The 137693-nt window shown below is 38.3% G+C and overlaps 21 protein-coding genes and 1 non-coding gene across 36 annotated transcripts in view; 13 read left to right on the top strand and 9 right to left on the bottom strand.

The window, feature by feature from the left end:
- LOC111592497 (kinesin-like protein unc-104) overlaps nt 1-20516 on the bottom strand; it is a 21728-nt gene extending 1212 nt beyond the window's left edge. For 2 of the 10 annotated variants that reach the window (XR_002750965.2, XM_023304725.2), the window contains exons 1-24: nt 20117-20516; nt 8402-8535; nt 8252-8334; nt 7769-8193; nt 7450-7705; nt 7367-7369; nt 7147-7310; nt 6950-7089; nt 6721-6762; nt 5843-5959; nt 5005-5784; nt 4780-4946; nt 4523-4713; nt 3583-3867; nt 2901-3310; nt 2664-2841; nt 2513-2603; nt 2153-2449; nt 1730-2092; nt 1487-1676; nt 994-1386; nt 818-929; nt 175-201; nt 1-103 (exon numbers count right to left, since the gene is read on the bottom strand). The exon at nt 1-103 is cut by the window's left edge and continues 87 nt beyond it. Coding sequence is in view for 9 of the 10 variants with exons in the window: in XM_023304725.2 (XP_023160493.1) it covers nt 1-103; nt 175-201; nt 818-929; nt 994-1386; nt 1487-1676; nt 1730-2092; nt 2153-2449; nt 2513-2603; nt 2664-2841; nt 2901-3310; nt 3583-3867; nt 4523-4713; nt 4780-4946; nt 5005-5784; nt 5843-5959; nt 6721-6762; nt 6950-7089; nt 7147-7310; nt 7367-7369; nt 7450-7705; nt 7769-8193; nt 8252-8334; nt 8402-8501 (4917 nt within the window). In the remaining variant the exon portion in view is untranslated. The remainder of the gene's footprint in view (nt 104-174; nt 202-817; nt 930-993; nt 1387-1486; nt 1677-1729; nt 2093-2152; nt 2450-2512; nt 2604-2663; nt 2842-2900; nt 3311-3582; nt 3868-4522; nt 4714-4779; nt 4947-5004; nt 5785-5842; nt 5960-6720; nt 6763-6949; nt 7090-7146; nt 7311-7366; nt 7370-7449; nt 7706-7768; nt 8194-8251; nt 8335-8401; nt 8536-20116) is intronic. The other 8 variants (XM_023304735.2, XM_023304744.2, XM_023304764.2 and 5 more) reach the window with 8 other exon arrangements.
- On the bottom strand, nt 9892-11556 carry LOC111592531 (uncharacterized N-acetyltransferase DDB_G0290199). The gene is made up of 2 exons (XM_023304815.2): nt 11217-11556; nt 9892-10158 (listed from the first exon to the last, which is right to left on the bottom strand). The coding sequence occupies exon 1, from the start codon at nt 11503-11505 to the stop codon at nt 11254-11256; it is 252 nt and encodes an 83-aa protein (XP_023160583.2). The 5' UTR covers nt 11506-11556; the 3' UTR covers nt 9892-10158; nt 11217-11253.
- Nucleotides 20517-20609: 93 nt separating the features above from the next.
- LOC111592548 (superoxide dismutase [Mn], mitochondrial) lies at nt 20610-21680 on the bottom strand. Its single transcript, XM_023304840.2, has 3 exons — nt 21600-21680; nt 21489-21546; nt 20610-21335 (listed from the first exon to the last, which is right to left on the bottom strand). Exons 2-3 carry the CDS (start codon nt 21521-21523, stop codon nt 20717-20719), a joined length of 654 nt encoding a protein of 217 aa, XP_023160608.1. The 5' UTR covers nt 21524-21546; nt 21600-21680; the 3' UTR covers nt 20610-20716.
- Nucleotides 21681-21915: 235 nt separating this feature from the next.
- LOC111592540 (actin-like protein 53D) lies at nt 21916-23624 on the top strand. Its single transcript, XM_023304826.2, has 2 exons — nt 21916-22168; nt 22248-23624. Exons 1-2 carry the CDS (start codon nt 21997-21999, stop codon nt 23390-23392), a joined length of 1317 nt encoding a protein of 438 aa, XP_023160594.1. The 5' UTR covers nt 21916-21996; the 3' UTR covers nt 23393-23624.
- A 1804-nt stretch (nt 23625-25428) lies between these two features.
- LOC111594945 (vitamin K epoxide reductase complex subunit 1) lies at nt 25429-28647 on the top strand. The gene is made up of 4 exons (XM_023308442.2): nt 25429-25497; nt 27902-28187; nt 28260-28372; nt 28436-28647. The coding sequence occupies exons 2-4, from the start codon at nt 27982-27984 to the stop codon at nt 28645-28647; spliced, it is 531 nt and encodes a 176-aa protein (XP_023164210.1). The 5' UTR covers nt 25429-25497; nt 27902-27981.
- A 2691-nt stretch (nt 28648-31338) lies between these two features.
- On the top strand, nt 31339-33576 carry LOC111594405 (pro-resilin). 2 transcript variants are annotated; one of them, XM_023307682.2, is made up of 4 exons: nt 31339-32328; nt 32589-32723; nt 32827-32977; nt 33065-33576. In XM_023307682.2, the coding sequence occupies exons 1-4, from the start codon at nt 31339-31341 to the stop codon at nt 33574-33576; spliced, it is 1788 nt and encodes a 595-aa protein (XP_023163450.2). The 2 variants fall into 2 exon arrangements, with proteins under 2 accessions (XP_023163450.2, XP_023163458.2); XM_023307690.2 differs by lacking the exon at nt 32589-32723.
- An 844-nt stretch (nt 33577-34420) lies between these two features.
- Nucleotides 34421-37138, bottom strand: LOC111593491 (arylsulfatase J). Its single transcript, XM_023306259.2, has 6 exons — nt 36949-37138; nt 36708-36867; nt 36561-36648; nt 36105-36496; nt 34677-35427; nt 34421-34618 (listed from the first exon to the last, which is right to left on the bottom strand). The coding sequence occupies exons 1-6, from the start codon at nt 37063-37065 to the stop codon at nt 34456-34458; spliced, it is 1671 nt and encodes a 556-aa protein (XP_023162027.1). The 5' UTR covers nt 37066-37138; the 3' UTR covers nt 34421-34455.
- Nucleotides 37139-39011: 1873 nt separating this feature from the next.
- LOC111593482 (zinc transporter 9) lies at nt 39012-41780 on the bottom strand. Its single transcript, XM_023306247.2, has 8 exons — nt 41477-41780; nt 40584-41417; nt 40403-40529; nt 39937-40343; nt 39548-39876; nt 39412-39486; nt 39241-39354; nt 39012-39143 (listed from the first exon to the last, which is right to left on the bottom strand). The coding sequence occupies exons 2-8, from the start codon at nt 41392-41394 to the stop codon at nt 39099-39101; spliced, it is 1908 nt and encodes a 635-aa protein (XP_023162015.1). The 5' UTR covers nt 41395-41417; nt 41477-41780; the 3' UTR covers nt 39012-39098.
- A 309-nt stretch (nt 41781-42089) lies between these two features.
- Nucleotides 42090-43400, top strand: LOC111593695 (methylglutaconyl-CoA hydratase, mitochondrial). Its single transcript, XM_023306618.2, has 2 exons — nt 42090-42515; nt 42662-43400. The coding sequence occupies exons 1-2, from the start codon at nt 42191-42193 to the stop codon at nt 43237-43239; spliced, it is 903 nt and encodes a 300-aa protein (XP_023162386.1). The 5' UTR covers nt 42090-42190; the 3' UTR covers nt 43240-43400.
- Trnaa-ugc lies at nt 42538-42609 on the top strand. Its single transcript has one exon. It is a non-coding gene; the product is annotated as a tRNA-Ala (tRNA).
- A 4256-nt stretch (nt 43401-47656) lies between the features above and the next one.
- On the top strand, nt 47657-56673 carry LOC111593081 (proton-coupled amino acid transporter-like protein CG1139). Of its 2 annotated transcripts, none has more exons than XM_023305681.2 (7): nt 47657-48066; nt 52427-52569; nt 52630-52858; nt 54612-54733; nt 55226-55706; nt 55771-55898; nt 55955-56673. In XM_023305681.2, exons 2-7 carry the CDS (start codon nt 52427-52429, stop codon nt 56301-56303), a joined length of 1452 nt encoding a protein of 483 aa, XP_023161449.2. In that variant the 5' UTR covers nt 47657-48066; the 3' UTR covers nt 56304-56673. The 2 variants fall into 2 exon arrangements, with proteins under 2 accessions (XP_023161449.2, XP_023161440.2); XM_023305672.2 differs by lacking the exon at nt 47657-48066 and adding an exon at nt 50920-51023.
- A 981-nt stretch (nt 56674-57654) lies between these two features.
- On the bottom strand, nt 57655-61494 carry LOC111592724 (chromatin-remodeling complex ATPase chain Iswi). The gene is made up of 6 exons (XM_023305115.2): nt 61237-61494; nt 60903-61120; nt 60582-60836; nt 58405-60517; nt 58181-58341; nt 57655-58115 (listed from the first exon to the last, which is right to left on the bottom strand). Exons 1-6 carry the CDS (start codon nt 61282-61284, stop codon nt 57845-57847), a joined length of 3066 nt encoding a protein of 1021 aa, XP_023160883.2. The 5' UTR covers nt 61285-61494; the 3' UTR covers nt 57655-57844.
- Nucleotides 61495-61619: 125 nt separating this feature from the next.
- LOC111592733 (chromatin-remodeling complex ATPase chain Iswi-like) lies at nt 61620-64066 on the bottom strand. The gene is made up of 4 exons (XM_023305128.2): nt 63907-64066; nt 63630-63832; nt 63320-63571; nt 61620-63258 (listed from the first exon to the last, which is right to left on the bottom strand). The coding sequence occupies exons 1-4, from the start codon at nt 63952-63954 to the stop codon at nt 61770-61772; spliced, it is 1992 nt and encodes a 663-aa protein (XP_023160896.2). The 5' UTR covers nt 63955-64066; the 3' UTR covers nt 61620-61769.
- A 764-nt stretch (nt 64067-64830) lies between these two features.
- LOC111592655 (protein preli-like) lies at nt 64831-66232 on the bottom strand. The gene is made up of 4 exons (XM_023305010.2): nt 65906-66232; nt 65634-65811; nt 65359-65572; nt 64831-65287 (listed from the first exon to the last, which is right to left on the bottom strand). The coding sequence occupies exons 2-4, from the start codon at nt 65732-65734 to the stop codon at nt 64889-64891; spliced, it is 714 nt and encodes a 237-aa protein (XP_023160778.1). The 5' UTR covers nt 65735-65811; nt 65906-66232; the 3' UTR covers nt 64831-64888.
- A 199-nt stretch (nt 66233-66431) lies between these two features.
- On the top strand, nt 66432-67275 carry LOC111592665 (probable elongation factor 1-beta). Its single transcript, XM_023305024.2, has 2 exons — nt 66432-66527; nt 66627-67275. Exons 1-2 carry the CDS (start codon nt 66448-66450, stop codon nt 67213-67215), a joined length of 669 nt encoding a protein of 222 aa, XP_023160792.1. The 5' UTR covers nt 66432-66447; the 3' UTR covers nt 67216-67275.
- A 155-nt stretch (nt 67276-67430) lies between these two features.
- On the top strand, nt 67431-70970 carry LOC111593612 (invertebrate-type lysozyme 3). Its single transcript, XM_023306482.1, has 3 exons — nt 67431-67637; nt 69920-70090; nt 70622-70970. The coding sequence occupies exons 1-3, from the start codon at nt 67556-67558 to the stop codon at nt 70852-70854; spliced, it is 486 nt and encodes a 161-aa protein (XP_023162250.1). The 5' UTR covers nt 67431-67555; the 3' UTR covers nt 70855-70970.
- A 685-nt stretch (nt 70971-71655) lies between these two features.
- LOC111593971 (invertebrate-type lysozyme 3) lies at nt 71656-72445 on the top strand. Its single transcript, XM_023307065.2, has 2 exons — nt 71656-71787; nt 71856-72445. Exons 1-2 carry the CDS (start codon nt 71718-71720, stop codon nt 72269-72271), a joined length of 486 nt encoding a protein of 161 aa, XP_023162833.2. The 5' UTR covers nt 71656-71717; the 3' UTR covers nt 72272-72445.
- Nucleotides 72446-73209: 764 nt separating this feature from the next.
- LOC111594097 (lysozyme-like) lies at nt 73210-73842 on the top strand. Its single transcript, XM_023307253.2, has 2 exons — nt 73210-73519; nt 73594-73842. Exons 1-2 carry the CDS (start codon nt 73273-73275, stop codon nt 73833-73835), a joined length of 489 nt encoding a protein of 162 aa, XP_023163021.2. The 5' UTR covers nt 73210-73272; the 3' UTR covers nt 73836-73842.
- A 167-nt stretch (nt 73843-74009) lies between these two features.
- Nucleotides 74010-75563, top strand: LOC111594000 (lysozyme 3-like). The gene is made up of 3 exons (XM_023307097.2): nt 74010-74162; nt 74918-75094; nt 75198-75563. The coding sequence occupies exons 1-3, from the start codon at nt 74075-74077 to the stop codon at nt 75437-75439; spliced, it is 507 nt and encodes a 168-aa protein (XP_023162865.2). The 5' UTR covers nt 74010-74074; the 3' UTR covers nt 75440-75563.
- A 612-nt stretch (nt 75564-76175) lies between these two features.
- Nucleotides 76176-106039, bottom strand: LOC111594341 (serine/arginine repetitive matrix protein 1). Of its 4 annotated transcripts, none has more exons than XM_023307593.2 (6): nt 105966-106039; nt 103655-104139; nt 78065-79098; nt 77588-77997; nt 77424-77515; nt 76176-76480 (listed from the first exon to the last, which is right to left on the bottom strand). In XM_023307593.2, the coding sequence occupies exons 2-6, from the start codon at nt 103802-103804 to the stop codon at nt 76355-76357; spliced, it is 1812 nt and encodes a 603-aa protein (XP_023163361.1). In that variant the 5' UTR covers nt 103805-104139; nt 105966-106039; the 3' UTR covers nt 76176-76354. The 4 variants fall into 4 exon arrangements, with proteins under 4 accessions (XP_023163361.1, XP_023163385.1, XP_023163370.1 ...); XM_023307617.2 differs by having other exon boundaries at nt 77591-77997; XM_023307602.2 differs by lacking the exon at nt 105966-106039 and adding an exon at nt 105544-105668.
- LOC111594363 (phospholipase A1 VesT1.02) lies at nt 83105-89108 on the top strand. The gene is made up of 6 exons (XM_023307630.2): nt 83105-83421; nt 86898-86997; nt 87068-87222; nt 87288-87761; nt 88386-88539; nt 88605-89108. The coding sequence occupies exons 1-6, from the start codon at nt 83370-83372 to the stop codon at nt 88813-88815; spliced, it is 1146 nt and encodes a 381-aa protein (XP_023163398.2). The 5' UTR covers nt 83105-83369; the 3' UTR covers nt 88816-89108.
- A 4127-nt stretch (nt 106040-110166) lies between the features above and the next one.
- Nucleotides 110167-113731, top strand: LOC111592669 (protein kinase C, eye isozyme). Its single transcript, XM_023305037.2, has 11 exons — nt 110167-110509; nt 111378-111409; nt 111469-111663; nt 111723-111851; nt 111915-112071; nt 112125-112353; nt 112413-112810; nt 112869-113070; nt 113123-113311; nt 113372-113512; nt 113564-113731. Exons 1-11 carry the CDS (start codon nt 110232-110234, stop codon nt 113714-113716), a joined length of 2103 nt encoding a protein of 700 aa, XP_023160805.1. The 5' UTR covers nt 110167-110231; the 3' UTR covers nt 113717-113731.
- The last annotated feature ends 23962 nt before the right edge of the window (nt 113732-137693 follow it).

The raw sequence follows: 137693 nt of genomic DNA, 5'->3' as shown, positions 1-137693 counted from the left end.
CTCCAGTTCGGGCACATACAGACGCAAAGGTAGCGCCGGCTGTGTTGCCGGTGCAGGTGCCTCCCACCCATTCGGCGCATCGGCGCGATCCGGTGAGCACAATCTGCGAATGGTGAAATAAATGTGAGTTTAGCTTCAGTTTTAAGAGCTGATGCGATTCGAAAACAAAGTTACCTGCGTCGAATTACAAATTTGGTGTTTCTAATTTGTGTTCAAAATAAAAAAAGAAACATAAACGGAAACAAATATCGAAATTGTTTTTTGAGTTTGACAGTTTAGCTGAATAGTGGGTGATTCGGCAGATGAGTGTTATTTAGTGAGTGCGTTTTGCTAGCAGAAAGTAAAAATAGCTACCTATGCAAGCCCTCTCTGACAACTTACATACTAAACTGGAAGGCCAAAATTAGTACTGAGAGCCAATCGACAGACTTTTTATAACATATAATGATCTATCATACTCTAACATACACATCTGTTTGATCTCATACCAAAGAAGGCTTGGTCTGAGTTTCGTCTGACCAGTTTGTTTTATGGGTAGTTAAGTCGTGTTTATGGATATGTTAAATATCTTTTTGTCATGTTTTTCTGTCTTTCTTTCACATCAAAGCCAAGTTAAGACCTGTTTAGTGTTTTTAGTAGTAAAATGAACTCTTATCAAGATCTATCAATTCGACTACGTCGCTTAAATATCACAATCTCATCTCATCTCATGAACATGTTGCCAGGTGGTTAATTTTATAGCCAATTGTTTGTGTTTAACTAACGAAAGCAAAGATGGGAATGGATAAAGCATGCGCTAAATACTTATTCAACGTACTCCATGGAATTGCTGGAGATGCAACTGACGGTCATATCTGCGCAGCCCTCATCGCTGGGCGAAACATCCGACTGGGTCTGCGTATCGTTTGGTTCGGACTTGTTATAACGACCTGGTTGTAAAGAGATTTCGTTAATTAGATAGTCGAGTAGTTACTTATTCAATTTTCGACTTACCTTGCACAAGTTTCAAGCACTTAAGCATGATATCCTGCTCGCGTTGATTGTACTCACGCTCAGGCAGCATCTGCTGGGCATCCTTGACTGGCGTTTGGGGTGATTGTGGGATAACCATGTGCACGGGCGAAGTGGCCGCACGTGCAGCCAGATTGCAAACATCTTTTTCGGTCTTGGTTGTCGGATTGGGATTGGTGTCCATGCCCAGACGCTCACGCAGCAGCAACAAGTGGCGCATGCGCCCGACTTCCTCCAGGCGTGTCAGCTTCTCCAGCTCCCACTGATGATCAAAGATCAGCGAATCGCCGCGTGGCCGCCAGCCATGCAAATTCTCCTCGCCACGCACATACGTGGAGCTGGTATCCAAGACGCGACGCTGTCGACGCTGCACACCTATTAAGCGAATCATGCAGAGAGGATAAGCATAGTGAATGAACTATTCAAGACTTGTGCGCAAACAAAGGACGATTACAACTACAATGAGAATTGCTACCTGGACTACCTGCTTCGGATGCTCTGCGCAGCGACAGCTCGTAGACGCCAGAGAGACGATTGGCCTCCGGATTGCGATATTGGCCGGAGAACAGATGCTTTAGTGAGCGCGGACCGGTGCGTGCATCGCGTCCATAGATGACCATGCTAAGATCCTTGGTAATAATGGCTGGGCGAGCGCAATTCTCCAGCTAAAGCAAATGTTAATATGTGACCGAATAGTAGCTACATCATTGAGACTCACCTCCAGATAGGCGCTGAGCGTAATGTAGATGGTTTCGCCCCCCTGCGACACGCGATTGAGTAGTGCTGAATTGTGCAGACTGGAGTCCCAGGCGGCTTCGAAGCGATAGAAGGAGCGATCATCGCCAGGCACCTCGACAACCTCACCCGGGAACAAGCCCAGCGAGAGCACGCAGGCATCCTCATCCTGCTCATCCGAAGACTCGGGTGTATTGCGTATGCGTCCAACCACCAGCTCATTAATGTCCTTCCACTTCACCTCTGGTGTGGGCTCGTGTACAATGGTAATGCGTATGCGTCGCTGTATACCCTGATGTAGCAAAAAGAGTCCGCGGCAAGCAAGATCATCGCTGTGCTCAACCACCTGCGAGAGGGAGTTTTTAATATAAAAATAAGTAAGCGGATCTGAAAAATATTCACTTACCGAAGGCACATACTCGCCATTGGGGGCTAGCTCACAGATCTCGAACCACACCAGAACATCATGCTTCGCCAAGACTGTAGAGGATGGTGGACAGGGCAGCGGTCCAAATTTGGGACTGCGCACTGGCTGACTAATGGGTATGCTTGGTGGCAACATGCGTCTTGGTGGTGGACGAGAAACGAACTCCTGCTTGGCATCTTTGTGCAGAGGATGTGTTTGGTAATGGCCAAAGATCTTAAACATGATGGGCTGTGTCTTCAGATACTCAATAAAGGACTTGGTGACGGGCACAGTTATCTAAAGAAAAACATTCGCAGCATAAAATAAATATAACTTAGAGAGATTTGGGCTTTTACGCACATTTTGCACATGATAGAAACCGAGAGGAGCACCTGAGGCGGAGTTCTTGACCGGTTCTGTGGAGAAGGCTTCCTCATGACGATGCAAAAAGCTGTGAACAAATAAGAACTTAAGTCAGAGCTTAATAAAATTTAAATTATAGAAAACCCACTTGAACTGACAGAAGATGTCGGCATACTCGGCGCCAATGCCTGTGGCCTGAAGCACGGTCACACGGAAGGTAAATTCCTTGCCGACCTGCAAGTGCTCGCCAGGCTCCTCGGCCTGCTCGTGATACTCCGAGGCTGAGTTGGAGTCAATGCCGCGACCAGAATCTGCATCCTCCAATTCTGCGAAAAGTAACAATTACTTAGCAGAAGCTACTGAATCAAATCTTCTGCCAGCTTACCCTCCAGCTTGCTATCCAATCCTCCGTTGTCTATGTAACGCTGCACATCGTCCTTTTCGTTGAGCGCACGGTACTTGGGCTTGGCATCATCCTCATTAAAGACCAGACGAGCCGATTGCTTGACGCCATTGTTAAAGTCGATGGACTCCTCATCCAGCACCGGCTGCACGGCAATGCGTAAATACCCACGCACATCGCCACGCTCGTTGACAATGGCCACCTTGTGGACCAGGGGCACCGGATAGAGCAGATTGCTCAAATAGATGAAGGAGCGTCCAACCATGCGGAACCAGGGAAAGCGATCATAGAATGGATCGCCCCCAGTCAAACTTTCCACATTGTAGTCCGGCGAGGTGGGACTCAACTCAGCCTCGTTGTGATACATTTCGCGCATTAGCTCCAAGCGTTGTCTAAAATGAATAGAACGTATGAAAATATGTGGTTATATAATGTCCGATTTGCCAAGCTATAAACAGCAAACAGTGCGCACAGCTAAAAGCCGACTAAAGGAAGCCTAGTGAAATAGCAAATGATAAACGAATGTACATATATACGAGAAAGAAGCCTAGAAAGACTACATCGAAAGCCATATTAAGATTTGCTAAGGGACTGGGAACAGGCATGCGGTAACAAAAGCAACTACAATACATACAAATGATAAACCTCGAATTGGAAAGCAAACCTAGAAGGTATCAGATTGGCCAATGTCAGACGCGTTGGATACGCCTGACGCAGCTGAGGCTTCAACTCGGGCTGCTCCACTGGCGGCTGCTGCTGAGACTGGAGCTGATTCTGAGGCTGAGGCTGCGGCTGAGGCTGAGCCTGGTACTGAATGGGAGCCGAAGGCTTTGCCAACTCCATTGCAATCGCTCCACTGCCGCTCGCCTCAATGCTGGACGTATCGAAGAGCATGGACGAAGGCGGACTCTCGACATTGTAAACTTGACGCATCAATTCGAGGCGATAGCTTTTTTTGGGATTTTTGGATAAATATGGTTGGTGGATAGGTTGAACAAGAAGGTGGGATTTCAATGTCAGGAGAACCAACAGAAAAGAAAACAGAGTACAAATCAGCATTGGTTTAAGCCTAAACTAGCTTTGTGCTCAGTGTATGGCAATGGCGATGAGTTTTGAAGGGCGTAAATGGTGGCGGTGAAGATTTGAAAATTTGCCAGCGTCTTGGAGCGGCTTTTCATTTAGTTTAATTCTCAAATATTAAGTTAAGCAAATGTAGAGCTTAAAATACGATAAATAGAAGTCAAGAACTACAACCACCATGCACGTACCAGCAACGAAATGAAAACATAAATCTCAAAAATATACCAAAAATCAAGTCAAGTTTGAAACCAAGAAGTCAACTTCGAACTTGTCAAAGTTTTTATATCCTTGCAGACCAATAGAATCATATTATATAAGTCAATATCAATTTAAGATGATTAAATTTGTATCTGCTTTAAGAAGAGAGAAAGGCCTGCTCCTTAAAGCATTTACATTTGACTTTGAAACTTGATAATCTCATCTAATCTATTCTCTGCAAGAATATAACAAAAAGTGCAAAGAGTTGAATGAATGTGAGCAGCAAAAAGTGCCTAAGGCCAAACTTCCATTGGATGCACGCTTACCGTAGCTTCTCCAGTGACCAGTAATGAGTTGCTCCATTTTTGGTATCTGTGACCTCAACGGCGACTAAGGTCTTCGAAACTGGCGGTGCGCCGTACTCATCCTCCTGTTGCATGGGTGTCAAGCTCGAGGCCAGCTCCGGTGGCAACGGAGAGTACAAGGTGTCGGTCAATAGGGTAAACTGGAATTGTACCTGAAAGAAATCGAAGAAGAGGACTGTCTAATACGAGCGATTCAATCAAATAGCTCAGATAACGACCTTTTTCTTTAGCTCCACTGAAATGGCATTAGCTTCTTTGAGGAATATGGCGTTGCCCCAGAGATCATCGCGCAGCGATGTAAACTGATGGTAGCGCCACTTGCGGAAGGCCCAGGCAGCTAGGCCAGCCTCACGTGCTGTCCAGCACGACTCGTACATTGGATTGGCTATGGGTTGGAGCAGATCATTGTCATACCTATCCAATAATCGTTAGCCTCTACTTACTATACACATCCTCCTCCTGATGGAAATCCTCTGGCGAGTAGCTGCTGTACATTGACATGGTCATGGACTGCTCCTCCACTTGCTTCTGTAGGGCATCGATGCGCGCCTCGTAGGATTTGCGCTGTTCCTCGAACTGTTGATCGGCCTGGAGCTTTTCACGTTTGTACTGTTCCTCCAGATTGTCGAGGCGCTTCTTCATCTCGGCCTTCAGATCGATGCCCTGTTTCTCCAGCAGCTCGCACTGAGCGAAGTTCCAATCCACTTGCTGTGTGTCCGCCTTCTCTACCTCATTCTCTGCCTCGTTCTCGGTGATCTTTTCACGCAACTCACGCGCCTGTTCAGGATTGGTAAAGCGGAACACATGATTCTTGCCAAGAATCACGCGTGATCCCGTCTTCAAAACCTCGGGCTCAACAAGCTTGCGGCCATTAATGAATATAATGGCATCCTTGTGGGGCAGCAGGGTCACAGTACTATTGCGATTCTCAAAGGTGCAATGCTCCTTGAGAATATGAGAGCCGGACAGCTGGATGTCCTGTGGTACATTAGCTTCATGTGTGCCCAGGCGTGTGAGTCCATCCTTAATGTAGTAGAGCAAACACTCCGACAAATTGGGATCTTCGTTCAAATTAACCAAATGTGGTGTCTTTTTGGGCGAAAATACGCCCACTGTGATTCCATCCTCTTTGACGGCCACGCCCATCTCCGCAAAGACCGCCTCACGCTGCAAACGGATCTCTTCGGTACGCTTGAGCTTCTCCTCCCAGGTTTCATTGAGTTCTAATTGGAGTTCAGTTATAAGCGAATGGGTCTACGGTTGCCCTCAGTTGGATCTTACCTGCAATAAGCTTCTCGCTGGCCTGCAGCTGATCCACAGCCATTTCTGTGGTGGATCCATTGCGATTGCGTCCTTTAGTCGGCGACTTAATCACCGACGACTTGTTTAGCTCATCCTCTGCAAGGAGGGGATAGTAAAATAAGTAGGAGTCAACGGATTCATCTATTGCCGCAAGCGCAGTGATATAAGCGTGCATTGATAAGTTAGGGTATTCGGTTAAGTATCATAAAAAATATGTGGTAAGAAAGCGATTGCCGATTAGTTTTTTGGTGAGACTTGGATGATAAACTCTGGCGTGTCCACGTCTAGCCCTGGAGCAGTGCGGACTGCAAGGAGTATGTGCCGAATCTTTTGGACTGGGCAACACAAGCAAAAACTGCAGTGGGAGACAGGAATCAATCGATTGAAAATGAAACTTTGTAAAGATCCGTTTTGATCGCAGTTACACAATACAGAAACTTATCCAATCTTCCACTGTGTCAACATTTGGTTACAATAAGACGCAACATAAAGAGGACTTCAACATTGATTATCATAAGTATATATATATAGATATATATGGGTTATATATAGTTATAGTTGTATATATATGTGGTATATGGTATAAGTCCTGAAGCGAATTTATGTTTACAAAAGCACTGAAGTTACATACAGTTTACACACACACAAGATTCATGGCTATATAGGCATATGGGCATATCCAGGATGTGGTCCACTAAGATTGATTTTTCTTTTAGTTGATGGCACCAAATTTGTGGCTCTGGACATGCCCCTATGCTTCATAGCCTATATGTTTGAGTAAGTGACATATTGTCATATGCATATATTGTGGAAGCCTTTTGTTGTTTGGTTAGCTCAGAGTAGTTGGCTTTACTTACTATTCGCATCGCGCTTCTCACACACCACTTTGCCATCGGGTCCTAAATGAAATAGGGTTTGTTTTTGGGGTTTTATGAACTCAGGCATAACTCTATACTAGGACTAGAACTACGACTAACTTATGGGTTTTCACGTGTGTTTTGTTGTTCAAGTGTTTTGTTTTTGGGGCTTACGTTTAAGCTTAGTAATAGTAGAGATATATATTTATACATTTATAAATCTACTTACCCTCCTGCACTTCAATGCCCTCGGCCTTGAGCAGATCCCGCAACTTTTGTATCTCCTCCTTGAGCTCGCGTATAAGTTTGGCATTAGCATCCTCGTTGACGACAGCCTTGCACACAATTTGCTTGGCACGATCCGCATAGCTGAAGGAATTCAACACATGGATTACAGGAACACCTCAAGTTGAAGTAAACACCTACCGTAGAGTGCTTAAAGTTTCGTCGTAGTTTATGTCAGCTGGCGATATGGCAGCTATCATGGCTGTCTTAGAATTGCCACCGAGGTTCTCACGCAACAGCCAGGTCAGTGCTGAGTCGCGGTAGGGTATGAAGTCTGCCTTCTTGGAGTTCTTCTTCTTAGATACCTAATTAAAGAGGCGATTAGAACGGCTCAGCAGTAAAGGTTTATAGATATACTTACAGACTGTAATGACACAAAGCAGCAGATAAAGATGCAAACATTTAGAAACCCTTCTTTAAAGTAAAGATAATCATTATACTTACCACCTCCGCCAATGCGGATATGACTTTGCCTAGGGTTGTCAAGGACTTGTTGATGTTGGCGCCCTCCTTCAAGCGAGTGCCCTTAGCGCCTGTGGAATCAGCACGTTCCGAGCCAGCCAAATCAACCAAACTTATCTTGGAGACCTTCTCAGTGATCAAATCGGTCATGGTATCATGACGACGCTGTGTAAAGAAAATGGTGAAGACTGCATGCGAGCGAGAGCTCGTCTCGTTCATGTTGGTAGCGGCCACAGTGCTAAGGATTGAACAGAGAATCAATAAAGCAAGCTGGGTAAAGAAACACCTCGTCAACACCTACCGCGCCTTGTTGCCCTCGTCGATGAGATCGTGTATGTCCTGGTAGTCGGTGACAGCCAACTTGGATAGGTCCTCCACATAAGGACCCAACAGTGGATGTTCACGTACACGCAAATTGCCTTTGTTTTTGGGATTCAGCAAGTCCCGCACGCGTTCGCAATAGATTTCCATGTAGGAGACCTCCACGGAATATTTGAGGTCATCGGTTTCGGTGTCTTGTATGCGACCGAAGAGATCTTTGCATATCATTGGTATAATGCCCTCCTGCTGCTCCTCCTGCCTACCCATCATGGTGTAGGATTTACCAGCACCTGTCTGTCCATAGGCAAAGATGCAGACATTATAGCCATCAAAGGAATGCTGCAACATCTCCTCTCCAATGTCCTTATAGACCATCGACTGTGTGGAGAAGTCCAAATCGTGGGGCTAGAAGTGGAGTGAGATTAGTTATGGCAAAGTTGGAGAAGCGTTGGGGCTGTCTTACATCATGGGACCAGTAGGAGTAATCAAAGTTGAAGCGCTTGACGGACTCGCTTGTATTTGGTGGCACCTTCGGATTGGTAATGGCTGTAAGAAAAGTTTAGGATAGGTTTATGATTCCGTCGATCTTTTAATTCTATCCTAGCTGCCTTACCCGTTGTGGCACCAGTCATCTCAATGATGCATTTGGACTCCCGTGCAATCTCTCGCGAGTTGAACGGGCGCACTCGCACCGCCACCTTAACCGACGACATCTTGGCTGCTTGGCTTGTCTTAGGTTGCGGTTAACTGGAGTGGAAGAAGAATCAAATAGAATGGGGTTAGCTCTTGGCAAACGCTACGTTATGCGAGCCTGGAAATTGGCCCATAAATAAACCACAAGCGGCAGCGTCATTTTATAATTGGCCCAACTGTGTTGGTGGGTGTGTCTGTGTGCCTGTGTGTCTGGTTGTATATATATATGTATATGTGTGTGTGTGTGTGTATTGTATACTCTTTGTATTGTGTCTGTGTGAGCTGTGACTCATGCAAACCGCTTGGGGTTTGAATCAAATTTATATGATTGCAGTGGGACGAAGCAGTTGATACCCAACAAGCAGCATGTGGCATGTTGCAGAGGCAAATAGTAATCGCACTCCAGAACCCACTATTTGATGATATATAATTATAAAAGCTTTCCATTTGAGACTATAAAGGAACTGTGTTATATTTAAAGGCAGGAAGTATATAGCTAAATGTTTGTAGATTTTTAATGGAAGGAAGATTAATTTTGTTGCGTAGAAGATTAAAAAATTAATCGAAGTACCTAGTGATACTCTTATAAGCTATTTCATTTTTAAGACAACATTAAAGTCACCCTAAAAGTTTTATTCATTACAATATTCATTGAAAATTCTTACATTTTTTTTAATATGAATATCAAATAAAAATTTATTAAGCAAAATTTAATTTATATTACATATATGTTTATATGAATAAATGTATATGTATATAGTATATGGTCACCCTTGGAACTTTCGTTTATTTTTTGTAATCACACTAAAAATATTATGTGATAAAGAGTAGCTCTTATCAACTGTGAACGCTTAAATAAACATTTTTATTACCAAATATACTAAAATTCTGGGCACAATAATTAAATAAACTGACAAATGATCACTCTTAATATTTTTGTTTTTTAGTCAAACACATGAGATAAAAACGTTCCTTTTAAAATATAAAATACTTGAACTATTTATTTTCAATTTCGATTTAATTGTTTTACATTTCCTTATTTTTGCTTCTCTTCAAATTGCCTTTCAATTCCTTGCGCTCAAACAATTTCCCATTTTCTTCCATTTCCTGCTTTTACCAATTTAAGTAAATAGTTTGGTCTAACCTGCTACCCTGCTAACTTATAGTTATGTTGCCTCACACCCCCACATACACACACACACACACACGAGTATATACTAGAAAAAATTCCACAATCCACACTTCCAATAAAAGCGCAGCCGAGTATTGGGCACTCGAATGAGTCATCAGCGAAAAGAAAGCCCCACTCACACCCCAAAAAAATTGAGTTGCAAAATAGAATGGTCATAAAAATATATAAAATAAAGTGTAAAATGTTTTAAATACAGTTTGTAATCTTGATGTGGTTACCTTTACTCCGGATTAAAGCCAAATAAAAAGCTGGCTTGCACTTGAATTTTAACTTAGGCAAAGTCCTTTGACTTGATCATATTATGACCAATTGTTGTTATTTAATTAACTTTTTTTTATAATTTGTATTATTGTGAATTATTGCGATAATTTTTAGTGTGTTTTCAGTTTTATTAACAGTTTTATTTCGCATACATTTTCAGCACTTATTGCCGCACAGTTTTTCACACGACTAACGAAATTCTTTAACTCGCGCACAGTGGAGTCCTAGAATATTGTGACACAGGACACGAAGGGAAAACTTTAAACATTTCCAATACGTTAGCCTAGAAGCGCGAACAAGATGCTCTGCGCAGCTGCGATAAATTTACTGCTCCAAGCCTCTCTCACTCTCTGTCTCTCAGTTTCTCTCTTTCTCTGGAGGCTTTCTCTCTGTTTACCTGGCGCCAGGACTTTTGTTTATATTTTTGTTCAGACAAAAATGCAACAGCCTGTGATTCAGGTCTGCACAAAAGTCTACAAAGAGAATATTGCGCAGACGCCAGTACCAAAAAGAAATACGGCGAGAGAGCGCGAGCGAGTGAAAGTCAATGGGAATGAGGGAAAGCATTGGCAAAATATTTGTGGAATGTTTATAATTCTTTATGCTGTTATGCTGACGCGATTTGAATGTGCTGCATAGAATAAATTATAATAAAAGAAAAAAAAATGCAAAACAAGTCTAAAAACACTGAAAATCTATTCTATAATCTATAAGTTCTGCAAAACTTCCTTTCATAGTTATTTAGCTACATTAAATTAATATTTTTTTATTAAATGCATAACTTCTTTTTCAATGTAAAATTCTAATCTATAAGTTTTCTTTAAACTTCGTTCTTGAACTTTGGCTAGTTCCTGAATTATCCTTCACATTTGACGGTGCGTCATGTTGTGGCTCTTTTATGGCTTCAAGTACCATGACCATTAACACACACACACAGAGCCATACACAGCCACATACTTGAAGTTTTGCTTGAGCATATCCTTCGCCTGGGTCGTCTTGACCTTTATTAATAAATTTTCATGTTGCCTTCGCCACGGCTAACAGCCAAAACTCTACACAACTTGAGACTCTACACAAAACTTAAGCCAGGCACATTAAATTCGAGGCTACTGTAGAATAATATATGCGCAAAATATGAGAAAAAATCTTAAGCAAAAACATAATATTATATAAAAGCAAATAATGACAAATGATTTTTAGCAGTTCGAATTTTGAAATGTTTCCTTGGCAAATCGATGAAAATTTTGCAAAATATTTTCGTAGATATTTTTGAAGCAATTACCAATTAAATCGGGAATGGAAAAAACAGGACATAAAACTCAAAATAATTTCGGCTTGTAGATAAATTGCTGCTGCTGATGTTGCTGCTGCTGTTGCTGTTGTAAGTCCTCCTCCTGATGTAGTCGCTGTTGTTGTTGTCGCTGCTGCTGCTGTTCATCTTGTGTGTAATTGAAAACTAATATGAAACTATCCATCATAGAACGCTTCGAAGAGGTGGCAAAAATGATCGATAGCACCAAAATTGTTGTTAGCAATAAAGCAAAAAACAATAAATAACCAAATGCGCACATTCGCGTATTAATTTTCGGAACTCTCGTAAGACTCTCAGATGTATATATGTGAATATATACCTATATGTGTATATAGGTGTATAATATATGTATGTACGGGGCTTTCTTCTGTATAACAGCGAAAATTTTCACACAGCTCAAGAGCTTATTTTTTTTTTTATTGGTTTAAGCACAGTCAAGACATTAAATTATTAGTTGAGAATTAAGTTAATTCTTTTTTGCTTTTCTTTTTTTGTTTAAACTTTTAGCACTTTTTGTTGCCACGAACAACCTTTTTGTGGTTTTCTTTTGCACAAAATCGATGGCCAATCGAGGCGTGGGCCAATAAACGCGCACCGCGAACTTCGGACCAAATATGAACTGCAACCGTTGGGGTTAGACGACGCAGTGAGCTGACGAGCTGCCAGGCAAACGAGCTCTAGCAAAGAACAGCTTCAACAGCCCTCGACTATGGCGCAGGCGCCAACATTGTGCGTGCGTATGTGTGTGTGTGCGGGGCAGAGGGTGTCCAGCAGAGCTGTGTCGTCTCGTTCAGCATAAGTTCATTTGAACGGGTCATTCACATGAACTACTCAAGTTATTTACTGATCAGTGAACTATATAATATTATTGTTCAAGAACGATATTCTCAACTTGTTATTTATAACTGACTAAATTACTATGTTTATTAGCTCAACTGGAGTATAAGCTGACCAAAAATAATTTCTAATCTGGCAATGAACGACTGAACTGATTCATCAAATTGAACTGAAGTGAACAACTCTAGTGTCCAGTCCTCGTTTCGGACATGACTATGCTGGCAATGTTAAGAATTTCATCAAGTGCTACAGCGCAATAATAACAAAACGCATTGCCTGTCAAAAACGAAGCGCATAATGAATTTCATTTATGCTTTAAGCTCGCCACACAGCCCCCAGCCTCCATCTGAAGACACTGTTACACCTTTAATGGCCACCACTGTGTGCAGTTAATGGACAAGCAGCTGAAATCTTGTGACGTAAAATAGAAAATTTCTATTGATTTCTCAGCACGAGTCGCGGATGAGCTTTTTATGCGTGTCTTTCATTGTTTCTTTAGTAATTGCTTTGACATTGAATTTGTGGCCAATAAACATAAAGATTGAATTAATGGTTAATGCTGACATTAAAGTGTGCTACAGTAGCTACAGTCTAGTGGACAGGGGATAAAAGATACGCTGAACAGCTGGTTGTGACTGTAGTTAAACAACAATGAACAGATTTGAAACTTTGTTAAATATTAATCGATTAAATATTTGGTTGAATTTTTTTGAATTTGAATTTATATTTAATCTACTTTAAGGACAGCAATCATGGGCCTTTAAAATACAATGCAATGTGAGTTGTAAGCAAACATTTAAAGATACATATGGTTGAGCTGTACCCATACTCTAAATAGCTAAAAACTTGTCTTGCCTGCGCTTTCATAAAATATCAAAATATATTATATATTGTTATTAGATTATAATTATATTTAGATATATAAACGTACGCAATAATTGCCTTTACAAATTGACAAAGAAATTAAAACAATTCATCAAATTAGCGCAATTTCTAATGAAGAAAAGCTTTAACTTCGAAAAGTTGTCATAGATAAAAAATATCCTAATTAATAGTCCGATATTCGAATACATATAGTTAGGCAATTAAAGCGAGCAAATTTTTTACCTTACACTGCTCGATTCTGATGTTGAAAAATTTACCGACAAACTGTAGAATTATCTCTCTATTTAATTTATACTTAAATAGCTTTAATATAAATATAATATTACTGCTCTTGTCAAAAGTGCGCAATCCTGAACTTGAATTTTAATCTACTTTATATATTGGTTCTTGTATTTCATCTTAGTTCTTACTCGTCTTTAAACCTACTAAACTTTGCCAAACACAATCCAAATTTCAGCATTACTATTATTTCGCTTAGTTGAGTATAATTTTCATTTATTTTTTTGAAATAGAAATTTAGAGGCTACATATGTTATATTTATTAAATTTCGCTATATGAAACTTAATTTTGAATCTCTTAAACACTAAAAATGGTTTCGCTTGGGACGATTAACTTTTTGTTAAATTTAATGTGAGAAATCAACTACGAATTTGACTTGAGAAGCTTCGCTAGGCCTAAGCGTCAAACAATTTTAGCTTTATCAATATTAATAATAATGTAAGTTGTCTAATGAATAATTACAATAAAATTTAAATTATTTGCTCCCACAACTTGACTATAAATAAAAAATTGTTAAGACATTCATTACTCTTTACCAAAAAAAAGGATTGTAAAACTCCTTCAAGAAAGCTCTCGCAAAGAAAAAGAAAAACCTTCTTAAGCTTTCAATAAATCTGAAAACAAAGAGTCGGCTTTAAGCATATTTAGCATTTTTACGCAGCAAAATGTCAGCCACGACGCAGTGGAAAATTCGCAAGGCCCACGCATGAAAAACTGCTCAATACATCCAAGGATTATGCGTGCGTGAGCGTGTCGGGCATGTGTGCGATGGTGTGGAGAGGGACATGTTGACGGCAAGGTGGAAATTCTATTTGCTGCGCAGTAAAAAACTGCAACACGCGAACCAGCCCAAATAATATCGAACGAATTTTAGCAGCGGGGCTGGGGCTGGGGATGGGACTCGCACGTGGGCGGGTCGTTGACGTATATATCAACGTTTGTTCGTTTTTCGAAGCTCGCATTTTTGACTTGGAAGCACATTCGCAACGCTCAAACGGGGATACACCAAAGAGGGTACACACTGTGCGTCAATGTCAATGACAGTTCATGGACTGGATGGATGGGTATGCAGGGCATGCGACAGATTCTTTTTTGTGGCATCATCCTGGCTGGCAGTTCGCAGACTTTAAACCATTCAAACTGCGCACTTGAGGAGCTTAAAAGTGGAAAACATACCCTGTACAAGGTTGAAGCTGACGACCTTAAAAGTTAACGCACTTTCGTTAAGAAGAGTTTCTTTGAGTTTTAAGTAAGGTGAACAAAGAGAGAAAGAGGAAGAGAGAGAGAAGAAACCACATTTAATAAATAAATTATAATAATGATGTTAAATATTTAAAATTTAAAGCCTTTTTACAGACAAATATATATAACTCTAAACCAGTCAAATATGGCTTTATGAAATGGAGCCGATATACATATAGTATAAATATATCATATTTAGAGCTTCACTGAAACCTCCAGCGTCTGCTCAGCTTTGCATAACTTCAATATACCCCATATAAACCAATTTCAATCGGTATCCTTCATAATGAGTCTGGTAAATTGTAAAGCACAGCTGAAGGCGTTTTTACAATTGAATTTCATTTTTAATTTGAGGCTTGTAGGCCATTCACTTAATGTGAAGTGTGCGCAGGCAGCACTTAATTAAGCTAAAATCAAAAATATATATATATAAAAATATAGAGAGAGGATATAAATATATTTAGTAATATATATAGACGCAGCAAGAGGCTATGGCGACGTCTGTGTCGTCCATTAAGTCTGCTACATAAAACAAATGCGATTTTCTTATTTAAATTAACGCAAGCCCACGCAGAAGTAACATATACACACACAGAGACACACACAAACACATACAGATATACATACACTTGGCACAACACAGTTCACAGTTCGAAGTTCGTATAGCAAAAAGCGGATGACTCATGCAAAGAGTCCTCCAAGCACAGACACAGACACACACACAACAAAACACAGCGCATGTTCGTGCCAAGTTTGCTGTGCGAGTATATTTCTGTATGTGTGTATGTGTGTGTGTGTGTGTAAACGCTCGTTGTTGCTACAATTGCTGCTTGAACTGGCACCTACCAAGCCAGCAGGAGCAGCAGTCAAACTTGGTGAATCATCCTTTTCGAAGGCACGCGCTCGTTTCCTGCCCCACCAAAACAAGCAGCCAAGCAACCTGCCCCACTGCCCACTACCCCGGCAACCCACTCTGCAACACTCGGCTTTTATGTGGCAAACAAGCCACTGTAGTCTAGCAAATACACAAAGAAAAAACCATGAAGCAATTTCAAGTTCAGCTTTTCAGATTTTCGCTATATGAATTTTTTGTGATTAAAAAAATATTGCGAATTTCGAAATGTATTAATAAATATATATAATAAATATAAGGAGACAACTAAAATTCCGACACTCAAGCATCATTTTGGTACTATAAAGTCTTAATATTTGGTTGTATATAGTTTACAAACTTATTTCCTAGTTTAGTCCTTTAAGATATTCTAAGATTAGTTGAAATTATTGGATTCTTGTAGACTTTTAGTTCGATTATTTCATTACAACTGAAAGATATATGATTTTCGGATTTACAATCCGAAAGATATATGATTTTGATATATGAACTTCCTTTTCATCTATTCATTAGCTTATAGAAGCTTACAGAAGTAAGACAAATTTGCTGATATTGTGTCGCAAGCCTGACTAACAGACTGATTGCTTGTTAGATTGAGAATCAAATTATTATAAATTACAATTGTCATGCTCAACATTCCATCGTATTTTTTTCATAATCAGCTCATGGTTTCAAGGTCTGTTAAAGAATTCAGTTTCTTGTATTAAACACGAATACCCCTAATGTCTGATTTGCCTGGAATGTTGTAACTTTCGGTGCCGCATTGTCGCCGCTGATATATATATACACATACATATGTATACATATGTGTGTGTATGGCATATGTATTTGTTAGCATAGTTATAGCCGTGCGTGTCGCTAGTTGCTGCTATCCGCATAGCACTCTGTAGGTGACTAAGAGTCGACCACGCCCCTACGCTCAGTTGCCATAAAATGCACTTCTGGCAACACTTGGCTTATGGCTGCTGTTGCAAGCTGGCAGCTGCAGTGGCAACTGCAATTTCAGTGCAGCACCAACCAAATTTGCCAACTTCTGAAAGGTGGGAACTCTTAAAAGTGCGCCCATATAAATCATGCGACAAGACAGTCAAAAAAAGCAGGGAAGATTTGCAGTTGAGTGTAGCTGACTGTACAATACTCTGTTTTAAATTAAAAATCACAAATATCAGGCGTGTTTGTGAAAGAATCTTTCAAGTCTAAATGTTCAAACTTCTATAGATAAATTGGTAAAAAATAATTTGATTTGATAAATAGGTATATTCGTTACAGTTCGAGTCGTAAAGCTTCTGGTTTTGGTTTGTAGAAACATGAAAAGTTCATTTTGGTCTTTTATTCCGTTGCTTAGTTGCTCGAATAGCATGTCTAGTAAAACAAATAGTTTATGGCAGTTCAATAAATTATTGCAAATTGTTCATGAATCACTGAACTGCAGATGTGATAACTGAACCAGCTCCGTAGTTCACTATAGTGACCCGTTCAATCGCACGAGTGATAAGAGTTAGCTCTCAAATAAACTAATATTTATTCAAAATGTATTCTATTTGATCTCCAGCGTATATATGTCAAATATTTAGCAATACTAATATACCCTATTCACTTTGTGAGCGGGCATAACAATAGTGTGTACTTAAAGAACCACCCTGTGGTCTTGGGGCTTAATACAATTGTGCAATATTTAAAACAAAGTGCCGAGCGAAAAGTGTCCGCCAGGAAGCCATTTTACGGTCCTGCGGCTGCAAAAACCGTCAGGTGAACCGACTCCCCATTGCAGCTGCGTGCGGTCGCGACATCCCACTTTATACTCCTTTTTTTAATTTTTTTTGTAGCCCCAACTTTTATTATATTTTTTAGCGGAAATTTATGTTTATTGCTTGCCAGCTATAATTTTACCCTATACCGAAACGGTGGCATGGGCTAGCACAGGCTACTCATTAGGTTTGACAATTTAAAGGAATAAAGGGAAACAGGAATATGGAATCAAGTGAATTTTGGTTTGAATTATTAACTTTGTTACGGCAAGCACAGTTCGGTGTATTATAAAACGCTTTTCGTTCTTTTGTGATTTTGTTTTCTCCCGGTTTTAAGTGAGTTTTTATTTATTCATGCGTTTGGAAAAGCACTTTATGTTGCGCTTGTGGCATGTAAAAGGGAAACTTAGGGCAGGGATTGACTATACCACATATGGGTTGGTAAGTGAAGTTAAAATTAAGTTTTACAAAAAAATTTTAAATTTAAAAACTTAAGAAGGGCGAGTGGAATATATGATGAGCAGAAGTAGATCTAGATATATTTAGTAACAAATTCTATTTATTAATTTAAGATATAAAAATGCATAGTATTTAGTTATATACGCTTTAAAATGCATGAAAAGAAAATGTACTAATATTTACAATTTTTTAATTCATTAAGAAACTAAGTACTTTTTTGGCCAGCCATTAAATTGATCACTTACACATACTAAACTCACTGGCTTCACTGGAGTTCAGTTAAATCTTTTATTTACCATATCTTAAATTGAGCCATTCAGCTGCTCAACAACAGGAACATTAATCTGTTCAGGAACAACTGAATAACTGATGAATATAAATGGTTCATAAGCAAACGACTTGTATATTGAACGAGCAAAAGGAATGACTAAAGGAGAACAAAGTACTTAGTTCGAAATGGAGCGTTCAACCCGTTCATTAAATTGAACAAGAACTATTTCGAGCGAAATGAAGAATGTATCCAACAATTTGATGTCTTTTCGAGTGCTGCCCGAAAACTTATCCAGTAAAGAGCTCTTAACTATACTTAAAGTTCTTTACCACAGTGGGAACACCTCGAGCAAACTTTTTGAATTATTTTCTATAGTTTCTCCCATATTCCAGGGCTGCTCTTATGACGCACACAGAGAATTGTTTGCACTGGCAGCGGATGCGCATATGGCAACACGGAACGCCCACTCATCGTTCGGACAGATGGACGGGAAACATGGTCGTGGACATCGACATGACTTGAACATTAACATGGACATAGACACACACACATACATATAAGGTAACTCAATAGCAATTTGAGTGCTGAAAAGGTCAGAGGTTGTGCGCAATCAGGTCTTTCACAATATCAGCCAAATACTAATAAACTATATTAGTTTTAATTATTATTATTATGAGGGTGCGAATTTGTGCATAATCATAAAGTTGACTGCTTATTTGATAGTTGTGTTTTAATAAAAGGGTTTTGCGGTCAAGTTTGTTAATACAAGAAAATCGTTTTATGAATAACAAAGCTAAGATATTTAAAACATATTCCAAACATATGTATGTATATACCTATATATCAAAATGTAAGTCTTTAAATTTGCAGTATATTATACGATCTTTCATAACGATAAATATGTATATGTATTTGAATAAATTATAACAAAAATAAATAATGTAGATTTTTGCAAAATACAGCAGCACAGCATCCTAACGAGTTAGTCACTAGTCATAAATTCAGACGGTTAGGAAAGGTCTAAGTTTCTTCTACAATCTATTAAACATAATATATGATTTGCCCATTTGTTGTCAATGATGTTAGTAATATCCAGAGAGAAACCTTTAGAAATGCTTAATTCTTATACAAATATATTTTGCATAGACAATATTCTACGTAACCAAACTAAGAGTTAAGCCCCATAAAAATGGGCTTTAAAATTTAACAATAAATAAATAAGAACTAATATAGGTCGATTATACACTTGAAACCCTTTTCGCTATACCTGACCTATGACAGTGCAAGCTGCAACTGATTAATACAAAATAATTTATACGAATATTATTTAATTATCTGAATCTTGTTTTAATTTAATAATTAATAGCTTTTATTTATGTTTTTAACAGCATTACTTCTTAATATTAATAATAAGTAATTTAATATTAATTATAAAAGTATTGAAAATTAAAAAAAACATCTCTAATATATATAAAATAATTTAGAATTATAAATGGTTATAAAAAAATGCTATTTTGCAAAACCATTATACAACCATAAATAATTACCAAAAAAAAAATAATAAAAAAAAAATAAATGAAACAGATAATCTGCGATATATAAAACTTATGAAAATTGAATAAATAATGAATAAATAATAATAAAATAAAAAAAAATAATAATAAAATAAATAATTAATAATTTTTTATCGCATATATAACACTCATGAAGAGCGAAAGCAACCAGACAATAACCCGTAAAACTTAATTGTATTGACGTCAGTTAACGGGACTCGCGGTCAATTTGCAATCTGATAACGCAAACAACAGCAACAATAATAACAGAAATAACACTGTAAAGCGTGGGCAGCGCCTGGCGGCAGGCAACGAGTAATGCGAAATTGCTAAAACGCCTGTTAGCCGCTGTCTGAAGCTGATGACAGGTTGCACCATATGCTCAAATGAGGTTTATTTTTAGCAGAATTTCAAAGACAAGACAGGAAGGCCAACAGCTGGCAACAACAGCAACAGGATAACAGTACACTCTAACAGTGTGGGTGTGTGTAAATATATACATATATATGTGTGTCTGTGTATGTGTGCATTTGCGCATGACAGGACGCTGTTACTGTCCTGAGCTGGAATATTGATTTTTCAAACGAAACGCGTTGAATACATTTTTACATTAGTCACCGCTGACACACACAAGGGAAATAACAACAAAAATACCGAAAATCCCACAAAAAAGTCAATTTAAATTAATTTACGCGCTACTCACATTGCAATGCCCAAATGTGACGAACGATGCAATTGCTACGGTTTCCTATTGCAATTGTTTTGTTTCTCACAATTTTATTGCACTTCTTGAAGACGCTTTGCACAGTTTTTCGTATCTCTTAAAGTGTTTGCATGATTATAAATTTAGTATCTTTTGTTTTTGTTTGTCTTTGTTTTATTTGCAGCGCATATGCATTGCAGTCTTCCGTTTTAGCCGTACCGAACGCGTACGCACGCCAAATGGATCTGTCGCTTAGCTATTTGTGTTACGCGTGCTGGAAAATTGTTTGCACTTGCGCACGCGAGCGTGGGAAAGCTGTGGAAAAGCCGCGCTAGAAGAGTTTTTCCGCCCACCCAGGCGATGGACAGCCTGAGTTTGTTTTTGTTGTGGCCAGCGCAAACAGCTGAGAAATTGGCAATGCAGTGTTGGCAAGCGACAATATACAACAGCTGATGCAGGGTGACACATGTTTATCGATTTGCGTTTTGATTTGACTTCTTCATTGATTATCAATTTATTAGCCGAAACATTTGATTACATTCAAAACCTATGGTTTTTATATGATTACATTTAACATATAGACATTTGAGTAAAGATTGTCTAAGATAGTTTCTTTGCCTCCTGGTAGCGGCAAGAAATATCATTCCAGTTAGCAATATCCCAAATAGCCTCCACATACGACGGTCGCACATTCTTGTATTGCAAATAATATGCATGCTCCCATACATCGATTCCAAAGAGGGGTATCAATCCAGTTGATGCCTCTAACGGATCCTGATTGGGCAACGCAGCCAGCTGTAGCTTGCTCGTCTTCTTGTTGTATCCAAGCCAGCCCCAACCAGAGCCCTGCACAGCAACAGTCAACGCGCTGAGCTCCTTCTTGAACTCTTCGAAGCTCTTCCATTGCGATTCGATGGCTTTCTTTAGATCGTCGCTTGGCGTCGACTTTTCAGGCGATAGGTTCTGCCAGAAGATCGTATGATTGATATGGCCACCGCCATTAAAGCGAAGAGCAGGTGCTAGTTGAATAATCTTCGTAGTGTCGCTCTTGCACTTTGCATCCTCCAGCTGCTCCTCGGCGGCATTTAAGTTATTAACATAGGTCTGATGATGTTTCTGATGATGGAGCTCCATAATCTCACGACAGATAATTGGCTCCAATGCGGCATAGTCGTAAGGCAGCTTTGGCAGCGTATGTTTGCCCCGCGAGATAACAGTACTATGAATTAAATAAAAATTAGCCTTATATATAATATACATTCGAATTGTAAAGGTAGCCATTGTTATTCGTTGTTGTTGCTATAAAATTTATGTAATCGCATTTTGGCGTCAACGCCGGCATAATCAATTAATCGACTTTGTGGGTACTTACCGTGCTGTTTTGGTGAAGTTACGTGCCAGAAACATTCTTGATTGAGTTGTTATATTAACTGGGAATAATACTTTTAAAATTTTCGATAAAAACCTTATTTAATTTGCTTACCGGGATCAAGTGTGACAGTGCGTGGCAAACACTCGAAATACACTACACTCAATACTATAAACACCTAAAAAATACCAAAATAGTTTATGCTGGGAAAACACACCAATTCAGCTATTTGCTGACCGGGATAAAATCAAAAACCACTGGAAGCACGGCAAATACACACATGAAGTTCGCATAACATTACAATAGAAATATTCCACTAATTTAGTTTAATTTGCTTACCGGAATGTAGTGTGACAGCGTATGGAATACACTAAAAGCACACACAAAATATTTAAACTTTAAATTCAAAAAAAAAAAAAAATACCGCAATTGAGCATGTTTCTGCTCAAAGTATTCAGCAACGGTTAACAGCAAGCTCAATAGCATACTTTTCCGTTTGCAGTGCTGCACAATGTTCAAATATTTGAAGCGGGCTAATTTGAAATTCATATGCCATACACATGGAAAACTCGTGCGAGGGCACACACAGGAAAATATGTCTGAGTTTTGTATGCCTTCGAAAATTGAAATCGATGTTTCCGACCAACGGACACAACAAATTCTGTTCAAATCATTAAAGCATCGTAAGTTTTTCGGCACTGGTGTTTTCTTCTTTCAAGGATTGCGTCTTTAAATCTTTAAATCATTTGATCGCATATGCAGGCGTTGCCAATATGCAAGCGGATGACCTCTCAACTGCTGTGGTCATTGACAATGGCTCTGGCATATGCAAGGCGGGCTTCTCAAGCGAATCCGCTCCCCGTGTCGTCTTCCCATCGATTGTGGGACGACCCCGTCATCTAAATGTCATACTCGATTCGGCCATTGACGATTGTATCATCGGTGACGAAGCGGTGCGAAAGCGTGGCATACTCACACTCAAGTATCCCATCGAACATGGCGTTGTGACCAATTGGGCGGATATGGAGAAGATCTGGAAGCATACCTTCGAACAGCTGCGCGTCGAATCGGATGGGCATCCAGTGCTGCTGACCGAACCGCCGTTAAATCCCAAAAAGAATCGCGAAAAGATGACCGAAATAATGTTTGAGAATTTTCGTGTGCCCGCACTCTATGTGGCCATCCAGGCGGTATTATCTCTCTATGCTACAGGACGTACCATTGGCATTGTCGTAGACTCTGGCGATGGAGTCACCCACACGGTGCCCATCTACGAGGGCTACGCCCTACCACATGCCTGCATGCGCCTAGATCTAGCTGGAAGAGACTTGACCGACTATCTGGGCAAGCTGCTGATGGAACGCGGACACACGTTAAGCACCAGCGCAGAGCGTGAAATAGTCCGAGAGATTAAGGAGAAACTCTGCTACGTGGCCAGCAATTTTGATGAGGAACTGAATCAATGCTTGCTGCGCAAGTCGGATTTCGATGAGCTCTACGAATTGCCAGATGGCACTACCATCAACATTGGCAACGAGCGCTTTCGCTGCCCCGAGGCACTGTTCAAGCCCAGCATGCTGGGCCAGGAGGTGCCCGGCCTACACGAGGCGGTCTTCCAATCGATATTGAAATGTGATATGGATCTGCGACGGGATATGTATGCGAATATTGTTCTGTCGGGCGGCACGACTATGTTCCGCAACATCGAGGTGCGTCTGCAAGAGGATATTTCGGTCATGGCCCCCTCGACGATGCGCATCAAAATTACCGCCAATCCTGAACGCTGCTTTGCCGTCTGGTCGGGCGGTTCCGTTTTGGCTTCACTCTCCAGCTTTCAAAATATGTGGATTGATTCCTCCGAATACGACGATATGGGTCCCAGCATAATACATCGCAAATGTTTCTAGCTCATTAAAGCCAAAGATGGCAAACAGAAGAGAGAAGACAGCAGACAGTAGATCAGAATTAGTTTAATTATATTTCTATATTTTATACATGTTGTTAAATCCAATAAAGAATGCCGATGATACGGACTTTGCTGCAGCAGGCCTGGACACCAGATGCTGACCGACTTGCCTAGTTTAAGTTGACTTGACTTTTGACGAGGTTTTACACAAATATAAGTTAATATAAATCCAACTAGATGTCAACTCTAATCTCTTTATTTATGGTAACTACAATTTGTATCTATATTGAAAAATGGTTCCGGCTGGAAGCAATTTATTGGCTTAATTACTTTTGTAGGTCGCAAGTCAAAATCGTAAAAAAAATAAGTATAATAAGCAGACCTTCAGCTAGAACGAGGTAAGGCTAATACCTATTAATCCAATATACCAAGTAGATAACACCTGGTACACTATTAGCAATATGTTGGATAACAATTCAACTCAAGTGAATTCAATGTATTATCTGTTATTATAATATATTATCTGTTATATAATTTCTTATAGACTTGGCTCAAAAATATATTTAAGATAATTCGGAATTAAATTATTATCTGTCCGTATGAACGCAAGCCATTTCGTTGATATTGAAACTAGAGACTTGAAATATGTAATATATATATATATATTATATATATATATATTTCAAATAGGACACTGAGACCAGCTAGATCTGCGTATACTACATGTGATATAACAATAAAGCTTATATATAACGTGCTAGAAATATAGACGTGCTGCCAACCCAAGATCTACCCACTGTGCTCGGAGCCAATTGGGTAAGACTATGAAAAAAATATGCCACTGAGCTAGTGATTCTCTACAGATCAACGCTAAGCTTAACGCTTAAGCGCTGATTAGGCTAGTAGTAACATCATCAGATATTTACCATCTCATTGCAGTCAGACATTATACGAGCTAGTTCGTACAAATTATAATCTTAAAGGCATAAAATGGATTGCAATTCCAGTCTGTGAAAGGTATAAGTCTCTTAAGTAAATGAAACAATTGAAACGTCTGCAAGCCACAAAAATTTCCTCTCTCTTTGAACCCAGAAAATTTTTGAGCTACAGTCACCAAAGTTTGGTATATTCATTTAGCTCTATCCATATATTGATAATTCTACAAATTCTGCTTCATGGTGCGCTTCATTAGCATTATATAACGATGACAATTTTGAGTTTAATTAATTGGGAATTTATTAAGCCAGTGACGCATACAAATGAGGCGCTTGCCACATTACAACACAGTTGTTGTCACTGTTGTGTTGTTGTTGTTACAACCTTAACTTCCTTTGAGCTGCAAGTAGTTTTTTTTTGGGCACACGTGCAGCGGGCGACAAACTGAATGCGAATGCGAATCTTGAGGCAACGCATTTACCTTCAACATCAACACAGTCAGCGACTGCCGCATCTAAGACGAGAATAGAAGTAAGTGAAAGGGGTATATTAGCTTAGCGTTTTAATATGTAACAGCTGGAAGTTGGCTCCTACGAACGGTTAAAGGGACCTCTATATATGTAAATATGCTTCAATATCGATAAAAATCGATGTTGAATCTGGGTCTTTCCTACACATATCGAAGGCCCTATGAGCTAAAGATATTAAATTTGGTATACACGTGATTGTGTTCCTACTTTAATCTTATTTTTTATATACTTCCTCTACTATATGTATTAGCAAATTTGGGCATATCTCGAAGACTATAAGAGCTAAACACTAAATTCATTATAGTGAGGTATACGAAGCTTGGAAATAACTCTTTTTTTTTAATTCTTTTCTATAATAAATTCAAGGAGTTTTAGTTTAAATGTAGAATAATTTGAATTATTTCATTTTAAGTTATAAATTATTTCGAGCATTTTGTTTATCAGATCAGTTGCTTCAGCAGCTCAGTTCATGAAAATAGTTTTTTGAACTAAATGAGCCTAGAGAATCGATCATAAACAAATAAAACCTATCGATTCAGTAAATTAGTTCAGTGGTTCATTTTAATAATATGTTCAATTGAACTGGTTATGCACAAAGCTTGAGTAAATGCAGCACATATATTAGTCGTGTATACCCTACGTAAGTATTCTTACACATACTGTAGCTGCTGCTGTTGCTGCTGCTGTTGCTGCTGTCGTCAGCTGCACTTGAGGTGGTTTTGTTTGTGCACTTCAAAAATTCATAACAACAACAGCAACAGCAGCAGCAATAGCAACAACTTTTTGAATGCGGATCTGCGCTGAGCTTTACAGTTCGAGTATCGCACGTGTCGCACTTCTTTGCAGCTGCAAGAACCGCAACAGCATTAGCATCAGCATTAGCATTAGCATCAGCATTAGCTGCGGCATTAGCCCTTCTAAACGCATTTCTTGATTTGAAGTGTAAAGTTGAATAAACTGGCAAACTTTAAGCGCATTTGCTCCATATTTGGGCCACATTTCGTTTGGCCAACCAACTGTGGCCTAAATCTAACTGACAGCTGTCAAAGGGTGCTACAAGCTGTGTTGTTGCTATTGTTGTTGCTTTTCTTGTTGTTAATATTTCTAATATTTTGCTGCTGCTGTTGCTTGTCGGTGACTGTTTTGCTTGTGTCACTCGCCTGAGCCAAGGTTGCGCACAAATTGAACACTTCACTTTGCCAGCGGGCGCTACACTTGGCCCTGCTCAAAGCGAGCGGCATATTAACATGAGAAATCATTGGTTCGAATCCCACTTTGAAAAATAACAAAGGATGATTGTATGCAATTATAACATATGCTAGGGCTCTAATTTGTATACAGCAGTTCTTCAAGCTCTTCATTCCGTTTAGCTGTGAGGTAAGAGACTAATTGAAAGTCGGGGTTCAAGCCCCTTTCTGTAAAGCTCTAGCTTTGTTGTTAAAGGTTTACACAGCTGCACATTTGTATTTGGAATTCTTAGTAACAACTCCTCAAAGTATCAGAATTATGCTTTCAAGTCTAGTGAAAAATTTCTGAGAATCTATGAAATTTTAAATTGAAGTCTTGATGTCTGTTTCAAGAATTTCAGCTCGAACTGCCTTAATTGAGCTGACAGTTTTTCTTCTGCCTCTGCAGCCCCCGCCGCGCTGAGATTTGGTAAATTATTTAAGCTATTGCCTAAACTTAGCTTAACTTCAATTTAAACATCATCTTATGCAGTTGGCATCTCTCTGGCACATAAATTCAAATTCGTGAGGCTATAAATTAAAAAGGGACATGCGCGACTTGGACAAGATTTTGTCGTGAAAAGCGCATGAAAAATAAAATAGAAATATATAAAACAAACTACAAGATGAGCTCATGTCTAATGCATTTTGTCTTCAGTCGCTGCCTTTTTTTTGTCTTTTTTATTTTTGTTAAGTCTGCGATATGTCGCCCTGACGCTAATTTTATATGCATGCAATGGAGCGTTACGGAAAGTCGAGTGTCGGCATCAAACAGCTAAGTATTTCAGTTAGTTTTAGAGCAGTCAAAAGAGACAGACTAAGAGGGAGAGGTATAGCTACAAGGCACAGAGCTAATCGCATGGGAAAACTTTGATGCAGCTTAAATAATTTCTGGGTTAATGAAGGGCTTAGGAAACTAATGATATACTGATATAAACTTATTATTTGCTTGTTAAAGCGAAACAACTTTCTTGAATTGAAATTTGTAAAAGACGAAATTCTCGAATTTTCATATTAATTAGTATAAGAAATTAAATATAAAAACTTTATATTAAATTAAAGATAGGCTTACAAAGACAATGTGCTTACGGGTACATATTCGAGCTTTAAAATTAATTTCCGTTCAAAAACCAGAAGCATATAATGGTTTCTTTCTTATTATTTTATTTTCATGGAAGTGAGTGATTTAATATAAAAGTCTTTCTATAGTTTATTTATGTATATACAAGGCATCACTAGTTAATAGTGCCTGACTGATAGATGTTCTGTCTACAGCGAATAACTGATTTTTTCAACTGAAGAAACTCATATATTGAGTAGTTTAATATTCGTTTACTGATTATTCAGCTTAAGTGACTTTTTCTGGTTAACAACGAAAAATATATATAAAATATATAAATATATAAAATATATATAAAAATATATAAATGTAGCCAGTCCAGATTAGCTTTAACTATTTTCATACTAAAAACTTTATTGCAATTAGATTTCAGTTTCTGTTTCAATCAACATTCACATCAATATAAGCTGTGGCTGACATCTTTCCCGAACTCATCTTAAATCTTAAATTGTTATGTTTCAATCACTTTTACCACCTGTTGTTTCTCTGTCGGCACCTGTTAGATTGTTTTAAGTTTGCACTTGGGGTTGCAAATCTAATTTATGCAGCTATAAATAGTAGAGCTAAGTTAATTTACATCTTGGTCCAGCAGAGATCGAACTGCGCAGCTGCCAGCAGAGTTGTCAGCTGCCTGATATATCCCTTCATATTATCTCAACTTGTTGATTCATTTACTACCCTCTGTCTGCCGCGCACAGCTTGGCAACTCTGTGCGGCAACAGTTTTCCCTGGCTTGCTTGCTGCCGCAGCTGCATTCATTATCCTTGCCTGCCTGAGCATGTCCGCCAGCAAATCGTGCTCAGCGTCGCAGTTATTACCAACTGCCACGCCCACCAAGTTCCGCCTGCGATTGCTGTGCCTTTGCGGTCTACTCATCTCAATATATACGCTATATGTTAAAATCCAGCTGGATCACGATGCGAACTATAAGGCCATGTGCGACTTGGCCGAGCAAGTCAGCTGCACAGCAGTCTTTAAATCCGAGTGAGTGTCCTTAAATCAGTTGCTGGTTTGCTCTTGCCAGAAATAGTTTCCTGTTTCATCTTTCTCTTCTAGCTTTGGCCGCGGTTTCGGCTTGACTCGGCTTGTTTTTGATGCCAACTCTACTTATTTACATCCCTCCAATGGCTCCATTGGCATTGCCTTCTACACGCTGCTTTTTATCACCTGTGAGTACCTGCAAATTCCTGCATTAATTCACTTCATTATTATTATTTTATTCTATGTTGTAGCCTTCTTTGAGAGTCGCTGGCTTTGCCAACTGCAGCTGCTTTTTGCAGTTCTGACTCTGATTCTCTGTGTCTACCTGGGCGGGCTGCTGCTCCTGGTGCTCAACGATTGCTGTGTGGTCTGTGTGCTCATCTATGGCGTCCACATGCTGCTCCTCTCGGAGGTCTACGGACGCTATAAGCGTCTCTATTTAATCAAAAGATCCATTGAGTAAATTTATATATTATTTTCTATTTTTTTTTTTAATTTGAAATTTTATTCTTATAATTTATCGTTGTTTAAAAAATTGCCGATTGAAACAAAAAATATTTTTAAAAATATTTTCTGGCTCAATAAATATTTTCTTAACAGCTGAAAATATTCTTGAATATGTTTACCCAAAATATTGTTAATAGAGTTGCATTGAAAAACATAGATAAATATATATTTAAATAAAATACAAAATTGAATTTTTTTAAGATTTTTAAGCGCAGAGGTATTAAGGAGGAGATGAGTGGTTCCCCTCGTTTAACTACACAGCTTGTAATCTGTGCAATAGTTAAACATTAAATTTGTAAAGTCGCCAACTTATGTGGGTCATTGGGGGGTTAAGCTGCTGACAGGGACGTGCTACTACAAGCCAGCAATAACGAGGTCCGAGGCGGCCGACTGCTGCCTTCTGTTTTAGTAGCTCTTTGGCTGGTCTTTGTCTACAAATCGCTCACTTTTGACCCAACTCCACCCGGCACGTCTGCACATTTGCGACTCGACGCGGAGGTGGATCTCTCCCAGCACGTAGTTGAGCAATTAATTTTACAGCTGGCCTCTGCCTCGTTGCCTTTCTGTCTCTCTGTCGGTAGGAGTGTGGGTTGCTGCTACTTGAATCCGGCTCAGTTGAAACGATTTTTTCGTAGTAGGTGAGAATTGAGCACAATTAATTTGACATAAATTGAAAAATCTGGATGGGCTTCAATGAATGGATCAATTAAGGCATCGTTTGTTGGTGCACAATGGTTATGCTTCGATATTGCGCGGTTATAATTTTAGATAAATAGATTGGTGTACTATTGAAGAGCTATTATGAATTTGATTTTTCTAGAATTACTAGATTACCTAACCGATCCCATCTTTTGCACTTTTCGATAAGTTACTAGTCGTTTAGTTGTATTTATTCATAATTTCGCTCTCTTTCATCTTAATGTATAGATTGAAACGTTTATTTAACGATTAGTGTAATTTATCGATAATTAATCGAACGGCTTAGCTTTACTTAAATTGAGTTCGTTTAAGAGTATCTCTCGTCTTAATGTGTTGAAACTTTTCGATTAAAATATCGATCATTAATCAACTTCTTTTATGCCTCGTAGTTGATCGATATTAATTTTCAAGTGCCTTACCGTATCGACTTAAACTCTTTATATAGATTGATTGATTTTAAGTACTTGTGAACACCTTTATTATGTTCATTAATATCTGTATCAGATCTTTGATCTAGTTTCCACATTTGATACCTTTTAGGTACACTGACTTTTGCAATCTTTATCCTTAGCTATCAATCAGTTTTAACCTCCAAAATATTCATATATAATACTCCAGCTATATCAAATACAATCGCTTGACAGCTTGAATAAATCGTTTCGTATCGAGACGAACTTTTTTTTTTGCCAGGCGTTAACAAATTGTTGCCTAGACTTATGCTAAAAGCCCATCAAACGCATTTCAATTGCGCCTTCATAAACGATCCGTCGATTGTGATCGGTGCACACCATGTGTGCAGCCCTCTCCAGATCTCCTCATACTCCCAATTGGGGTCGCATGTGGCACGATCTTCTTCAATTTTGACAAGGCAAACAAAAACAGACTGAGAGGCTGCGAGAGAGGCAGAGTGAGAGGGGCAGAGAGGGGTTAGTCTGGCTGTGTGGCAAACATGGCTGAAAGAAACATTCACCAAGCGACGGAGTAGACTACTTTGCGCCAACAACAGCAGCAACAACGACAACAAACACAATCACCCGCCAAATGATGTGCAGCTTGAAGAAGAAGAAGGCAAATCAGCCGCGTGGCAAACGAGGTGAAGCCCATCCGACAAACAATCGCAAGCTGGCAAACCAAGCCATCTAAGCCAGAGCAGAGCGCGCTGATTGAGATTGAGATTTTTCTGGCAGGCGGCGATAGAACAACAATAGCAAAGCCAGTTTGAGTGCACGACTAACAAATACCCTGTACACACTTGAGAGCCAATGCTGAGACCTAATGGATTTTTGTTAATCGATATTTATCGATTTAGCATTTCCAGTATTGATTCCTTCTTATGAAAATTTGAATTTAAGCAATTGAAATTATTTGCTCCATATGAACCTATCTATTTTTACATATATAAATATAAAATATATATGTGCTTCAAGAAGTAGTCAAAAATATCGTTATTTTGCAGCTTTTATATAGATTTATATACGTATACTCTCTAAACAGAAGCCTGAATATTTCGGCTACTTACATAGACTCAGCTTTATTAAGTCCCCCCCGAAGTCACTTCTAAGGGACACAGGGTATGCTGCAACTGCAACAATGCAGATCCGAAAATGTGACTGCAGCTGAGTTGGCGCTTTGAAGATGATCGTATGTGGCAGCTGTTGCGGTTGCCACACGTAGCAGCAAGCAGCAAGCAGCAAGCAGCAAGCAGCTAGCAACCAGATGAGCTGAGCGACATCAACTCATAAACGACTTTGTCCCTGCCTCTGTGTGTATGGGTGTGTGTGTGTGCATCCTCGACTTTCAGTTTCGTTTGCTGCGATTGGAGAGCAGCGTTTCATATAAATACGCGCACTGGCTGCACATCGAGATCAGTCAGAATTTGGCGCTGCTTCGTGGCGCAGAAAAGTCAACCACCAAGTTCCCAACAGAAGCACAAGCACCCAGTTGGAATATGTTCAAGTTATTTGGTATAATGCTGTTGACAGCAAGTGTGCTGGCACGCCCAGAACCACCAGTGAACTCTTATTTGCCACCATCACCTGGCGATAGCTACGGAGCACCAGGTCAGGGGCAAGGCCAGGGACAGGGTGGTTTCGGTGGCAAGCCCTCTGATAGCTATGGTGCTCCAGGCGCAGGCAACGGTAACGGCAACGGCAATGGTAACGGACGTCCATCAAGCAGTTATGGTGCTCCGGGTCAGGGACAGGGCAGACCCTCGGATTCTTATGGTGCTCCTGGCGCAGGCAATGGCAACGGAGGCGGACGTCCTTCGAGTAGCTACGGCGCACCTGGTCAGGGTCAGGGCGGTTTGGGTGGACGTCCTTCGAGCAGCTATGGAGCTCCTGGCACTGGAAATGGCAACGGCAATGGACGACCATCAAGCAGCTATGGCGCTCCTGGTCAGGGACAAGGCGGCAAGCCATCTGACTCCTATGGTGCTCCTGGTGCAGGCAACGGTAATGGTAATGGGCGTCCTTCAAGCAGCTACGGCGCGCCTGGTCAGAGTCAGGGTGGCTTTGGAGGAAAGCCTTCAGATAGCTATGGTGCTCCTGGGGCTGGCGCTGGCAACGGTAATGGCCGTCCATCGAGCAGCTATGGCGCTCCCGGTCAGGGTCAAGGACAAGATGGATTCGGTGGTAAGCCCTCTAGCACATATGGCGCTCCAGGTGCTGGTAATGGCAATGGCAGCGGACGTCCGTCGAGCAGTTATGGCGCTCCTGGTCAAGGCCAAGGAGGTTTCGGTGGCAAGCCCTCAGATACATATGGTGCTCCAGGTGCTGGCAATGATCGTCCATCGAGCAGTTACGGCGCACCAGGTCAGAGTCAAGGACAGGGCGGCTTTGGTGGCAGACCCTCCGACTCATATGGTCCGCCGGCATCAGGGGCTGGCGCAGGCGGCGCTGGTGGTCCCGGCGGTGCAGGTGGTGACTACGACAACGATGTAAGTAGCACTATGTTTGGCTCTGGGTTCTTACTTGGCTCCTTCCAAACACAATGAGAAGCTCGCCTTTTGCTGAACGCTTCCTTGCTCTCGCTGCACAGCACGCTCTGAAATCTTGCACCATTCCGATCTGCTTGCGCCTCTCTCTGTCTCTTTCTTTCTGCCTCACTTCTATTTCTCACTGAACTCTATCTTGAACTGTCTCTCTCTCTCTCTTTCTCTCTCCACACGCTCTCTCACTATCTCGCGCTACCCCATAGGAGCCCGCTAAATACGATTTTAATTACCAAGTTGAGGACCCTCCAAGTGGTCTCTCATTTGGTCATTCAGAGATGCGCGACGGTGACTTCACCACCGGCCAGTATAATGTTCTGTTGCCCGATGGAAGGAAGCAAGTAAGCAAGAGCTGCCAATCTGAGCTGAATCTATGCTGGGGAAACAGGATGAACTACCACTTCGACTGTAGCTAATATATGACTTTTCCTTATTCGGTTACAGATCGTGGAGTATGAGGCGGATCAGCAGGGTTATCGTCCGCAAATACGATATGAAGGCGATGCAAATGGTGGTGCCGGTGGTGCTGGCGGTGCTGGCGGTCCAGGTGGTCAGGATTTGGGTCAAAGTGGATACTCTAGCGGTCGTCCAGGCGGTCAGGACCTCGGACAGAGCGGTTACTCAAATGGCCGTCCAGGTGGTCAGGACTTGGGTCAGAATGGCTACTCCGGCGGTCGTCCAGGTGGTCAGGATTTGGGCCAGAATGGTTATTCCGGTGGTCGTCCAGGTGGTCAAGACTTGGGCCAGAATGGTTACTCCGGCGGCCGTCCAGGTGGTCAGGATTTGGGTCAGAATGGCTATTCTGGTGGTCGTCCCGGCGGTCAAGGCTTGGGACAGAATGGTTACTCCGGTGGACGTCCCGGCGGTCAGGATTTGGGTCAGAATGGTTATTCTGGCGGTCGTCCCGGTGGTCAAGATCTAGGTCAGAATGGTTACTCAAGCGGACGTCCAGGCGGTAATGGTGGCTCCGATGGAGGTCGCGTAATCATTGGTGGACGCGTGATTGGCCAGGATGCTGGAGATGGCCAGGGTTACTCGAGTGGTCGTCCCAATGGCCAGGATGGCGGCTTCGGCCAGGACAACGTAGACGGACGAGGTTACTCCAGCGGCAAGCCAGGCCAGGGACGCAATGGCAACAGTTTCGGACCCGGTGGTCAGAACGGCGACAACGACGGCAGTGGCTACAGATACTAGACGACGCAAATGAACACCGAACAAGACAAGACACACTCTAGCTAGCTATTTCAGACGAGTTATGGAAAGACGTAGATCAATATTTAGAACTTAAGCGACACCTTAGAACTATGAACTAGTTACCATTACCATTACCCGTTAAACGGACACACCTGACCTATCGTCCCGCACTCTATTCTATACAAATCTCACGCTATCTCAGACTATCTCTCTCATCCCATCTTCAAGTTCACTTAGGCTAAGTTATAGTTGCATATGAGAAAAAATATTTCGCTAAAGCGAATAAGAACAAAAAAAAATGAGGATGATATACATATGAATCAAGTTTAATGTAAGCATTGTTTGTCAATAAGTATGTAACGTAATAAAGACATATTTTTGTAAAAAAGCGAAGCTCTTTAATTGGCATCGGGCTTAGTTAACCATTCTAGACGTACCAATGCTTAGAATCAGCTGTGTCTACATCGACCAAGACAAGGAACTATCGAATTTATAGCTTCCGAAACTCAGGAGTTCTTAGAAATCAACTTCAATACTCAAATCATGACACAAGAGAAATTTCTCATAGTTCAGTTAAGATTATGCCCTTAGAACACGTTCCAAAATGATTTTAGATGCCAAGCGTAGCATAGATCACAAATTAATAATAACTACAAATCTTAGGACTGCAAATCAATAATATTTCAGATTCAATCTAAACTTCATCATTGATTCTTGGAAGCAAGATTAACCGAGAACTAATGTAGCTGAACTTTTGGTGATTGAATTTATGCCTAAGTGATTTCTATGTGCATGAATTCTATTTCAAGTTCACGAAAAGATCTCATCAAAATGTTTAGAGCTAACTATTTTCATTCTAAAGTTTTTATTCATCAAATTTTAGATACAATTGCTTGTGTCAATAAAGTCGCCGAAATTCGTCCACGTGTAGTTCCAAAGACGTGGAAACCCACGGGGATCATCGGGTTTATTTGCAGGAGGCACTGCAGTCGAATTTATAAGCTGCAGCTCGTTTAGCATTAGTTCCAGAACTTTAGGATAGCTAAAAGAAAGAGTTTGGAATTTAGTTTATGCAAATCTAGAGCACTCCAAATACTTACAAGCTAGCTTGGTTGCGCTGCTCGCAGGGATCTTCACGAATATTGAACAGACAGGGCGCTCTCAGTGGGTTACAGGTAATGTCGGATGCATTCTTAGACTTGGCATCCTTGCAGATGACGTTGGCTGCTTCGCGTGTTCGCATCATATCCACAGTTTTTGGCAACATTTTGAGCTGCTGCAGAGCCTGCCCTGATGGACTCTTCACGACCAGCTGCCAGTCATAGTCGCGGGGATTACGTGTGCCCGGCGGTCCATACCAGCCATCCCAGGAGCCATTGTAGTTGGTGCCCTTCACCAGCTTCCAATCACCCACGCTCAATGCGGCGCTGCCCCAGATGTCATCTATGTTGTGCAACAAACTCTTGCGCGGCGATACCTCATTCTTGAGCAGAGCCTGCCACACACTCATTCCATCCAGCTGAACGTTATTCAGCGCAGCAAGTGCCGCCTTACCACCTGCCGCCTCCAACAGCGTGGGCAGCCAGTCTACAATATGCATGGTCTGATCCGCGATGCGTGGGCGTTTGGTTAGCTGTGTGGACCACAGCAGAGCAGCACCTCGCACTCCGCCCTCCCACAGCGTGTTCTTAACACCCCTCAGCGGATAGTTGGAGGCGAAATTTGAGTTGAAACCCTCCGCTGGGCCGCCGTTGTCCGTGGAGAAGATGATGATGGAATTCTCGAGCATGCGCGACTTGCGCAGCTGCTCCACAATTTGCCCCACAGAGTCGTCCATGGCGGTGACCAATGCTAAAAGGCAAAAATGTAAAGCTTTAGCATATAATTCTATATATATGTAGTTACATTACATAGTATATAGATTTCAATTCAATCAAGTCAGTTTAGTTTGGAGAGCTTACATTAATTTAGTATTTCTAGTTCTCGATTGGCATTATGATCTTAGTAACATTTTTGCCATAGTTTAGAATCAAAGCTAAGAAGTTCTTGGCAACATGATATGCTCTAATTAAGACAACGTCGGCATAGCCAAATGCTTTAAAAATATTTAAGATAACTTTAAAACTGAGAGTTTGGACTGTGACTCGACTAACTGCTCTATGAGATTATGTATAAATAACAAGTCTTGTTATTCTTGAGGCATAAGTTAACTCATTTATTTAGGAGTCGCAAATGGTTCACTTCATTTACTGGTTCAGTTCAGCAGTTCATGAATGAGTCATAATATTTAATCAGTTTTTAAGAGTTTTTATTGCTCAATTATGCAATTGCTTAATCATTTATAATCGACAGCTAAATCAGCTGAGTAGCTAAATGAAACGAATATTTCAAAAATATTAAACAGCTCCGTTCAAGACCCAAAGAACTGAAGTGCCCAAAGCCAAGCACTAGCTCATTTACGTAACCCGCTCTATCACAGTTATGCTAAACATTATAAACGTTGCAACTTGCGATCAAGCTCCACTCACCCGCATACTTGCGCCTCTTATAATGCTGAATCGTATCCAAGCGACGCACTATATCATCCTTGGCAGGCAGCGGATTATAGGGATTGCCCGAATGCACTGCCGCATGTGCCACATAGAGAAACAGTGGACCCTTAGTCACATTATGCTTGGCTATCACATTGAGCGAATGCTGGGTAATCACATCTGTGGTATATTGACCGTGTAGATCGTAGGCTATGTCTGTGCCGTTGCGCATATCCAGGCCCCACTGGCCGTGCTCCACAGCCGAGTGATCACTGTAATCCTGATGGCCCGACCAGTAGCCCACATGACTGCTAAAGCCACGATAAAGCGGTGTATAGACGCGTTTCCAATGGCCCAAATGCCACTTGCCAGCTATGTGCGAGGTGTAGCTGAATGGGGAAGAGGCAATTAATGATAACAAGCAATTCCAATATGTGGTAAGTTGTAGTTTACCCCAAATCGTTCAGATATTGCGGTAATATTTTCAAATCCAAAGGCAGGCCACGCGGCTCAGCGGCATAGAGCACAGTGTGTTGCATGCCTGAACGAGAGAATTGGGCTAAAAAATCTGTTTTAGGCCTCTATAGACAAAAAGGTCACCTGTGTGTATGGGATATTTGGCAGTCATGAGCGCTGAGCGCGAAGGTGTGCAAATGGCGTTGACATAGTAGCGATTCAGTATGAGACCCGAATAGGCCAGCGCATCGATATTGGGCGTGGGAATTTGCGCTGAGCCGCGGAAGCCCACATCGTTGAAGCCCTGCAAAAAAGTGAGCGGCAAATTAAACAACAACTTAACCAATATCACATAGCTCTTCTGCAACTTCATCTACTCACTTACCAGATCATCGGCCAATATGAAGATGATGTGCGGCTGTGCAATGGCATACCCGACGAGCAGAAGGCAGAGATGCAGCTGAAGCTGGAGTTTCATTGCAAGTCGTTGGCTCATTTGCATTGTTTATACCCTGTACTCAACATAAACATAAAAGAGGGTACATTAAAGTTGTGAACACATAAGTAAGAGACGAGCAACGGCCAAGACTGATAGAGACATGTCTGCTTGCATAGCATCAGAGACCAAGGGCTCAAGTCAGATTGGGATATATGTGAAGACTTAATTTATTCCTTTATAAATATATATAATATAAAATATATTAGCATGAATACATTTTCAATCATAGAACATTGAACAAAATATATTTATTTTGAAGCTATTTGTAGGACATTCAGAAGTCGTATACTAAAAGATTTTTGCTTATTGGATTTGAAGGGCATTTTCTAGTCGCACATACTCCACTAAAACATATTTGCTTATTATGACTGCACCATTGAATGGGTTAGGGGCAGGTATTTATGTGCAACGATTAGAGCTTATTAGTGGCACTAATTGCGAAATTCGAGAGTCGGACCTGGTCACATAGTATACCAGATGTACGTATAAGTTAGAATACGTATGTTATGTATGCTAATTTAAGCATCTTCGTAAAGCTAAGTGGAATATCTGCCATTGGCAATTGATTGACTTTTGTCTAAGTATAGCAACTGACATTGAGCTTCCATTACAGTGGAACGTGCGTAAATAAAAAATTGCCAATTCATTTTCTTTGGATGAGGCCATAAAAACTAAAACTGGAAATCGAATTGGAACTGCAACTGAATCAGCAGAATGTCAAGTTTCTTTAAGAAATGGAATAACTGAAAAAGTTGCATAATGGATTTGTTTACTTTTAAATGTATGAATATTAGTATCAAAATGTCAATCGAGACGAATTCATTTATGTCTGCATAAACTGGGCCCAGCCAACAGCTAATTAGCATGTGAATTGAATGTGCGGCGTGTTCAGCTCTTTCCACCCATTAATGGGTCAAATAACTGACCAAACAGTAAACAATCCAAGTATGAATCCGACCAGACATACAGTGAAAGCTCTGTTGACGAACACCACACTAGAAGCCTGTATGTTAACCACTGCTAAGAAAGGGGCAGCTATTATTATAATAAATATTCAAATGAAAATTATGTATTAAAAAATTTTGACTCACCCCTATATTTTTTTTTTGCTGTTACTCATTCGCCTTTGTATGAAAACAATGCCAGCTCTTTATGCACTTTCCATAATTTTAATTTTTTAAGCAAAATATAATGAGGCGCTAATGGCTGAGCGTGCAAGCAATTGAATTAATTTATGAGCACTGCACGCACTTAAAACCACTTTTTAACTTTTTTATTTTTACCTTATTGCGCCAAAAAATTAAATTCAATAATTGACACAGGTCCAATTAAACCGCTTCTTAGCACGCGCCAATTGCGACTGACCAAAGCTTTGGCCGCTCTTTAAACTCAGCCCGTTTAACCGTCTGCGCCGGCGTCGCTGACTCTCGCATTCTTTCTTCCTCACACTGCAAAAAGGCCAGTAGCGAAAGTCGCGTGCTCTATGAAATGCTCAGTTAACAGCTACGTCGACAGCGCTGCGACTGTGACTGCTTCAAGTTCGATATGTAAACAGAGAGCCAAGCACACACGTAGCCAGAGCCGGAGAGAAAACGAGCAAAAACGGCGTTGCCAGACTAGTTCAATAATTAGTTTGATTTCGTTTTTGCCTTCTTAAAAATTCAATTTAAACATTATTTTTATTTTTCACAATATATATTAAAATTTTAGGCAAACATGTGATACGGTGAATTTTTGAATAGCTATCATGCAGCCTAAGAATTTTCACTAGATCTGAATATGACAATTTAAATTTTAAGTTAATTTTGTTTGTAACCTACCCGAGAACAATATAAAAAAGTAGCCAGCCAGACATATACCAAACATCTAAGTAACCGAGGTCCACTAACGTACACAACCGAAAGAAACATATAAATATATATATCTATATATATATATCTATATATGTGTATGTATAGAACATGAAAATTACACAGGAAATTTTGATTGAGAGCCCTCAGGTCCAAAACAATATTTAGCAGCAAGCAAGGAAGGCTTTAGAGTATTTCAAGATCGACGTGACGAATTTCTGGAAAATGCGTCTGCACAGATAAAAAAAGAGATATAAAAAACAGATATATATAAATATATATATATAAAAAGATATAAATAATTCAAGCAAAATAATATTCAACTCACGCGAAGATTCATTTCAATTCGATCAATTTCTCCACCCATTAGGTCCACAATACTCTCCCCCTGATCCAGCAAGAAGCCCTCCAAATCATCCACATTACGAAATCCGCGCACAATCTGCATATTAAAGTAGATATAGCATTTAAGCCAAAGTCGATTATAACTTTTACCCACCGCAAGCAACTTGTTTAGGTCCTGCTTATCTAAATACGAACGCGTTAGTTCACGTCCATCAAAGTCGAGCTCAGCCTGCAAGTAAGAAGGTGTCATTAGCAGTCAAGTTTCTATGCTATTCGTACTCTCAACACACCTTATATCGTACTCGTCCATTGCCAATGCCTATACCCTTGACATCGTAAATAGCACGTATCATCACATCAGCCTCAAGTGCCGTATTGATCTTTTCTAAGCGATCCATGGGAATGGAAACGCCAACCAACGCGTTGGCATTCGTATAAATGATGAAGGAAGCAACAGCAGCCAGTAGACCGCCAATTACCAAAGAACCTACAGCATCGAAGACCGGAGAACCAGTTAAACTGCTTAATCCCATGCAGCTGCCGGCAACCACGACGCCAGTCACTGCAGCTGCGTCCTCGCACAGCACCACATTCACACAAGGATCTTTGCCAGTAAGAACTATAATGAAAAATGGTTCAGTAGGCATGCAGTGACACAGTTAATATTGCGTCTGCTTACCATACTCTTTAAAGCTTAACTTATTCTCCTTAGCGGCCCGCTTCAATTCATTGATGGCCACCACGAGGGTTGCGCCCTCGCTGACAAGGGAGCCAGCAAGAATGCAATACACCCAGAACAGATCAGTGATCGGTTCTGGATGCAGCATACCCTCGATGCCATGGTAAATGGATAAGCCGCTGCCTACACAAAAGATGCCCACGCCGGAGATGAGTGAAGAGACGTAGCGCATGTTCATATAGCCGTAAGGATGATCCGTATCGGGTAACTGTGACGACTTGTAGATACCAAAAGCTAATATCAGCTGATTGATCAGATCTGCAAGAGAGTGAATGACCTCTGCAAACATGCTGTGCGAACCGCAGTATAACCAGCCGCCTGCCTTAAACAGCAGATTGGCTGCGTTGCTAACACAATGGATAAGGAATATATCATTTAAGAACTTAAAAAAGTCGAACGGACTTACATGGCAATGGCTGTAGCCACTACTTGCCCGGACTTTTCCGTATTTATATTCGAGTCCAGCATGCCCTTGGTGCGGGAGCCCATTTCCCGCCGATAGTCACGTAGGCGACGTTTCACTGTAAATACATCTGAGATCGTATATGCATTAGCAAAAGAGTATAACCTGATATAGATTCACTTACTCTGCTGATACTGCTTACGCTCCATATCACGTTTAAGTCTCTCCCGAACAATACCCTCCTTTGAGCCCCAGACTTCGAGTGCCTTAGCTTCCACATCGCGTCGCCAATATACCGTCATAGGTGGCTCTTGTTCGTAGGGGGATCTGCGCTTTATTTTTGGCAGCTTCTCTAAATCTTTGACAGTTAGCATGAAATCGGATAGGGCACGCGCTGGTGTTATAAAATTTCGCTCGAGTGACATTCGGTAATCAAAGCGCGGTCGCTTCGGTGGTGGCATCAACGAGGGTGCACACTCGTCCTTTCGCTGCTGCGCCGTAGGAATTAACTCTGGTGGCGGTGCTGATGTGGTGACGTCTTCTCTGCCTTGCATAACATGTAATACAGGCTCATTTAGCTTGCCCACCGGCGATAACTCGGCCTTTTCGAAAACAATTTCATTGATCTTCGAGTCCTCGATGGTGGTGGTTATTGAGAGAATGCCCTTTGAGGTTTTTATTTCAAAATTTTTTGTCTGCACGGCGGGCAATTGGTTTACTCCGTCATCTGTATTTTGCAGGTCAGTTGAAGTCTCAGGCCCCTTATCTTTAATACCGCCCCCCTTGTCACTGGAGCTAGAACGCAACAGGAGCATGGAGCACGTATTGTATGTTGTGCCCCCACCCAGACGACTGCGAGCCTGTAACCGAAGCGTTACACATTCACTGCGCTGCAAGCCATGACACCAAGAGAAGTGCTGCCGGCTCCAATGGACAGCGGTTCGTGTGTAGTTTGGATGTCTGCGCTGCAGCAGCCACACACTGCGCATCAACATATTGAAGCTGCAGGTTAAGTGCTCTGAAATAGACAATAACTTAATGAATTCATTTAGAACCGCAAGTCAATATGCTACTTACACAGCGCACACCTCACAGATTTCAATCTGTGTTGACGTCGTTGTTTTTTTTTTTTTATTTTCTTGCCGTTTCACTTTTTAGGCGGACTACGTCATGCGAAGGCAAAGTGTATATATTTTCGCTACTACTTTGTTTCGCGTGTGGCTGCTTGGAATGGTACCTAGTCAAATTGAGTACCCTTCTAGTTCCAAAGCCATTCAGCTATTTTGCACTTTATTTACAAATTTTTAGTTGGAAAATATAATTTAGAAGTGCCCGGCTGTAAATTTAGCTTAAGAAAATGATTTAATCGACTATCGATAACTACTAAAATGTATTAATTGTTCGTGTTTGCCAACACTAGCGCAACAGCTGTTTTATATACTCTAATGCTATTGCGTAAACTGGAATGATTTGTAAGCTTTTTGGACCAGCAATGTCTGTCTCTAAATAGTTCTTGCTATATTATTATTTTGTTTTAGATATTTGTAAATTCAATTTATTTGTATTATTATTATACATTTTCACTTACTAGTTGCTGATTAATTTGCTAAAGTGGATCAAGTAGTGATGTGTTTTAATATTATTAGGCAACTGTAAGGGTATTAAAGATTCGCGTAGATTTTTTTTTAAGGTTTTGCTTCTTCATCCCTGCGTTCTTTGCTATTGCTGCCGGTTTTATAACAATTTGTATTTCTCATACTTTAATTGTTTTGTTGTTTTCATTATTAAAAAATGTCACTGTTATTGCAACATGCTGCAAAGCTAATAACGCGTAGGTCGCTGCCATTAAAAGTTGTAAGCAGATGCTATTCCATTGACGCGGAATTAGGAGATGGCACCGAAGTCCTAGTGGAACGTCTGCAAGGCAAACAGCAGGGCATAACCGTGTTGGGTCTGAACAGACCAGCTGCGAAAAACGCATTTAGTCGCGGCCTAGTCAACACTTTCAGTGATATCTTGCAGGATATTAAGCGGGATAACGGTTCACGTGTTGTTGTGCTGCGCAGTCTCACACCTGGCATATTTTGTGCCGGTGCCGATTTGAAAGAGCGTAAAGGTAGGGGCTGAGGTTTTCACAAGGGGATGTAGCTCAGTGGTAGAGCGTTCGCTTTGCATGTGAAAGGCCCCGGGTTCAATCCCCGGCATCTCCAGTCAAATTTAATTTTTTCAAAATTATTTTGTTCACTTACTATTTTGCTTCAGGCATGAGTACTGAGGAGACTAAAGAATTTGTGACTCAATTACGAGGCCTGCTTATTAGCATTGAGCAACTGCCCATGCCCGTGATTGCGGCCCTGGATGGGGCAGCCTTAGGAGGCGGCTTAGAAATGGCCCTTGCCTGCGATATACGTACAGCTTCCTCGAATGCCAAGATGGGATTGGTGGAGACACGTCTGGCCATTATACCCGGCGCTGGCGGCACTCAGCGTTTACCTCGTATTCTCTCCCCTGCACTGGCTAAGGAGCTGATATTCACAGCTCGTGTGCTGGACGGCGCCGAGGCGAAGGAACTGGGTCTGGTCAATCATGTGGTTCCGCAAAACGACACCAAGGATGCGGCCTATCAACAGGCGGTGAAATTAGCTGAGGAAATATTGCCCAATGGACCTGTGGGAGTGCGCATGGCTAAGCTAGCCATAGACAAGGGCATGCAAGTGGATCTCAGCACGGGCTACTCTATCGAGGAAGTATGCTATGCTCAGGTCATACCCACCAAGGATCGTCTAGAAGGGCTGGCGGCATTCGCCGAGAAGCGCAATCCTGTATACAAGGGCGAATAAGCGTGTCGTAGAGATAAATTGAGTCTAATTTTCAGCTTTAAGCAGTTGCATTTATTAGTTTTGTTTTAATCTTTTTATTGTTACTTGAAATGAATTTGAATAATAAGTAATTCAATTGTAAATCACATATTTCCATGAAGCTGCCAGGCAAATTTGCCATCATAATTGTCTTTTTAAAGTCATTGAAAAGGTATCATACGCATGTCTTCTAGCTTGTAACACTTGCAAATTAGACGAAGATAAATACTACAAAAGTCAATGTATTTCACATGTTTCAAACCTTGAGTGTGTGCCTATTTCTGTATAAACTTTACTATATAGACATATGTAGTATTTTACCCATATAAATTGCATCCATTATTCAAATAGTAGAGTATCTAATCTTCTACAATTTCACAAAGAATTGTTACGGTTTTGTTTGTGATATATTGTTAGACCATATGACGCAGCGCCAAATAGTTGCAGCAGTTAGTCATGTTGAATGGATAATTACTATAATTAAATCTCAGCCTGAATGTTCGTGCCATGATTATTTGTTCCCACTAAATCAAGTCGATGCAAAAAACAATCCACCTCCGCCTCGACCTCCTATGCGGAAATCGTAATTTCCATAGAAATAGAAATTCTATTGAGCATTGTTTAGAAAGCAGCTGCATTCCTCAACTTCAGTTATTGGATTAATTTGTGAACGTATATATGTATATGTGATATATGTAAGCTTTTATCAAAACATTAAACATTAAGTTGTTTTTTTTTTTGTTTTTTGTATATCTGGCGACAAAGACCTTTTGTTTTCGGTTTTATAGAAACTTGTACACTCAATGAATGGCGTCAACTGCTTATTAAAACAAATAGCTATAGCGGGTGCATGGCTCTCTCAAGGAGGCAATCATCTTTTGACTAGCAGCTGCTTGTCTCCTACAACAGCTGACCCACTTGCCACGCCCTTAAGGCTGTCAGGCAGGCAGACAGTGTATCTGTGTAGACATCAAACGCCCATTCAATTAACATGCAGCACCTTGTTTGACATCATGCAAGGTCAGTAGCCGCACTCTTAGCTGGATGAGAGCTGTGCGGGCGCGCGACGTCTGTGCTTATATGTATTTCAGACTTAACTCTGACTGGCGGCTGCTGACTCAGTCCCAGTATCGGTCATTTGGCAAATCGGATGCGACAATCTAGAGACAACTAATGCCAAGCGCACTTTGCATACTAATCAATTAATTAATTAATTGCTTAGATGATGAACTCGGCATGGCCTGCAATACGATCTCGAAAATAAAAACAAAACAAAACAAAATATAGATACTGTACAATTCGAGGGCCATTTAATCCGGAACCAATTGCGGAAGCATATTCGATTCAACATTATTATTTTTATTATTTTTTGTTATAATTCCAAAAAAGACAAAAAGTATTACGTACTACGGAATTCGCGCTAAAAACGAGTTTCATGCATTTTAAATGATCTTTGTACATTATTTGCTTCAACAAAATATACATGTACATATTTGCATTTGCATGAAGTATGTTGGGCTCACAATTTGCATTGCGTACACCCTGGAAAAAATAAAAAACAACAATCACAATACAAATGATAAAATGTTTTCCAGGTATTTTTGTACTCTAAAACTGAGACATGTCGAGTGTTAACAATTATTGAAATTGCGCACACGTCAAGTCGAAAGACAGCAAACGGAATATGACTTAAGATGGCAAATATATGATACCCTGTATCTTAAGTTGTCAAAATACAAATACAAATGCATGTCGCAGATCCTACATCAATAAAGTTTATTTATTCAACAGATAAGAAGACTCTGTATATCTGAGCATCGATAAATATTGACTTTCAAGATCAATTTGTTGTATATTAAATTCAAAACTCGAAAATTTTTTTGATTAAATAATTCTAAGTTTTTATTTATCTTCTTTTCAGAGATCATTTCTAAGATCTCTTCAAGAAAATTTTCGAATATATATATTATTTTTTAAGATTTTTGCACTGTCCGTTTGTTTTTATGTGTATACCCTGGAATAACAATGTCATCTTTAAGCCCTAAAAATGTTAAACCAAAGAAATGCAGAAGCTATTTATGACTACTTATTCAATGCAGTCTAATGTTGGCTGAAGAAAGGAAACACAATGGAGATCAAAGCAAATACATAAAGTGTTTTGTATAAATTTAAGTGCGGGGTATCTCCAGATAAGGAACTCTCGACAAGTTATTTGTTCTGATTTTCATTTATTTGTACATTCCCTGACATCAATTGTCATCGGACAATATATACTCATCATCATTATTTGTAATCACTGTACATTGTATATTATCCATATCAGATCTTGGCCAATTATTGATGCACTTGACCTTCGACTTATGTTGCACTGATAAAGCATAGCTCTTCTGTACAGCTCCACTCCTACTATTTATCTCAACCTCGAGCATTGCGTATACGTCACGTATTGCGTATATCCAGTCTAGCTTATCTATATTGCTGGTTGTAGTACAAATTAAAGATACACCTGAGCCAACGAATTAAGAGCCAATCAATTGTGACAATTACGTCAAGCAGGTTTTTACTTTTTAATCACAAATTACTTTTAGCCAATTACCGTTTGCCGTTAAATGTAAATGTATGCTTAAAGTTTTTGCTTTTTGTTATCCATAAATCAATCGCGTCTCTCGGAGCTTTAATTAAGTCACTCCAGCTGAACTCGAAAGAAACATTTTAAAATGCGTCACGCGTGAAAATTGTGATTCAAAAATTTTCCACTGGCCCACTGAATGGAACAAGCAACGGCAATTTTATGGACAGGCAGCAAAATCGAGTGCAAGAGCAACAAAAGCAACAACGACAACAAGCAAACAGCAACAATGTCCACTTGAAACAAGTTAATCACTAAACTCCATGATCTGACTTAAAGAGACGCCTCAAGGCGACAACAGCAACAACAACATTAGCAACTGCAACTACAACAGACTCTAAGTAATTGCCTTATTGCTGAAGTACTTTTAGCTGTCGCCTGGGCTCTGCGAATAGCCAAGCGCAGCGCTCTTTAAGGCGCCTCTCGAATTCTTAGCTTAACAATGTTCATTGCACTCCAATTTGACCAAGTCTTCGCCAAGCCTCTCTCCGTATATCTCACTCTTCTCGTCAAACGCCAAGCCAAATTCGTTGATGCTGGCAGACACTGTGTCTCTTGCCAAATACAGGGTGCTCCAGCTTTTGTTTAATCAAAGATTTGAGTTCGTTTGAAGCGTATTTAAAATAAGAGTTGATTGAACTTTTGCGATTTATAGTAAAGTCTCTACAATTTCATTTAGAATTCAAGCAATTTTTTAGATAAACGGCTTTTCTGATTAGGTAAGCCACACTGTAAGTGTTATTTTCGCATTAATTAATTAAGAAAATAAGTTAATGCCAAATTTAACTCATTTGGAAACTTATTCAAAAGGCTATATTTACATAATAGTCGCAACAACACCCTACCAAAATTAGGTAGATTATATATAGACCCATATATATATAAATGTAATATATACATAATACATAATATAATATTATATATATATATATATATATATATATATATATATAATACATAATTAACATTGACTCGAGTAAAATATATAATATCAAGATATTACACAATTAACGTAGATAAAGCAAGAAAATTACATTAGTCTAAATACAGCCAACATATATTAGTTACATTGACCTAGATATGTACATAAGATTATATATATTCTTAAACAACTTTAGAAGTCTTATGCAAACTCGTCTACTTAAAAAAATGAAGTCAATTTAGCTCATGAGTAATCTTGTATTGAGTTCAATTTTTAAATTTCAAGAACAGCTTCAAATGTTTGGTTTCTTAACTAGTTTTTTTCAAGTTCGGGGCAACATTTGGTTGCCAGATGAAGATAAAGTTTTACAAATCGTTTATGATCTTGAAAAGTTTAACTTATCAGCGTTCGTTTCAATTTTAATGCTTTGTTCGCTGTAGTTATCTAAATAGCCTTAATTAGCTACCGTTTTAAGTTGCAGCTGCTGCTGTGGGTGCACAGCACCCTGTGCGAGCGGGCAAACGCTGCGTATGAGCAATGCAATGCAATGCAATGCAACGCACAGGTAGACTTGTCTTGCTGTACAATTTCCAAAACGGTTTGGTATAGAAAGCATACACTCACACACACTGATACACAAACCCATTCACGCACTGCGTGAGAGAGAGGACAGCGTCACGGTTTCGTTTATTGTCCGCTGCGCTAATTGCTGGCTAGCCCCTCTCTCCCATCAACAGTTCATCCGACAGGTGTGTGTGTTGCGATGTGTGTACTTTATAGCCGGCAGCAGCAGCAACAAATTCAAGCAAAAACATTGGCTTAATATCAGTCACTAACTGATCGCCAGAGCGTTAACAACAAGGCGCACGCAGTCGCAGCTCGGAAATTGAAAATAAAAGCGCGCGACTTTTAAATCGAATTTAGTGACTACTTAAAATAACCGTTATTTACACTCACACAGGCAGCACAAAGCCTTTTTAAAACAATTGACATTGTGTAAAACGAAATCAATAAAATTAATTAAACTCAATCTTTAGTGTTTACAAATCGCGCACGACTTTCACGCGATTTTCGTCCAGGCATTTTGTGCGGGCGTTAATTGACGCTAAGTTGCGAAACAAAGGAATAAAAAAAATAAAGATTGAAAACCAAACAATTCATGTCAATGTTAGACACAGACAAATTGTCAAAGTCAACAAACCAATAACAAAATATACTTCTTTCAATATATAATTCAATTAGCAACAGTTGCGAGAAGGTAATTAAATTAAAATTAAAATTATAATTTTAAGCTCAAGTTAAAATTAAAATAAAAAAAGTATGGAGAGAGTGAAGAGGATAAGATAAATGAAACAAACAGCTGTTAAGAGCATGTAAAGTTTATTTTTGAACCAGAATTATTTTATATTAAACATTAAAATTCACATGTATATGAAAGTGATCTAAATAACATCGTCTGTTGGAAGCAGAAAATGCATAATAACTTTGTAAAATGTATTACGTTTTAAGAGTATTCTCTTGATATACATATTATTATATATATGTATTTATAAATATATATGTGCATTTTATACACTCTTATTTGTTAACAATATTTATTTGTTATCTTTGGTTCCATACAAACTAAATAGATCTGCAACGATCTTAATAATCTTTAAGAAACTCCTTTTAGTCTGAGTGCCAAGTTAGTTACTAGTAAATTAGCTTTATATAAATCGTATTACAATATGTTTTAACTATCAGAAATAATTTATTTATAATATTCGCCTGAAGACGTATAAACGGACAATTAGAAACAAAATCTTGATTAAATATATTATTATATTCTATATTCTAAACGAGCAGGCTTAAAATACAAGTTTCCCTTCCTGAAAGTATTTGTGAATTTTAAGAAGTCTAGACTTGAGTTAGCTAACAATGAACTACAATAAATGGAATAAAAATATCTTATATAGTTGCCATAGGAACAAAAAAGATAGGAGTAGTTGTAGAAGTCCATCTAAAAGCAGGTAATTAACATAATTTCATTTACTCTAAATTATTGTAATCTGTATTGAGTTTTAGGCAATTGCCAAAATTCGCTAATTATTTATTTTAGACAGCTAGATTTATTGAGCTGATATGTACATATTGACACTGATTTCAATTATTCCTTGATTTTTCATTTTTTTTATATTTATTTAATAATTTAAAACGATTAGAACTGAAATATTACTCTCATATATTAAATGTATTGAGTCGGTGGATATTTATTCCATAGTTTCAATAATTTAGAGATCTGTTGAGAGACGATTATTGACTTTGTTGTATCTGTCGGCTGTTTGGGACTTAAATATTCTCCATAAGCACGAGCTAATTTATGAGCTGTTCTCGGCGATCTTACCTAATATCTAGGCAAGGCTTTGTAATTCACGAACGCGATTGCAATATACAAGTTCAGCATGAAGACTTCGTCAGCGGCTTCATTAATTATGCAACGCATGTTTAATTTTTTATATATAGTATATATATATTTTTGCATATCGATAGCGAACCTACTTACCTAGACGCGAATTTGATTTTTGACACTGAGCAGCTCCATTGAAAAAACATTAACCGCCAGCTGCGAATTGATGAATTGCGTTATTGATAATTACGCGTGTTGGACAACAAGTTTCGCAGCACGTGAATCAAAAACAAAAAGAAAATGATATTAATGAAACAAGTAATGCAAAACTCTCGACAAAAGGTACTTTATAGCGAAGCCTTCAGTGAGTACATATACGTAAATATTATCTACTGAGTATTGTGTATTAATATTTTTTAATCAGTGCATCAAAGGAGTTTCTTGAACTTTTATGCTACAAAATGTGATTCTAGAATTTTCAGTTTCTTACAAAATTAGGAGTTATAAAAAAATTAAAATTAAAAGATAAACGAATTTAATTTAAAACACAAATAGCATCAACTCATGTTAATCAATTTCAAAATATCTCATTTACGAAACAAAAACTTTTTACAAATGCTGCTAAATTGTTATATTAAATTTCGCAATCTATATATTAATAACTATTATAAGCAAATAAAAAATTGTATATATATTCCCAAACAAATGTACAGAAATATGTATCAACTAATAAAGTTTTGGTCTGCTGCGTTGATTAAACAAGATATTACGCCCTATATTAGGTTCTATGCCGGCAACTGATGTCATTGCCAGTTTAGCATAATCATAAACGATTCCGTGACGCACTTTTTGATAAGCTGTTATGATTATTAATTAAATCATGGCTGGCAGGAGGCAGTCAAGCGTCGATTATAACGCCAACGCCCACCAGGCGCCAATTGGCATAAATCATTCGTCTAAATTCGCGGACAGTGATATGACAGCGAGAACTAATCAAATGTCCGCCATGATTCACGATCCTATCGATCGTCCGCGTGACATGGTAAAATCCACAACAATATAAATAATAATTATAATTGGCGACTAACCAGTGCTCAAATAAAATACGAGTTCAACATTTCTAATCGAACCTCGTAAAGTTTTATTCAATAAATTTCCCATGAACCCGTTCATAACTCGGCGCCCATAACTATAGTAACTAGCTATATAGACTATTACAACTGTCATAACTTTAAAGCATGTCAATGTCGCAGATATAAAAACATATCGATAATATATTATATATATATATATATTGTCCTTAATTGCTTGACTAATCTTATCAAGCTGCTGATAAATGATGTTCGTACAATTTCTTAAGCGTATCTTTTTCTTGATACGTGTACAACATTTAATGTCAATTATTATAAAATGAACTTTCGTTTTTTCTAGTGAAGCCTCAACTAACATACAAATGTTGCGAAATCTTAATTATAAAGCATTTTGCTGAGTTCTCTTTAGACTGCATTAAATCTAAGTAGGCAACGTTAACAGCAACTGCTTATCAGCCTTATCGGTTATCGAATACAGCTTTATAATTGATTTTAAAAGTAGCTTTGAGTATTTATGAGAAGCATTTCGCTGTGTTACCGTATTAATTGTCGCTGCTTCGAATTTCAGCCATATAGAGTTGTTATCTTTCGGACACCTTCTTTGGCAACGACTTCCAACATTGTAGCCGGCCCAAGCATTCAGTTGCAATTGGCCCGAGGCCGCGTTCGGTTCTACATCCTAGCTAGTTCTACATTCAATTAAATCAAGAGAATAATAATAATTATAGCTAACAAAGCGTAAGTTTTTTTGATTAACGTCTTTACTGACAGGAAATAGGGGATTAAGGCAATTAAGCAAAAACTTATCAATCAAATGTATAAAAATTTCCATTTTCTGAATGAATCATATGTCTGCATCTATGAATGAAAGTAATTATTCGGCTTGTTGTTGATGTAAATGGTTTTGATTAAATAATTTACTAATTTAATTAATTTATTAATTAATTTGTAAATAAATCGAAAAACAATGTGATATAAATTTTAGAATTGTGCTGTTTACGTTTCCAAATAAACTGAATTTGTTTTCAATAAGTTTTCAATTATCCTGCAACATAAAATATACTTAAAGCTCTTCAAATCTAAATGAGCTAATCAAAAAATTACTTTGTTTATGATATGAACAGCAGTTAATATTTATTATATTTAGGAAAAAATCTGAACGAAAGGATAGTTTCGTAAGCTGTATTTGTTTTTCTATCATAAATCGAGTGTGACTTCAAAACTTAAACAAGTTCAAAATTGCAACTCCTCAAACAATCTGCTCTTAATTTTTCACGTTTTTGTTAATCATTTTTATTTTAGAAGATTAAATTTAATTATTTTCGGAAGAAGTAAATGCAATTCAATTTTTTAATAATAGTATATGGTTTCTATATGTGTATTTAAACATACAAATATGTATTTATTAATATATAAATATATATTTGTTTGTAAAACTCAAGAATGTCCTTTTCCCAGTTTTGCATTGACTCCAAGCATGAGTAATCAAGTGATATTACAACAACGCTTCAAAGGAGCACTATACCACGTGCTCCTTTAATCTAATCAGCTAATAAAAGTACATGTTAAAAGTGTGGCTAACCCCAAACCAAGTTGCTAACTAGTATAATCATCCTGCTCTTTACGAAAGCCATAAATAACATTAACTAGTGATTAGCTCTAATCTAATTTGCCTATTACCACTCGTAGAAAGAGAGGGGAAGTGGGCGAGAGAGAGCGAGATTGGATGAGGGCGACAATTAAGTTGGGCATGTGACCATGATTATTACCATTATGAACTGTATGTGGCCGGCAGTTTTTGGGGGACTTTTATGGGGTCTATATCGGAATTATAACCCCGGATTTATAACTCCGGCCGAAAGCACTACGTAAAATTTATGAATGCAGTTCACACGTCAACAACTGGACGGTCCGAGAAATTCAGATAACGATCGTATTTGCGATTCGCATAGTTTTATAGATGTGCTAAAAGCAGTCTCGACTTGTTTGCGATATAAACGTAAAGAACAAGTACTTGAAACTGACCGTGATAAGATATGGACTGGCATGCGCCAGGGAAATCTCTCAAGTGGATTAGCCCTGCCCTGGACAGAATAATCATCAGAACTAACCATTTACCATAACCTTTTTACCATCCACAGATGACGGACAATAAGGCATTTACGCCGGATACGGCCGTCGCCGAACCGAATACGGCGCGGTCTTCGAATGCGAGCTTGAAGACAGATGCCTTGCCGCCCGCCTATAACACTGCGGTCGAAAGTCTAAAAGACTTAAACTCCAAGTACGTAGCAGTCATCTCCGCTTTAATATACATTTTCTCATACTCTCTCGGTCTTCACAGAGCCAACTTGACAGAGAAGGATCAACTGGAGGAGGCCGAGTACTGTCCGTTTGAACATCGCGATCCTAATGGCGCCAGCGCTGGCGGGGCTTTGGCCCATCTGCTCAAGAGTTCGCTGGGCACTGGCATCCTGGCCATGCCCATGGCTTTTCACAATGGCGGTTTGTTGTTTGGCGGCATCATGACACTCATCGTCGGCTTTCTCTGCACGCACTGTGTGCATATTTTGGTAAGTAACTCCTATTAACGTGTATAGTAGAGTGGCCATTAAACAAGCTTAGCTTTACACAAGTGAAATAATATGAAAAACTTTTAAGAGTTGAAAAAAAACTCTGGTAAAGAAGTAGCTACAGAAAAGGTTGGAATTGAAGACATTGCATTAGGAATACATTTTATGAAAACCCGAACATTCAGTATATATCAAAAAAGTAATCTATGATATATTACAAATATAATCTATCAATCGACCAATCTTAAGTAGCAATCTAAAGTCAAGCCTACTAGCTAGTGGGAAAGTAGCTTAGCAAACGTTTCTTTTTCGAAAGGCAAGCAAAGCTCTTAAGAAAGAGTATTAATTGTTAATAATCAACTTTAAGTGTCTGGTATAATGATTTAAATACAATTTTTAGCTGACGCCGGACTTAATACTATTAAGTGACATACAAAAAATGCCATATTAGATGATAAACAAGCTGTCTTGACAACACTTTTCAAACAAGAAATTTGCGTATCCGGTCGAAAGCTTTTTAGCACCTGCCTTAGCAATTGACGCAATTGCTAAATGTCTGGGATTTTCTTGGGCTTTACTTTGCGGCAAGCCCAACTAGTTCAAGGGCCAATCAAGTCCAAGCAGATGTGCAAACAATTGGCAAAGACTTCGATTAAGCTGCAACTTTGATTTGTCGCGTTTTAAAACGCGTGCAAAACGCCTTCGAACTAACAGTGACAGACAGCCTGACGTTTATATTGACCAGTAATTTTAGTTGATCAGTATTTATAATATATTTGCCCCATTTCCTAGAAATTGCAGGTGCTATAACTGACACACGCTCAATAAAAGAATTATACTATAAATAATTGTTTCCATTTGGACTTTTCGATCAAATCAACTCCCAAATCTCAAGGCAATATTTACTTACTTATATATTGAGCCACTCGAGTTGCAGATTTATGGCTTAAGATTCAATTTGGATTAACGAAAAAAGTGCAAGTAACTTATGGATTCTATATATACATATAAAAGGTCTCTTATCTAGAGTTAGTAGTTGCGGCTTGATTATTACGTAGTTGGTGGACAGCACCAGACAGATGCCTATTGCCCAACGACAGAAATCGGCCGGCGATAAGCGATTATCATAGCTAATACTAACTAACTGTTTGTTTATGAAGTCGCCTTTAGTCCAGTCAATTTATAATCGCTTGGGTAATTGAAGAACTTATAAAGGAAATGGCAATGTTATTAATAGATTTTAGAAAATTGTACTTTTTATAAACAAACAATAGTTGCAAATGATTTACAATAATATTTCCAATTTCAATCAAATATAAGCTTTTAATTATTTACAAGATACAAGAAATTATCTTAATTTTTTTATTCTTCAAAATAATTGTAATATATTAATATATAGTTCTTAAACCAAAACAAAAAATTTATAAAAATTTTAAAGATCTATTTGCAGATTTTATATATGCTTTAAAATTAAATAAGGATTGGGGAATTTCGGTACACTTAGTATACTTTCAAATACATAAGCTTGTATTGCTTAAAAACTAAACCGATTGTTCACATTAATTATCAAAAATGAACAGGAATGTTCTTCTATGTTCTATATACAAAATGGCCACAAATTAATCAGATTTAAATAAGAAGAATTCCATATGCATAAACAATAATGCTTAGATACTTAGTTCATATGCCAACAAATTCTACAACTCTATTCATATTCCATTTATATATTAACTATTTTATCTCATTTTGTTAGGTAAAAACTTCACACAACATTTGTCGCGATGCGAAAGTTCCGGCTCTGGGCTATGCAGAGACTGCTAAAACGGTGTTTGAATATGGACCCAAAGGGCTAAGACCCTATTCCAATTTTGCCAAGTAAGAGTCAATGTTATTCGATAGATCATAAGGCTAGGCGGCTTTTTTTTTTTTGTATTTGTTTTTTTTTTCACACTAATGAAATATTAATTGATACATTAATTAGAGCATTTTGACAAATAATGCTTAACTTCATTAAGCTTATATTCGCATCAAAATCCTATTATACAAAGATAAGATAGCTGAAAAAATCGCTTTTTGTAAAACAAAATGTTGAAATTCTTTTACGTTTATTATTACAGTTTTTTTATCTTTTGTATATCTTTGATATAATTGATATATAATCTGTCGAGTTCAACAACACTTCCATCAATTACTTTCACACATCATGACCAAATTTGCAATTAAGAATATACCCCGCAAACTTTTACGGATTCCTGATAATTTACTTAGCATAATTATTGAATTTTTATCATATTGTTGGGGCTGGGATTTGGGAAAAGTACTTCCTTTAACAACTGATAACTGATAACTGATAACTGTTTATTGCAGACAATTTGTGGATATTGGCCTGATGGCTACCTACTATGCCGCCGCCTGTGTCTATATGGTCTTCATAGCGACCTCTTTCCATGATGTCATTAACTATGATGCGGGTCTCAAATGGGATGTGCGCATTTACATCGGCTTTACGGTGATACCCTGCCTATTGATAGGTCAGATTAGGAACCTCAAGTGGCTGGTGCCGTTCTCCCTGATGGCGAACGTGTTCATTGTTGTGACCTTTATCATAACACTCTACTACATGTTCGACCAGGAGCTTGACTTTAAGGATAAGCCACTGATTGCGCCTGCAGCCCATATTCCCCTCTTCTTTGCCACTGTCATCTTTGCCATGGAGGGCATCGGCGTCGTCATGCCCGTGGAGAACTCGATGAGAAAGCCACAGCAGTTCCTTGGCTGTCCCGGCGTACTCAATACGGCCATGGTTACAGTTGTGGTACTCTATGCAATCATTGGCTTCTTTGGTTATGTGAGTGAAGATCAGACCATCGGCTCATAAACGTTTTACTCATGCTACTTTGTCCACTTTACAGGTCAGGTTTGGAGACGAAGTGCGAGGCAGCATTACGCTAAATCTGCCAGACGGCAGCTGGTTGGGCGACACAGCCAAGTTGCTGATGGCCGTGGCTATACTCTTTACCTATGGTCTCCAGTTCTATGTGTAAGTACTGAATGTCTTCATCCTGACATTGTTTCATTATTTTGCCTCAATTGCAGGCCCAATGAGGTTCTCTGGCGTAAGATCCATCACAAGTTCCGGCCGGAGAAGCACAACATTACGCAAATTCTGCTACGTACTGGCATCATCCTGGTCAGCGGAGGTATTGCAGCAGGTATACCTAATCTGGAGCCATTCATCAGTCTTGTGGGCGCCGTCTTCTTTTCGCTGCTTGGCATTTTCGTGCCTAGCTTTGTGGAAACTGTGTATCTGTGGCCCGATCGTTTGGGCTTTTGCAAGTGGAAGCTGATTAAGAATATATTGTTGGGAATTTTCTCGCTCCTGGCGCTTGTCGCAGGCTCTGCAGCCTCCATCGATGAGATAATCAATCCCAAGGAGGAGGTGTAGCAATTGTTGCCACAACCCTTGACTAGTATTAAATAAGATGCAGGTGCTCCTACTGGCGAGCGAGTGTATAGTACCAAGTGCAGCAGCCACATACACATACACATACACCTCTAAACACCCTAGACACAACTCCCAAATGGCCATGTTGAACATGGCCAAGCAGCTGCCGCTGGACTGCATTGAAAAGTTGATATTAATTCTTAAGCCTCAACACCAATTCTGCACACATATGTTTGTCTTATGTGTGTCTAGTAAGTACCTGCATCTAACTGTTATACATTATATATATAGTTATATATATGTGTATTTGTATTTAAACTAATGCCCAATCCATAGAATTTATAATCTTATTAATTAAGTTAAAACAAAAACAAAGTCTTCTTTTATACGTGTTAAATACAATAAAAATGTTTAAATGTTTAAATGCTTTTGGACAGTTGTGGGTGTGGATAAAGTTTTTCTGCCAAATCCTTTCTATTATCTAGAATTTATAGTTTTTGTAGCATATTTTATGGGTTTCTGTGACATTCAAGGTTTTAGCGTTTTTCTGTTTACTAAGTTAAACTTATATCCAAAGATAGCTAAATTAATATAGGGAAAGCCTTATGAAGTGCTTCGATGGATTAAGCTATGCTGCAGTTGTTAAGCACTGAGTAACCTTAGTCAATTATGAATCAATTGCTTTCTCCTGTAGTTTTATAGAGATCTAAAACGAATATATACTCCTATTATTATATTCATTAGACAAATTTTTATAAACAAATCTAAAATGTTTTTTGCAAATTTAATAAGATATTTGGTATCACTTTAAATTAGAAAATATATAACGCATACGCCTACTAGCGTACAGCTATAAAGTAGGAATCGGCACACGAGCAGATATGGGGATAAGAACCGTATAGCGAACCAGAACCAATTTTTAAATTTTGGGTAGTTTCAAAATATTTGTTTTTCCTGTTGTTTTTCTATTTCCTTATACAATTCAACTTATCTTTTATTTGAATGAGCTCATTATTATACCTATATCCGCTCACCTAAAATTTAGTCACACACTAAGATTTGCCTTGGATTAGATAACTTAAGTTGAAAAGGGAAATTGTGTACAAACACAACTGTTGAAAAATGATTTCACAGCAAGTTCGCATTACTATGATTAGCCAAGATAGACTACACCAGCGAATCTTTTTTATCAAAATGCATTTATATATATGTTTGTTTACTTTTGCTCCGTGACATTTAAAGTATAAATAATTGAAATCTTATAACGAAATACAATTAAGTGGAATAGAATACAGCGGCGCGCATATATAATTATTAATTACTAATTATTATTATTTAAGTATGTAATAAATCTTTTGTTTTGTAAATTAAGAAACTACAAACGAGTGTAAAATGTTTTTGTGGATGGTCTATAAAATAATGCTGTGCGGAGCTGAATCTCATATAAATCGTATTTGTGTAGTTATTGTTATTGTTATTATTACTTGTATTATTATATTATTAACTGTTTTTTCACTAGTAACGTCATGGTGGCGGCCTCTTTACTTCTTCTTCTTTTTAGCATTGGAACTGGTGGCAACCACCTCGCTTTTGCGCTTCTGATTTGCCTTCTGCTGTGGCGGCGGTGCAGGAGTGTTCGTGCTACTGCCGCCCGGAGTCTTGGGCGTTTTCTTCTTTTTCTCGGCGCGCTCTTTTTCTTCAAGCTCAAGATTCTCACGCTCGATAAGCGTGATTAGTGTGTTGCAGCGTCTTTGCAACTCCAGCGCTGTGCGAGATTTGATAAACCAGTCAAAACGAAACTGCGGCGAGGCGCTGCAAATTTTTACATCAAAAGATATTAGGTTTCTTGTCAAAAATTATTTGTAAAAAACTCTCACCGTATGGCCGCGCGCAGCTCTTCGTAAACATTTTCTTTGTCGAAGCCGAGCTTGTGCAGCATGCAGACCAAAAAACGATCTTCGATCTCTGTATAATTTTTGCCCTTGTTGTTGCCATACTGCAACCGAAGCTGGTGGAAAGGCGCGCGATATCGAGACATCTGCAATAAGACACCGAATATATATTATAGTCAACTAACTATGAACTAACTAACTATGCTCACCTTTTGATCGAGTGCCTTTTTGATGGACAAACGTCGTTGAATCTTGCCCTCGCCACGCTCAATTTGTCCCATGATGCGTTCAATATCTTGCAGCTCTGTGCACCGCTCCCAGAATACGGCATTGTATTCAATCACCTCTTCTGGTGTCTTGCCCTCCACATCCTTGGCAATGTTTTCGATATCATCGCGTCCATATTTCTCGTTCGCTTTGATGAATTGATTGAAATCTCGCTTTGTCCAAGCTGTAAAGCCCTGAGACAGCAGATTTTCTTTCTCAAGAATTTCATCGTCGGAGAGCGGTTCAGCTTCATCAATTTTACGCTGTTCCTCACGCTGCACTTTGGTGGCCTCTGAACCGAGTTCCGTATTCTTGGGCACTTTGTAGCCAACAGTTTTGCGGAAGTAATAAATCTCTTGATCGAGCAGCTCGAATAGGCGCGGCGGAAAGAATTGAAAGTCTTGAACAATAGGCTGTTTAGGCGGGCGTGGCGCCTTGGGTGCCTTTGGTTCAGAGACTCGTAACGCCTCACGGAAATAAGCATCCACAGCGTAGTTCGCTTTACGTTCACGCTTGGGTGGCTCAATCCAGTTACCCAAAGCATTTAGCTTTTGCTTTTCGCGCCAATCCTCGCCCTCAAATTGATAAACAGATGAGGTGCCCGCTTCGCCGTTTGTGTCCATGGTAAAAGTACGTAACGAGCTCTCACCCAAGCTGTCCAAATGAGCTTTCTGTTCGGCCGTCTTTGCCTCGCCGCGCTCCAAAATGACATCGATGTCCTCGTCGGTAATGTCTGTCTCCTTGGAGCTGAATACCTGATTGGCACCGAAGCGAATAATATTCAACATCTCGTCTTTATTGAGCTGGGCACGATTGTCAACGAGACGGCCGCCTTGAATAACCATTTTGTCCAATCGCAGCTTCACCTCGGCACGCTCCACGATCTTTTCCTCTACGGTACTTTCGGTAATTAGTCGAAACACGCGCACTTGTTTCTTTTGCCCAATACGATGGGCACGATCCATGGCCTGCAGATCCATCTGTGGATTCCAATCTGAATCATAAATAATGACCACATCGGCGGTGGCCAAATTGATACCCAAGCCACCGGCTCGAGTCGACAACATGAATATAAATTTGGTGCTGTTCTCCATATTATACTCCTGGATTTGTCGATTACGATCTTCATGCGGTGTTTGGCCATCCAAGCGACAATAGTTATAGTTACGCCAATGGCAATAATCTTCAAGAATATCCAGCATGCGAGTCATCTGCGAGAAGATTAGCACACGAGAGCCTTGCTCCTGTAGCTTTGGAAGAAGCTTGTCCAGAATAGCCATTTTGCCCGAGTTATAGACGAGATGAGTGTCGGTTGTGTATGGAGGTCCTGGCTCAGCGCCATCGAACAAATACGGATGATTGGTGCATTTGCGCAGCTGCATCAAAATGTTCTGAAGCCGCATTTTCTCCACTTTTCCAGCGCCGTTGACGATGTCGATGTCTTTCAGGAGCACCTTGGTATACCAGTCTCGCTGCATTTTCGACAGCCCAACAAAGATTTTCATCTCTTTTTTGGGCTTCAATCGTTTCTCCACCTCTGCCTTCAGACGACGCAGCAGGAATGGCTTGAGTACAGCGTGTAGACGCGTAACAAGAGCATCATCACCCAGACAAGTATTTGTGTTGAACCACTCGTCAAAGTCCTCCGAAGAGTTGAATACATCGGGTAGTAGAAAATTAAGCAGCGCCCACAGCTCATGCAAATTGTTCTGCAGAGGCGTTCCAGTAATAAGCAGACGATTTGCGGTCTTGAATTCGCGCAGAATCTCCGAAAGTTTTGACTTTTCATTCTTAATGCGATGCGCTTCATCGATGACCATGTAGCGCCAGTTGAATTTCTTAAAGACGGACTTTTCACGTATACACATCTCGTATGAAGTGACGCAAACATCCCATTCCCCAGGTAACAGGACATCACGAATAAATGTGTTGCGAGTGTCCTGGTCGCCAATGAGACAAACAGCGTGGAGAGAAGGACACCATTTCTTAAACTCGTTCACCCAATTTTGAAGAGTTGACTTAGGAACGATTACAATATGCGGTCCAGCTTGATTCCTGTTAAGTGGCGATTCATTAAATGGTATATTGATTTAGGTGTATAAAAGTAACTCTGACTCACTTGAAATGCTTTAGATAACCGAGCAGAGAGATGGTCTGCAGAGTCTTACCCAGACCCATTTCATCCGCCAAGATTCCATTGATGCCGTTCTCGTAAAGCGATATCATCCAGTTGAGACCACGTACTTGATAGTCTCGCATTTCACCACCTTTAATATAGGCCGGCGAAGCATCAAAACGAAATAGTTCCTTACTTGCCGAGTCCTCAGCAAGTAGCTCCTCGTCCTCCTCCTGCTCTGTTTTGCGATGTCGATGGCTGTACAATTAATTGCAAAGTTCAATTTCGTTATGTAGGTTAAGAAATATTTTTTGAATAACTCACTCTGCCACATCCTTATCCTTGTCTTTGTCCTTGTTCTTCTTGGGTCGGCCCTTTGGTTTGGTTGGGCTTTTTGTGCTGTTTGTCATAAAATGTGTAAAAATCTCAGTTTGCTTTAACAAATAATCGAAGCGTCTGCTGCGATCTACTTCGATTTTATTGTCAAATTCGGCTTCCTTTTCGCCCGAGGAGCTGGTCGCCGCCTCCGAGGTAGTCTCATTCTGCATGAACAAATTATTAACAAACATCTGTCAAATTTTTATCGAAGCGGCATGCGGCGTCTGCTTTTGGCGAAAATTTTGCAAGCGCTGCTTTTACTTTATCCAATTCTACTTACCGAGTTCTCCTCGTTGGTTTCCACTGTGGCGGCATCTGTTTTCGACATATTTATAATGCCGTTTGTTTGCTTTTTATGATAAAATTATTTAATTATTGAGTTTTCCAAATTATTTTGGAGAAGCGAGAGCGATTTGCGCGTTGCTGCGTCTGTATGTGTAAGCGACAGCGGGAAAAAGTGGCGTTTTCGGGGTTGCCTTAATTTCGATTCATCGATAACACTCGATAACGACATCCAGGGCTACAACAACAACAATATCCAACTAGACACAGTATTGCGCGGAAATTTGATCAAACTTAATATTATATTTTTGCCATTTGCTTTTTTTACGAGTACAAACAAAATGTTAATTTTAACAAAAATATTAAATTAAAAATAACTTCACTTGACTATTTTAAAATCTTACACTAATCAAAGCTTTCAGCTCTTTCATTTCGACTTCTGATTTTTCCTAAATTCTAAATTATTTTGTCAGCTTATTAAGATTTACGCTGCTTCTTTTTCGGTTCTATTTTATTCTCCTGCTTCTTGCGCTAATCTTCGCCTTCAAATTGATAAACGGAGGAAGTGCCAGCTCCACTGTTTGTATCCATGGTGAAGGTGGGCATTGTGCTTTTACCCAGCCTATTTAGTCTGTCCCTCTGTTCAGCTGTCTTCGCTTCTCCGCGTTCCAGTATAACATCGATATCCTCATCAGTGGTGTCCAGGTCCTTTATGCTAAATACGTCATTGGCACTTAAGCGAATGATATTTAACAACTCTTTTTTATCGGGCATTCGACGATTATTAATACCAGACTGGATGACCTTTCTATCCAGACGCAGTTTGACATCCGCATGCTCGATAATCTTCTCATCGATGGTGTTCTCTGCAATCAGACGGAAAATGCGCACCTGCTTCTTTTGGCCAATCCGATGGGCACGATCCATGGCCTGTAGATCCATCTGTGGATTCCAATCCGAATCATAGATAATGACCACATCGGCGGTGGCCAAATTGATGCCCAAGCCGCCGGCTCGAGTCGACAACATGAATATAAATTTGGCGCTGTTCTCCATATTATACTCTTGGATCAGTCTATTACGCTCCTCGTGTGGTGTCTGGCCATCAAGGCGGCAATAGTCAAATTCTCGCCAATTGCAATAATCCTCTAGAATGTCAAGCATTCGTGTCATCTGCGAGAAGATTAGCACACGAGAGCCCTGCTCCTTAAGTTTCAGCAGTAATTTGTCTAGAATGAACATTTTACCAGAGTTTCTTAGTAGATGCGAGTCTGTTGTGTAGGGAGGCTGTTCGGCGCCTTCGAACAAGTAGGGATGATTTACGCACTTTCGCAGCTGCATTAAAATATTCGAAACTTTCATTTTTGACACTTCGCCGGTGCTTTTGATGATGTCGATGTCCTTGAGCAACAGCTTGGTATACCATTCCCGCTGCATTTTTGAAAGGCCTACATAGATGTTTACCTCTTTCTTAGGTTCCAAATTCGTTTCCACCTCAGACTTTAGACGACGCAGCAGAAAAGGCTTCAATACCGCATGTAAACGGGTAACTAACGTCTCGTCCCCTAGGCAGGTATTCGTATTGAACCACTCATCAAAATCTTCCGAGGAGTTGAACATATCTGGCAGCAGAAAATTAAGCAGTGCCCAAAGTTCATGCAAATTATTGTTTAAAGGTGTGCCTGTAAGAAGTAGACGATTCTTCGATTTGAACTCGCGCATCGTCAGCGAAAGCTTAGTCTTTTCGTTCTTGAGGCGATGTCCCTCGTCGATTATCATGTACTGCCAGTGAAAGCTCTTCAATAGACTGCGTTCTCGCAAGCACATCTCATATGAAGTCGTGCATACGTCCCATTTACCATTCCCATTCGTCAACATTTTAGATTTGATAGTCTTGCGAGTCTTCTGGTTGCCTATGAGACAAACGACGTTCAGCGAAGGACACCAATGCTTAAACTCATTCATCCAATTTCCCAAAGTTGATTTGGGTACAACAACCAAGTGGGGACCAGTATCATGTCTGTAAACGACAATTGTATCAAGTGATCTGGATGTTATTCTTTCAATTTCTGTTCACTCACTTTACATTCTTAAGATAACCCAACAGCGAGATCGTTTGTAGTGTTTTGCCCAGACCCATTTCATCGGCCAGAATACCATTGATTCCATTGTCGTAGAGTGAAATCATCCAGTTTAAGCCACGTACCTGATAGTCACGCAGTTGCCCGTTTGCAATAAAGGCGGGCGAAGCACTTAAGTAACCTATATTATTGTTATTGGTATCTGGTCCAATAGGTTCTCTATCCTCACCCTTTGATACAATGCCTTGATGCCTGAACAATGCATACATATATTTTATTTTTGTATTAGGTAATCCGTATATTCACCTACTTCGGTTGCAAAGGAATCCTGCCTCTTTTGGGCTTTCCGCCAAGACCTTTAGGGTTTTTTGCTTCTGAAAGCGTATCTCGGACAAAATTTGCAAAGATTTCTGTCTGTTTTAACAAGCACTCAAATCGGCTGTTAAGCGTGGATTCTATCGTGTTTAAAAATTCCTTCTCAGCATTGTCTTCAGCCTTGGTTAAGCTCACAATCTAAATAAAATTTGTACATTTAATAAGACAAAAAAGCAGGCACTCAAAAAAAAATTATAGGAATTTCCGCTTACCACATTTTCTTTCTGGTCATCCATGTTGTAGGCGTTTACTTTAGACATTTCATTAGTTTTCTATTTATTTTTATTATTTAGTTATACATAAATAAAAGATCAATTTTACAATGACATTGCGGGAAAAACCGACTACTTTTCTTTGAAGTTCGATAAGCAGCTAGTTATTTATCGATAAGAGTTACTTATCTTTTCTCATTAAATTATAATTTCCAAACACTGTTCTCTGCATAATTTGGTTATAAGAAATTACATATTTATTAACACTGAAGAGTTAAGGAATGCTGTTTCTAAAACGAACACTAGCAATTTTTTTGAACTTTATTTCATGCAAAACCGCTATATTTTGCTAGTCTGTTCTAGCGATCAATCGAAAATTGTTCTCAAAGCGTTGCCGTACATTATACGGGCTAGAATAGTAATTGGTAATAAATATGGTAGTTAACAACACTAGACAAACTTCGCGCCTTGCACGAGCTTATATTTGTTGATCAAATTCCATTTCTGGTTTTTGGTTTACGTCTTAAGTTATACAAATGTTTGTTTTAACCTAGGCATGTATTTTCTACAAAATATATATACAGTACATAAAAATCCAAATTTTTACACGTGTTTTTAGCGAAATATATAGAAAAATGGGAACTGTCTAATGTTCCATTTAATATGAATGACTCGCTGTTCCATGCATTTTTTGTTATTGTGTTGAGCTTATGATTGATACTCGAACTCCATTCAGCTCAACACACGGAATGAAATGCAGCAAATGTTTGTTATATTTTGGAATACATGTATGCGTGCATACATATGTATATGTAATATATATATATATATATAAATATATATATATGCATGCATGCATATATATATAGATATAGAAATATATATATATATATATATATATATTTATATATATATAGATGATTGTATTTGCAAGTCTGTCACCGCGTCTAGTTTAGTTCCATTTTCAGTTCTACTTGTTGAGTTAGTTCTTGACGGAAAAAAGTTGCGCAATTTTACTGGCATGACCTTTGCAAAACTCGTAACTAATTTTCGCTGTTCTCTTCAGAGCCTCGGATGTACTGCTGCCGCTGTGATTCGCAGATGCACTGGCCATATCGCTGTATGTAGCACTCGCTGCTGTGCTCTGTGAACTTATTGGCGTTAATGACGCCGTCGCTGACAGCTGATGCTGCGGGAACATGCGTCGCAGCACGTAGTTAAAGCCATTTGACGCTTTGTTGCCGTTCGATTTGAAGCGCTCAATGCCAAAGGCGCGTATTGCACGGGAGAAACCAAATACTTGAGAACTAATGTATGCACTCCGGACAGCTAAAGTGCGTCCGTCCTTCTGTTCGCTGTAGACTACAATTTCATCCACTTTCTGGAATATACGGTAGGTATTAGCCTGTATCACCCTGTGCGTGCGCGCGCATGAGGTCAAAGTCTGCTTACCATTATCTTTTTCATGCCCAGATTGCGGGTAAATGTTGTAAATGTCTTTTTTACCGGGTCCAACACCGAATCCTCAACAATCTTCACCGGCAAATTGTTGTAAAAACGTGCCCCCCACTTAGGCACCGGATTCGTTTTCGATAACAAACGGCGAGAATATAATTTACCATCGCGCACTTCTCGCCTAATTGTGTCCTCGGTAAGGACATGAGTACTGCGTCAAAGAGTATAGTTATATTAAATATTGTTAATGGTAAATGATAAAGGTAGCACACCTGGACGGGTTTGGATAACGATTCCAATAGGCAGAAACGACATGGATCCAGCTGTAATCAAAAACCGTTTCCGTGCGGCAAGTGGACGCAGTGACTACCATGTCGAGAACACTATACAACCAACTTATTGCTAGGAGCTCTGCCAAATAACGAAAGTGAAAATCGTAGCGGCCCTGAACTGCATTGACAAAAAAGACAAAGAGAGCCGAACAGAATACTCAATTAGAGGCATATTGGCATGCTATAAATAGAACCGATTATTCGATCGTTACCTGCTAGACGATTGTCGCAGAGCTCCAATTGTATGCTTATTGTCGTTGTGTCCGTGCCCCTATCGTTGGTCCCGAGGCCTACTGCTCGTCCAGACTGAGAATTTTGAGAATTTCCCTTGACGTTGTGTAACTGCGTCACAAACAGGGTGTTTCAAATCATCAATCAGATATATGTGTGTCTGCTGCTAATCGAAGCGGTTTTGTTGAATTGCCAATTGCTAATGTTGCTTTGTTTTGGACTTCAACTCATCGCTTATTATTTTCTATTTATATTCAACCACTTATGCTTAACAAAATTTTAACAATTAAGCCAATTACATCGTCGACCAGCAGAACTAACACGAAGCAGCTGAGTAACCATTTTACAGTGTTGCATAGTGTATTTTACATATCGATATATTACGATTCGATATTTATGCAAAAATATTGTCGCCATTGTACATCACTGGCTCTTTCGCATAGACTCTCCCAGCGTAGACGGAACTCGGCGCACGACACATTTATTTTAAAAGCGAATTTAACAAAAAGTAAGCGCATTTAAAATGGCATTCGGTGATGTTAAGACCCCACAAGGCCTCAAGGAGTTGAACGACTTCCTGGCCAACAACAGCTACATCAGCGGGTAAGCGACGAGCCGCATGTGCCTCTCAAATGTGAGGTTAGGTATGATCAACACGTCGGCATATTTCTAATGATATATTCTTTTGGGTTTTTGTTTCAGCTACACCGCTACCAAAGCCGATGTGTCTGTGTTTGATGCCCTGGGAAAGGCACCAGCTGCCAGCTATGCCAATATTTCCCGTTGGTACCGTCACATTGCCTCTTTCGAGGCAGGTGAGCGTTCTGCCTGGGTGGGTGCTCCGCTGCCCCAATTGGCTGGAGGCAAGCCCACAGTCGCTGCTCCCGCTAAGGCAGCTGCCGACGATGATGATGATGTTGATCTATTCGGCTCTGATGAGGAGGACGATGCCGAGGCCGAGCGCATCAAGGCTGAGCGTGTTGCCGCTTATGCTGCCAAGAAATCAAAGAAACCTGCGCTGATTGCCAAGTCGTCTGTGCTGCTCGACGTGAAGCCATGGGATGATGAGACCGACATGAAGGAGATGGAAAGCAATGTCCGCACCATCGAAATGGACGGTCTGCTGTGGGGCGCATCCAAATTGGTGCCCGTTGGCTATGGCATCAACAAGTTGCAGATTATGTGCGTCATCGAGGATGACAAGGTTTCGATTGATTTGTTGCAGGAGAAGATTGAGGAGTTCGAGGATTTCGTGCAGTCCGTCGATATTGCTGCCTTCAACAAGATCTAAGCAACTATATACTCTTTAACTGAAGCATACAAAATAAAATTAAAGCAAAGCTAAACGTAATAATGTCTATCGCTGTCTCTTTCTGTCCCTTTCTCACAGACACATAAAAGCTGTTTTTCAGTTACGATTTTAAGTTCGTGCTTAAAGTCTTTTGTTTAGAGCAAAAGCTTTTTCAAGTAGTTGAACAAAAGAGCGCAGTCCGCACGTTTGGCAGCTCAGTCAAACGAGAAACGCGTCAGCGTGCGGTTCTACTAGAAGAGCGAAGTTTACGAATTTGTTTACAATTTAAATATTCACAAGAACATCAATTTTTTCGGGCAGTAAAAAATACACATTTACAATGGCTGCAAACAAGTTGTGCTGCACTCTGGCTATCGGAGCTCTACTGTGCCTCGGCTTTGCCGCTTTGATACAAGCCCAGGGTAAGTGAAACAGAGTAGACTATATTTAATATATTATTTGTTTTGTTATTTTTGTTTGACAAATTCCGTCACATATGCATATGTATTTCAAATGCGTGTTGGAAATACCTGTACACAGGTATCGTGCATTTCATTAACATTAATTAGCAATCTTATACATACAAAATTCTGTTGCTTTTCGGGCAATACTTAACAAAACGCATATATTTATCTATATGCGTTAGGTGATAATCCGCTTGAAGCTATATAAGTGATGTACATTGAATGCAACTGCGATCAGGGGTATTGACAGACGCTTCCAATTACTTTGGCATTGCTAACTACTTCCGATTATTCAAATTGAACTAATGAAACGGAATTAAATTGAATTGAAATTGCACAACTGCATTGATTGATGGTTTAAAGAGTTAAATTTATTATATTTTATAAAGATGAAATGTTTAAGGCTTTTGCAAATAGTTATTGTATAGTGTATGCAATATATAAATATATATATATATATATATATAAATATATATATATATATATATATATAAATATATATATATATATAATATATATAATATATATATAGAAATTATATGCACATATTAAAATTTCCCCGTTTTATTACACATCTTTACGAACAGTTTTTTTTTGACATCCATTGTTCTTGTCGGATCCGGGAAAAGTTTACCTCTTTGTTGTGACATTTTTTCATGCACTCGTAATTGTTTCTATCTTTGATTTCTACAGTTAATATCTAAGTAATTATATGATAATTATAAACGTGTTCATTTAATTAAAACTAATATAAAATGAAAGACGTGAATACTATCTGACAAATTTTGAAATAAATGAATATAGATCCGGCAAACCATATTCAAATTTTGACCCAAATTAGTAACTTTTAGGGTTATTTCAAAGAGTGCATTGAACCCGAACTCAGATAGTTTTGAAGCGTGTCAGTGCAAAAATTGTGAAGCTGTTTTGAGGCATTGTAAAAATGAATGAAAACTAAAATTGAATTCAAAATATTACTCTTCATTCGCAGGGAATTTATTTTACTGCTTTGTTTCATGTTGGGTGATTAAATTCAATTCTGCGGAACTGTGTAATTAAATGAAGTATTAACTCCAATCTTAAATAAATTAAATAATTTATGTAATTACAATTTAAAGACAAATAAATTGTATTTAAGGAAAATTAATATGCTTTTCGTGGTATTAAACATTTTTCCAATAAAAAAAAGATTTTGAGGAACTGCTCAATTATATTAATTACGTTTTTCAAGCAGCAGAAGCCAACTTATTTAAGGCACTATTAAAAATATATCAAGATGAAATAATTCAAAATAATTTGAACAAATTGATATTAATTTTAATTTAATAGATGATAGATATTAATTTGAGGAACTGTTTGATCTTTAGCAGTAGTCTTAATTCAAACTAAAGATAATTTATTAAGAAACTTTTATCTTGTATATTATATCTATATCAGATTAAGTATTTTTTTCAATTGGTCATACAATTTCTGCAAGGTTTTTAAAGTATTTTACGAGGTACTATAAATCATCAGGAGACATATGTACATATTAGCAATAAGTGGCGAGAGCTCATGCATACAAAATAAGTAAAAAATGGAGATCAATTTTCGCACTTGACAAGCAACATCTGCCAGGCGAAAACCTTGGACAACCCACCAAAAAATTAAAAAAAAAATAACAAAAACCTGGGAAATAAAAGAATTTTGCTTGAAACGTGCTTCTTGATAAGGTAAATTGACTCATACGCCCAGTTCAAAAATTGTAGTTAAAAAGAACAAAACGAAAAGAAGACAATGTAGTCTTGAAGTCTCGATGCTGCCATTGAAAGTTGCAAAACTAGTTCGGCAATGGCTGGCAGAGAGGTAGGTATATACAGCATCCAACGGAACGTCAGGTTCATGGGCGTACGATGTGTATTATTATTAATATTTTTTCTGACACATATATATTTGTATACAAATATACATATAAAAATTGGATATACATTTTATTAACTTGACTTACAGTTTACATATATTTATTTGATTACCAAATCTCAGAATATATAACGATGACATCTCTGAGCAAAAATGTGTACAGATTAAAAAAACAAAGTCAAAACAAAATTTCCAGTTTTTTATTGAGACTCGAAAGCTTCTTACGTTAATCGCAAATACTGAATTTATAGATCATTTACTGCTTATCAGCTAAAAGTCGTATAATCACTATACCCTTTGCACCCTTGCTCCATTAATATTTATATTTTTATATATTTTAGACAAGCCCGTCACTGATGTGTGCTTGGGCTGCATCTGCGAGGCCATTAGCGGCTGCAATCAGACTCGTTTTTGTGGCGCCGGCGTCTGCGGACTGTTTCGCATCACCTGGGCCTATTGGGCGGATGGCGGCAAGCTGACCCTGGCCAACGAGAGTCCCCAGTCAGAAGATGGTAAGTAACACACAGATCTACACAGTCAAGTTACATTTAGCAGAGCAGTTGGAATTTGTTTTCCTAATAATAATATTAGTTTATTTGCTTTGCGAAATGTTTTTTTGAATTTTTAATTCTAGTTTTACACTATAGAACAAATCAACAAAGTAATTATATGCAGATTCATATTGCCTGATTACACTATGCAAAGAAATAGATTTTTTTTGTTCTTTTCATTTAATTTTTAATTTAGCTTTCTACTTTTTTGATACTTGATAACAAGTCTAGTATTTATTTGAATAGTAAGAAAATTCAAACTTTTATTAGTTTTTATTTTTAACAAAAATGTTTTTGTTTTAATTTTTGTTTAATTAGTCTAATAATTCATAAAGGCATTAGTTTACATCTTAATAATATAATATAATAATATATATAGATATAATCTATACATAGATTTTAAAGTTAGCTGCTAAATAAATAAATAATAACTAAATATGTTTTAGTTGATCCATGTTAACCATTGTTGAACTCACTTCTCGCCTCTTTTAGCCTTTGCCAACTGCGTGAACGATCCGTACTGTGCAGCTAATACCATACAGAACTATATGACAAAGTTTGGACAAGATTGCAATGGAGATGGAGGCATTGATTGCTACGATTATGCGGCTATCCACAAGCTAGGCGGCTATGGCTGCAAGGGCGAACTGAGCTATCAATATCAGAGTGCGCTGGACAAGTGCTTGACCACCTTCTCGCCCCTCGATGTGCGCACATCGGGATAAGCTATATACACATATGATCTACGACAGTATGTTTTAATTATTTATATGCAGAGCTACAAATTGGAATTTGTATATTTAATCACTTTGAATTGTGCAAATACCCTTTGAAAAGTACAGCCAACTTTTTAAAATGAATAAAATAAAAAAAAAAAAAACAAAAATAAATTTGAAAAAGATTTGATTGATTCGAGAGGGGTCAGATATATATATCTGAAAAAGCTACTAAATTATAAGAGGGATATTTAGTAATTATATATATATCTTGATAAAATTGGAAAACTTCAGTTTATCGAGTGCTTGTGGTCCTATCTAGTATAAAGTATAAATACTATAAATAATTGTCGTTTCATTGTTCATACCTCACATGTATCTTATACATAAGATACATAAACATTATGCATTAGCTGATGTACCTTACAATAAGCTGCATGAGCGTGTAGCAGGGAGAGCTTTAAGTTATAATAAGTAACGACTTAAGCTTAGTCTCTTGGTTGGTTTGAAACTTCACTTACTTATTATAATGTGTACGACGCGTGCGCTTTTTTGCAAGCAGCTTTTACGGAGAGTGCACGACTATGAGATACCCATGATTTTCCTCTGTAGCATTTCTCTGTGATGCACGCTGTAGAGCAACTGCTTAATGGTATCTAACAGAAAAAGCTTACTACTGGGGTATACTATTAGAACTACGGCCGTATTTTTTCACATAGCTGACTGATCTGTTCTACTATCTAAATGAGCCCTAAAACCGGTATTCTTGAGTGTTTATTGGCTCTGTACGAGCAAGTATTTCAAGCTAGTTTCATTAACTGCTCAGATGCTGAACAGTTTGAACGTGAATCCGGCTTATCATATACTATATAATGCAAATCTTATGGAACATTGGCCTGTGTTTTGTCTGTCTGCTCTGCCCAAGCCTGGTGCGTGCGCAGGGTAAGTTCCGATTGGTATAAGATCTATTTATTTTATATATTCTATATTATATAACCTAACTGTGCAAGGTCACGTGCTGGATAAGCCTGTTACGGAGCTGTGCCTCAATTGCCTTTGCGAGGCAATCTCTGGCTGCAATGGGACCGCCGTCTGCACCAACCCAGATAAGGGCACCTGCGGCATCTTCCGCATTACTTGGGCCTATTGGGTGGATGCGGGCAAATTGACCACAAATGGTGATGAGCCCGACTCGGAAGATGCCTTCATCAACTGTGCGAACGATCCGCGCTGCGCCGCCGACAGCGTGCAGAACTATATGAAGAAATTCAATCAGGATTGCAACGATGATGGGGAAATGGACTGTCACGATTATGCCAGAATTCACAAATTGGGCGCATATGGCTGTCATGGCGAAATGCCATATAAATTTCAGAGTACCTTCGATGACTGCATTGAGAACTATGAGCTACAGGGTTTTGAGTAAAATCTAAGGAAGGATAACCATTGAGAAAAAGCTGATAAAAAGCTTATACATATATATGATTAGGATATACTTCTTTAAAGTAAGCTTGATTTTATATTGCAACTATAATCTGAATATATAATATAATTTCTGGGGAATTTTTTTTAGAATTGTGAAAGCCAAGTTAATTAATAAAGATTCCACATATAACCTATATATATGTATTATATAATATAACATATATATATGTAAATGAACTCAGTATTTATAAAGATGTAAAACAAGTTTCTTTATCTTTTGGAAATATCCTAAGAAAATTATTTGAAAATTGTGAAAATAGTATATAATGTCATATCATAGTATTGGGATCGTAGACGTTAAAAATGAATTAAAGATTAATTTAATTTTGAATACTATTTCTCATTTACAAAGATCATCTTTGACGATAATGAAGAATTTAAGAGCATCTCGTACGTCAAACACAGTATAGGTACATAATAAAAACCAGTATTTATTTGTAAAGAGACTGTTTCTATAAGATAGGAATTTAAAATAAAGATGTCGAACTTCGCAGGGACGATCAGTGCAGTGTGTTGTATCTCATTACACTATATTAATGTGGAAAGAGACAATAATATAATATAAATGAATATTTCATATTTATATAAATAAATGACAGCTTTTTAAAGCATTTTTTCTCCGGGGAAGCTCTTGTATATCAATAACTAGACGTTACTTTTCTAAAACCATCTTCAGAATAATCTATATAATTATATAATGCTAAATGTGAAGGATTCCCCTAAGCCTGAACAATTATTGAGCTCAATGAAATAGAAGACTTGTCACTTAATGTGGGTTGGATCATTAAACTGTATTCGCGTAGTGTGTAATTTCCTGAACTGTAGTATATAGACTCTATTTAATAGCTGCAACAAATGACTATCTATATAAATATCAACAACCAACAGTAGGAACTGTTCAGTAGCTCGGCAACATTTGAATCAATCGAAACGGAAACTAAAATGTTTACAACTAAAAACTTGATGTATTTGTCTGTATTACTCATTGCGGGCGTGGCTGCAGTTAAGGCAGAGCAGAAGCGTCCCATCACAGAGACGTGTCTAGTTTGCATGTGCGAGGCATTAAGTGGCTGCAATGCAACAGCTGTGTGCGTCAATGGGGCATGTGGCATCTTTCGCATTACGTGGGATCAGTGGGTCGACTCGGGTCGGTTGACGGTCAATGGAGAGCCGTCCCAATTGGAAAACTGTGAGTAGTATTATGTTTTATAAAGACAGAGAGAGAATGCGCTTATCTGTATTCTAATCAAATCCATTGTTTAGCGTTTACGAATTGCGCCAATGACCCGCACTGCGCGGCAGATAGCCTGCAAAACTATATGGTCAAATATGGACAAGATTGCAATGGAGATCAGCAGGAAAATTGTCTCGACTATGGCGCCATACACTATATGGGTCCCTTCAATTGTCAAGCCGATATGCCATACACTTTTGAGAGCATATTCAAAAAGTGTCTGAAGCGTGCCGAGATGCAACAACAGCAACAGCAATCAATTAATACCTGAATTGATTAATTTTTTAATTGATTCTATTTATTGTAGAAAAGTTAACTTAATTATTAAGTAATATATAGTATAAGGGTTTTCCAGCTAATAAAACACAATTGTCATAAGAAAACTGAATTTAGCATTTGCTTGATCTTATTTTTATGGCTTTACTTCCATTTCGCGATACTCAGTCGTGCGCTAAGCGTGGCAACGCCAACAGCTCGGATAGAAACTGAATAATTGTCAAGCAATTAAAAATGTTAAGCAATCGCATTTTCTTGTTGTTCAGTGTTTTTTCAGTGTGGGCTTTATTTTCTATAAGGCACATTGGTGCTGATAAAGAAGGTAAGGCATCTAAAATAAATTTAAAAATGATTTGAATCATTAAAAGACAGTTGAGATTCAGTTTGGAATGAGCTTGAGCATTGATGCTACAAAGATAAGGATAGATAAAATAAAATAATTAATAATAATTATTAAATAATTATAATAAATATTTTAAAAAAATTATAAGTGTAATAATTACTTTGATAATTAAATACATTAACCATTTAGTCTGGAGTGTGCTCGACAGAATAAAAAATGATAATTATGATAATAAATAATATAAAAAAAAATGATAAATGTGATAATGACTTTAATAATTATATTACCATAAATAATTGATGAGCAGTCTTCAGTCCTTAATTAAATAATCAGGCTTCTGGTTCGAATCCCAGGCTATTGTGTGGATGCGAATGTCGAAGCTTCAAGCTGCATGTGTTACTTCAGAAATGGTTAAATTGATCGATTCTAAAATCTATCTTATACTTGTTATATATATTCGTAAAAAATGAAATCTTTAACTTTAGTGTATTTAAAATGAATCTAGAGACATTTATTATCCTGATTAAACAATCATTTAAGTTTTTAAAATTAATTCCGATGCCTTTCGTAGCACTGTGCAACAGCAGTGTCAGATAATTGTTGCTCATATATTGAATACGTATAATAATGTAAACCGGCTTTGCCGATACTGGATGTATTTCCATTGAATACAAGCGACTAATATGCTAAGCAGCTCTTATTAAATGACACTTCCCCCACTTACCCCGTCACAGTTGTAAATAAGCCCGTCACGGAAGACTGCTTGGAATGTTTATGCGAGGCGATGAGCGGATGCAATGCAACAAAGATCTGTGTGAATGGAGCCTGTGGTATCTTTCGCATCACCTGGACCTACTGGAGGGCTGGAGGCTCATTAGCAGTGCCCAGCATGGATGCGGTGGATGGCGATGGTGGGCATATACATACATATATATATATATATATATATTTATATATATATATATATATGAATGGCAGCTCACATAACTGAAGTAAAGTCTTCCTCTCTGTTAGCCTTCACGGACTGCGTCAATGATCCACACTGTGCGGCAGACACCATACAGAACTATATGTATAAGAACGCTCAGGACTGCAATGGAGACAATGTGATCAACTGTAAGGACTACGGAGCCATACACAAGATGGGCAATCTGCAGTGCCAACGCGATTTGCCAGCCATATTCGGCAGGATCTTCTTCAAGTGCCTGGAAAGAAAAGAGCGCGAGACCCCAGAAGGCAAGAACAAGTCTAACTAAATAACTTTTGTCTTTATTTGGGTTTGTTTTTCGAAAACAATTAGTAATATACATTGCTTATGTTTTGCCATTTGAACAGTTTCCAATATATGGGGCATAGAATCTATAGAACTATGGTCATAGTACACAGTAACATATATATGTATATATATATATATATATATATATATATATATATTAGTTGGTAGTATATATAATATGCAAAACTACTTTAGAATTTTTTTCAACACGTTCAAATTTGGTTAACGTTCGCTAAATATTTGTTTTTCTTATAGGGATTCAAAAGATTTCTTAAGTTAACTTTATTTTCAAATATTTATTCATCATTTCTTTTTTTTTGTTGTTTACTTTTGCTTTAGCTACGCTTTCGCATTTGGTATTAAAATCTATTAGGCGTAGAATTGAAGTTGAAAATTTTCTTTTGTTTTTCATTCAAATTTTTTAATTGTTTAAATTGTTTGGAACAACCTTTTCAACTTATGAGACAGATGAGTTTGTTAGGCTTGACTGAAAAATAAAAACACAAAATCTAAAAGGAGAATTCTAGAATATGGATCTATTTTCTTAACTTTTTCGTATGCTCTGTGGCTAAGGCAGAGTTACAAAAGTTATTTTTTTTTAATATAAAATAAGAATGAAAAAATAAATAAATAAATATAACTACAACAAAAAAATTGTTCTGCACTAAAAACAATTTTTTGTGTGACGAGTTTCGCTTTGTTTTTCTTTTCCTTTTTTGTGTCATAAAATTAGTTTTGTTTTGTACATAGCACTAAAGTAAATAAATACCCTATAAATACAATCAAGCTCGTTTGTATGGAATGTGTGGGTGTCTGTATGTGTATTATGTCTGATATAATACAGTTTCCATTTATCGTTTGTAATTTCAACATTAGCTTTGCACGTTAATTAACTTTATTTCTTATTATTGCCATCGTTTGCCAATAATAGCTCCTTGGCCTCCTTTTTGCCCCGTTTCTTTTCCTCCTTGGCATGCAGCTTGGCCAGGCGCTCCTCCTCCTTGGCCAGTCGCTTCTCCTCCTGCCATGAAATTAAATGCATAAAATGAGTTATAATAACCCGTTATATAAGCAGGAAACTTTATAACATTATGCTTCTAATTAGTGTGGCGAAAGTGTTTAGGTCGATAGGGTATATGCGCTCCATATTTTTAATTATTTATACTTACTGTATTTATACAAGACTGCAAGACTATTGCCCACGCTATGTATTACAAAATATTCTATAAAACTGCATTGCAGGTGTAACTAAAAACATCATCATCATTGCAGCATCGTATATAGTATTTATAGAGTATCTGCTAATCTATCATCATATATTTTAATATTAATGATTCCATTTATTCATCAATTAAATATTTTGATATATTAATATTAAATTATTTTTGCAGAGTATCTTTAAGTCTAATAGCTCCCATGTGTTCGGCCCCAAGTTATAATGTTGCTAAAAGGGTATTATCTAGCTTAACGATTCCCTCAATTTATTTCACTCTATTTAGTGTATATGTAGGCAACGAGAATCCTACGCAAAGATCATTTATAAGAGTTAAGCGGTGTTTACAGGGTATATGCTTGTGCATCAGCCTCACACTCAAACTATTTGCTTGCTCAACATGCAATAAATAGAAAGCTTAAAAAGTGCATCAACTGCTCAAAAAACTACCCAGCGCGCATTATGTGCTACTTTTTTGTTAGCAAGCGCCGCTCCCACACCCCACTCAGCACTGCTAGAGATGGGGCTTCGGTGGGGAAAAGTGGGATTGGTGAAATGCACAAAAGACGCGCTCGTCCCGCGTTTAATGAAAAAGTTTGCAGCGGAAGCAAACGAGGCCAATTACAAACAATGGCGCCCCCTGGCGGCGAAACAATAAAGCCGGCTGCTCCACAATGAGCAAGTGAAAGACTGAGAGAGGCAGAGAGAGAGAAAGAGAGAGACAGGGGAAGAGGGGGTATGAGGTACTCACCTTTCTGGCTTCCTTTTCAGCCTTCATCTTGAGCTTCTCCTCCTTCTTCTTGCGCTCCATGGATTCGTTTTTCTTGTTATCCGCTTTCTCTTCTGCAAAATTGTCAAGCGGAACTTAATTAATTTTTGCCGCCACACTGGCGCCATCTATCGCGATCAACTTACTGCTGCTGCTGCTGCTACTGCTGGAGAAGAGCGGAAAACTGCGATTGGAATCGTTTGAGTGGGGCTTGCTGCAGTTGCTGCCCGACTTGGCTGAGGAAGAAGCGCCGGCGCCGGCACCCGCTGTGCCTGCTGCTGTGGCCTTGGCGACCTGACCCTTGCTGCTGGCGGGTGGCTGTGGAGCATTCGATAGCTTCTTGTCCTTGGGCATCACGTAGGCATTTTTAGGCAGCGAGTTTTTGGCGTTGAGCGGGCAAATCTTGGCGCCTCCTGCCTTAAGCGGGGGCGGCGCTAAAGCCGAGCAGCTGAGCTGTATATTCATGGGACTAGGCCGACGAGGCGGCGGCGGTGACGTCGACTCACGCAGCAGTGGCGCCAATTCATGGCCGCTGGACTTCGTATATGAGGCATAGCTGCAAGACGAAGAGAGTAAAATGTGTTTAATTTGTTGTTTGGCAGGTGATTAAGTACGGGACGCACCGAAAGCGCGGATTGCTGACATGCACCGGCGAGGGATGTGGCACTTTGGCTGGACTGCGAAACTCCTTGATGGGTGGCAGTCGATTCTGCAGATCTAGCATGCGGCTCTTTACATGCCGCCTGCCTGGATAGGTGTGTGTGGGCGTGGGTGTCATGCAGCCGCTGCCACTGCCACTGCTACTGCTTGATGAAGATGTAGAGGCAGAGTTGCTGAGCGTATGCAGTGGCTTGCGCGGCACAGCACCCGAGCAGCCACTGGGACAGCCGCCGTGATGCGAGTGATGAACGCCCGAGTCGCGAGGCGATAGCGAGCCCACACTAGAGCAAGAGGATGAGCCTGAAGGTGAAATCACCTGATGTTGATGATGATGCTGCTGATGGTGATGGTGTGTGTTGGGTGATGGCGGCGCCAAGTGATGAGTACTTATGTGCGCCAACGCCGCCGGCGAGGCTGGCGAGCAGGCGCCGCTGCTCGATATGGAAGACGTCTTGGAGTAGTGTGAGTAGCCCGATAACGTAGAGCCCGCCGAGCCTGTCGAGCTCATTGAGTACAAGCTATCCGATTGCGAGACACGTCCATGAGCGCCACGTGGCGCTCCATACTGATGATGATGGTGTCGTCCCCCAGCCGCCGTGTGCAGCGTGGGCTGATGGAACGCGTGATGCTCGCTGTGCGCATCGTTCATCGAATAGGAGCTGGCAGAGGCGACGACGCCGCCCGCATGCACGCCCGCCGAGGCCCAGCTCTTGGCACCCATGGAATAGCTGCTGGCCGATTCCTGTATGCGCCAGCTGCCCGACGATGAGGTCAGCCGATTTACACGCGCTCGACAGATCACGCAGCGCAGCGGCAGCAAACGCTGTGCCACGGCACTTTGTATGGTCTTCACAAAGCAGCGACGGCAGACGACGCGATGGCCACAGGGCGAGGTCTGCATTGTGGCGCGCGCATTGATGCATATCACGCATTCATCTTCCTGCGAGGTTGGCGGATCCGGTTCGCTCTCTTCCTCCAACTTGCTCAGCAGTTTGTCCTACAAAAAAGTGCACATATTTTGTAAATATTATCTTCTTGTTTATACAAAACATTTTTACGTTTTGCCTAAAAGTATGCTACACTTTTGCCATCAACACATGAAATCGAGACAATGATAAAATAGTAGAATAAATATATTTCCATGTCAGTTTTGACATATTTATGGATGTTTGACGACCTAACTTTGACTTCTACAGAATCAGTTGCTAGAGAAGCCATTTCGTATTAATTTCTCAAATGACTGTTGCGTAGTATTCATTAAAAGGAAAATTTTATAGCTTGAAATAAAAAAAAAGTATTCGGTTAGAAATAAGTTAAGGTTTTAGTTTTAGTTCTTCATATGATTTTCTTATGTTCTACTCTTAATAAATTTTTGTTATGTGAAAACATATCTGGTTGTATCATAGATTCTTTTTTATGTAAGAGCCAAAATAAATATGTCAAGTTTCCCTGCCTATAAATAATATTCAAAGTAAATTACAGCAGCGATAAATCGCTTTTTGTCACATTAAACCTATTATCTTTTTTTTTTCATTTAGTAAGATTATAAATATGCTATTAGCGGTGGTAAGTTTTTCCTTTTGCACATAAATAAATACAATTAAAATAGATTTTTATTTTCATTACAATTTACAGTTGCTTAACTCTAAATTATGTCACACTCTGGTCAAGGCTACTGCCGGAAGGCATTTGACACACCTGTAAACTAAATCACAGCATTCATTGGGGGCAATATATCTGAAATTTAATTTTTTATTGTTCAAACTACGCATTGACTAACTGTATTTATATGATATCCAAATCTCAGTGATTCGGATCAATAATTAAATTAACTAAATTGGCCAATGACGCAGTTCGATTTTTGCTCTTGTTGTCTTCTATCTTTAAGCTTTTATCTTTGGGGTGGGAGTTTGACCTCAGGCTGGATTATTATGCATAAATCGTATATTATACATATTTATACTTAAGAATTGTTAAATTTCGCATTGTTAATTTTCGTTTTTTGTTGTTTTTTGATTGCATTTTTTTCTTGCTGTTTGTTTTCATTAATTTTGTGAGTCAGCAAATATTTTGATAGCTTGAGTGCGAAATGGGGTATAATGCTTATAAGGAGCTATATGTAACATCGAAAGAGTAAGTACTAGAATAAATATATAGAGTAATATTTATTGATATAAGGAAATGGGTTGACTTAGTTATATTTGTAGATTTGTACCTTCAAAAATCTTATGAGATGAGAAGCTTATTTTCTATAAATTTTTATGTGGCCATGAAACGTATGAATAGTGATAGTAAACTTATTAATAAACTAAAGTTATTTTATTATTTCTCCCAGGTCAGACATTAAATATTAACTGCAAAATCTCAAATAGTACTTATTCATGTGTAAAACACAATATATTATTATTTCAAAAATTTCCTGAGCGAACAATACACTATATTTATAAATAGGGAACACAACAGAGTGACATTGATATATCTTTAAGATCTAGTTTCAATGCTTAAATAGGTCTTAGTATAAGCGGATTTCTCAATTTGTATATATGCATAAAGTAAGTATAAAAATGCGCATATTTGGTTTACTATGATCGATACAGTAGGGATGTGCTTTGACTTGTATAGGCAGTAGGCAGTATAATATAATATTTTATCAACGTAATATTATATATATATAGATATAGACAGTGCGTGCATTAACTAATATATTTATTATTCAGGCGAGTTACTGGTTATAATAAGAAAACATTTTATATCTCATATTGGCTTATACATATATACATATTTTATAGCAAATTGTATAGACTATGAATTTTTATAGTATATATGTAAAAACTATTAATACAATTGTGAAGTCGTAAACATATTATATAATTTTTACTCAAATTATATTATATTTTATGACGACATATAAATATCTATATTCAATTCATTTCTTTTTATATTTTAGATAAATATATATATATAAATAATTATAATTAATTTCTGTTAAGATTAAGTGGCCTAAGAGTATTTCATATAAATAAATAATTACAAAAAACTTAAAAAAAAATAATATTTATTTAATAATATTATAACAATATAATAATATATATAATATAATATATTATAATAATATACTATAATATTTCATCCGACTTAGGCTGCGTCCCTCAAAAGATTTATACCTAGTTTGATTTTTGATACAGAAAAAGTGTATTCAATCGTCGTTTATTCAGTTTCATGTGCATTTTTTGTCATTTGAATTGATTGTTAACAGTCAGTGGCTTATAGCTTTTGGCTGAGCGTCAGCTAGACATAACTGTTGGTTATTTTTAGCGCACTTACTGTAGTCTTACTGTAAATTTAAATAAACAATTGCAATTATCGGCGTGCAATGTACCCTTAAGCTTCTCACCTTTCAAGGCACGAGGAAGTCGTAAAAGAACAAGCATTCAGTCGAATCGGGTTTTGCAATGGGCCAGAACACGGTTAAAGCCTTGCTCTTGGGCGGCTTTCATGGCCGAAAAAGCCAAACAAGGCATTGCAATGGCCAATTAGTCAATGAATTACAAACCACAATCAATGTAAAACCTCGTGCTTCCGAATGCCAAATAGCTAATAAGCTGGTGTCAGCTGTCATAACTTATAGTCGCCAGTATTTATTTCTAGATTTCGACCCTGACTACTGGTCTTCACGGAGTCAAGCTCAGTTTCTGATTGAATCTATGCATAAATCATAGTCAGATCCGCCCGCAACTTGAGCAAAATGTTGAGCCAATTGATTAATGCAAAACTCAGCGCCTCGCTAATTGACCCACAACAAAAGCTCAGCAGCAGCCAAAAAAGAAGTAGAAGAAGAGGGCGAAGCAGCTAGAGGTTGGTCAGAACCGCTTTTAATATTGCTGTTGTAGTTGGTTACGGTCAACGAAAGGCGATAAGCATCATCCGCTGCGTAGACTGAGAGCATCTTATTGGCATAATGGAAACCAAAAGTCAGCATTCGGTCAAGGTGAGCCGGCTGAATGCGATACACTGGCAGAGAGACTTTAGCAAGAAGAGTAAATTTCCAATGTGAATATAATAATATTTATCCGCAATAAACTATATTCCGTTTTTAGAAATGGAATAAAATCACCCAAGTGTTTCTCTGTAAAGAATGCAAGAATGTGCAGTTAATTGACATAGTAAATCCTTATTTTTTCTCAGTGTATATATTTTTTTTTAATGTTTAGTTCTTTAGCTTCTTTGTCAGTATAATCAGAGCTAAGCACGTCTAAATTAGATCTCCGAAATAATGATTCTTTATTTAAAAAGTTATTTAATTTTTTGTCCGTGTAATCAGTGCAAATATATATATATTTGCCTATAAGGGACTCGAGAAAAAAGTTGTAATATTAAGATCAAATATTCAATAGATATCCCAAACCAGTTTCATTTTGTTTTTCTAAGAAGTCTTGGATTAAATTTTAAATTCAAATCTTTATTAAATTATATTACAAATAACCAAGTAACGCTTTAAATTGATTGAATAGGTTGGTCTTTTTCTCAGTGTAATCACAGCCAAACGAAGTCCCTGCATCGAAGTCAGCTAAATTAAAGCCTTTTCAACTTGGCGCTGAACTTTCGTAGTTCGTCTACGGTGCAGAAAACAAAAAAGCATTTCAACGATCTACCACATCGCAGCTTCATTTCGTATGCTAGGCGCAAGCTATTGGCGCGCGACATCAGGAAATTAAAAAAAATAACAATTTCAACAACAATTTAACGACTTTTCCAACGTGTGCGCGGGTGTGATTGCCTAATCTAAATATTTGACACAGACGAAGGCGGAACAGGCATGAAAATTGCGACGATCAAGTTCGTTGCCTCAGTCTTTTGTTTTGATTTTTTTCGCATAGGGCGCATTGATTTCTCAGCCAGGCATGGCCCAGCCACAACAAGCAATCGAGCTTAACTCAAGCAATCGAGCTCAACAGCTTCTAGACAACGAACGTCGCCAGCCGCGTTCAGTTCATCTACGAAACTTGGCCAGAACGGAGCGTTGTTGGCGCTAACTGAAAATAAATATAACTTGTGTGCCTTTGTGTGTGCGTATTAATATAGCAGGGCTGTCAATGCGGAAGCAGCCGTTAAATAAAACAAATTCAAATAGTTCACAGAGTGTGAAATTTCGTGGATGAGCATGTCCCAAGTTCATTGATCGCTCACAAATCGCTTGGCCCCGCTGACAAACTAAAAATTCGAATATATATCTGAACAAAATCATAAAACATACGCATAAATTTTGCGATGGTATTGCCAACTGCCTCAACATTGTGCAATGTCTTTACATTTCTGCTGGGTAAGTTCCCCAATGTATTCTTAACGCATTAGCAGAGCCAAAACTAGATACGTATTTAAAGATATCAGCTCTGTAAGTAAACTCCCTCTTCTGTTGTTCTTTGTATGGAACTGTTTGCTCTTGCTTTTAGACACAATATTTTTTGTGCATAAGTTCAAGGTGGTATAGATTGTAAATACTATGTACTTTATAAATAGCATGTGTGTAGATAAAAGTCTAGTGTGTATGTGTGTGTGTGTGTGCATTGATATGTGTTGCTTACATTTGTTTGGGCTTATTTGTGGGTTTACTCAGCTGTGAAAGAAGGCCGCCTATGCCACCGGGCAGCCAATAAACAACAATGGCTCATCGGATCCGCACTAACTTGTAAATAAAGTCAAGGCTTCTAATAGCTCAATTGTGTGGGAGATATGTGTAATATATAGATGTGTACAGCTGGCGGCAATATTACCAAAAATTATTTATGTTTGGTTAAGGTTGACTGAACAGCGCTTAGTTGTTGTTGCTAACTGAAAGCAAAAGTGTATTAAAAGCGGCCAAGGTATTTGCACTATTCCTTAAGACTCTACAGATTTATCATAATTTAGTTGAGCTTTATATAAATATGTGTATATATTTATATATTGTCGACTATTTTGGCTTGATGATTATGATTTAATTAAGTGATTATCAAAACTTAAGCTGTCATGTCCGAGAAGACAGATTTATTATATATTATTAAATATATATTCAACACTAAAACTTATTTAATTTGTTTTGTTTTTAAATTATCTTAAGTTGCTAATGACTAATCTAAGCATTAATAAACATTTGAATGATTTATTTTTAATATATTAAAAATAAGGAACTATACTTAAGTCTCATTAAAGTTGTGACGATATTATTTACAATATAATCTTATCAATATCATCTTAACTATATGAAATGTTTGTATTAGTTAAACGTTACCGTAATGACTAAGATCTATAATTAATATAGTAAGCTGAATATCTTAAACACATAACGTTTGAAAAAGTGATGACAAGAAATGTCTGTGTAAAGCCAATCCCCAATGTTGAATTATTTTAAACTATCCATAGAACTAATTTAAATACGATAAAACGGAGCACTAAAGGTTTTTCAGCATGGTCTTAGTAAGAGTCTCGCGCAGTCTCTATATTAAATTTGTCTATTATTATAGTACTCAATTTTTATCCTGGCAAACACGTTTTTCTTTTTTTAAATTCTAATTCAAAATGTTAACTTTCAAAAAACTTTGCGAACTTTGCTCAATACATTCATATATATTTTCCCTAATAGCTCATTGGACAAGTAATGGGAAGAACTCAGCTTAACGGTGATTTATATGCTTCTTAAATTAAAAAGCCCCCAATTAGTCAAATTTTTATGACAGTTGGGCATCCCTTGGGCCATTATGTGGAGACATTTTTATAGCTGTCGAAACACAATGTCAGCCAAGAATATATCACACCAAATCTAGAACTAAAACATAACTGCCGTGATTATTCATACTGTAACAACAATGAGAAGCGTAAGTGAGGCATAAGGTTGATAATTAGCTGACTGACAACATGAGCAAAACAAATAAAAAAGATTTAAACGAGCTACAAAAAGTCTGTAATATTTAAATGTGAAATTAAATAAAATGCACGCCAAAACGTGGAAGCAAATACGAATGCGAAACAAAACAAAACAAATTCAAGATAATGTATATATATATATATATTTATATACGTATATCTATAAAAGTCACAAAAGTCTTCCGCTAAAAGCAGAGAGAGAAAAAACTGCTCATTAATTTACATAAAGACAAGTTAAGTCTAAACTACATACATAAAATCGAGTCTACAAAATCGAATCGCTTAGCCAAGTCTGCTAACTCAATCGACCTTGTCGAAGGTCATGATTATAACGTTTCATTATTGGCGCTTAATCGAATGCATTCAATGCACAAATAACGATAAATTTGTGAATCAAAACAAAAGCGAAGAAATATGCGAATGCGATGCCATTGACATTGCGTTTGGCTGTGCTTTTGCTGTAGTTGTTGTTGTTGACCCACTGCCACGCCCTCATTACAACATCTCAGCAAACATTGAGCTATTGATTAAAAATACTTGATAAATAAACTAGTTTGACTGCCGTTTTTTTGGGCATGTTGACTATTACAGAATGTTGGTAACGCACAGATTAAAGTTGTATAAATTAAATTTGAGTTTGTCTTGGTAGATTCATCAGAACTTTAACAGTTTAATAAGTTTTAAATTTGCTCCATCAATAGCTTAGTTACTCTCTTAAATTGTCTTTTAGGTCTGACATTAAATTTTTGACTTCTCTTCAGCATTTTATCAATTTCTAAGGGGAACTGCCTGCAATACTTTTTCCCTCCTTAAAACAGCTAGAAAGCCTCTCACAAATCTTAATTGTAAGCAGTATATAATTGAATAAAGTATATTTTACAGGGTATGCATGCGTTGTCACATTACTAAAATTTGCTTGTCACTCTGTAAGCATCTCGGTACTCGCTTGTAAGATTTGGCTATGCTAAGACGTAATACACGGCGTATGCGTCACGTGCTGCTTCTGTCTTATTGTAGTTGTTGTTGTCGTTCCAGCTGGCAATGTTGTGGTTGTTATTGTGGTTGCTGTGATTGTTACTGTCGTTGTCGTTTTCGCTGTCGTTGTCTTTTTTATTATGCTAGTTCGCTCAACATCGTAATGTAAGATTCAAGTTCACGGTTAACTTGACTAGCGCCTCGCTTGGCTGGTTTCGTTTCGGCCAAGTTTTATGTTGTTGTGGCTATTGTTTGTTTGTTGTTATGACCGTTGCTGTTGTTGTTGACTTTGCTGTCTCATTAGCCACTTAATAATTCAATTAGTTGATTCCAAATAATTGCTTGCATTTTTCACATGCCAAATTGCAAATTTGAAATCGAAACTTTGCTGTTCATTATTGTTATGATACGATGTTTAACTGGACAGAATGGGTATATTAGCTTGTTGTAATGATCGGCTTTGTACAACCTGAAGTCATACAAAAAATGTGTGAAGAGAGTTTTCGCCAACGGTATTCAGCCAATAAGCGAAAGCATATTCGAACTACATCATGTCGAAAACTTTGAGTATTAAGAATAACAAATTTAAAATTTTTTTTCTATAGTCTTTATTTCAGATATCATTGTTGAAGATTGGATTGAAAATATGTTTTCATAAAATCAACAAATGTTTTAACCAGAGTATCGAGCAATTAGTTTGCCTCACTTGACTTCTCTTCGCTCGCTATCTCTCTTCCTCTCTTTGTCTTTGCAACTAGCTTTCGCATCTTCAGGGCTAACTTCTAGTCAGATGCTCTTGACTAAATCATTCTCGATGCAATTATATATAAAGCCTTGGCATTAGAAGCTCAAATAGCATCATAAAAAAATTGTAGATATTTTTAATGGAAGTATTATATTTATCTCTCTCTCAATTTGCAGCCGGCTCTCCCATCTTCTACAGTGCAGCACCGCGTGGCAGCTGCAGCAACTGCTGTGCCATACGCGAACGCGAGGACATCAAGTTTCTGCTTTACACCAGGTGAGTTTTTGGGGTTGGGCAGTATTCGCTTGGCTCATGCATATTGAAAGGTCATTTGGGCAACTTGCAGGAAAAACCGCAACGCGGCCCAGCAGCTACAGTTGAGCGACGATGGGCGACTGGCGCGAAGCAATTTCAATTTCAATTACCCGCTGGCCATCTATCTGCATGGCTTCTCAGAGTCTGCCAACGGGGAGAAGCAGAGCAGTCAGGAGCTAAAGGATGGTAACTCAATCTCTCCAGGGTCTGTCCATATAGCAACTCATACCCTTTTCCATTCTGTTCCTTAGCGTTTTTGCGACGTGGCAATTACAATGTGATACTCGTTGATTGGAGCGCCATGGTGGCTGTGCCCTGGTACTCCAGCGCCGTAGAGAATCTGCCTATTGCCGCGCGCTATCTGGCCCGATTTCTGCGCTATCTCGTCAGTAGTGGCTATGCTGTAAAGCATATACATCTGATCGGGTTTAGCTTGGGTGCCGAGGTAGCCGGCTTTGCCGGCAAACAGCTGCAGGAGTGGGGCATCAAGCTCACCAGAATAACGGCCCTGGATCCAGCACTGCCACTGTTCGAGGGCAACAGCTCCAATCGTCGCCTCAGCTCAAGCGATGCACGTTTTGTGGATGTAATACACACGGATGGCGGCATATTGGGCAATCCGAAAGCCATGGGACATGCTGACTTCTATCCGAACGGCGGACGTCCTCTGCAGCCGGGCTGTGCGAAGCAGGAAATCGCCAATAATCGCTGGCTGAACATCATCAGTAAGCTGCCGGAACCTTAGCTTGATGTAGCTAGATACTCTGTTTACAAAAAGACTATGGGAAATATAGGCTGAGGGCTAAGTGCTTATAACTAGCTATTTGCCAAGCAGACAGAGAATTGAGAAGTAATTTTCGATATGCAAATTATGGTATGTTGATTGAGGTCCATCCGCTCATGCTATATTATTTGTTTAACTCGAGTTTATATAGCTAGACTATGTGATTTTTGGAAGTGAAGCTAAAGTTCTTTCTATACTTTGTAAAATAAGATTTTATGAAGTTCATCTAGCTAGAAAGAGATTCATCTTTCGGACCATAGAGCCTCATCTTTGACTAATGATAATTTCAGCCAAGCCCTTGAAACTTGGTAAACTTAAAGAAGACCTGCATATAATTTTCTGGGTTTCTTTAAGTTTCCATACTCTGTTCTCGAATGGTAATAGAAGCATATTGTCTATGTAATTTTATCCTCTCTCTGACTGAGCAATAGCAAGAAAAACACTCCTAAAGCTTCCTCAATTCAGTCAGTTAAGCTTCTGATAATGCGTAAGCCAAGCGAAACTTTGTAAACAGAGTATCTTGCAGCGGGGTACACACTTGCTTCAATGTTTCATTTCGTTGCAGTTGGCTGCAGCCATCAACGCGCCTGGGAGTACTTTGTAGAGAGCATCCGTCACCCGCTGGCCTTCCCCGTCGAGCGGTGTGAGCCCTCGCAACACTTTGGCATCTGTCGAGATGGCAACGGACGTGCCTACATGGGCTACGGTGCTGATCCAAGGTGAGCAATCGATATAAATTATAGTGCAGCCAGCACAACACAGCTAACCATATCATATTTGACAGACTGCGCGGCAATTTCTTTTTGGAGACGAACGATGCCAAGCCATTTGGACGGCTGAGTCAGCCGTCGTCGTCAATACCTCAGCTGCCCATCACCTACAAAATGCCAGTGAATGCCTTCAGGGAGTCTGCACAACTGCAACAGAAGCAGGAGCTGGAGCAGCAGCTGGAAGATGACAACAACACGCTGAGCAACAACATTGCATTGACGTGACAAAATGTTGATTGTGCCCCCAGTCTCCATTAACATGAGATTTATGTGAGGGCGCGTGATTTTGTCGCACACAAACCCGTTGAAGGTTTCTGCCTTCCATCACGCTCTCGTCTTTTTCGTTTATCTAAGTAGATGTAAGTTGTCTTGTGATCTGTCTGATAAGTATTGTTAGCACGTAAGCTATTGTTACTTTTACTTTGAAAAGAAAATACGCAACAATTGAATGGCATTTGACATGCGCTTTTTCTCCTTGTTGCATTTGCGCCTTTCTCGAAGGATGCACTTGAGCAGCAAAATAGCAACATTTATAATTCTTTGAAAGGAATATAATTTTTATAAAATGGAATTAATATATATATATATCAGAATACATATTATATAAATTATATATTGACAGAGAAAATGAGAAGTGGAACGAAATGGGACTTGAACGTGTCTTTCTCGTTCTCTCTCAATCTTTCTTGCTTCAATAATGTTGTGTCTTGATTTGTTTGTTCTATAAATAGTAAAGCTTGTCTGTATCAGTGTAATTCATTGAAATATATATATATATATATATATATATATATATACGCCATTCGAATGGATGGTATTTTAAGCAGCATGCTTCGCCTCAATCCGTGAAAACGTGAGAGTTTGCTTAAGTTTGATTTATACACTTTTATATTCTTTTATCGATTTTCAAGATTATTTACATCTTTCATCAGCAGTTTTACAGCCTTGGCAGCCATAATATATAAATTCGATGAGGCTTTGCACGGGCTTTCTGCTGCCTGCGGCTGACCTAGTAAAATTGTGAACAAACGTAAATTCAGAAATCATTGAGCGTCGTAACGTTTAAATGGAGCGCATGTTATTTACCTAAGCAAAGATTGCAAATGCTGCAAATGCAGCAGGCAACTGCTTGTTACTTGCCACTTGAAACTTGCCACAGCTGCCGCTGGGTAAGTGGCACTGCAGTAAAGCTGTCACGTGCTGGCTGCGTCGTTCGATGTTTGCAAATCTGCCAAGGCGGCATTTGCAAGGCAAAAAGTTCTCATTAATAATGCAGCGCACACAACACACACACACACGCACACACACATATACACACCTGAGTTGCCACAACTTCCGCTCGTTAAGCGTTCGCCTATGAAATGAGTTGAAAATCGGTCGCCGCCGCAGCTCATTGCACATTATGGCGCACATCCTGCCGGTTGCTAGATGTTTTTATGGCTTTTTATTTTACCATATTTGTAGGCTGCATTTTAAAGCGATCTCTGCCTGGCTAACAAGCAATTTGCAGCTATTATAGCGCGACCTCAGCTTGACTTAAATATATTATTAATTACTTTTTAATTACTCTAATATTTTGGCTTGGACTTTTGCTATTGCCACCCATTTCTGCAACTAAATAAAAAACTGTTGTTGTTATTATTTCTTTTGCGATTTTTGTTGGCGCTAGAACAAATATTTTTGTTGGTTGCCCTTGGGGGCGTATACTTAATATTTTGTGAATATTTTTTGCTTTTGCTTCCTTCTCACTTTGCACTGCCTGCCTGCCTGACTGCCTATTTTCTAAGGTTTCCCGTTGCGTCATTGCCGTCGCCCAAAGCACTTTGAATGTCGTATTTTGTTTTTCGATACCCTAGGTGAGAGCATGTTAACATGGCTAGGGAGCTATGCACTTCAGTGGGTAACTTTTAACTCTGAAGTAATTGATACTTTTTGCTAGATATTGCCAAAAATGCTTTCTTTTTTCTGATAAGCTTTCTTAATGCATGTAATAAAAATCAATGATAGAGATATAGGGAATAATAATAATGAGAAACATGGCAATAAAAATTAAGAATATTATATTTTATATTTATAATAATAATATATATATATAATATTATTAATAATGATATTATATATGCGTATGTATGAGTATGATAATAAGTATATTTAATATTTAAAATAATAAAAATAAAATTAGTAATGATATTGATATCGCTGATAATAATAATAACACCCATAAAAGTTAGACTAATAGTTATAATAATAACCACAGTAATATTAATATTTGTTTGACACTCGACAAATGAATAAAGTATCTCAGCTTCGACGCTCTCTCAATATACAAACTCCCTAGTTTTTGGCTTTTTTTCCGGGCTTTTTGGGCAACTAAATTAAATTACTTGGGTTTGCGTTTTGTCATGAGTCACGCCTAAAACTAAGAGTCCAACTTGCTGTCTGACGAGGGTCATGCGAATAACGGAACCTGAAACTGAACAGCATAGCACCGTGCAGAGCCTGGCATAAATGAAAGTGAAACGCATAAAAAAAACACCAAAAGCGATTGACCGCCTTAAGGTGGGCCATAAAAAATGCATTAGAGAGAGCTGAGATTGTGGAGAGTATATTGAGAAATCAAATTAGTTTACCTAAGTCCCAACAAGTTTCAATGCTTTCATATTTGTCAATGCCCCGGGGAACTGTTCAAGGGGCCTTGACTATACTGTTTGTATAACTCGTATAGTTACTACAGTTAGCATATCAATTATACGTCGCCGTCCAGTTGTGTTTGGGGCCAATTAAATGTGAGTTGCGCTTATGATGAACGTTTTAGGGGTGGCTCTATTCGATATAGCAGCCTGGCATGCCATGACCATGTCGCACACATGACAATGGGCCACTGAACAAGGTGCAGACACGTGCAAAATGTGCCGCATACTGGCCTGATAAACGAGTCAGCCCACGCAGGACACACACACGGGACAGGACGCGGCGCTGAGTCATGGGCGTTGTCTAATGAGCTGTTGGTTGGAAATGGGCCTGCTACAGCCTGGCAGGCTGGAAGGCAGCCTGACTGATTGATTGATTGATTGATTGATGGCTGTTCAAATTGATTGTTGTCGTATTTGGCCTATATCCATGTCATATTTATAGCTAAATTCATATGTAATTTAATACATTTCGTGTAGGTTTTTGTATTTGGAGTGTGTCAGACAGTTTGACACCTCGAAGTAGGCTACTCAGCATAACACGAGCATGCATGTACTCAATCAGTCAATCGTTGTCAGTCAGCCAGTCCGCTAGCAACTCAGTCTGTTAGCTTGACAACACCTGCCTGTTCTTGCATTGCACTTTAAATTTGAAGGCACTCAAATCCAATAAGGCAGCCGAAAAAAATTAATTAAATCGATAAGGCTTTCGCTTTGTGCTCTCACCGCCGCTTTTATGTTCGCTATGCATGCTACGGCGGGAGAGCTAAGTCCGCCTCTGTGCATGTTATACCCTGCATGCAGGCAGTGATAAGGTGTGTGCGTGAGAGTGGGTGCTGAGATCTAGTTCATTATTGGAAAGCAATAAAAATATCCTTGGCTCACAATGAAATATATTAAATTGGTTACTTTTTTTATATATTTCTTTTATATATTTTCGGAGTTTGAAATTCTAGCAAACAGTATTTTCTACTCTAACCAGTATCTGATATCTTGTTAAGCACAAATGTCAAAGCAAAAAGGCTTAACTCTTGATATATAATCTTATGAATAATGGGAACTATACTGAGCTGTTAATGTTTAACATTCTGTTAATGTAATTTTCTTATATAGACTGTAAGTATTCTGTATTTACAAGGTAAGACCTCTGTATTAAAAGATAAATGTCTGTTAAAAAATAATTATCGTAAGCAACATTTCATTTTCGCTAAAATCTATTTGACATCACAAGCAAACGTTACAAATTAAAGTTATATGCCTTACATGTAAACTTAAACTCAACAGCTGGAGATGTTCCACATAGTTAACATATTTAATATATTTTTATATAACATTTATAGAGCAGCTTCTAGTCTAATAGCTTAGATTTGACCCCAACTTTAATAACTGGGTGCTGCATAGCCTTTCATAGTGTCCTGTTAGCTGCTGTCTTTGTCTAGGTTTCTACTATTGCAACGAGAGACAGAAAGAGGTAGGCGAGAGAGAGGCTCATACTGGGACAACAGAGTGAAGAAGACAATAAACATTCCTATTAAGTTATACAACAGGGCGACTCTACTATCCACAGTGTCTATGGCTCTGGCTCTGTGTGGGAGCCTGTTTATTTGTTGCATACTTGCCAGCGCAACAATGTCATGAAAATTGCATTAATATCAGCGACGTTTACGTGCCAGCGACTGAGAGCGTGTTTGTGTGTGTGTGTTGTGTGTATATTCATGTTGTCGCTAAGTGAATTTATTGCATTTAATATGGTTTTCATGTCAGCTGGAACAGCGGTCAATATTTTATACATTTTTATAGTGAGCAGCCACGGCAAACAAGCTCATTAAAGCGAACAAGATGTTTAAAGAGCGCGACACAGATAGAGAGAGAGAGAACTAAAATATGATATGTTTGTGCCATCTATACAGGATGTTCTAATTGCCATACACATTAAAATCCAATTAAATGTCAGCAAACACTAAAGGCAATGTCGTGTTGGCTTTCAATTGAAGCCAGTGAAGGACTCCACGCCACACACCACGATAATTAGCTGAAAAATTTGCAAAGGAATCAATAGACGTATAACGGACAGCACAAATTAATTGATTCACGGACTGACTGCTTCATAATTAACACATCGACTGAGTGACTTTAGAGCTCCATGCTCAAATAGCTTGATAATTGAGTTGAAAATGTAAAACTTCAAAGAAATAGATTGATGAAAAGGTTGATTGATTGACTGCAGAGTACAGTAATTGATAATGGATAGACTAAGGCACTCCATTTAAAAAAGTTTAAATTACTAAAAACATAAAAATATATTATATCATTTTTAAACGGACTTTGATTCATCATTGCACAATTCAAGATGTAACTGAATACAGCATTTATTTCTTAAATACTGATGAATAATGAAACAATTTGATTGACTGAAGATCTGATTTTTAATCAATTCATGAAACTAAACCATACAGATTCAAAATAACAGAGGGATAGTAAGAATAATCAATAGATATATTAGAAGCAGACTTTAGATGACTGCTAATAAGATCAGAATATAAATCCACCTGTAAGAGAGTTGAATAGATAGCTAGGGAAAGTTCGAAAAGATCATCTCACAGAATTAAATTATTATCAAAAACCTATTTATATTTATACATATTTACAAAAAAAAAAAAACATATTAAAATAGTAAAAAATAAATAAAAAGAAAATTCCACTTATTTTAAAATATAAGCAAAATCTTAAATAAAAGACACAACGTATACTGCTGGAAAATAACAATAGCTGTGAAAAACTGGACATTTTCTGCTGCCGTCGACTGTTTCTGTTGTTTATCAATTGATGCGCTGGCTAATTGCAAAATTTGCGCAGACAGATAGGCAATGAGCACAACAACAATGACAACAAAACACGGACAACAAAGACAATGAGCCGTACACACAAGCGATGCCTACTAAAGTGCAGACAAAAGTGTCAAATTTGCCAACTAAACAGCGCGCACACACAACATACAATACACACACACGAACTCATACACTGAGAGAGCAGCCTCATCAAGCGTAATTATGGCTTTTAACACATACAACGGGGCAAAAAGTGAAAAGTGGAAATTGCCGCTGCGATGCCATTTTGGTTTATTCATTGGAATTCAGTTGACAGGAGCTGAAAGCAAAGCTGAGCGGGGTAAAAAGGGAAGAGCGACAGAGGTTGGGTTCGGAGGGGTTAGGCGTGCAAGCGTAAATGATATACTAGTTAACTTAGTTAGCCGTTAGTTGCGAAATGAGTCAGCGAAATGGCATACTCAAAAGTGGCAATAGACGAGAGTTGACAGCAAGAGGAAAAGGTAATACACACACACACACACACAGAGCGAGAGAGTGAGGCAGGGGGGAGAGGAAATAAGGGAGCTAAAGAGTAGCTTGCTAAAAGCATATAAGCTATGGAGCTGCTAATATGTGTGAAAGTGTGAGAGCGTTATTTTTTAGAATGTGCAGCTGCCGTGCAGCAAGTGCACAGTTGGCGGGGGCGTGGCATGCCCATGGCATCGACTCAATTTGAACAAGAACGCAAGTGCGCTTTTGTGTGATGCGTGCTGCAGTAAGAACAGTTACACTTAACTCAAAAAATGGTCTTTAAATGAGCTGTGAAAGAGAAATGAGAGGAAGTGAGAAAAGCGTTGCATACTTTACAGCGCAGTATAAATTTCAAGCCAAACGCGTGGGCGTTGGCCATGTAGACCATTTAAAACAATTGTCGTAGTGCCTAATGGAAACTCCATTGAAAGCATTTGGCAGAGAAAACAATAAATTTAATTGAAATGTGGCCTTGACTAAAAATGCGGGCGAATGGAGAGAAGAAGAAGAGATTGAGGATTGAGGAAGCGATAAACGGACAAAGCAAGCTCGGTTTTTTGTTATTTCAACTAAAAGTGTTGTGCGTGTGTGTGTGTGAGTGTGTCGGTCTTTGTGGGCGGTTTTCCAATTTCGCGTCTTCCATTTCCTGCCAAGCGGCGGTGTGCAATGCAAATTTATGACATTGTCCCGTTATATATTTTTTCCAACAAGCTTTTTAGTTTTACGTGAAACTTTTTTGTCTTCTTTTTATATACCCTGTGAAAGAGGAGGCTGGCCATACACATAAAAAGAAGAATGAAAAGTTAGACTCTAATCCAATACAGGGTATCTATGAGTTGTGCCTGGTTGCATTGTTAAAAAGTTTTTTGTTGCTGGACTTGAGCTATGCTGCGATATGGTCAATGTTGCCCTAAATGAAAGCTGCAACTTTTTGTGGCTTTAACTTTGAGCGCATAATGAAATGACAAGCCAGAGGGACAAACTGTACATCAGATTGTAGTTTAAAACAAAGGCAGGCAACATAGAGAAGCGTAAAATAAATCAGAAAGGGAAGCAGTGGGGGAGGACGCATTTTGCTGCATTGCATCTGCAGCTGCATCGATTTGTATTTAAAGTTTGCACAACAATCGAGTCTGGGGAAATGCAGGCATACAATTTGTTTGGCTTCGGATTATAACTTATCTAAAAAACTTTCTCTCTGTGGCACATATCAATATGTATGAAGCTAAACAAAACAAATGACAGAAATACAAAAGTTGCCAAGATGGGGCAGGGGAATAGCTTGAATTGATATTAAAACCATATTTAGTTTTGTGTCTGGCTTGTCTAAGTTTCTTCTAGCAAAATTCTATCAGGCTGAGGCAGCCTAAAAACTATTAACAAAACTCCTGAAAGAATGTTTTGCCTACGCTAATAACTAAATATTTTTTTAAATATCTTAGTTTTAGAATGATTTATTTCAGGTTGGGTAAGAGATAAAAATTTTATATTATAAGCTTCGCTTTTGAATATATAAATATTTTGAAAAAAAAAATGTCTTTTTTTAAGTTTCCCTCAACAATTTGAATTCTCTTGCGTTTTATAAAATAATTCTTTGAAGCTCGAAAAATCATGAACAATCTACAAAATAAACTTCCTGGGAATTCTCTGTAGTATTTCTCGCAATGTTCACTATTCACACCTGCTGTGCTATCAGAATTTATTTGCTAGACAATCTTTAGCGCTCTCCAAGCGCCATTTAATGCTGCTCAGCTTAAAGGACTTGCCAAGACCCACGCGAAACTCTAAATGCTTCAATCAATGCAATTATAAAAAAATATAAAACAACAACAGACATATCTATATAGCTGTACGTGCTAAGCTTACTATATATATTTATATAGTGTATGTGTACGATTTAATGGCGCAGACATCGCGTGAGCTGCGCTAATGCATTGCCACACCCTGCCGTGGCGCACTGAGTGGGAACGTTGCGAGGGGCAACCCTTTGTAGTCAGGCACGTCGAGTGCAGCACGTGAGGCGAACGCAGTGGCTGATTGTAAAATTAAGCGAACCATGGCAACAACAGCAACAACGACAAGGACAACAATGGCAGCGACTTGAACTCAATGCGTAAACACTAAAGTTTAATGCACTCTAATTGCTGGGGCAGAGACATCAGGAGCTGCTGTTAAAGTCGGATGTTTGAAACGCAAACGGAAGCGGCCGAGACGACAAAGCAACTTTGACGGCGTCATCAAAGTTGATTCTAAGCTGCACTGCGAGAAAAGATAAAGTGGAGGCGGAAGTCGTAAATGAGCATTGAAACGAAATTTAGTTTTCAAAGTAGCCAGAACAAAAGGCATAAGGCTACCGAACTCTAAACTACTCTAAAAACAATGGCTAGGTGAAGATAGAAGCTTGAAAGAGATAGAGATAGAAAGGTAGAATGCTGTTCATTCTGATAAACTTAAACAAAATTATCCCAAGAGTAAAATTGCATTGTAAGAGATATATTAAATAAGAATATTTTCAAAGATATTACCATATCTTGGGGTAAATGAAATCCATACAAGGCCCTACAACAGTTTAGTCTTAAAGAAGCATTTATATCCACATTGGCTACATTGAGAGCAGAATATTCTTGAAGATGCGTTATGTATTAATGTACTCAACTAAAGGCACTCAAGCTCTTAAGTCAACTGCAGATTTTGAATACATAGATAGCTTTTAAATCGGACATGAGAACTGAGATATCTGCTAAATTTTTACTAAAAAGTTTCCAATTCTTCAACAATTTTGTTTAAAATCGCTCAAAAGATTTTTTGAGACTTGACATAATGAAAGACTTAGCGCTAAGCATAGTAATTTAGGTTTGCTAATTCTCATAGTGCATAGAAAGCCTCGGATTGCTTTTCTGTTTATATGTTTATATAGTTATGATATACAGTTTGTCTTTCAGGTATAGAATATAGTGATAATATGGAAGGCAAGCATTTCATGCCAAAGCAGTCGAATTGCTTTTTAATGCCTCAAATTTCAATGACACCCCTTTCGCTGTCGACTGCTTAATGAAATTATGCTTCATTCAGGACCTAAATATTTGAGTCTTTCGTTGCTCGCAGTGTAGCGGCATTTAATAGAGCTAAATTGCGGGTTGGCGACGGCATTGCGTGCAGTCTGGCTACCGAAGCGCTGACACAAAGGTTCAACCACTTGGCGCTTGGCGAGGCAACAAAGCAATGGCTGCCATGCGGATATCCGGCTAAGTTGACTGCGTGTGTGAGTGACCGAGTGTGAGTGTGTGTTGAGGGAGCAGCGAACGTGTTTAACGGTCATCAAGTTGATTAATGTTTGATTTTAATGATTTATTTAGTCGCGTCTGCAGCAGCAGCAGCAGCAGTAGTAGCGACAGTAGCAGCAGCAGCAGCAGCCGGAATAGCTCTTACGTAAACAGGTAAAAACTATGAGGCCCAAAGCTCTATATCAAAAGCACATTTATAACGTTGTAGTACACGAAAAAGGGGGGACTTGGCCAGCAGAAACACTAAAAACGAAATTATTTTCAAACGCTTTTGTGTGATTTATTTGGCTGTCTGTGACCACAAAAACCTAACGAAACGAAACGAAACGAAAACGAATCGAAAGCCAAGGCCCAGTATTTGGGCCCGGTCTCCTTTATTTTTTGGCATTCGACAAAGTCCTGCTGCAATCGAATGACTAAGCTACTTTTCTGCTTTCTTTTATTCTCTTTTTGGACAAGTCAAATTTGGTGTGGTCAAAACGGCATCTGCAATTGTTCGGCCAAGCTGCAAATTGCATTGGAAGCTAATAATAATCGGCAAGAATGTCCAACCGAAGGTAAAGCCCATTAATTTAAAGCCCTTTTCAATGACAGGGCCCTGTCGTTGCGACTTCCGCTCAACTAAATTATAAATTTTACTGCCGAACACAATAAAAGAAGCAACAACAGCCAAAATATTGGTCAAATTTGAGCAGCGTGTTCTTGAGCCTTTATCTATTTTGTTTATGTTGCAGAGTCACGCGAGTTGCCAACATAAAAATTCTTGGCTGCTTGTTTACATTTGACAGCGTTTTGCTTTTAAATGGAGAGACAGCTACCAGCACGCTGCCATTCGCTAATCAACATTTGATGGCCTGGGACTAGGCCTGCGTATGCGTCATATTTTATGCCACTCTGCATGAATAACATATCGCGCATACGCCGCGTACCACATTCATTCGTATATATATATGCATGTATCTTCTACTCATAATTAGACGCCATCAGCGCCTTCGCAATCAGCTGTGGCCAATTCTCTAGTCAGCCGACCAACCAGCGGTTGCTGCTGCTGCGGCCTAACATTTGGGAAATGTAGAGGCATAGGCGCGTACAGCGTGTCGTATACGCAATGACAGGCACTTTAGGGGATTAGCCAGCGAAATGCTAGAGATCCTTATAAGATTCTGAGTTGATGTGAATCAGCTGATGGCTGTTATAAAAACTTAATTCTAATTGCGTAAAGTAATTGCGAAAATTTTTCATTTTTTTTTTATAATATATATGAAAATTTTAATGGAAACTATTGTTAAGACTACTAAGTAAAGTGTTGGAAGTAAAAGCAGATGGTACGATATATCCGACTTAAATAGCAGTTTGAAAAAATATGAATGTCTTTTAAATTAGACCGCCTTCTTTGAGATCAAGTATGTAAACGCGACTTAACACTTAAATTTGAGACTCAAAGTTATAGTTATAGGGGTCTCTGCATACATTAAAAATATAAAATAAAACAAACATCTGTAACTGCTATGCAGCTGTCGCTTGAAATATAAACAGCTTTGATAGTCGTAGAAAGGTTGAGCTAAGTTTATAGCAGCGATATTCTAAGCAATTGTTGTTACAAAATATGCAAAAGTTATCTTTGGATTGTAATTTCTTCTTTTCGTCTACATAATCAGTTAATTACCTCATCAGGAAAAGACAAACGCTTTCAATTACATTTTTTCTTATATTCCTTTAAAATATTTAAGATTGTATTTAAGATGTATCTAGAGTCCAGTATCTAATAAATAGAAATATTTTCTCATATAATAGCTGTTCATCTATAATCGATATATTATAGGTAACAATCTCATAATAGAGCACATTACATTTGATTGTATGTTAGCCTTCCAAATTGCTGGTTAAGTGTGGAGTACCGTTAAGATAGCTTTTAAACTAACATGAATTTTTAATCCAAATTAACGAAGAAACATAAAATAATATTTTGAACAAATGGGACATAATTAAAAAATAATAATAGCTCTCCAGCTCTATGGTTAGCTAGGTATTTAGCCAAATATACCTTCCTACTTTCACTCTCTCTCTCTCTTAAACATTAGTGTAATACGAGTCGCTTGTGAAATGCCATGACAAATGCCATAATGAGCTCATTGCCTAGCATTTCCTGTACTCCACTTCCTCGACTCTTTCTCCACTTTGTCAGCTAATTAAAATGCCAGTTAGCTGTAGGACAAAATTGCTTAGATAGAAGCCTACCTGTGCTTCGCTCCCCATTCACTTCATTGCCTGGCTTTGCTCTTTGCCTTATTTGCGTTCGCTTTGAGGCGTTGCGCATAAATTTGGGGGCCATCCATTTGTAGGTTGTCCCCTCTTAGCTCTAGACTCGCACATGGCCCTTGGCATTAGCCTAATTGTTGGCACAGACACATACACGCACACACACACACACACACACAATGGGGCGCTTGAAAAAGGTAATTTTAGTTTTCGCATTTTGTTGGGCATTTAATTGTAAAAGCATTTTAATACGCAGTTCATTTTTTTTGTAAATTTTTGCTCTAATGTTGCATAAAAGCATTTTCGTGTGCCAATTCTGTGTGTGTGTGTGTGTGTGTATGTATTTGTTGTGCCTTTTCAAGGTCGCGTGCTGAAATTACAGTCACGCGTCAGATTTTATGCAAAGCAGGCAGCGTAGGACTCAGCCAGTTTTTAAGTATTTTCTGCATTTACAATTGCCCAGTTCGCAGTCCTTATATAAGTGTGTATGTATCTGTGTGTGTGTGTGTATATATATGTGTGTGTTGTGGCTGTTTGCTTTTTGCTTGCCTGCTTATGAACCTTTTGAGCAAGTCATAAATTTTCAACAAGTCTTGTAAAATCTCAAGTGAGCTTCACATTTTCTCACAGTGTTCGCGTTGTTCATTTGCTTGTTGTTGTTGTTGTTGTTGTTGTTGTTGCTGGCATGTAAATGAACAAAGCGAAAAGTTTGTGTTTACCTTGTACTACGATATGCATGTGGTTTATGTCTATGATAACGACTGACAGGCTATAGCTCTTCCTACTTGACAAGCTATAAGCAGTTGCGAATTAGAAGAAAAATTCGAAGAATATTTAAGCTTAAATATACGCGATAAGAAGTCTATAGGGCATGAGAAGTGCATGAGAAGATGAGCAAAACAGAAGATTTTATTAAAATTTTGCTAGTTGTTCTATTAGAAATATAGTTGGGGATACTAGTTTTAGTATTAGTACTAGTACTAGTGAGTGAACCCGATGGGGCAGTTAGCTTGTAGAGTCGCTCATGATCGACACTTGAATCAGAGAATCATAGCTGATTAAAAAAAGCGAACATATTACTTATGAATAATTAAATAAGTATGTAGAATATATTATTCATGTTCGATGAAATAGTTGTGCAATAAACTTAATTTAGATCCGATTATATATGTATATATATTTATATATATTAAATACGTTGAAAAGCTCATTTTATGTGATAAATTCAATTGAATTTATTTTCAACATTAAAGAGTGAAAGCTCTCGATTCTAACTCAAAATTCAATTTTCTATTATACCTATTCTATTATACCTATTCAACCAAGATGCCATTCGATTTACCTTCACTACTGGCATTTGTGTCAACTATTCAAGTGCTTTTTATGGTTTCAATTCCCCTTGGGGTTCCCTTCTTATATTTTTGCATATTATTTTAGTTCTTATTTGTTTATGTCTTCCCCCTAGAGCAAAAGCCAACATTTTGAATGTTGGCCTAAAATGCAAATAATTTCACACTTGTACACACACACACACACACACATGACTACAAACACACTCGCACATACACACATTCTCTTTTATATGAAATGTCACATAAATTTACGACACTTTTTATAGTTTCCCTCAGTTTTTTTTTCTCTTTTACCTTTGACAAAAACTAAGCTAAACCTCACCTTTGGCGATTTATATACGACGTTTTTTATTTTACGAACTATTTGCTAAAGTTAAATGTGAGGCCAAAACAAACAAATATTGTACATAAAAAATAAGAAGACACTACCAACAACAACAACAATAACAACAGGAAGCACTTTAAAATGTCAAAGGGATGCCAGAAGCAGCAGCAGCGGCGGCGGCGGCAACTCAGTCGCAGCGCAGTCAACGCTTTTTGTAGGCACTTAAAAGTCGACCTGCCTCTGGTTGTTGTTGCTGTTGTAGCTAATGATGCCTGCAGCTTTGATAAAGGCTCCGGCATCATTCAACGGTTTTATTGCACGTTTTATGTGCCGAGCATAAAAGCCGAAATACACTGTAAAAAATACATATATATTATATATATATATGTATACAGTATATATATATATATATATGCTGTACAACCTTGAGTTGTTTCGAAATCTCTGAGCACATATGCTTCTTACTATATAAAGATGTTTCAACCTCATTTTTTTAATAAAAGGATAGGCATAAATAAGATGACATAATATTGACTAAAGCAATCATTGTCTCTAGAGCTGTTGAGTTAGAAAATGTGAAGAGAAAACGAGCAGATTAATAAGAAATATTGAAATATATTAAAATATGTATAATTTATGGATAATTATAATTAAATAAATTATAGATAATGTTACTTAAACGATGGAGGCAAAGTTACTTTTGAGTTAGCAAATTGTAACAATTAATTTATTAGGAATATACAAATGAAATAAAATCAATTGAAAATTATAGAAGTGCAACGCGAAGAAAAGAAATGAAAGAAAATATGATTATATGGAGAAAATAATAAATAAAATAAATAATAACAATTAGGATAAGTGAAATAAAAACTCAAATGTGTTTCTAATTTGATGCCACATTCCACTTACCTAATACTTGAGCAAGTTTATCAGATATTTTAGAAAAGAGATTGCAATGGAATGTTTCAGTTGTTAAATTTAAATGAGAAGCAATGCTATACACTTCTTTTAGTTACCTTTCATTTACAGTTGCTAGGATAATTAGTTGAAAATAAAAGAGCCAAACACAAATAGAAAATGTGAGAGAAAATATTTTGCTGCTAATTGTTTGTTTTCTTTTTTTTATTTATAGATAGTCAAAGACTGGTCAGAATTAGTAAAACAAAATGGGAGCGAGGTATGCGGCAGAGGAAGACATAGTAAAAGTAATGCATAAATAGAATATTAAAGTCATACAATAGACACTTCTCTGCTCGCCTTTTAGAGCTGCTGTTGAATATGCCATTTGAGAGAGAAAAATAAAAATAAAGCGAGAAAGTGAAAATATATGTAAGAACAAAAAGAAAATATATTTCGAAATATTTAGTGGATAGATAGAGGCAGACAGATCCCACACAGCATCCAATTTATTGAATAACTAAATACAAATAGATATATTTTTATAGTTAATCATATAAGACATGAAGTTAGCACATTTATTCGAAATAGTTAAATTTTTATAAATTGATAAGACTTAGTAACTACAAGCCACGCTTTTCAAGTCTCTTCTATAATATACACTGTACTATACTACTACTATAATATACATTAGATATTTTCATTTTATATACTTAAATTTTTGCTCAGTGTACGACTTTGCAACATACTGCCAAACAGACTTCTTAAACACCGGACACTGATTCCACATTTTATGATACAAAAATTGCTATGAAACATATGCAAACATGAAATTAATTTTTCTTAGTGTAGATTTTGGTACATAGCATACTTTTTGGGGCGCAACTTAGCATATTTTTTGGTTCGTTTCGTTACTTACGATTTTATGATGCAGCGCTGAGAGCTCCCGTTCGGTGACCCTTCGACTGGCTGCCTCGCGCCGTCTCTGCCGGAACTGGCTGTACTTGTAGGCGAGCATTACGCCGGGCAGGGCGAGCGCCTCCAGTGGGGATTTGCGTCCAAAGGGCATCCTTTTCGAAGATGCTGTAGTCTTTGTCTGCTCGGTGTTGAATTATTGCTTGCTGGTTATTGACAATTGCTTAAGCTCGCTCTCTCTCTCTCTCTCTCTCTCTGTCTATCTGTCTCACGCGCGCTCTCTCTCTCTCTCTCTCTCTGTTTCTTTTTCCGGTTAGTGTCTCATTATTAAGATTATGTAAGCAGAACAGGAGCTAAGCATTATGTTCCTTTGTTGTCAGGCAGTACTTAGTCCATCTGCTTATCGACTCGCACAATTTTTCAATTCAATTTGTTTTTCCGTTTCCTTCGCATGCTGCAATTCACTTTGCATTCGATTTTGCAAATCGCCTGTGAAAACAATTTATCATGTGGGGCTCAACACGTTGATTGCATCCACTCTTGAATTTGAGTGCGCTGTAAGTGTTTTTGATATTCCCCCAAGGAGGCAGGAGGCGAATGGATAGGTCGGAGGCTGCCACAACTACAAAATGTCATGTTTTGAGTATTTACGGATGCTCGAGACATAAATTGTGTTTTACAGATAGATTTCGCCTCGAAATCGACATGGATTTTGTTTCGTTGCCATTTATAGGCTTTATGAATATTCACAGAAGATTATAAGCTATTGCTGAGAATCAGCTTTGTTAAGGTGGGTTTCATAAGAAAGTAACCAGAGATATTTATCTCTTTGTTGACAGAAAGCATTTGATTGAAAATGTATTGAAGCTTTTCTTACTATTCTGTTTTACAATTATACAAGGGAATATTACTATTTTAAAATAATTATTTGCGAAATTGAGAATGAGAATTCACACAAGAAACAATTATTGCAAGATAAAATAAATATAGTCGAAATTGTTTTTTATTGGTTTGCCTAAGGCAGAACATAAATGCACATCACAGATATTCAAAATCATATACAAAATGCATAGTTCCAACAGGCAGATAGATAGATAAGTAAATGAATTTTATCCTAATAATAGTATTTAAATTGATATGAATATATTTATCAACAATAAATGTGATTAGAAGTAGAACAAGACAAGCACTTTTCGTGCCAAAATAAATGAAAGTAGAAAATTCTCTGCCTAATGAAAGAATTTTAATAAGTCAAAGAAGCAGCAAAGAGATTTAAAGAATCTTCAGCTCTATGCTATATATTTCAATTTGAATGATATCGAAAAAGTATCTTAATATATATCTTACTATATATATTAAATATATATTTTCATTTGGCATGCAGCATTAGAAAACGTTCTATAAAAATTTCTTTAGCTCAGCCATATATTTGCAACAATTCATAATTTAATTAACTTTTCTGTGACATTTTTTGATAGTCAGCAATTTAGATTCGCACAATTGAAACAATTTGAAAAGGTCCATTCGAATGGCCATTTGTTTGGCTTAGTTTGCCTAGGATCTGGGGTAAGGGTGCTCCAGGCAAGGGACACTTGTCATTATTTGTCAGAGTCCTGGCATTAGAGAGTCTAATAAATTTATGCTTTGGCTTTAGACAGTATCAAATTACAAGGCGAAGATGAGCATTAATTTCAATTAGAAGTTGCACGCAAGCGAGACACATACACGCACTCGCTCTGTCTCCCTCACACACATACACGCTGTAAATCACAGCAAAGGCTGCCCAGCGGGCGGGCTGTGCAGGGGCGTGGCGAAAGAAACTGTCACTGATTACACGCTGCGTTTAGTTTGACTTTTATTTTTATTTTAGTTAAGCTACTCAAACACACTCACACACTCTCACACACACACACAGATAAAGGCGCGCGCGAGGTATGGCGTGTGCGAGCAAGACAGCGTTAGTTTTTGCGCACTTTTTGCTTTTCACTTCGCTTTCACGTGCCACGTGCGTCGGCGACGAACGCAGAACGTTGAATGTCGCACAGAAGCTTCGCTGTTTCCCACGCAACCAGCACTGGAAGCTGCGTAACTGTCACTATGCTCGAGTGTATGTGTGAGTGTGTGTGTGTGAGCGACGCCGTTCCAGCTCTGCTGTAGCTGAAGTCGCTTCCAATGCGGATTGTTTATGCTAACAGCACGCGGTGCGCTGCTTGGCGTTGCTCCTACAGTTACTTTTTATGCATTGCTTTTGCTTTTATTTTGCTATTGCATTTTCAACTTTATGCGCTGCTAGTTTCTTTCTGCCTGCAACTCACGAATTTGCCTTTAACTTTGCGTTTTTCGCACGTTACGTATACGCCGCGTGCGCCGCGGTCGTGCAACATGCAGCGTGGTGCCTTCGCAGACGACTGCGGCCAACACTCACGCTTCCAGCGGGCCAAAGCAAAAGCAAAGCAACGCAAAGCAAATGCGCAGAAGCTACTCACATACAGTTAGCCGGCAAAAGTTGCTTTTCCGCGTATAACAGTTGTTGTAAACAAAACGTCATCAAATTATCTATGTGTGTGAGTGTGCGTGTATGTGTGTGTAAACAAATCACAGACTGGGGGCACATTTACAGTTGTCGCAGTTCTCAACATTTGCGACACTTTCCAACTGTTTTTTCTTTTTTTTTGCGGTCAATTTGCAACAATTCAATTTTATGAGCGCTTGTTAATTATCGCTTGGGCCTTGTTCAGCTAATTGTTGTGGCTTTTTATTAGCCCTTCTGTGGCAGGTCACCCCAAATTTGTGGGTCTAAATGGTCTAGAAGTTGAGAATAAATTAAACTGAATATTTAAAAATGATTATAAAAATGAAGTGGAATTCAGGTTACAGAATATTTTTTTATTTGCAATCTGAATATTATGATATTCAGCTTATGTTAAGAAAGATTGCATAACGCAAAGCAAAAGGCTGCTATGCTGATGATCTAAGAAACATGCCTACAATGTTGCTGCAACAAAAGTTCGTTGTTGTTTTAAGATCAGGTTTGAGACTATAATAGAAAAGCTAGCAACACAACTGAATGTAATCTAAACATTACCGAAATGTATCTGTAACATAAGCTGACAACCCAGCCAAACCAGATTATGCCTTAAGAAATATACTTAAAGTGTTGCTGCAGTATAAGCTAGCAACATTACTATGCTGCTACAACATAGCCTAGCAACATCTAAATGGCGCAAAGCAAAACAGCATGTTGCTAACATGCTACAACTTTAAAATGTTGCGGTAAACTTATCTAGCAACAAAGTGATTGCGTTTGATTCTTAAACTATACAAAAGTAATTTTTTATAAATATTATTCTTAAAGTTTTGTTTCAAGCCAATTTTAAATTAAATTATCAGCATAAGAGCATAGCAACATGTTGCTAGCGCACTAGACCACTAACCAGATCCGCGTTCTGCAGACACATACTCCGAAAACATTCTTATTTCTAGTATGTATGTTAACTAACAGGACATGTTAACTAACAGATAATACAACATATTCAGACAAATACGCACACCAACCAACACAGTTACTGCAGATCAATAGCTGTTAAGAGCGCAGGTCAACAAAGCACCAACAACAATAGCAACTACAACAAAATGCCAAATGCCCAAACAAAACGGCAAAGTAAAGAAAAGTCAAACTAGCGTTAGCAAAGTCACTGGAAGGCAAAGCCACACGAAACTGTGCTACGATTGCTCAAACTGTTCTATGCCCGATGAGCGTAAGCTCTCTCTAGAAAGTGAGAACGAGTGCGAGCGACACTCTCGCGTGGCCTGCTTTGCCAGATGCAAAAAAAAAAAAACAAGCCCAACCAATGCGAAGACAACAACAAAGCGACGCTATGGAAATGATGACGTAAATTGAAAGCCAGCTACAACAACAGCAGCAAGAAATTCTATTTGCATTGTTCTTGTGTCTGTCCATTTGTTCGCTTCCAACATTTGTCTGTCTGCCACGCAATGTGCTCAGGTGTTTTAGTTGGGAAAGGCGGCATGGGCCGTCGCTTGTTTGTCGAGCATTTGTCGATGCGAGCAAGTGCACTTCACAGATACATAGATACATACGCACACACCGATACTCACATGCACACTTATACAGATACGCTGGTATTCGACCAGTTGCCAGCCCATTTCTAATGACATTTGCTTCGTTGTTTCGCGGGCGCTTTTAACGACTCACTGACAATGCTACTATTTCCGCTTAAATGCGTTCGCAGCGACTCTTTTTGAGATGGGCGCGTGTCGTGACACGAGCAATTAGTGTTTGCATATTAATTAACAGGCAAATCAAGGCTAGGGCTAATGAATCATAAAAGCATAGAGCTAAAAATAACTTCAAAGCTTTCTTGGCAGACTTTGCGCTATTCCTAATTGAATTGTACACTAAAAATAGTTCAATGTAAGCAAGCGCGTATGATAAGCGCCTCAGTTGTTAACTTAAACATTCATTCAACTTAGGTAACAATTTTTATATAAAATTGTAGTAAATTTATATCAAATCGTTGAAAATATTTTTTTATGTTTTTTTAGGTTTCCTTTACATAATATATGTATATAATATATACATGTATATATATAAAATTTTTTAATTTATATGTAATTTTTATATATAAATTTTTAAAAATTATTTTTAATTATTGTTATCTAAATTTTTAATATTTGTGACGTGTTTAAATGTAAATTAAATTTTCATAGTTACAAATATCCTGCAATATAAGTAAAATATTTGTAATGGCTTTTAAATTTTTTTTTTTTTATATATATTGACGACTTTTTATTTTTTTATATAATATTTTAAAAATGTATTCAAATATAATAATATTAATTTTCATTTCTATAAATATTGTGCAATATTTAGTGTTTGTGGTATATTTCTATCGATATCAATTCTATTCACGATCCCATCTCTTTTACTTAACGGCATTTGCTTTGGTCCACGTCACAATTTCTGCTGGTCGCACAGTTTATTTTTTTTTTCAATCTTCTTTTGGTTCACTATGCAGCAGCCCGCAACCTGCAGTTGGTTTATTTGTTTCGCCTGTTTGTTTGCTGTGTGTGTCCTTCGCAGTAAATCCACTCACAGACACACATACACACACGCACACAGAGGGAGACAGACACACATATGTATACCCTAGCGCGTGTCTCATATTTCGTTGTGTGCGTCCTTAAAAACTTTTGCACTTTGTGCTCAATTTGGCTTTTTTGTTGCGTTTTGCTTTTCTATTTCTATTTTTAGGCCGCACAGCTCGTTGCACACACATATACACACTTGCTAAGGTTAATGTTTTTTCTTGGCCAAAACACGTTGGCACTGAAGAAACTGCGATATCAATCATACGCCATGTGTTCGCTGGGCCCTACTAAACGCATAAATTAATCAAGTATAGGACACAACTAAACGAAAGTGAGACAGAAAGAGAAAGGCAGTGAAGGAGCGAAAGAGCGCGCAGATATCAAACCTCTGCTTCTTCTCTCATTGGCATTGTCCAAGTTTGTTGACGTCCCCGTTCACAGACAGCCATTGACGTCACAGACTGCACATGCACATCACACATACGCCGCGTGTGTGTGTTTCGGTGGGTGTGTAAAGCAGCAGCTGCTGCATGCCACCGATTGTCGCACTGCAATGATGCCACAGCCAAGTAGCAAGCAGCAAGCATATTCCCCTGACCTTACTCAAAATTGTTTACACTTATCTTTGGCAAATGTTTGCACAAAACTTTTGCCCAATCGCCAATTTGAACAAAAGGCAAAAAACTTTTTCATAAATGAACCTTTTGTGAGGCTCAAAATTGCTTTTAGAATATTAATTAAAGTTCGTAAGGAATTTAGCTAAATGTACAAATCCAATATTTACCTACAGAGCAATAAATTGCAGATTTTATTTGCTACATTGGAGCATAAAAATATAGAAAACAAAGCAGCTTCAACTTTCAAATTGATTTCACAATTTTTTTATAATTTAATTGAAGAGACCAAACTGCTGAATTCATAAGATCTGCTAGTTTAATAACTGAAATATTTACAAAAAAAATAATGAAAACTGAACATTTTTTCGGATTTTTATGTTGATAAATATATTAGGCAAATATATGTAAATTTTTGATATTTTATTGAAATTAAATGAATGTTTTAGTATCATTTGTTATCAATAAAATTATTAAAATTTAATTATTGCTCAAAAAGCGATATTTTTTAAATAAAGATAATAAAAATGCCGAAATAAAATATATATATTTTTGTTTTATAATTCGACGATCTCTTCTAATGAGAAATAAAATAAATAAGCGGTCAATCGAATGTTGATCTTTCAAAAATGTGTCAAGTCGAGATGGATTAGTTCTATATATAGTAGCAGTACGTATTTAGGGAAGCGCTGTAACTGCTAATTTGCTTACGACTAAGACACTTATTGGGTTTCTTCTATTCGACAGCAAATGAGGGCCAAATGCTGCGCGTCAGTTGGCTTCAGTGCTTTGCACAGCACAGTTTACTATACGGAATATAGTTTCTGGTCCTTTATTTTCGCGATCCTTTAAGAAATGGCTGCTGCAGCTGTGGCTACGCCCGGTGCTACGGTGCTACCTTCGAGCACTGCTGCAGCGGGTCCTGCACCACTGAAGGTGCCCGCGGCAGCAGGCAAGGTACCACTGAATCTGGTAGAAATCGCCGGTGAGGCCAACATTGTGAACTACATGAAGAATCGATTGCGCAAGGGAGCGATGAAGCGCAAGGGTCTGGAGATTGTGAACGGACATCACTTTGCGGTGCGCTTCTTTAAGCAGCCCACTTACTGTGGCCACTGCAAGGACTTCATCTGGTAAGTGAGCCACCGTCCAAGGAACCACAGCCCCAACCACAACAACGACAAGCGAAGCACAATCAGAGCAACCACAACGACAGCCACGACCCATTTAGCCCTGACTCTACGATTGTGCAAGGTTTTATGTCGGTTATATTCCCTATGAAAATGCATGAGTGAGGGTATAAGGATATCCTTTCAATAAACTGAACTTGTCTTTTAGTTTATTAGAATATTTGAAATTTTTATGCTTTCTTATTTCTAAATAATAATATTTCCTGAATATTGATAAAAGTTTCAATTTAAGGACTTTTACCTTAACTTTTAGTTAAGCCAATTTTATTGTGAAAATTATAATTAAATAGAATCAGGCTCAATGTTAAGTTTTTTTCCTGACTATCAAAGTTAAAATACAAATTCAATTGAGACCAAAAATCATGAAAATAAACTTTTAAAGTATTAAAAAATCTAAGTAATTTTGGAATTTAAAAATAGCCAAATTTATGAATATTTATTTTTGGACATGAAATCGATTAAAAAATCAATTTTAAAGAATCTAAATGCAAAATTAAAAAATAAAATAAGTAATACTAAACTAAAATTAATTAAAAATAAAGCTAAAATTTTGCCGTAAAAATAAATCGATTGAGTTGAGCTTGGAATAAATTTTTAGAGCTCAGTTTATCTCACTAAAGAATTTTTGAAAATAATTCTCAGCTGCAGGGTATCAGCTAGTCATTAGAACACTTGAACTTTTTGCTGCTGTTGTTGTTTTTGTTGTTGCAGGCGATGCATCGCCTAATTAAATTAGCGCTCTGTAAGTTGACACGTTTTGTTGGTTTCTTTGCATTGTTGCATGCACCGCAAAAACGGCGCCGGATTTCAGGGGCTTTGGCAAGCAAGGTTTTCAGTGCGAGGGTAGGTTGTAATGTTAATCTATGAATATCGCAATCTTTTGAGCTGCAATTGTTGCACAGAATGTCGCTTTAATATACATCAGAAGTGCTGCAAGTTTGTGGTCTTCAAATGTCCTGGCAAGGACACCGACTTCGATGCCGACTGCGCGAAGGTGAAGCATGGCTGGATCTCCACCACCTACACCACGCCCACATTTTGTGATGAGTGCGGCATGCTGTTGCACGGCGTTGCCCATCAGGGCGTCAAGTGTGAGAGTGAGTGCGAATTAGATGATGATCCATATTGCTTCGCTTACGACTTGTTGCCCTTGCAGACTGCAATCTGAATGTGCATCATCAGTGCCAAGAGCAAGTGCCGCCCATGTGCGGAGCGGACATTAGCGAAGTGCGCGGCAAGCTGCTGCTCTACGTGGAGCTCAAGGGCAACAACCTCAAGGTGGAGAGTGAGTAGCTACTTGAAGAAGAATTATATATTCACTTCACCTACATATCTCTATTCACACTAGTCAAAGAGGCAGCTAATCTTATACCCATGGACACCAATGGATTTAGCGATCCTTACATAGCCGTGCAAATGCATCCTGATCGCTCTGGACGCACTAAGAAGAAGACCAAGACCATACAGAAGAATCTCAACCCGGTGTTTAATGAGACAATAACTTTGTGAGCAATTTGGAGTTGTTACAACGATAATTCCTATAGCTCCTTTTTGACAGTGAGCTTCAGCCACAGGACAGGGATAAACGTCTGCTGATTGAGGTCTGGGATTGGGATCGCACGTCACGCAACGATTTCATGGGATCGTTCTCATTTAGTCTGGAGGAGCTGCAGAAGGAGCCCATTGACGGCTGGTACAAGTTTCTCTCTCAGGTCGAGGGCGAGCACTACAACATACCCTGCGTGGATGTCATCAACGATATGGCACGTTTGCGGGATGAAGTGCAGGTGAGTGAGTCCCACTTGCGATTCCTTCCCTTCACTTAGAGAAGTCCCGTCAACTCCAGCACGAGCGTAAGCCCAATGAAAAGCGACGCATGGACAACAAGGACATGCCTCACAACATGAGCAAGCGGGACATGATACGCGCTGCCGACTTTAACTTTGTCAAAGTCATTGGCAAAGGCTCCTTTGGCAAGGTGCTGCTAGCCGAGCGACGTGGCACGGATGAGCTATACGCAGTTAAGGTCCTGCGCAAGGATGTCATCATACAAACGGATGATATGGAGCTGCCCATGAATGAGAAACGCATCTTGGCTCTGTCGGGCAGACCACCTTTCCTGGTAGCCATGCACTCCTGTTTCCAGACCATGGACCGCCTCTTCTTTGTCATGGAGTACTGCAAGGGCGGGGATCTCATGTACCACATGCAGCAATATGGGCGCTTCAAGGAGTCGGTGGCCACGTAAATATTACTACAGCTTGTGCTCTATGCCAGCTTTATCATTCTGTTCCTTAATTAGTTTTTATGCCGTCGAAATTGCCATCGCTTTGTTTTTCCTCCATGAGCACGATGTTATCTATCGCGATCTCAAGCTCGATAACGTCCTGCTGGATGCAGAGGGTCATGTTAAGCTGGTAGACTTCGGTCTTAGCAAGGAAGGCGTCAGCGATCGAGATACCACGCGCACCTTCTGCGGCACACCCAACTACATGGCCCCAGAGGTACGAGACATCCCACTTTCCTTGATAGATCCTTTACTAAGCATGCATTTAGATTGTTAGCTATGATCCTTATTCCTCGACTGCTGATTGGTGGTCCTATGGCGTGCTGCTCTACGAGCTGATGGCGGGCCAGGCTCCATTCGAGGGCGACGATGATTCAACAATCTTCCGCAATATCAAGGACAAGAAAGCTATTTTTCCCAAGCACTTCTCGCAGGAAGCCATGGATATTATAACAAGCGTAAGAGCTAATAGAATAGATATTCATAATTTACTTACTATTACTTACTATTTTCAAAAGTTTCTGGCCAAGAAGCCCAACAATCGTTTGGGTGCGGGTCGCTATGCCAGGCAGGAGATCACAACGCATCCCTTCTTTCGCCACATCGATTGGGACAAGGCGGAAGCATGCGAAATGGAGCCACCCATTGTGCCCAGAATTGTGGGTATTTAAAATATTAACTGAGCTTTTAACTAAATTGCATATTTCTAGAAACATCGCAAGGACATCAGCAACTTTGATGAAGCTTTTACCAAGGAGAAAACGGATTTAACTCCTACCGATAAGCTTTTCATGATGAATTTGGATCAAAATGATTTTATTGGTTTTTCATTTATGAATCCCGAGTTTATAACCATTATCTAAGCTTAAAAGCTATTTTGAGCTGATACAGACTTTCAGTCAATAAAGCTTAATAAAATATAATAAATGCTAAAGCTCGCACTATTACAAACTGCTGTAAAGCTCTGTATAACACATTGACAGAGCTTTAAGCTTGATACAGCTCCTTAACATAGGGTTAACATTTAAGAGAGAGCTTTGCTCTCTTTGTGGAATTGTCTAATTAGGTTTTTACGGACCCAGATAGTAAACGAAAATAAGCCCGCACTCCCGGACGAGCTGCCTCTGAATAGAGTCGTTGTCGTCGCCCAGTCAAGCTGGCTCAGGTGAAAGCTAACCGTGGGTACGCGCCTCCCCTGAACTTTAACCTTCAAAAGGGGAAGTTAAGGCGTATGAAAGTTGTCAGGGGAATTGCCGCTGGTCACGAGAAACTCACCGCGCATCTTACAAGATGTTCAACTGACTGGCAAGAAGACCTTTGCGTATACGTAATGTTGTGTTAGCTTATGTTACGCGTACGCCGCGTTGACAATCGCAAGCACTTGGCTAATTGACTGAGCTGCTGTTAAGTGATGAACTGCCTACCTGCCTGTCTGCTTGACTGCCTGTCTGCCTGTACACGCCAATTTGACAGCAGCTGTCAAGTCTCATTTCATTTGAGGCCTAACTTGTTGCTCTTGCTCCTCGGTCAGGCGACGTTCACACAGCTCGACAATTAGCCGAGCAATATTGAATTCATTTCGCACTTGCCTATTTGGGCCCCTCGAAATTGCGAGCCGCGCGCTCAGCTGTAAAATTTCTCGCAAATTGTTTTCGGCTACCCTCAGCTCTCACACACGCACAAATGCCTTCTGCTTTATTGTGGGTTTTTTACTTGTAAACTATGGCAGCTGCGTGGTTTTATATAGCATAGTCGACCCTGCCGCAAATTTTGTTTATGGGGCGTGCCCGCAAATAGTTTTTGGGCATGGCCAAATATTTTCTCTTTCTCGGACATTTTAATACAAATTCCATAACACAAACGATCCTGCACAAGGAAGGCCAAGCATTTGAAATTGCGCCAAAAGCCAATAAACGTGGCGTGACGCCCCCGTTAGCTTGGCAGCCATTTGACAGGCAGTTAGTTCTATGCAGCTTGATTGAAGGTCCTTCAGTTTTATTAATGGGTTCGTAACGTTCAGGCCGTAAATTAAGTTGAAGAAAATTAGGTATATAATAAAAGTTGATGTGCTCAGCGGAATTATCAGGGTTTGCTTGCTGTCTAACATTCCTAATATATGTAAAGGACTTGAAGAAGCCACAAGGTTATGATGGGTTTGAATATACGTAAATAATGTTTAAAGGGTATATTAGCTTCAAATATAGACTATAAATATAATTATATGCGTGTTGTTTTTAGGTGTGCTTAAAACTTATGTTTAAAAAGTCTTTGTCATTCTGTTTCTGATACTTGATTAGGCAGCTAAAAGAATCGATTGTAATTATTTTTTGTATTAGGATAAACTAGAAATAAAAATTGTTTTACTATCTTCACATCAAGGCTTATTACTCTATCGCTAATCCAGAAATCATTATATAATATTACAAGCCCCATCCATTTCTTCAATACAGCTCAATAAAAATAAAAAATATATATAGAAAAAATTCAATTTGAATTTGAAACACTTGTTAGAGTATCTAAACTTCGAATTGCGCACATTAATAGGTGTTCATTTTTCTTTTATTTTCCGCATCGACGCCTGACTTGAAAGCTGTTTGCACTCTATTAGTGGCAATTTGCAGTTTTACGTGGACTTTTCGATGGCAGCGTTTGGGTAACTGGTTGCGTTTCAATGTCCTTTGGCTGCACATTGTCCTTGCTGCCATTTCCTGCCGTTTGCTGGCAACGCAAGCCGCAGCATGTGACTGCCTTCCACTCGGCAGTCGCTGGAACAACACTACGCATTAGGATGTACCAAAGTGCTTAACCGAACATAAATAATAGCACAGCGCATGCAGACACTGAGCCATTGTGAAGTGTACTAGGTGTTCCGGTGACTGTGGCAACCGGCTAGTGGCAAGTGGCAAATGGCAAGTGGCAAGTGGCAAGCGAAAGCTGTTGCGCAACAAAAAAAAAAAAAAAACAAAAAAAGAGAAGAAAGCATGCAGACCACGCCTCAATGTGGCATCGCCCACCCAGCTTTACAGGTCTCAGCTGATGTGGCTAATGAAGCCTTGACCTGCCGGAAGATAAATGTGTAAAATAGATTGAATGCGAATACTCCACGTTCAGACTATCGCATATAAATCAGCTTACAACGATTTCCTCCATTCTGAACGAGACTTGGGCATAAACCACAATTAGGAGCTTAGCCCCTGTGACAAGTGACAGTCTTACTCCAATCCCAGTTTCTGTTAAGGGTTAGCGAAACTAAAATACTCTAACAAAGCTGACTTTGAAGATCAGAAAAAGACACAGGGGTGATTAATGGCTTAATGCAAATACCAAGAGCTAGAAACGGAATTTGTGAGCTGTCTAGAAAAAGTAAGTAAGTATGAAAACAAATTGTATATGCAGATCGCAACCATAAAACATCTTCAACAAATCTTCTAAGTAATTGAATGAGATTAAAAAAATTGGAATTGATGAGTTTTTGAATACTTAAAGATATTTTGCTTGATGATTGATTGATTGACTGACGATAGATAAATAAATAGCCCAAACTCTTTCCAGGTATTGGGTATTGATTGGGTTACATTTTAATATAGTTAATACGCTGAGCTGGAACTAGGTATTCTGGATAATTGGCTGAATAGCAGTAGCCCAAACAGTAAGCACGTGAGTGTGAAATTTGAAAGCCAATCTTAAAGTAAAATGAAAATGAATTTTATAATAAAATTTTCTAATATATAAACTTTCTTCTATATATAATACCATGGCCCTTTGACTCTCATTCGATATTCAAGCTACTTGGCTTTCAGTAAGCGTATAAATAGAGCAATGTTTATTTTCAGTAGGGATAATATTTTCATGCATAACAAGACTTTTCCTAGAAAATCTCATGATCTTAAATGAAAAACTGCTTCGGGCATGTTAAAGCCAACGTTGTCTATTTTTTTATGTTGCTTTGCGTTCTGTTTTGGTTACTTGACAAATAAATATGCGCATTTTAGTTTTTTCATTTTATACATTCATATATACATACCTTTATATGCATATAGAGCTTTGGTATATGTGCTTTTGACAGGCAGCGGAGGGATATGCAAATCGCTGCGCTCCATTGGCGGCAGCAGCGAAGCCTGTCGCGAATCCTGGCTTAAAAGTTGAAGCGCTGCACTCAACAAATTGCCAAATGCAACTGGCTGGTATGGAAGCTGGCTGGCAGGCAGGCAGGCAAGCGAGCAACAACAGTGAAAGGATAAAGGCAAACAAGGACACACGGCAACAGTTTGTTTGTCAAAGTGTTGAAAAGCGCGCGCGCCTGAGGGAGCCCAAAAGAGTGGCAGGTGCATAGACAAAAACAAAAAGAAGCATGCTTGCATAGCGAATGAGGGGCGAAGAGATGAGCGACGTGACACTTTAAATATTTAGGCAGCCTTTAAAGGCCCCAAAACAGTAACAGCAACAACAACCACAACAACAACAAGACGAACAGCAAGGGACATCCCAAGTAATGGCTGTAGCTGAAGCCCATGAAATTAACTCACTAGGATCAAGGCTTCATTGTCGCAAGGACACATTGAATCGAGTCAACTGCTAATTCTAGGCTATATATTTTGTGGCAATGTACATGGAGAGAGAGGGAGAGAGATACGCTTGTCACTGGCTGCCTATCAGCAGCTCATAAAAGCAAACAGGGAAAGGAAGAGAGAAGAAAAGACAAGCAGTCTGTGGCTACGGACAGGCCGGGTGCTCATGCGGAAACGGAAGTGACAGTGTATGAAAAAGATGGACGTCAGCAGACGACAGCCGAAGCGGGGAGTCAGAGGCACACAGTGCCTGTATCGTGGCATTGCGCATGGACATGAATAAGAAACAATTCTTATCGCTATCGTTTGCCGGCAACGACCTGACAAAATTTCATGCATAAATATCTAAATAACTTTACAGAGGACAAGTTGCCCAGCTAGGCATACAATGCCCGAACAGCAAGGGCAGCACCTAACACAAAAATAAAAAATAAATAAATAAAACACCTTCACATAGCTAGCTATCTAGATCACAGGAACGTCTAAGAAAATAAATATAAAAATCAATTATAATGTATATATAGCTATAGCTATTGTATATGAATAATAAGAAAATAAATACAATTTTATGAATTGAAATCAAAAAATCAAATTAATTTTTTAAAAAGAATTGCTACAGTAGAATCACAAATTTTATATTTATGAAAATAATTTTTTTGACTATTTTATTATTTTATTTTCAATATTTTACTTTTTCAACTTAGTTGATTTAATATATACAATTTAATTCAATAATTTCTAAATTTCTAATTTTAATCAAAATTAGTTTGTAATTAATAAAAATTATTTACTAAAAATCGTTGCAGGTAAAAAATGTATATATAAAAATATTTTTTTTTGGTTATTTTATGATTTTTTTTTTAATATTTTTATTTTCAATATTTCACCTTAGTTGATTCAATATGTACAATTTATTTGAATACTTATTATATAAATAATAATTTTTAAATTTATAATTTCAGCCTTAATTCGCTTGTTATTAACAAAAAGTTAGTTAGAAAAATAGCTTTATAAGATCTGAAGCGTTTCCTCTATGCATTGAATTGGCATTTTTATTGAGTTACTCAACTGAAATGGCCAAAAATAAAATTATGAGCAGGCTATAAAAAATGTGGACCACACAGCTTACGCACTATTTTGGGCTATTTCATTTTTTTTAGGCTCGTTAAAATGAAATTTTTGCTTTTTATGCTTTTCATATTGCGGACTTTCTTTGGTTGCTTTTTTATTCAGCCCAGCTTAGACGTGGCAAATGCGACACGTGTCGAAATATTATGCAAATAGACACAAGGAATCAGGATTCTTTGGAATTATTTCTAACATATTTGTTTTTATTTGATTGCTCGCTGTTGATTTTATTTGATGCTGTGCAATACGAGCTGTACTCGTTTGAAATAGATATGCTGAAAGCATGTCCTACCTACGATATTCCCAGAAATGTAACAGTGCAAATAGTTGTGCTTAAAGCTGTGCTGCGATGTGCTGTGCTGTGCCGTACATATTGCATATACGGTTTAAAGCAACGCTCGGGTCATCAATTCATTCACTCAGGCGAGTCGTAAAGGGTCACACACAACTGTTTCAAACAGGGACGTCGTTAGGGATTTTATATCATGGTGAGGGGTCAAACTACTTGGACTAGTAGAGAATAGCAGTAGGAGGATAACTGTTCAGTTGAAGCTGACTAGCAGAAAAAATTGTATTTGTTGAAGTTGAAGCTGAAGTTTGATATTCATACGTTTTTCTCTTAGTTTTATTCGTACTCTTTGTACTTACCTAGCAGCATTTGTGTGTTTGAAATAAGTTTGTGATTGATACTTTCTATAGGCTACTCATTATAGAGCAAACGGCATACATAAAATATAAGTAATTTAAATAAGAAAATGTTTAATTTTCTTAACTCATTTTCTTGTATTTTGAAAGAAAATTCTCCTATAGAAAAACTTCTTTCAAGTATTTAACAACGATGGAAATGTATATCTCAGTTATTTGGAACAAATTGCTGTACAAGATCCTTGTTCTTGATTTTTGCTAGTATTACCTGTAGAACTAACGCTAATAATTTTAGCCTTGTAGCTTACCCCACTTTTCACAATCAATCAGTCTGCCAAGCAAGCAAATATCTTTAGAATAATGTATGGTATTTAGCAATAATAATAAAAATAATAAAAATAAAATAAAAATAAATAATCGCTAATATTTCACATAATTCTAAAGGTGCTGCCATTAAATGCATTTATGCCTAATCAAACCCCCCACGAGCTGCCTTCGGTCTCTGGTCACACATTTCGCACGCCTCTGGCCTCACGCTCACACACACAAATACGCATACAGATGTAGTTAGATTTATGTGCATATGTAGTTGAATGAAACGTACACAGATACAGCTGCCTTTCCGCCCCACCCTCTGGCTGTGTTCGCTCGCTCGCTTATTCCCAATCCCAGTGCAAACAGCGCGCATGAAATAATTATGCAGAGTTTACGTTACGTATGCTACAGGTAGCACAGTCCCACAGGTAGTAGTAGCTACCTTGGCAAAGTACGTATTTCTATAGTTTATGGTATGCGTGTCTGTTCTCTGGACTCTTTTTGCGTTTGCTAACTTTTGTTGCTGTTAAAAAAATTTCCGCACGATTTTGCTGGCCAAGTTAACTCGGCCAACAATTTTATTGTTATCTGTGAGTCTGACGTGCCGCATAGTCGACGTTATTGGTCAATGATATATATATCCACTGGGCAGTCGCTGTCGTTTAATTAAGAGGAGTGGGGCTCAGAGCTATAAACGAATTTATGGCACGCCTCGTCATAAATTTATAAACTGCAATAAAAATAACAAAATCACAAGCAACAACAACAACAACGGCAGCAGAATGGCGAAAAGTAAAACTGCGCAACGCTAAAATTTCCCGTTGTATAAAAAGCCATCAATAGACAAAGTAACTCGGCTAAGTTGCTCGGTCGTTGCGCCCGTTACGCTTCAGCGCACTTTAAAAGCGCAGCGAACATCAGTTCATACATAAATACATAAATATATATATATGTTTAACACATATAAATATATGTATTTATATATATACGTATATTTGTGCATGTGTAGGTGTCTCTCGTATGTAGCGACAGAATGTTAGATGCTTGCATCAAAGCAATGTCCTGAGCTATTTGGTTCACTTTTATTTCATTTGATTGTCAGAGCGACGCGCACGCGGAGTTTGTATGTGATTGGAAGAGTATATTAAGCATACGACGTGTGTAACCGATGAAATTGAAATGCACAGATCAGTTGAGCAACAGAACGAGTTAGCTTTAGAAATTGTGCAAGCGTAAGAGACGAAGAAGAAATGGTATCAATAATGTTAATAGCAAAAGGCAGTCTGAAATATATATGAAGAGAGAGAGAAGGAAATAAGTGACGATAGAATTCGAAATCAAATAAAAGTTACAGAGAGATATAAAGTAAATATATTTTAACGAATAAGAGAAAATTGTTCAAAATAGAGGTATCGTTAGAAGAGGATAGAGAAATGAAAGACAAAAATAGAAAATAGGCTGTAAATTTCCATGAAGTAAACACTGTGCAGAAATAATACACAGAGAGAAAGGATAGACAAATATCATAAACAGTTAAAGTTATGTAATGAGAGGCAAGGAATAAAGAATTCAGAAGGAAAAAGACAAAAAGGGGAAGTGAGAGATAGAACATCTAAGGTTAAGTGCACAAGAAAGAACCAGGTACAGAAAGCTGCTAAAATTACAGACGAGTAGAAGCAGCAAAGGAAGAGAGAGAAAGGAAAACTTGAAAGCATTGTTTAAGACAGCAAAACAGCTGTGGCGATAAATAGAGAGATTTGTATGGGAAAATAAAAGAAGATAAAAAATGCCAGAGTATTCCAAAAAGGGTAGAACCGATTTACCTTGCCATAAATTATGAATGTTAACAGGAAGATTAGGCTGAGAATAATATAACTGCAAGAAATGTGTGAGAGCAGTAAAAGGATTCGCTTAAGGGTATTTTATGTCGAATACTGGAAAACGTTTAATTTACCCGGATTTTCTATTTGTGCAACTGGTTGTCAATGCTCTGCTCTTCGTGTAATTGTGTGTGTGTTCGTGTGCTTAATCAGGCGCATAAAAGGACTTTTTTGGGCATCAAAACAAAAAAGACTGAAGCTGGCTGCCTGCAAGCGCTGACCTTCAGTGCTTCATCGCCTTGGAGTTGGACAAGGAACGTGGAAATGTTTATGGCATTACGTGAGCGTTTATACTAAAGGAAGCAGCCGGAGAGTTGCAGAGACGAGCTAGTCAGGGAAGCAGAGCCAATCCAATGAGCATTTAATAAAAATGCACATAAATTCGTTTTTTCTCTTCGCCTTTTCCAGTCGAGGCTGGCCTGGTCGAGCGCATGGCCAGCGCCTACCTGCGCCTACACACACCTTTCGTCGTTAACTTAAGCGCCAAATTGTTGGCGTTTATTGCCGCTTTAACTGAATACTGCCGCTGCTGCTGCTGCTGTTGCTGTCGTTGTTGTTGTAGCTGATGATGTGGCCACATTATATGGCACTGTGTAATAAATATTTTTGTGCCAAATATTATATGAAGAAGAATGTCAGCATTTGCATTATTGCAGCATTAAGAGAGTTCCTTGCGGCTGTTATTTAATTAATCCCCGCAGTGCACTTGCCGCGCAGTCCCGCAGCACTTCATTTAAACGCAGCTGCCAATTTGCGTTGACAAAGCGGCGTGTCGAAAATATAATTCCTTCTCCTTTTTTCCTTATATGTGTTTTTTTTTTCAATTTCGCGAAGCAGTTGTGCCCAGGAGAGAGCGGCAGTAGCAGCTGCTATAAAAATGCCTGAAGGAAAGCGTCTTGGGGCAGGGGCAGCCGTTGGTTAGGTTCTGGTAATGGGGTTGGCAAATAGCGATTCACTGTTGCGTGCATGGCATACCAATGAGACTGAGATACACACAGCCAGGACTAGACTGACAGATAGACACAATAAGATATACAACTACATTAATATACGAGGCGTCTTGCAAAGCGTGGGTAGCGCGAAGAGTTATGCGTGAATGTTTTTAGAGGCACTTGAGTATGTCAAATGGCTTTAAAGGAAATTTAAGTTGAAGGCAAAGAAGCTATGAAGAGTGCAGGAATGCCTGTAAAAATATTTTCTTAATAAGTAAATTAACAAATATATCTTTCATCTAGTTTACGGAATACAATCTAACGCGAATAGTATTTGCAATTATACTCGGAATAGAAACTTAAAGTTGCTAATATAGTTAGACTACTTGTAGGCACTTATTATAGCTTTTTAAAGATTTTTTTTATTGAATTATATTGAGAATGAATCTCGTCTCGTTATACCAGCTAGTTTTCACATATAATCCCAAATTACTCGTAGGCTCTTTAGCTAAGCAAAGAGCCTTTAAAGCCCTCGCTATGTCATATATATATTTTATTTTATGCCATTTATATATCCACAATCTGGCACATTTTCCACTCTATTCAATAAACCACCTGTCATCAACTTTTGGCTTACTAGCAGCTTCTGGCCCTGAAGCATACGCAAACTGAACGTTCGTCGCTTTGATTAAAAATTCATGTCGTATACGAAATTCAACGAGTGGCAGGCATATTTATACGACTCCATGGATTACACATACATACGTATATATATAAGGCATATTTGAAAACTCAGGCTCAAGCTGTCGTCTCTCCTGTTGCTGCTGCTGTTGTTGCTGCTGTTATTGCAAATGTTAATGTTGCGTGTAAATAATGTAGAGCATAATCAAAGTAAAAGTAAATGCGAAAGTGGCAAAAAGGTCAAGTGCAAAAGCAAACAACAAATAAAAGAGATGAAAATCCTGCTTGACTAAGCTGACTGAAAGGAAATTCGCTTAATTGATTTCAATGGAAATGCAAATGCAAAACAAAACGAAGATAGGTATGAAAGGAACAATATATAAGTGATGCGATTAACGAGCAAATATTTTGCCATGGCCAACGTTGCGTATACGCAATATGCAAAGCACACGAAATTAACAAGCAAACAGAAGAATAATGATAAGCATTGATAGCCCAATTGAACGATCTATTCTGAAGTGGATTCAATATGCATTTAAATTCCATTTGAATTGAGCCTTAGTCGTGGCTCATGGCGTGGAAAATGGCAAATGAGAAATTGAGAGATTTGAGATAAGATGCCAACGAAATCTGTTTAGATTAAGAGGCATTTGTTTATGAGTGGACTTTTGAGACAATTTTAAATTAAAATTGCTTAGGCGTATTTATTATTAAACAACTTTTGAAATGGACAAGATGAAGATGAAGATATAACATATACTCCTTGTCAAGATGGCACAAAGGGAGCAGCAAATAGTCTGCCTTAAAGCTAATCTGCTAAATAAAAAATATAATATATTGTTATTGAATTTTTATTTATATATTTAAAGCATCTTAGTTATCTTAGTTATGGCAATATAAACTATTTTAATCGGTTACTAAATCGAGCAAAATAAATAATTTTTAATAACAATTTTTTTACTTGCTCTTCAAATAATATTTAGACATAAATATATATATGTACTGCAGTTTATTGCGCTGTCTGTGGACTCTTGTAGAGCATCGTACCCTTCTGTAGATAATACAAGGGGTGCCCAGATGCAACTGCGGGTGGTGGAGCTGCTGCTGCCGTGGTAATGGTGATGATGCTGCTTTTGACACTGATATGGGTCCTGAGGCTGGCACTGATGGTAGTCCAATCGTTAGAGTGCACTAGAATGACAACCCATCATAAAATGAAGCCAAATCAATCATTCAGTCGATTAATCTCACACTGTTTAAGTTTTTAAATTTAACAATATATTTTCTTGGCAACTATTACTGAATAAACACATATTTAAAATTATTATTCCTATTTGTGTTCTAATTTCCTTTCGAGGTTCATAAGAGCTACTAGCTCCTTTGCAACGCTTCTCGGATAATGCACTTATATTGTTCAGCTGTTGCACAACAATTAAAGTTGCAAAAGACTTAACGACAGCTTAGGCAAACTTTTTGTCAGAGCGCTTTAGGCCCCGTCATTGAGACAGCAAGTGGGCAGAGCTGTTCTATAAAGTATAATCGCCATTTACTTAACATAAATCGTTTCAAGGCCAATTTGCAAGTTGATCAGCAAAACAAACTGATGGCTGAGTGCACACAAAAGTGAAAAGTGAAAACTGAAAAGTGAAAAGTGAAAACTGAAAAGTGGGAATGGAATAGAAATTGAAATGGAAATTGTGCTGCCAACTGGTAAAAGTATCTATGCACACAAGCATCAACTTCGACTGCATCGGCTACGTCGAAATATCTATATGTATGCAGAAGACAACTTTTTTTATTTCAGTGTACACTTCGTTCGTTCTCCATTATAAGCAAAAATTGCTCAATTGAAAAGGAAAACGCAGGCAGCTGGCTTCGGGCAGCGACGCAGGCCTTTCGCAGTGAAAACTTTTCGTTTTTCGGCAATAGAAAAGTTTTTTACTCATGTGTGTGTGTGTGCGTGTGCGCGTCTGTATCCGTGCGTGTGTGTGTATGACAGCCGTAGCGCAACAATTGAAATAAAAAGAAAGAGGAGAAATTGTGCGGCTCACCAAAAATCACGGCGAAAAGTGCACAAAAAGCCAAGTTGAAGTTTTTTCAAGTGTGTCCTTACCAAATACGACAGGATGTGAAGCATCCAGCAGCCTTGCAAATCATTTTCGATCTTTAAGCAAAAGTAAGTTTTTGACAAACCAGCCCAAAATATAAGTCACGATGTTTACTGAACTATGACATTTAAATATAATGGATTGTATTATGCAGGGCTTTTGTAAAGGCGTAAGAAGTATAAAATATAAATAAATGAATGATATATTAATAAATATAAAGTATATATATTTTAAATATATATAATATAATAGATTAATATATAATAAAACTGTTGATATTCAAAATTTAAAATGAAAATATTGTTAACGAATGCTAAAAATATTTAATAATGTGAGATACTAAAGTTAATACATTTATATTAAGACAGGATATTCATAAGAGTTGTGGAATAGTTTAAAGTATGATGATGTTTCCTAAAAAACTTTAATTTTCTAAACTTTCAAACTTTTTAATAAGTGATACTTTTAATCTGAAGTCTGGTAAAAGTCTTTTATATACCATTTAGGATTAATTTTGGCTGCATTCAAATTTACAATTTTTTAATAAGACTCAGTAAGTTGCTGAGAAATATTTTATATTCTGTTCTGTACTTTGCACGATTAGGGACTTGGGCTTCAATTGTGTGTCTCGGTTTTCACGTAGCTTTTAAATCTTGTCAAAGTTTCTAACCTCTGAACAGCTGATTGATTGATGAACTTTTCGATTCAAAAATAAGTATTTCAACATTTTCGATTGCTTTTTCTTGTGATTCACTAAATAGTTCATAGTTCAATTTGAGCAGTGACATTCAATCTTGATATTTGGGCGTTGCCTGTAAGAAGGCAACATTAATTTGCGCCAAAAGAAGGAAACACTTCCGGTCGCAGTTGAGTTGTCAAAAAGCCCTTTTGCATAATTTTCAATAAAGTGCAGTCGCGGGCGCAAATATTTAATGAGTTGTGGTGAAACTTGTTTGGCAGCCATAAACAAAAACAACGAAAGCAGTGGAGGAAGCAGCAGTGGCAGCAATGGCAGCAGCTGCCGAGCAGTTGCAACGGAAACGGAAATGAGTGAAGAGAAACTGTGTGAACAACGTTTAGCAGGGCACAAAAAGAAGAATCAAACTGAAAAGGAAAAAACCCAGAGCGGAAACAGCGACAGACACAAAAGCGAAACGAATCGAAGAAGCACAGGCTAAACATGAAGAAGAAGAGAAAGAAGTAGCAACAGTTCAGCTGTAAAACATTAAATGAAAATGAGGCAACGGCAGGCAATGTATCACAGTGGAGCCAGAAGGGGTTACAGAGGGGCCCGGGCAGATAAGAGAGCTTTAGTTAGGGGTAAGCCAGGCACAGCAGCAAACAAATATCAGCCAAGCCAAGGCAATGCTCTCCAGTCACTCACTCGCTCTCCCACACATTAATATCTCCCGTATTGCTCTCCCTCTCCCACTTTTCCTACGGGCGTACAAGGCAATGGCATGTTAGTAAGCAAAACATGTTAACGCTAACGTTAGCTTCTCTCATATATGCGTGTGTGAGGGGCACAATAACCTAAGAAAAAACACTGAAACGCTGCAAGGCTGAACGACAAGCCAGGGATAGCTAAAAAAAAAAAGCCAGTAAGAGTGATTTCGATGGCAGTAGGCAACTAAGCGATGCTCTGTTAGAACATACTAAACATTCCAGCTGTCTTGTATACATGCGTACACAAAAGTATTCAAGAAATAAAATATGCTGCATTAATAAAAAAAAGTCCATACTCTGCGTAGGCAAAAAATTTGCGTATATTAATATTTATTATTATCAATTTAATGGAAAGCAGAAATTTGGCACGTGCCTCAACACAAGCTTAATGTATTTGTGCTTCAAATTCAGTTGGGTTATGGCTCGAGAATTAAACATTGGATATAAATATGGACTAAAGAATATATATAGGTGAAGCTAAGGCTTCTACTGGCTGCTGCAAAGAGTTGTTCAAACTGTTGTTAATTAAAAGAAGCAGTAGTAAACGCAATACAAGACGTTGAGCTTGTTAACTTAACAAAAGTTTCAAAGTTAGAAATGTTTCTGTTTACGTAAGCACGACTCAAAGATGCCCTGCAACTAAGCTTAGTAATATGATTCTTCAGAAACTTGCAAAAAATTCAGTTTACATTACTTAAATATATATTAAACCATCTTGGGAGTTCCATGCGACAAGTATAAAGAACGAAATGAGAAGAATTTTAAATTTCTATAGAGAGTTCAAAACGTATCGTGCTTCTAAAACTTTTTAATATATATTTATAGATGTGTTGAATTTTCCTTGCATAAGTATTTTCAATTTATTTAAGAACTGGGCTCAGAGTTCTTGTTCCAACAATCTAATATTTTGAAACCAAAGCAAACTCCTTTATAGGAGAGACAAAGTTAGGCAGCTCAAAAATAAAAATATTTGACAAGAACACATTCTGTTCCTCGATCAGCATACCCTTTTCTTCCCCTCAAGTGCAGGGTATATATGTGGCGTACAGATATAATTGTATGTGCTTGCAGTGTATATGTGAACAGCGACCACAGCTGGCAATACAGAAAGTTGGCAGCTGAGCTTACGCGCAGTTTCCTTTTTTGGTTAAAGCCAACTGCAACAGCAAAGGCAACGGCAACAACAAGAACAATAAAAGCTGGCAACAGGCAACAAATGCCACGAAATGCGATTGGCATTGGACACTTTATCGCAGCACGTGCTCATTGGGGTTTTTTGACGCACGGCGTGTGGTCAGGATTTGGCGAGCAGTAGCAGGAGGCGCCGCTGGCGATGTCAGTGGCAACGCTTTGTAGTTGTGATTTTTTGGCTGCTCGAAGGGGCTCGTCCAGGATGTCAATGTCCATGTCGCAGTTGAGAAGTTGAGCAGCAGCAGCAACAGCAGTAGTTGAAGCCGCGCTCTGGCCACGTGTTGGGGGAGGTGCTGTTGTTTAACGGAAACACCGCAGGCATTTAAGTGCTTCCGCTTTTAGTGGTGCAAGTGGAGCACGAGGCGCGCCACGGAGTCCACAAGATGAAATCAATAAACGAAATCATAACCAGCAACAGGGGAGGCGCCTTTGGCACATTTCTGTATTGCCGTATGTGCGCCTGTCCATGTGTGCACGTCTGTGCTTGTGTGTTTAGGTGTGTGCATATGTGTGGCAGGTCAAGCAAAAAGAGTGCTTACCGTACAGAGTGTATACAAGAAGATATCCTAAGCATAGCGACGATTTTTACATTGAATATTACACGACTTGAGGTATTCGTACTAATCCAGTACCTAAAATAAAGACACAAGCTAGAGCAGCACAGACTTAAGTGTAAATAACCTGTGTTTGTATCGATAGTAATCGATTTTGGAAAAGTGTAAAAGTATTCAAAAATTGTCATTGCAATTAATATTTGTTGTAATATATGATGCAATTCATCAGTGCTAAACAAGGCAGCTTCTCATGCTACAAGCAAAGATTTCTATAAATTTCATTATATATGATATTTTTACAGATATTTAGAGTCTTCGCTGCATGCATTTATTGTCGCTGCTACTGATAATAATAGTCAAAAAATAGCAATATTTAATAAAAATTATATTTTCTTTTCTTATCTAAATTCATATAATTCCAGATCAACGTAGCTTTTGCTGCTGTTTGTTATCCGATCAGTTCTACCCTTTTACCTGCTGACATTCAGCGCGGGGTATTTAAAAGAAAAACCCACAAGCAACAGCCACTGGCAGCCGCTGTCGAACTCGATATGAATCATGTGTCGATGGAGCTGCTGCCCGCCCAATTTCTGGTAAATGCCTCACATAATTTCGGCATTAATAAAGGAAACGAACTGAGCAAAGTGGCAGGTTTTGGGAATTGCCAGGCACAAAACGAATTTTTTAGTGTATGTGTTGGCTCTGCAACCTGTCCTTGGAGCAGCCCCCAAAAAAAAGAGGAAAATCAATAGGAAATAAGCAGTCGAGTACAAGCGACTGAATTATACCCGTTCGCGGCTTAAAAATTGATTGAAAATTTTTAAAATATTTAAAAATATATATTTTGACAGTTGCTATGCGGGGATCTTCGCTGAAAAAACTGTGGCATGTAAAGTTATTTCGGTTGCCAGGCTCTCAGAAGGTAAAGCATTTTCCCAATTCAAACTTCAAATCTTTAGCTTAAACAATATAGAAACAACTTGCATACGAACCACACGACGAATATTGAACAAAACTAATATACTCTATTCAGTTTGTGAAGAAGTAAAAGAACTGTGAGTTTTTGGCAAGCATGACTGTACAGATGTCGTTAAGATTGTCTTTTAGCAGATGCTACTGATAGTTTGAGATTCAAAAGGTTCACAAGCTAAACGATGATGAATTGACGGTATTATGATATATGCCAAGCTTATCGACTTGTTAAAAGCAAAGCTATGCTGAGTTATTCAAACAAAGCTGGTTAGCGCAACTTGCCAAAATCAGTTTTTATTTTCCATATAAATCTCAAATCAGAAATTCAAAATTATAAGTCGAATGAATAAGCAATTTTAAGAATTAAATCCTAACATGTTAAGTTCAGACATGAAGTTTAGTTGAGTTCACTGGAGGACGAACCAGCTGGGAGTACAACTGCAAATTAAGGCTATCCTTTAACGAAGCTAATACTAGCTTTCAGTTAAAAGAGATATAAGTGTGCGTAGGATGTCGAGGACGCAACGAGGCTTTTAACAATGGTTTGACATTTAAATACTCACATTAATTATACGCCCAGTTGTGCTTAGACCCAAAACATCTGTTGTAGTCATGCCAATGTCTAAGAAGTAGATAGGGGAATGGAAGGCCTCACTAAATGTGTTCTGTGAAATGAGAGCTGCCATTTCCCGCAAACACTTTTTGTATGCCACATTTGTTAATTACTTTTGGCATAGACTGTTTTGTGCTGACCTTAGCAAAAGTTTTGCCATTTTACAGCAGAGCCAGAGGCGAAGCCAAAGCCAAAGCCAGAGCTAAAGCGAGAGCGAGAGCGAGAGACTGGCTGTGGCTCAGTGATTCGGGGTGAACTTTGACAACTTAAGGCATAAACTGACAGGTGGACGGAGCGATAGACAGTTAGATAGACCGACGTAGAGACAGACAGACAGGCAGGCAGGCTCTCGGACAATCATCAAATGGCAGCTCACGTGGGATTTAAAGTGGGTGCAATTACCAGCTTCCAAGGCTAACGAGCAACGGGCAGAGGCAATTAAAAATGCGAAATTGTTAATGAAAATTACAGATTTCTCGCAGAGCAGCAAAAAAGAGGAGAGACCGCTGAAGGGGCTTAAGGAAATGCCAGGAGCAAAGTATTCAATAAGTGAGCGCATATAAATTAACCATTAAGGTTTGCCAAGACGGCATTAAAGAGGCGCCTGGCAATTGGCAAACAAACGGGCGCAGGATACAGAAACAAACTGCGCCAAGAAAATTAACATACGAACAAACGGGAATCGATATATAAGTAGTCGCATCAGAGATATCCTAGGGAAGTTTAGCAGGATAAACTTATAGCAAAAGGCTTCGAATGGGTCTACCATATATACACTTTGATGATAGGAGAAGGATTGAGAGTAAATAAGGTAAATATACCCTGGAAAATGTGTTATATAAGTATGTATTTAATGCAGCTAAGATACGCTGTAGGACGCATTTTATGATAAACTGATATTATTTTTATAGATTAGAGTTAAATTCAAAACACGCAACTGCTAAGGACCTGGTCTACTCTATAAATATGAAATATATAATTTTATAAAATGAAAATTAAATTATTAAATTAAAAAAATAGAATTAATTAAAGGAGAAAAAATTAATTTATTAATTATTTCTGCATTGTCTGCAAGGAATTTTATACTTCTAACTGAATACATTGACACTTCTTATTGCATCAAAATTAGTCTAAAATTGCTACAGAGCATAAACCTAGTATACACCTTGAGCGCCCCTCAATTCTAGAGTATAACAAAGCAAGCAAGCAAATTTGTTGGCAATGCTAAAATTTATGCTTTGAATTATTAACAAGCTGGAGAGATATATGTATGTATGCAGAAAAATGTAATGTGATGAGAGCATGGCAATTATTTCGGCTGCTCTGCTGGTCTCAAGGATCCTCAAATGCCTTTATCTTTTCTGGCGCACAGTTCAGTGCTGGTCAAGGCGATTAATGAGAGTCGTCATGTGCTTGGTATGATAGGGGTGTATGCGTGATATTTTATTACTTCTCTGAGCGGCATACATAATTATGTGCTGTAATCAATTCGCACAGAAAGAACACATTGATATACACACACACACTCATATGCACACACACTCATATCTGTTTTACAGCTGTTGCGCCTAGAAAAGGACTTGAGCTTTTGTCGTAAACTCAAATCAAGTTACGGAATTGTCAGATTAAAGTAAAGTCTAGTCGAGGGAACACTTGATGCCAAAAGGGAGTGGCAGGGGAGGGGAACGTGACAAGCAAATGTATATTTATACGTCTGGCAGTTAAGTTGACAGCCGAGCGCGCAATTTATATTATAAATGCTGTGCAGTATTCTATTCTCTTTGATTGCCAACAGCGAACTTTTAGCACATAATCATAGCCTGAACATAACCCCATGCAATTACGACTGAGACTTAGCCAGACAGCAGTGGCGGCGGCAGTCGGAGGCAGGGGCCGCACTTAAAGCCAGCAAAGTGTAAAAGGGCGCGACTTGCTTTGCCAGTTGGTTGAATGGACTTGACACAAGCGACAATCGATAATGTCACCGAAGCATGGCCCATGAGAATAAAAAAGCTAGAAAACAAATTGCAAAATACAGCAGAACTTGCCTAGCTGATTGACCTTAGCGAAAGTTTACTTTAAGTTGTCCGATTACAGCAATGCAGCTCATTGAACTTGTCAAATGGCATCACAGTTGGCTGATAGCAGATAGTAAGAATTATGTGGCAGTGGGTTAAGCAGAAGAATAACTGGGTTAAGAAATGACCCAATTTAAAGATGATGAAGAGCTAGAAAAAAGATTAGAACTAAGATATTTAGAATCTGTTTATGTTCAACTCAAACAACTTAACCAATCTAAACTGAAGAAAGTTCAAATTAGAGCTCAGCCCTTGCCAAATAGAGTATTCATTTAGTCGACTCTTAAATTCTGTTCAATTAATTGAACTGTCACAGCTGCTGAGTGCAAACACTTTCCAATGATATAGAGCACACGCTTCCATTTACTCAATAAATGTTGTACGACTGCATTTATTCAGCCATCAGATGCAGCTGAAGCTGAAGCTGCAGCTGCAACTGGACTAAAGTATCGCTGACAACTAGCGTAAATTTGATTAAAATCTGCACGAATAAAATAAGAGAGTGTATACATGGGCGCTACATATCGTTTACAGACGTTTCAGTTGCAATCAAGCAACGTAAACAAATCGCCAAGTGTCGCCTGAGCGCAGCTCCCAGACCCACTTTCATATCCAGCTGCAGATGCTGCTGGCGACATTTGTGCGCGGCGCATCAACGCAATGAAGAGGAAACCAGCGAAAGAGAATACAAATTGAAAATAAATGAAAACAGCCAGAGTTGAGCTGACGATGAGCTAATACCCTTGCAGATACCAACATAGCTCCAAGTTGATTGCTATGATAAGGGCATAAGATAGAATTAAAATTCAAATCAAATAAAATAGATAACTTTGAGTTGTATGAGGGAAAAGGCTTATAATAGTTATTATGAAGAAAAGGTTTCTTTAAATTGTTGATGTAACCAGGAAAAAACATATAATATATAAAATATTTATAACATATATAATAAATCCCAAAATATACTTTAATAAAAAGCTAAATATTTGGTCGACTGAGCATATATTAATATTTATAAATATGCTAGCAAAAATCTCCCTTTTTTTCTATATATAATATTCTCATACTGTTTACGAACACATACTCTGCATACTGCAACTGTATAAAATTGAAATTTGTATATATAAAACAAAATAACAAGGAATTTCATAGAAAATATCAATTTGTTGTTGATTTAACGACTGCTACGATACAACGTAGTAAATCAACATTTCACAACTCAACATATAGAGAATCCATGTATATATACTGTACACAACATATATACAAGCTTGCTTGATTACAAATTAAGTAACAATATTTTGGTACTCTCTATAGTGCAGTATATTAACAAGAAATAAAATACGCAGCATTTGGACTTTGGATGAGCAAAGAGCATGTTGAGGGCGCTTAGCTGCTCGCCAGTTCCAGTATTCAGACTGGCCGTAATGAGCATGAATTGCTTTGTACAATTTATAGTTGGTCTGGGGGCCTGCAAATCAGCTTAGCTTTCGCCTGACGCCACAACATTCCTCTCATGCGCCAGCTACTGTAATGCCGCATTGCGTATACGCCACGCATGCAGCCAGCTTTAAACCTAATTGAAATTCGATGTCCCGCAATATGCCACAGCATTGCGTCATTTGCTGTGTCACTTTTGCCGCTCAATTAGATAAGGGTCTAATGCAACTATTTGTAACGCTCTACCTGCTCTGCTTTACCCATTGCTTATCTTCCTCTCGCTCTCTAATCGAGTTGTTTTTCGGTACACAACTTTATCGAATCTATCACTGATTGCTGCTCAGCTGCTCGACTGCTCCTCTAGGTCAAGGAGCACCTGTTCAGTTTTGCAGCTGCCGTTTGTCGATTCATTATAAATGACACACACACTCGCACACCTACCTAAACAGGTGTTTGAGTACATACAGAACAGACACTCTCTGACACTTGTGCAACACTTTCATTTATCTTATCGAACACCCTGACATCCCTTAACCTGCCCTCACGACACTAGCTGTGCCCTAACCAGAGAACTCAATTATCGTTTACACATATAAATGTAAACGATTTTGTGAGGAAACTTAAGGCATTTGCTCAAACTTAAAAGAGCAAATATTTTTTAGTATTATCTTTTATAATAAGTTTATTATATAAATAGAAACTTATTACTGATTCAGGTAGGTAAAAACTTTGCTTAAATATTCGAAAATATTTTTCTCCAATCAAAATTAGACTTATATTCGAATAGGAATTTATCTTAAATGTATTTTTGCGCTTCTGTAGGGTATAAAAACTTAAGTGCTGCCAAGTCGTGTCGAGTTTCCTGTTTGTAATTAGCAAATGGGCACGGCGCATGAAAAGCAACCTTTCTAAGTTTCAATGCTGTTCCTGCTTCTCCAGCCTCTTCGTCTTTCTATAAGTTGCGTGCACTTAAGATGCTTTGAAAACTGATTTGAATATATCTGACTTTTCCAGCACATGTTGCTCCTTAGTTGTTGTTGTTGTTGTGTTGCTGGCGTCCTAAGTTGGCTGGCAATCATGGCGCCCGGTTTCATTTCAATGAAATACGTTTAAGCAAAGTTTCTCGCAGTTGTTTTACTGTGTTTTTTTTCTTCGCCGTTGTTAAAGTTGTGGCTGCTGCTGTTGCTCTTTCAATATTTATTCAATCGTGAACTTGTGTTCGCTTTTATTTAACATACGCACCCACGCCCACACACATACACTCAACTTTGCTTTGTTGTCGTTGGTTGCTGGGGAAAATGGAAAAATAAATTTGATTTATGCTGCGAACAACTTTGCCCAGACTCCCCGCGCAACACACACACACACATACAGACAGAGAAAAACCAAATGCAGGCGGTAATGAAACTGAAACCGCATTTTGAATCTTGTTCGGTTTCATTCAATTGTACTTGCTGTGCGGCGAACAGTTTCTCGATACCAAAAAACTTTACGAAATATGCCAAATGGCAGTCGACAGCGAAAGTGGAGGAGGAGAATGAAGAGCAGGAGGAAATAGAGCTGCTTGCAGATGCCACTGCATTGATTTCTAACCATAAATCCTGGCCAAATCAGTAAAGGAACAGTCAGCAGACAACAGACAACACAAGCTGAAGGGGACGACTAAGCAATGCCCTCTATTTCGGCTCAAGCCGCAGTTACTTTTATATATATTCGAATTTTCTTCAATAAGTAAAGTATTTAATGGTAATAATTTAGATTATTCGATGTTTATGGAAATCAATTTCTATAAAAGTCTCAAAGACGATCTTGAAATAATAAAAAAATAAGAATTAAAATCGACATTTATAGATTTTTAGGAAACTTTTAAGATAACTAAATTATGTACTCACACTTATTCTATAGATAATTTTAATATATATATATATATATATATATATATATATATATATATATATATATATATATATATATATATATATATATATATATATATATATATATTTATATATATCAACTCAATTACTTATTATACCCATCATATCCCTAAAAGATTTTCAATGAGAATACCGTATAAATAGACCAAAACAAATATTCAAGTACCATCGAAACATGCTTCTTTCGCTTCCAATCTCAACTCCTGCACGCACAATTTGAAATTTGCATTTTTGAAATTCCCACGAAGGTCTCACATGCAATATTCCGTCACATGTCCTGCATTATTGTGCGGAATTGGCTGTAGAGCTTGTGTAAGTAAGTCACATAAGCCCAGTAGAACATCATTTTTTGTATTTGGAGCAGAGTTTGTCCAATGTTTCAATGTTGCTGTTCTTGCTGGGGATGCCCCTTCCATACAATGCCTCCCCAGTGAAATTGGCATAATAAACAATGACAATGTGCGTGCAAATGTTGTCAAGGATGCTAACAGCGCAGGCTGGATGCTGGAGTCTGCCTGTACGAAAACTGAGTTAGCAAGCTGACTGATGCATGAATGCCAATGAGTGAGTGAGGAGCACATTAAGGGTCGAGAGGGAGAGGAATTGAGAGAGGTATGCAGACAGAGACATGTGTGCCGCATATGGGGAATACTTTCAAGTTCCGGAATTTACGAGCTATCGTAAAACATACATTGTGCGCGTGTTGAGCAAATGTAACACTCTCTCTCTCGCTTTCTCTCTCGCTCTCACTGACATACGCTTACAAATCGGTGACTATATGCACAGTTAGCAGCTATCACGGCGCAATTATCAACGTCTGGACCAGACAAAGTTGCGCTAAGTTAAAGTACAATAGGCTCAAAACTAACTAACTAACTAACAACTTGCACTGGAATAAACTAGAGTAAGTTTTAAGCATACACAGAAACAATTTTGGGATTTATAATTAAAACATATTTAAAACATTTGTATATAAAGAACTTAACACATTAATATAAATTTAACACATAAAATAAATTTTAAACAAGTAAGAAAGCTCTAGTCGGGGTGCCCGACTAGGAGATACCCTGATCCCAGTCCTCTGAGTTTTTTTTAAATTTTCCGTAGTTTGTATCGAGTATTCAAAAAAAAAAGAAAACAAATAAAAATCGACATTGCGAGACCAGGATTCGAACCCGGATTATTTGCGCAACGTGCACAAACAGAACAATAAAAAACATTTCATCTCCACTGGTCTCGAACCCGGCCCAAGCGTCATACGAGCGGCGTCTCTATCAACGCAGCCACTTCCCTACTTTTGCGAGATGTTGCAAATTTGAACATAAGTAGCAGCTAATAATTCAGCACAATTCAATCGCAATTTCAATTCTTGGAATAGAAAAGAATGCACGCATTTGAATGTATGTGTGCACACGCATAGGAAAAATGCGTGCGCGTGGCGCTGCTGACATGTGCTTTTGCAAATTGGCCAAACGTTTTGTTTAATAACTTCTGTTTTACTTAATAGATTTTAATGAAATTTTCAGCATATGATCTACATATCCTATTGGCTTGGTTGAGATGCAAACGCCTTCACATAATGGCCCTAGTTCCAACTAAACTTAAATTCTAAGAATTTGGGGGAATTTGGAGCCGGTATCCAAAATCCAACAAAAATCAAAATTGCATAAAATATACATAAGACTAAATACAAAATTTGGAAGCTCTAGCTCTTAAGACGTTCGAGATATAATTTATTTACTGCATTTCAATAATGTTTTTATTCGATAACAATTAAATGCGAATAGTTATCGAATATTTGAAACAAACTTGACCTGCGCGTGCTATACACGGACCTACAAAAAAAATTTTCAAGTCTCTAGCTCTTATAGATGCTGAGATCCACGCGTTCACACATACGGACAGACGGACAGACGGACAGACGGACAGACAGACAGACGGACAGGGCTCAATCGACTCGGCTTGTCGTCCTGATCAAGAATATATATACTTTATGGGGTCTGCCACGCCTCCTTCTGCCTGTTACATACATTTGCACAAAACCATTATACCCTGATTTCCCATTTTTAATGGGATCAGGGTATAAAAATTATAAATATTATAGATATATTATAAATATTTAAAAAAATATTTTTTTTAAATTTATTTAGTTATTTTATTTTTTTTTAATTTAATTTTGTATTAATTAAAAATTATATTTCTTAATTTAACGATTTTTTTAATCAAATATATATTTTATTTGACTTGCTTAATCAAGATATTGCTTATATTTTATTATTATAAATCTTTTCTCTCACTCAACTCTTGAAAGTAGCAGGTATTTTCTCGCAGTGTCGTGTCTGCACCAGACAGCGC

This window comes from Drosophila hydei, unplaced genomic scaffold (genome assembly GCF_003285905.1).
Source record: "Drosophila hydei strain 15085-1641.00,03,60 unplaced genomic scaffold, DhydRS2 tig00000060-arrow-pilon, whole genome shotgun sequence".
NCBI lineage: Eukaryota > Metazoa > Arthropoda > Insecta > Diptera > Drosophilidae > Drosophila > Drosophila hydei.
This window is presented reverse-complemented; position numbering and strand designations above follow the sequence as displayed.

Coding starts and splice junctions, on each gene's coding strand:
- LOC111592531 (XM_023304815.2), bottom strand. CDS start 11,505: ATGTGCGCATTTGGTTATTTATTGTTTTTTGCTTTATTGCTAACAACA.
- LOC111592548 (XM_023304840.2), bottom strand. CDS start 21,523: ATGTTTCTGGCACGTAACTTCACCAAAACAGCACG. Junction 21,336..21,488: donor AACTTCACCAAAACAGCACG/GTAAGTACCCAC, acceptor TTTAATTCATAG/TACTGTTATCTCGCGGGGCA.
- LOC111592540 (XM_023304826.2), top strand. CDS start 21,997: ATGTTCAAATATTTGAAGCGGGCTAATTTGAAATTCATATGCCATACA. Junction 22,169..22,247: donor GTTCAAATCATTAAAGCATC/GTAAGTTTTTCG, acceptor TCGCATATGCAG/GCGTTGCCAATATGCAAGCG.
- LOC111594945 (XM_023308442.2), top strand. CDS start 27,982: ATGTCCGCCAGCAAATCGTGCTCAGCGTCGCAGTTATTACCAACTGCC. Junction 28,188..28,259: donor ACAGCAGTCTTTAAATCCGA/GTGAGTGTCCTT, acceptor TTTCTCTTCTAG/CTTTGGCCGCGGTTTCGGCT. Junction 28,373..28,435: donor CACGCTGCTTTTTATCACCT/GTGAGTACCTGC, acceptor TCTATGTTGTAG/CCTTCTTTGAGAGTCGCTGG.
- LOC111594405 (XM_023307682.2), top strand. CDS start 31,339: ATGTTCAAGTTATTTGGTATAATGCTGTTGACAGCAAGTGTGCTGGCA. Junction 32,724..32,826: donor TGCCCGATGGAAGGAAGCAA/GTAAGCAAGAGC, acceptor ATTCGGTTACAG/ATCGTGGAGTATGAGGCGGA. Junction 32,978..33,064: donor CTCTAGCGGTCGTCCAGGCG/GTCAGGACCTCG, acceptor GCGGTCGTCCAG/GTGGTCAGGATTTGGGCCAG.
- LOC111593491 (XM_023306259.2), bottom strand. CDS start 37,065: ATGCAAATGAGCCAACGACTTGCAATGAAACTCCAGCTTCAGCTGCAT. Junction 36,868..36,948: donor TCATATTGGCCGATGATCTG/GTAAGTGAGTAG, acceptor ACTTTTTTGCAG/GGCTTCAACGATGTGGGCTT. Junction 36,649..36,707: donor CAAATATCCCATACACACAG/GTGACCTTTTTG, acceptor TCTCTCGTTCAG/GCATGCAACACACTGTGCTC.
- LOC111593482 (XM_023306247.2), bottom strand. CDS start 41,394: ATGTTGATGCGCAGTGTGTGGCTGCTGCAGCGCAGACATCCAAACTAC. Junction 39,877..39,936: donor GTTAAGCTTTAAAGAGTATG/GTAAGCAGACGC, acceptor TTTTCATTATAG/TTCTTACTGGCAAAGATCCT. Junction 39,487..39,547: donor ATGGACGAGTACGATATAAG/GTGTGTTGAGAG, acceptor TCTTACTTGCAG/GCTGAGCTCGACTTTGATGG.
- LOC111593695 (XM_023306618.2), top strand. CDS start 42,191: ATGTCACTGTTATTGCAACATGCTGCAAAGCTAATAACGCGTAGGTCG. Junction 42,516..42,661: donor CGATTTGAAAGAGCGTAAAG/GTAGGGGCTGAG, acceptor ATTTTGCTTCAG/GCATGAGTACTGAGGAGACT.
- LOC111593081 (XM_023305681.2), top strand. CDS start 52,427: ATGACGGACAATAAGGCATTTACGCCGGATACGGCCGTCGCCGAACCG. Junction 54,734..55,225: donor CCCTATTCCAATTTTGCCAA/GTAAGAGTCAAT, acceptor TGTTTATTGCAG/ACAATTTGTGGATATTGGCC. Junction 55,899..55,954: donor TATGGTCTCCAGTTCTATGT/GTAAGTACTGAA, acceptor CCTCAATTGCAG/GCCCAATGAGGTTCTCTGGC.
- LOC111592724 (XM_023305115.2), bottom strand. CDS start 61,284: ATGTCGAAAACAGATGCCGCCACAGTGGAAACCAACGAGGAGAACTCG. Junction 58,342..58,404: donor AAAAGGCACTCGATCAAAAG/GTGAGCATAGTT, acceptor GTCTTATTGCAG/ATGTCTCGATATCGCGCGCC. Junction 58,116..58,180: donor GAGCTGCGCGCGGCCATACG/GTGAGAGTTTTT, acceptor AAAAATTTGCAG/CGCCTCGCCGCAGTTTCGTT.
- LOC111592733 (XM_023305128.2), bottom strand. CDS start 63,954: ATGTCTAAAGTAAACGCCTACAACATGGATGACCAGAAAGAAAATGTG. Junction 63,572..63,629: donor AGGATTCCTTTGCAACCGAA/GTAGGTGAATAT, acceptor TGCATTGTTCAG/GCATCAAGGCATTGTATCAA. Junction 63,259..63,319: donor GGTTATCTTAAGAATGTAAA/GTGAGTGAACAG, acceptor TGTCGTTTACAG/ACATGATACTGGTCCCCACT.
- LOC111592655 (XM_023305010.2), bottom strand. CDS start 65,734: ATGGTAGTCACTGCGTCCACTTGCCGCACGGAAACGGTTTTTGATTAC. Junction 65,573..65,633: donor CGTTATCCAAACCCGTCCAG/GTGTGCTACCTT, acceptor TCTTTGACGCAG/TACTCATGTCCTTACCGAGG. Junction 65,288..65,358: donor TGGGCATGAAAAAGATAATG/GTAAGCAGACTT, acceptor CGTATATTCCAG/AAAGTGGATGAAATTGTAGT.
- LOC111592665 (XM_023305024.2), top strand. CDS start 66,448: ATGGCATTCGGTGATGTTAAGACCCCACAAGGCCTCAAGGAGTTGAAC. Junction 66,528..66,626: donor AACAACAGCTACATCAGCGG/GTAAGCGACGAG, acceptor TTTTTGTTTCAG/CTACACCGCTACCAAAGCCG.
- LOC111593612 (XM_023306482.1), top strand. CDS start 67,556: ATGGCTGCAAACAAGTTGTGCTGCACTCTGGCTATCGGAGCTCTACTG. Junction 67,638..69,919: donor CGCTTTGATACAAGCCCAGG/GTAAGTGAAACA, acceptor TATATATTTTAG/ACAAGCCCGTCACTGATGTG. Junction 70,091..70,621: donor GAGTCCCCAGTCAGAAGATG/GTAAGTAACACA, acceptor CGCCTCTTTTAG/CCTTTGCCAACTGCGTGAAC.
- LOC111593971 (XM_023307065.2), top strand. CDS start 71,718: ATGCAAATCTTATGGAACATTGGCCTGTGTTTTGTCTGTCTGCTCTGC. Junction 71,788..71,855: donor AAGCCTGGTGCGTGCGCAGG/GTAAGTTCCGAT, acceptor TAACTGTGCAAG/GTCACGTGCTGGATAAGCCT.
- LOC111594097 (XM_023307253.2), top strand. CDS start 73,273: ATGTTTACAACTAAAAACTTGATGTATTTGTCTGTATTACTCATTGCG. Junction 73,520..73,593: donor GCCGTCCCAATTGGAAAACT/GTGAGTAGTATT, acceptor TCCATTGTTTAG/CGTTTACGAATTGCGCCAAT.
- LOC111594000 (XM_023307097.2), top strand. CDS start 74,075: ATGTTAAGCAATCGCATTTTCTTGTTGTTCAGTGTTTTTTCAGTGTGG. Junction 74,163..74,917: donor CATTGGTGCTGATAAAGAAG/GTAAGGCATCTA, acceptor ACCCCGTCACAG/TTGTAAATAAGCCCGTCACG. Junction 75,095..75,197: donor GGATGCGGTGGATGGCGATG/GTGGGCATATAC, acceptor CCTCTCTGTTAG/CCTTCACGGACTGCGTCAAT.
- LOC111594363 (XM_023307630.2), top strand. CDS start 83,370: ATGGTATTGCCAACTGCCTCAACATTGTGCAATGTCTTTACATTTCTG. Junction 87,223..87,287: donor CAGTCAGGAGCTAAAGGATG/GTAACTCAATCT, acceptor TCTGTTCCTTAG/CGTTTTTGCGACGTGGCAAT. Junction 87,762..88,385: donor TCGCTGGCTGAACATCATCA/GTAAGCTGCCGG, acceptor ATTTCGTTGCAG/TTGGCTGCAGCCATCAACGC.
- LOC111594341 (XM_023307593.2), bottom strand. CDS start 103,804: ATGCCCTTTGGACGCAAATCCCCACTGGAGGCGCTCGCCCTGCCCGGC. Junction 79,099..103,654: donor CAGCGCTGCATCATAAAATC/GTAAGTAACGAA, acceptor ACTTTTTTGTAG/GACAAACTGCTGAGCAAGTT. Junction 77,516..77,587: donor CAGTAGCAGCAGCAGCAGCA/GTAAGTTGATCG, acceptor ACAATTTTGCAG/AAGAGAAAGCGGATAACAAG.
- LOC111592669 (XM_023305037.2), top strand. CDS start 110,232: ATGGCTGCTGCAGCTGTGGCTACGCCCGGTGCTACGGTGCTACCTTCG. Junction 111,664..111,722: donor TCAGGGCGTCAAGTGTGAGA/GTGAGTGCGAAT, acceptor TTGCCCTTGCAG/ACTGCAATCTGAATGTGCAT. Junction 113,312..113,371: donor CCATGGATATTATAACAAGC/GTAAGAGCTAAT, acceptor TATTTTCAAAAG/TTTCTGGCCAAGAAGCCCAA.